Source organism: Mus musculus, chromosome 11 (assembly GCF_000001635.26).
Source record: "Mus musculus strain C57BL/6J chromosome 11, GRCm38.p6 C57BL/6J".
Classification (NCBI taxonomy): domain Eukaryota; kingdom Metazoa; phylum Chordata; class Mammalia; order Rodentia; family Muridae; genus Mus; species Mus musculus.
The window spans coordinates 115,277,723-115,411,620 of NC_000077.6; the positions used below are offsets into that span (position 1 = coordinate 115,277,723).

Genomic DNA, 133,898 nt, shown 5'->3' on the forward strand with positions numbered 1-133,898 from the left:
ATATATTTTATTACATTATTTATGGGGGCCGGTGTACACTTGCCACAGCGTTCGCGTGGTGTGTGGTAGTCAGAGGACAGCTTATAGGAGTTGGTTCCCTCCTCTACGTGAATTCCTGGGTTTCAGACTCATTTAAGGCTGAGGGCAAGCAACTTTACCCTCCAGCCGACCCACACATGTTTTCTACACAAGAACAGGACCTGAAGAAGGGTGAATGCTTAATGTGCACATGATCCTGGTTTCGATTACACCACAAAAAATATAATTAAAATAAGGGCAGGACCCATTGTCACCTCTAACCAGACAAGCCCAGTGCTTCTCTGAGAGTCCTTCTCCTTCTTGGAAGACTAACCTGTCATCCTCACAACATCTGATTCTTGTTTATTCTTGTTGAAGATTGAACCCAGGGACTTACAAAATTGCTCTACGTTTTAACTGCCCCCTGCCTCGCCCCGCCCCGCCCCGCCCCTAGCTGAATCTTCTATTCCATAATTCAGGTACAAAGCTAGCCTGGGCTGTATACAGAGTGGCACCTGATCTCACAAAACAGTATGCCACTTGTTTTGTGAGAGGGAAATGGCAGTAGGAACGTGGTCATACCAATGGAAACTGGCTTGACTGACCTGACTGTAATCTGGAATTCTTGGGCCAGATGAACGGCTAGGTGACAGCTTGGTGAACTTCATGCTGAGTCAGTCCATTTCAACTTTCAGGCTGGTCTGCTGGAGCCTTGTGTAGGAGCTTAATAATCCAGAAGTTTCCCCTGTTTTGTATTTCATATTTTTTACACTATTTTAAGAATGTTTTTAGCCATGCTGCGGTGGCACTGGGGAGGCAGAGGAGGGCAGAACTGTGAGTTCGAAGCCAGCCTGGTCTACAGAGAGAAGACAAAAGAACAACAACAAAAATGAAGGTTATTTTTAGTTGAAGTTTGACATACAGAGAAGTGCATTCATTCCCACCATAGTTGATGGGTTATGAGACTGTAGGTGTAATAATGTGACCTACAACCAGACTGAGAACCAAAACTCAGTATCCCAGAATCCTCTGCTCAACTAATCACTCCCCACTTTGTTTGTTTGTTTTGTTTTTCAAGACAGTGTTTCTCTGTGTAACCCTGGCAGTCCTGGAACTCACTCTATAGACCAGGCCAGCCTTGAACTGGTAGAGATCTGCCTGCCTCTGCCTCCCTAGTGCTGGGATCAAAGGTGTGCACCACCATTGATTGGCTCCACCACTTTCTTATTGAGAGGTAAATATGATTCTCTAACATGTCATTGTGTTTTACGCCTGCCCCAGAAGACTAGTAGGTAAGATAAATGCTGCCCACAAGCCTATACATAAATTATTTACGTATGTAGCTTATGTATGTGAATATTTTGTCTGCATGTACATCTGCACACTAGAATTTGGTGTCAGACGGTTGTGAGCTGCTGTGTGTGTGCTGGGAATTGAACTCAGGACCTTTGCATACTCTTAACCACTGAGCCATCTCTCCAACAATAATTTATTTACACATGTACTGTTTTGTTTTGCTTTTCAAGACAGAGTTTCTCTGTGTAGCCCTGGCTGTTCTGGAACTCACTCGGTAGACCAGGCTGGTCTTGAACTCCCAGAGATTCTCCTGCCTCTGCCTCCCAAGTTCTGGGATTAAAAGTGTGAACCATCATTGCCCAGTTTCTCTCTCTATTTTTATATACACCCGTCTCTCTGCCCTGTGCTGCTGCCTTGGAGATCAGAGGGCTTCGGTGAACATCTGTCATGGGTGCTGGGGATTGAACTCTGAGCCCCTGCAAGTGCTCTTAACTACGGAGCCATCTTAAATGGTAACATAGTTTATATTTTGTGACGTGAAAATTACTTGCTTTGTAAGTCAAGTTTTATTGGGACAATACCATGTTCATTTTTAAATATATTTTTATTAATTTTTGAAAATTTTATATAATGTATTTTGATTCTATTCACTCCCTATTTCTTCCCCAATCCCTCCTAAATCCACCTCACATCTGCAACTAAATGTTTTTTTTTTTTCAATAACCCACTTACATATAGTCATGGCAAGGTGGACTTATCAGGGGCCACACCCTTAAAGAAAACTGAGTCACCCTCCCCAGAAAACACCAGTTGTCAGTAGAACCTCAGTTAGCCACAGGGACTTGTAAACTCTTTTCCCCTTGTGGTGGTTTGAATGAAAATAGTTCCCATAGGCTTATGGGGCGTGGCACTGTTAGGAGGTGTGACCTTGATGGAGGAAGTGTGTCACTGGGGGTGGACTTCAGGCCTAGTGTCACTCTTCCTACTCTCTGAGGATCCAGTAGAACTCTCAGCTCCTCTCCTGCACCATGTCTGCCTGCACACCACCATGCTTCCCACCCTGATGGTAATGGACTAAATGTCTGAACTGTAAGCCAGCCCCAATTAAATGTTTTCCTTTGTAAGAGTGGCCATAGTGTTTCTTCACAGCAATAGAAACCCTAGCTGAGACGCCCCTCTATTCTGTAACCATCACTGGCTTGATCTTGTGTGGGCAGCCACTGGCTGCTGTGAGTTTATTAGTGCAGGAGTCCTGTCATGTCCAGAAATCTGGGCTCTGCTTTGCTGTACCCTGGCCTCTGGCTCTGGCAGGCTTCCTGCTCCCTCTTCCACAGTGGTCCCTGAGCCTTGGGGGCATGTTCATCTGGCTGTGACACTTTGATGGCAGTTGAGAAGTTGTGACAGACATCATATTGTTCACAACACCTGAAATATTTATCTGGCCCTTTTCACAAAATTTGACACCCTGCACTGGGCAGCAGGCTTCATGAATGTGGTGGGATATAGAGGCCATCTCATTCACTCATCCCCAGAGCATCACACAGTACCTAGCATCCAATGGCTGGTCATAAGGAACTTCTTTTTCCTTTTCCTTTTTTTTTTTTTTTTCTTCTCTTAGACAAGGTCTCATGTAGCCCAACACTCAGGAGGCAGAGATAGAAACAGGTGGATCTCTAAGTTTGAGACCAGCCTGGTCCACACAGGCAGTTCCAGGACAGCCAGGGCTACACAGAGAAACCATGTCTCAGGGAAAAAAAATCTTAATAATAAAACCACCAGATATCCTGTCATGTAGAAGAAGGAGATAGCAAATCAGACGCAAACACCCAAAATGTCTACAGGGCTTCCCATTCCGAAACAGCATCTCTGAGGGTCACCAACCTGGGTTCTGGAGTTGCTGAGTTCAAATCCCTATGCTGGACTTCACAGTCATGATGTTGAGAGGTTTAATCTCAGCTTCTTTTTCCCCCATTTATAATATGAGTAGAAAGAATCTAACTTGTAAGGATTAAAATTAGATGGCATACAAACGTCTAGCCTGGCCCAGAGGGAAACCTTTAAACCCAGCACTTTGGAGGGAGAGGAAGAGCAAAGATTCCCAACCCGTGGGTTGTGACCCTTTGGGGGTCGAGCGACCCTTTCCCAGGGGTCGGTCACATATCAGATGTCCTGAGTAGAAGATATTCACATTAGGACTCATAAGCATAGCAAAGTACAGGCATGAACCATTAGGAAGGCTGAGATCCACTGAGGTGGAAGCAAGTGGATTTCTGCGAGTTTGAGGCCAGCCACCCACCAATTGAGTTCCAGAAAACAACACAACCAGAGCCAAGCAAGTCTGCGTTTGTGGTAAGAAAACAGCCGTGACTGCTCACCGGCAGTGCGGTCCCCTTGGCTGGTCTGTTAGACCACGGACTGCAGAGCCCTGGTGGTACTTCAGGCACCCCCGCTGGCTCCCTTACTTCTGTATCCCTAGCTCACATGGTTAGACTGACAGACAGGGCACATTGCAGAGAACCTAAGTGATTTGTTCCTGGTGCACCCATGGCCATGGTATGTCTAGTCATACATACATATGTATAGTCATGTCTAGTCAGGTCTGATACCAGGGCCTCCAGCGGCTGCCCCGGAATGAACCCCACTCAGGCCCAGATCAATAGCAGTGAGTCACTGGCTGTATATTTGGATGGTTTGATCACTAGCTTACAATACACTGCCAGGACCCTTTTCTGTCATTGGATTTTTCAGAGGGAGAATTGATGAACCGCCCTCAGACCTTAAGGCCTCTTCTGAGCTGCTAATGCATTTCAAAACGAGCAGCAATAGCCTACAGCTAAGCAGGAGGGCGGCAGGGGGGTGGGGTGGTGGTGGGGGGCTTGGATCTGAAACTGCTGTGAGCGAGCCCCTTGGCAGTGAACAGGAGGCACACAGTCAACGGGGATGAGTGAGGAGTGTAGAGATTCCTCAGCAGAGATAAGAAGCCAGCAGCAGCTAGAAGCCTTTACCCAGCCCAGAAGGAGCCCAGGGGAGAGGCTGCCCAAGAGCCATAGCTGGAGGAAAGGGCCCCGGAAGAAGGAGGGGTGCTGGGAGAAGACAGGAAGGGTTGTCAGGCCAGTGGCGGCTGCATCTGTCTAGGCCACATCAGCCCCCAGAGATGGGTTCTAGCAGGCTGGTCGGCCCATCCCCGTGTACCCTCCCATCACCAGAGCAGTACACCCTTCCACCCAGTGAGTCAGCTAGAAGAACAGCCTCGTGTTCTTAATCAAGGACAGTTTCGTCACTTGGGAGACAGTTGGCTATCCCGGGAGTCATTTTTGACTGTCATGATTTGGGCTCCCAACATCTAGTCAGTAGAAGCCAGCGCTCAGCACAGCCTGCCACAAATCAGCCAAAGAAAATGTCAGCAGCGGGGAGGCGAGGAGCTAGGTTATGACCTAACAGCGGCCCTGGCGTCCTGATGCATGCAGGTCTAACCTCATCTGTCCCTCCTTCAGTCTCCACTGGGCCCTTCCATAAACCTCTCTGCTCTGCCATCTGGCTGAAGCACTGCCCAGCCTCTCTCGGTTGCTGGCTTGGCTGGTTCTCAGTGTTGTTCCCCAGCTTGGCTTCCTCCTAGTGTTGGTATCAGTGGCTCCATTATATTCCCACCCAGCTTGCAATCCTTCCTCCCAGAGCCAAACCGAGCCCTTCTCTTCAGCTTTCCTATCTCCTTCCCCTACCCCCTCCCACCCCTTACCCCACCCCCCCACTCCATTCCTCTCTGCCCTCCTCCAGCCTCATCCACCTCCCAGTGACTCTGCCCTCCCCCCCTCCCCCCCCAGGTTGGAGCCTTCCGAACATGGAACAAAGCAGAGTTGTACAGAGCTAGCCAAGGTCATGCTCAAAGCTGGCAGTGCCTTCTACAGTTTTACGCCTGCGCATGCTCCCTTCTGGAGCACTTCTCTGGAAATACACTCCCTTTCATCTCACTGACTCTGTGGGTCCTAGAGCTGAGCCCAGTGTGGCACAGGCTCCTTCAGGTGAAGAACAGGGGAGGGGGTCTGCTAAAAAAAATAATAATGACCTCACCCCGTTCACCCTGTTTACCCTAGGGAGAGGGCCCTGGGGACTAGAACCACTGATGGTACAGGAGGAAGCAGCAGCCTGGGCACTGAGGAGAGCCGAGCGGAGGAGGCTGGCTCTGGCTCTGAGCCCCCTCCTTCTGGACATAGGATGCCACCTCACCTGTCACCAGCCCCCTTAGCCCTCCCCCCTGGCTCAGAGGCAGCAGAAGGAGGGATGCTGAGATGGAGTCAGCTGAGGCCTAGGTGGATCAGGATGCACAGCCTCTGAACTGATTCCATTTCTTCTCCCAACAGTCTCCCTTAACTCAAATCCCAGGACGGTGCCAGGTCCACCAGTCCGCACCCCCTCCCCAAGGGCCAGCAGTACAGGAGGGCCAGGACTGGGCGAGGGAGGGGGTCCAGCCTTCATTGCACCCCCACCAGCTCAGTGATGGGCGGGACATGCACCATGAACTCCTCATAGCGGCTGAGGAACAGCTGGAATCGAGCCAGGTATGAGTCTTCATTGTAAGGCAGCTGCTTCTCGTGGAGAAACTTCGACACCAAGGGCTTCACCTGAGAGAGAGTCGCAGGAATGCTCTCTGAGTCATGGGCCTGCTCGCCCCAGGAGCTCTCCTTTGTTCAACCCTAGCCATTACCTGCTTGGGAAAGCCAGGCGCTGAGGTGTGGAAGAGCTTTTACGCCCTTCTACCATACCCTAGAGGGGAGGAATGGCCTCACCCTCTCATCCTCTAAGACTCTTGACTGCATGCCCACCCTCTACAGTTCAAGGGACGAACACCCACCTCTCTGCCAAGCATCTTGTTTGGGTCAAACATTTCAAATCTAATCTGCAAAGCCATCAGGATGAACCCTGTCCCCTCCCATTTTACAGACAGGGAAACTGAGGCTCAGTGAACTTGCCCAGAGTCACACTGCTACTAGGAAACCCAGGTGTGACTGTGATCTAAAACCCATGTTGTCACTTGTACTCCAGGCTGCCCTTCTTGGGTGACTTTCGGGGAGGCCACTGATGGGCTGGGGGTTCAGATGTCCCCAGAGGTTCCCACTGCCCGCCCTCAGATGGGCCCTTCCACCCTGCCGCCCAGCCGTTCGCTACCTTCAAGCACATGTGGTCAGAGAGCCAAGGGAAGAGGTGGTGCTCCACGTGGCAGCTGATGAGGGAGTGGCCGAATGCCCAGTCCAACACCAGCTGCCGTGGCAGGTTCAGAACCCCCAGGGTCATCATGTGGATCCTCCTGGGCTTCTTGTCCGGGGAGAACATAGGCAGTCCGATGTGCTGTAACAGACACACGGGTCACACCCTGCTTAGGGGCTTAGGCTACCCTAGGTCTGCCCTCATAGGCACATGGCTCACATCCTGCTTAGGGGGCTTAGGTGACCCTAGGTTGCCTTCCCCAAGCATACAGGGGCCCTTGGGACCCTACAGGTGTGGAGGCTCCTGGGCTAACCCAGTCTGCAATGAGCTGAGTCGTTCCCACATCTGGGCCTCCCTCCATCTGGACAATGAGGGGATTTGCCTATGTAGTTTTTCAGATGTCCGTGACTCTCACAGCTTGCTCTTGTGAACTCGATATGCCTCCCACTGGTGGCCTCCTTCTGCCGGTGTGGCGAAGCTCAAGTAGAGCAAAGTGAGGGCCCAGCCAATAGCGTGAGGCAGGTCAAGGGCAGGGCAGGAGCTGGAGGGTCTTTTAGAACAGCCAGGAGTTCATCATTCAACTCTGGCATCCTTTCTATGGGGAGATCTTCCTACTGCCCTATGGATGAAGACTCCCGCTAGATCTCCCTACGTCCAGCACTCAACACAGCCCTAGCTAACCTCTTCACTCTCTCACCGTGTCCCATCTACCTGTCTGGATTCAGGTGAGGTGCTTGCTCACCTCCAAGGACTCTACACCCAGGGTGGTGCCTAGTGGAGAAGGTGCTTGTACGGACTGTTTGAATGGAACAGTCCAAGAGGACGCACACACTTGACCTTGAATGACGAGTAGGGTGTAAACTGGAGAAGAAAGCAGGGAGAGTCTTGCCAGGACCAGGCAAAGGCCTCGATGAAACCCAAACTTCCTGTGATGACCCACAGTGACAGGGGAGGGACAGTGATTGGGAGAAGGCTCCCTAAACGTTGGGTCGAGCCTGCTGTCAGAACCCTGTAAATAAATGTTCCTCTTCCCTGGCTGAATCCAGGACCCGAGGCTTACCTGGAAGATATTGACATGGAGATAAGGGTGGGCCAGCAGGGATCTGGTGAGCAGCATGCAGGCCAGTGCTGAACTGGGGTTCTTGAAGCCTGACACATTCATGAACAGCCAGTACTGAGAGTAAAGGCCCAGGCAGATGAAGCCCAAAGTCCGCAGTGCAGTCCTCGGCTCTTCCTTCCTCAAATGCTCTGTGAGAGAGGCAGGAAGTAACATAGCAACTCCTACAGCCTGCAGTGTGGTTTGTATGGGACATCTACAAAGTGGTCCCCCTGCACTCTCTTAAGATTTTCTGTTATAAACGTGATGTGGTGTGTGTGTGTGTGTGTGTGTGTGTGTGTGTGTGTGTGTGTGTGTGTGTGTAAGTGCTGGTGCCCATGGAAGCCTGAGGGATTGACTGATTCCCCCTAAAGCTGGAAGTTACAGGGGGATTGTGAGTGTCCCAGTATGCATGCTAGGAGTTGAGGTCTGAGCCTCTGGCACAGCAGGGAGAAGGCCCTCTTACCATCTAAGCCATCTCTCCAGCCCTGACACACACTCTGTCATCTGTGGTCTCCGAGTGTTTTCACACTCTCCTTGAACAAGGTGAAGAACCTGAGGCAGGCAGGTCAGATTACCTACTCTCGATCACCAGCCAGTAAGTGAAGAACTGACCTGGAGCGGGCCCGCGGTTCTTTCCACCCCTGCTTAGCTTGGCTGCCTTTGACAGTCTTGACCTGTGACTCCCCACTATGTTCACAAGCAGGAGCCACAAAGCCAGGAAGGAAGCAGAGAGGGGTTGGTGGGGCAAGTCTGTTCAGGACACTCAAATCCAGTACTCACCAAGAGCTACCAGCGGCGTTATGATGGGGACCAAAAGCGGCCCAAGGAACATGTAAACGTAGCGGTTGAGGAGAGGCACCTTCCACGTGCTTGAATCGCCCAGACCCACCACGTTGGTGTAAACGTGGTGCAGATTCACGTGGTTGAATTTGGCGAACTCTGCAGAAAAGGCTGTGCACACCTAGAGGCAGAGACAGAAGGGCACCTGGTCCCGGCACCGACACAGCTGAACGAAGCCAGAACCCAGTCCCTGTCACTCCTGAGCCCTCCTCCTCTGCATCCACAGCTGTGCATGTCCATCATCTCTCTCTCTCTCTCTCTCTCAAGCGTCGTGACCCGAGATGGTCCACACACTGCCATGTACTCGGTGTGGCTCTGCAAAGCATTCAGGGACAAGGAGGTTGGATCCCTGGATTGCCAGTCTCCCTGTCAATGCAGGAAAAGCTGGAATCCACCACAATTCTGTGTGCAGCCCTGGGAAACAGCCAAGTCTTCGTGACACTCCTTGGCAGCCCGAGCTCATAGCAGCAAGGAACGTTTCCAGGTCTTGAAGGTGGTCGGAGGGTGCACAGGGGTCATGTCCTAAAGAGCCAGAGGGTCACTGAGGCACTAGTATGCACTGAGCCAATACCTCCCTAGAGTGACTCTTTTTGGTATAGGTCCACAGTGGGAGGGTTCTCCAGATGCCACTCACCAAAGCGCAACACATTCTCCAGCTCTGACTCCAAGGAGAGCAATCCTTCTGAATACAGAAGAGGTGCTTATGCAAATATATGCAGATGAACATGCAGATACAGGGCTCCAAGAATTTTATCCAGGCCAGAATATGGTGCCGACTTTAGTGAAGATGGCTTCCTGTTTCCAGGAGAAGGGAAAGCTGCCCAATACCAGCTTCTGAGAGGTGGGTTGACTGCAGGGGCATGCCCTGAGCACCAGGTCTCAGAGTCAGGCCTGCCTTGCCCACTGGTTCACCAGTGTGTGTTTCATACCCAGGGCTGTCCCACATAATAGAAAAAGCTAATTCCTTTTGTTTTATTAATTAATTTGTGTGTGTGTGTGTGTGTGTGTGTGTGTGTGTGTGGCACACGCGTACATAAATACCATGATGCACAAGTGGAGGTCAGAGCACAGCTTTGTGGAGTCAGTTCTTTTCTTCCACCTTTACGCAAGTTCCAGGGATCAAACTCAGGTCACTCGGAATGAATAGAAGGGAAAGCTGCCCAATACCAGCTTCTGGGAGGTGGGTTGACTGCAGGGGCATGCCCTGAGCACCAGGTCTCAGAGTCAGGCCTGCCTTGCCCACTGGTTCACCAGTGTGTGTGAATGGTTTTATCTTCTGAGCCATCCCTGTGGCACCAGATCCCTCTGCAGACCAATAGTAACTGTGCTTGGAGCGAGTGGTGGTTTGAATAGGCACATTCATGTGCTTGAATGCTTGGCCCATAAGGACTTGGCATTAGTATAGGAGGTGTGGCCTTGGAGTGGGTGTGGCCTTGTTGGAGGAAGTGTGTCACTGTGTAAGCGGGCTCTGAGGTCTTACTTATGCTCAAGCTCCGCCCAGTGTAGACACAGTCTCCTCCTTGCTGCCTATGGATCAAGATGTAGAACTCTCAGCTCCTCCTCCAGCACTAGTTCTGCCTGCGCGCTGCCATGCTTCCCACCATGATGATGATGGACTAAACCTCTGAACCAGTAAGCCAGCCCCAATGCAACGTTGTCCTTTATAAAAGTTGCCTTGGTCATGGTGTCTCTTCACAGCAATAAAACCTAACTAAGACAGAGAGTCAATGGCAGAACCAGCCTGGTGCCTGACCGGGACTGTGAATCTAGAGAAAGGTACCATCAGGTACCTAAAGGCTTTTCAGCAAGGTCCCAGGCACAAGCCCAGGCCCTCAGGTGTGACTTGTGTGCTGTGACTTGTGACCTGTTACCCACTTGCAGAGTCAATGAGTGATTGTTGCCTTGTGCTATGAACAAGAACTGATCTGAGACTATCTGGGTCCCTCTCTTTTGTGTGTATGTGTGTGTCCACATGTGAGCATGCACGTACGACCAAGTGTCCGCCAGGGCCAGAACTGGGCATCAGATTCCCTCTGGAGCTGGAGTTACAAGACAGTTGTAAGCTGCCCAACATGGGTGCTGGTATCTGAACTCTCTAAGGGCTCTTAACCTCACCCAGCCCCCTCAGTATCATTTAGATGCTCTCTCCTGACAGAAGGAGGGATTGTGAGTTGTAGGTTTTGTGTGCCCATTTCCTAACCTCTCATGAACAGTGGGGTCTGAGCACACGCTGCTGAGGTCTTGTAAAACTGCCTTCTTTTTGTTGTTGCTGTTGGAGACAGGGTCTGGACATGTAGCCCAGACTGGCCTGGGACTCTCAGTCTTCCGGCCTTGGCCTCCTGGGAGCTGGGCTTGCAGATACATGCTACCACACCCAGCTGTAAAGGACCATTTATAAGTCTTACCCAAGAGGTTTTTCTCATCCAGACCTAGAGAAAGTTCCAGAAATCTGCAGGTTGGTGTGGCTTCTTTTTTTAAATATTTATTTATTTATTTACTGTATATGAGTACACTGTAGCTGTACTGATGGTTATGAGCCATCATGTGGTTGCTGGGAATTTGAATTCAGGACCTCTGCTCACTCTGGTTGGCCCCACTCCCTCCTGCCTAAAGGTTTATTTATTATTTATTATTATATCTAAGTAAGTACACTGGAGCTATCTTCAGATGCACCAGAAGATCTCATTACAGATGGTTGTGAGCCACCATCTGGTTGCTGGGATTTGAACTCAGGACCTTTGGAAGAGCAGTCAGTGCTCTTAACCACTGAGCCATCTCTCCAGCCCTGGTGTGGCTTCTTAATACCACTCAGCAACCTCTGTGGTGGGTGCCTTTCGGAAGATTCAACAGCTCCCTATGTCTACAGCATTCGCACCCTGAACAGCCAAGACACTTTGAGAGCGGTACACACAGGGATGGGCTCCCTTCACTGACACTCGGGGGCCCTCGAAATTCTCAGAGTTTGTTCTCTTAAGCATCAGGCAGCACCTGAGGGTGTCGGGAACCTCATGTTAGGCCCCCGGGAATATTGGGGAGATCTGAAAGTTACAGAACCCCACTGCTGCCAGACCAAAACTCGAAGCGTTCTCTTCTGGGGCCTCACCACAGTCCCTCCCGTATCCTAAGAGCCGTTAAAGCACTCCTCTGTCCACACTCAGGCACTTGCTTTTCCCTGAAGAGCACGTGAAATCCCAGATGGCAGTGACATGCGTGCCATATTCGGGGTCTATTTGTCTAAAAAAATATTGGAGCCGGGCGTGGTGGCGCACGCCTTTAATCCCAGCACTCGGGAGGCAGAGGCAGGCGAATTTCTGAGTTCGAGGCCAGCCTGGTCTACAAAGTGAGTTCCAGGACAGCCAGGGCTATACAGAGAAAGACTGTCTCAAAAAACAAAACAAAACAAAACAAAACAAAACAAAACAAAACAAAACAAAACAAAACAAAACAAAAAGTTGGTGGCTTATTTGAAGTGACCTGATTGTTTTGATGGACAAGCCTATGCTCAGCCCAGACCACTCAGAGCTGGGCAGGGACCAGCTGTTCCCTGGAACCAGCCAGAGGGCTCTTAGGGGAAAGCGGACACTGGGCACCTCAGTGTAGCCTGAGGTCGCCCTGCCTGAGGGACAATGATTACCCCTGCTCTCCGCTTTCCTTCTTACTTTTTGTTTTTTTCAAGGCAGGGTCTCACTGTGTAGCCCTGGCTCTCCTGGAACTTACGCTGTAGACCAGGCCTCGAATTCAGAGACCCACCTGCCTGAGTATTGGGATTAAAGGTGTGTGCCGCTGCCCCCTGGCTCCACACCCCTCTTCCTAATCCTGCCCATACGGGCCCATTTCAGGAGTGGCCCCTCTACGGCCTTTGCTTCCACCTGGAGACCCAGGTCGTTCCCTTGAGTCTTCTCTATCCTCCCATCTGTCTCTCACTAGCTGGCACCTGGCCAACATCCTCCTGCAGCCCCCTTCCGGTCACCCCAGCCTGGCCTTGCAATCCCTCCTATCTTCCTCCTAGTCTCTCCACCAACAGCCTCCAACCGGTTTCCTGCTCCATTTACCACAAATCAAACTAGCAGAGTGACCTAGTTTTAACTTAATTTAGGTTATGATGTAATTTTATACTTGTTTTTGGTTTTGTTCTGATATTTCAAGACTGGGTTCAGGACAGCCCTGGCTGTCTTGAAACTCGCTCTGTAGACCAGGCTGGCCCTAAATTCAGAGATCTGCTTGCCTCTGTCTCCCAAGTACAACACCCACCACAGCCTGGCCCTACCACTAGACTTTTTAAGCTCTGCCTCATGACAAACTATTGCTTAATCACAAAATAGAATAACTTTTAGAATGAAGTCTATTTGGCTACAAGACAGAATACCAGTTCCTCAGCCTGGCAATGGCCTTCTTGGCCTCTTTCACCTGGGCCCCTGTGAGAGTCTAGTAGCTTCCATAATCTCACCAGCTACTCCTCTAAAGTTCCTCCATGGTTTCTTAGCCTCCACACCACTGATATTAAAGACCAGGTCACTTCTCCTACCCCCACCCACTTTTCATGAGCATGTGTGTGTGTGTGTGTGGTGCATGCATGTGGACGAGTGTGCACACGGGTAAGCGTGCCTATGGAAGCTCTGAAATTGATGATGCCAGAACATCATCCTCACCCGCTCTTCCACCTCATCCTTTGAGGCAGGGTCTGTCAGACCAACCCAGAGCTTGCCCATCCAGCTTGTCTTGACAGTTAGCTTGCTCTGGGGATTTCGCCATCTCTACTTGCTGCAGCCAGACTTACCGGTGGGCTGCCAAATCCCCTCAATTTTGTGGAACTCTTGAAATCCAATCTCCAATCCTTATGCTTGCAAGGCAAACACTCATCCCCACAGCTGGCTCATGTCACTTGTGAGACAGTGCACCGTGAGAGTCTACACATGTGATAAAAAGGCACAGAGCCAAGCACACACAGGCGCCAACATCAGCTTCCTTGGTCTCGCTCCCGGATGACACATAAATATAATTACTAGGATTAAGCAAGAATGACTGATCCAATCCACTAGACTTCTCTGTCCTACACTGAGATGTCCTGTGAGTCTCTAACTATAATATGGCAGTGTATTTTGTACTGAATATCTGCCCTGGTCTTCTAAATAAAAATTTGAAAGGAGAGACAGGCAGACAGACAGACAGACAGAATAGTTAAGGGCCAGGATACAGCTCAAAGATGGTGCAGGTCTTTGCACAAGGCCCTTTATCTAATCCCTCTCACCAAAAAAGAAAAAAAAATCATTATGGCTGACCTTATTCAAACAAGAGTCCTGGATGGGAGCAAGCAGGAAGATGGTGAGACGTGCCCGAGGGTACAGCCTTGATGCGACTGCACCAAACTACAGCCAGTAGAGAGAAAACGGATCATGACTAGGCTGGGGGTTCTTTGCGGTTTGTACCACAGGGAGCCAGTGGATAGCAACAGGCATTCCCCTGTGTGACACACCTCCCAAAAGGGCTCAGCGAGATTCCTAGTGGGCTCTGCCTGTGACTCCACCCCACACCCAAAGCTGAGTTTACAAGGAGGATTTAAAGAGGAGACATAACAAAGAGCTTCCTGACTGGCATGGCTGGTTCCCGCCCACTCAGGGGAGCATCCTTGACTGTGACACTGAAGGCCTTTCAGAGGTCGAACCTTCTCAACTTCAGGACTTAAACCACGGCGGCCTGCTTATTCTACCTTGCCCTGAGCCTTTTGGTGGTCATCCTTGCATGGCATCCTTCCCTGGCCAACCCTAAGGATAGGCCTAGCAGCCTGGGTGATGTAACCCCAGTAGAGAGTGCTTGCTGGGTAAGGCGGGGTGGGAACTTCTTCAGGTATGTCAGAGAGGGGTCTCCAGAGAAACCTCATCTGGTGTGGGTAGGGGTACATGGTTTTGAATACAGCCTAGAGTGCTAGCCCAACTCTATCCTACCTGTTCCAGTTCTCCAGAGCCGGAGAAAGAGGCTGGTCCCACACCAGCTCAGACCCAGTAGGCTCTAAGATCAATGCTGGATTACCAAAGAAAGCCAGAGGTGCACAGCTGATGCCTGGCACTGCAGGCTCTGTAGAACCCTGAGGAGAGCAGGCCTAAGAGCAGGATGTTCAATGAGATGGTGTCACCAGGGGTCGTGTGGATGAGGGAAGGATGAAAGGAGAAGACAACAGGATTAGAAGTGACAGCCAGGGATCCGGGAAGGGTCCCACGCACCCTCTGAGGTTCCTTTGTGCCAGGTAACCCAATACGAACACCTGCACCGCCCTGCCAGGCCCTGCAGCCTCTCAGGTAACAAGCACAAAATAAACAAACACTGTGGGAAGCAGCCCTGTGCTGCCTCTGTGACAGGCAGTGTGTCGTCCCAGGAAGAAACACAAGGCCACACTATGGCTCATGGGAGGCCTGGCAAGTCTGTACCGTCTCATCCAGTGCCCTCAAAGGGTTAACGAGGAGGTGGCGTTATCAAGCTTATAGACTCCATGACGAAACTAACCCTTGCTCAAGGTCAGGGAAAACCGCTGGGCCTGGGACTCCAATCAAGTCACAAAGCTACAAAGATATTGATTGCCACACACACACACCAGCTAGGTAGGGCTGAGCCACACTCCCCCATGTGTGGGAACCTATCCTAGAGGGGTGCCTGAGTTATGCCCCAAGGTTGGAAAATTGAGGTGCTTCCCTGACTAGGTTACTCAGAGAGTGTGATTGACCAAACTAGTTCTGCCCACAGCTCAGCAAAGCCCAGCAGCACGGCCAACAGTGTTACAGCATGGGAGGGGAATCCAGGCCTTTCCTTACAAGCCACAGAACCACATCGGCCTTCAGGACAGCCCCCCGCCCCCACCCCACCCTCTCACACTCACAAACACCATTGGCTAACTTTCCCTTCGACTTTGTCCCCAACTGGAATGCAAGGTCATTGTAGACAAATACTAATAGAATCGCTGCTAAGAACTTGGGTGGAAGGAAAAGAAGCAAACATGAGGCCATTTGGACAGGAGTTTGCACAGGACAGAGCTGTGTGCAACACACAGAACTCGGCCCCAAGGCTGTTTGGGTTCCGCAAGTCACTGCACTGGGTTTCTGAAGAAGTCCAAGCAATCTAGGAAGACAACTCAACGAGAGTGTCTCAGTTCCTTGCCTCCGTATGTAAGCTCCTCCGTCCCCCACCCCCACCCCCACCCCCACCCCGCCCCAGGCAAAGTCAGAAGCCCTCACCCTTGATCAGGCATCAGCTCTCCAGAAGCCTGGGAAGGACGCTTGAGAAACCTCTGCACAATACGGCCCTTGTAGTCCAAGATGGATCTCCTTTACCAGTCTCTAGCTGCCACAGGCCCCTAGCACTCAGCACCACTTTAGAAAACCCGAGCAGAACTCAGCCTGTGCCGAGTCCCATTATTAGAAAGATACAAATGATACAAAGTATCCATTACTCCTGCCTCTCCTGGCAGGTTACAGACCCTGACCCCAGGGTCCAACCTGTGCCTATTAGTCTGGGCTGACCCAGAGCTTCCTGGAAAGGAAAGTATCTTAAAGCAGACCATAGGAATCAGCAGCCTGAGGGACCCTCATGTCCTTGGCCCTTCAGAAACCTAGGCTGGTAGAAAGGCGTGAGAGGGAGGGAAAGGGAGGACAGGGAATGCTGGGTAAGAACGTTTCCACCACACAGTGGATGTGGTATATCAAAAGGTGTGTGTGTGTGTGTGTGTGTGTGTGTGTGTGTGTGTGTGTGTGTGTGGTTGTGTATATGTGTGTATGTGTGGGTGTATCTGTGTATGTGTGTGTATGTGATTGTGTATATGTGTGTTTATGGGGGTATTCTTGTATGTATGTATGTATGTACGTGTACATGTATATGTATATAAGGTAGTTTGAATGAAATTGGCATATAGAGGGTAGCAAATTGGCACCATAGGTTTGTAGAGAGTAGCACCACTAAGGAGATGTGGACTTGGTTGAGGATTGCATCACTGGGAGTGAGCTTTGAGGTTTCAGACGCTCAAGCCAGGCCCTGTCTCCCTCTCTCTCTCCCTGCTGGCTGTCTATCCAGATATAGAACTCTCAGCCATGTCTCCAGCACCATGTCTGCTAGGACTCCTCCATGCTTCCCGCCATGTCAATACTGGAGGAAACCTCTGAACTATAAGCCAGCCTAAGTAAATGTTTCCCTCAAGAGTTACTGTGCTCCTGATAGGTGGGGCCAGGGAGCCATAGGACCAAAGAAAGCAAGCCTGGACCAAGAGTAGGATTGAGGCGTGTCCTGGAAATCTCATCCGGAGATCAGCCTGCATGGCCCGGAGCATGGAGCCCTGTGCCACACCCCCACCTTTGTCCCACCTGAGGAGGTCAAGTAGCCAGTAGCCAGGTTTCCCTTCCCCTCATAAGGACATGGCCAGCAGCGCCTGGAATTCCTCCTCATGCTAAGGCGACATCCTCAGCACCGTGGCCTTGGCCAATGCTGTACATTCACCCCATAGCTCCTACCCACCCGCAAAGGTGTAAATAGCTTTTGTTTTCCCCAGTTAAACAAGCTGTCTCACTGATGCCTGTCTCCCGAGAGGAGTCTGTTCCTGCTGCCTGAGGTCTCCGTGTGTGTGTGTGTGTGTGTGTGTGTGTGTGTGTGTGTGTGTCTGTGGTGTGCATAAAGTTGTATAAAAAGTTACATGATGATTCAGGGAGCAGAAGAGATGGCTTAACCGTTAAGAGTAATGGCTGCTCTTACAGAAGACCTGGGTTCCATCCCAGTACCATGCCGTATGGCTCACAGCCACATGGAACTCCAGTTCCTGGGAATTCTTTTCCTTTTTTCTTTTCTTTCCTTTCTTTCTTTCTTTCTTTCTTTCTTTTTCGAGACAGGGTTTCTCTGTGTAGCCCTGGCTGTCCTGGAACTCACTTTGTAGACCAGGCTGGCCTCAAACTCAGAAATCCGCCTGCCTCTGCCTCCCGAGTGCTGGGATTAAAGGCGTGCGTCACCACTGCCCGGCCCTGGGGATTCTTTGGTGCCCTCTCTGGCCATCATGGTCATTGTGTACATGTAGTGCACACATAGACAGGCAGTTACTCACATCTACACATAAACAAAAAGAAGGACTCTCAAGATCACTCAGCGAGTTAAACTTAATGGCAAGCCTAAGGGCCTGGGTCGGCATCCCAGGACCCAAAAGGTGGCAGGAGAAAGCTGAGGACTGGAGAGATGGCTCAGCTGTTAAGAGCATTGACTGCTCTTCCAGAGGTCCTGAGTTCAAATCCCAGCAACCACATGGTGGCTCACAGCCATCTGTAACGGGATCCGAAGACCTCTTCTGGTGTGTCTGAAGACAGTGACAGTGTACTCACATATATAAAAGAAAGAAAGAAAAAGCAAACAAAACTGAGAACTGTTACATGTTGTCATCTGACCTTCACTGGTATGCCATGCCTCATGCAACACCCTCCACACACATGTACAAAACAAATAAATTTATAGAAAGATAGAACAATTGTGTTGCTTGGTCCGCAGAGTAAGACCTTTTCCTGTTCCTAGCAGCTTCTCCATCTACCCCTAAGGGGCCCGGCTGGCTAGGTGAGGGTTCCCTGGAGTAGAGAGAACATGTTTGATAGAGGATCTAGAAAGGCCTGAAGAACGATTTGTCCAGGGGCCTTTGCCTTCCTGGTGGGCCCACAGGTAAGAAGGCCTAGGAAGGAGAGGTGGAGGAAGGGAGCCGAGTTCTTTCTGGAGGTTACAGGAGCAAAGAGTTTCTCAAGATGGCTCAGCCATCAGCAGGCATAAGTGGAGCAGGTTGCAGAGCTGGAGCGCTGTGACACTGCCCCCCAACATCCTGACACACCCCCGACTCCACCTCACTGTTCACCCCTTCAGACAATAAGCCCTGATTGCAGAACCAGGAGGCTTCTGTGAGGCAACACAGCCCCGGAGCAAAACTGGCAAGCTGCAGGAGGCCTCCTGAAAGGAAGAAGAAACTCCATCCACCTTTGGCCTAGTGCTACAGAAGACGAGGACTAAAGGAGTCGGAGGACAAGGAATACCTTGAGGGGAGAAATGTTTCTGCTGCTCAGTCAATTTTATCAAGATTATCATGAGATAAACCACGTTCATCGTCATCGACAGATATCGGAACACATAGGATGCGAACTGCTCATTAACGCCAACTTCCTCTCAAGGCCTTGGATGAATACACGGGTACACACACACACACACACACACACACACGCACACGCACACGCACACGCACATGCACACTCCCTCTGTATTGCACACCACACACTTGGATCTACCCACCCTCTGCGGCAGCTCCCTGTCCATGTGAATGGGCACACAGAGTTGCCCAGCAACTGCCCCATCCCGCCAGGCTCACCTCCAAAAAGAAAATCATCAAGATCTTGCTCCAGCGTTTGGACTCTGTGAGGGCACTGTGAGTGGCCAGGTGGCTGCCCTTGACGGTGAGTGTATAATGGCACACACCCAAGATTGTGATGCCCGTGGCAAAGGCCAGGATATTATGGGCGCGTAGGCACAGGAACCCTGCAAAGAGGACGGACCAGGGATCAGGATCTTTCGCCACCTTTTGAAAATATGAGTCCAGACCCACATACACACACTTTCCCAAATCCGGAGCCAAAGAGGGCCAGCCTTCGGCCTGTGACAGGTTCCTCTAAGGCCTGAGAGGGGTGGTTTGACTTTCTCCGTGGGATTTGGAACACACAAAAAAAATCCCCACTGGGCTTTTCAAGGATATTTTGCTGTCCTCGTTCTGCCCGGTCACCCTCCTGAGCCCCCGCCAGAGCAGAGATGGGGACTGGATGTCACAGAGCCATTAGACCGCTAGATGTGCAGCCGGCTTCCTCAGTCCTACTCATCCCATCTCCGGTGTCCCCTGTAGAACATGCTCTTCCCTTCTTCCGGTTCACTTTCCCCTTCCCCACGGCTCCTTGTGCAACTTTTTCCTCCACCACTTTCAAGCATCGGACTTCCTCCCACCTCCAGCGGGACATGAGTTGAACACCCCCAGCTAGACTTTGGAGAGTGAGGTGGGATCCAGGATCCTCAAGTCCTGAGGTTCCCTTCCAGCCTGCACCACCTTCAGCCGCGCCACCCCCATCCGCAGCCCGTGTCTCTGTGTTTCCGTCGTACCTGCCGGCAAGGCGAGCAGGCTGAGAGCGAGGATGGCGCAGTCCACACCGTGGCGCTCCCACCACGAGCTCGCCCGCACCACATCCTGCACCTGACGCTCCAGCTCTTTCAGCAGCGCCTCAGCAGCGCCGTCCCCCGGAGGCGCACTACGAACGGTCTCCATGGGTTCCCTGGACTCACCGAGCTGGGGACAAGCGAGGAGGACCCGGGATTCGGGTGTGAGCTCGGTTGCTGCGCCGGAGAGAACACGCGGGGAGGAGGGGAGGAGCGGAGGGGCGGAGTCACGCATCTGGCTGGGACACCACTAGCCTGAGGTCACCGTGGGAGGCGCGGGGTACCTTCTGCCACGCACAGCCATGACCCGTGACCTAGGCGGGGCCTAGAAGCAGCCTCTCCCGCCAGCCCTTGATACCAGGGCAGCTTGGGGAGGGAGGAGCCAGAGTGGTGCGCGGGGTGGGGAGATGACCCTGAGACAAGGACCAACCTGGGGTAGAGGGAACAGGACTGGGACAAAGTAGCAGACCCCCGAAGGCCTTAACTGTTCATCCACCTCCTCTCAGTCTCCATCTCGGGTTCGTTGTGCGTTCTTAGTCCCCAAACCCAAGTATTTCTATCTCATTAAATTATTAATTTGTATGTGTAGATGTGTCCACGCGGAGTTCAGAGGATAGTTAACATGGGGGCGGAGGGAGTTTGCTCTGGTTTTAAGCAGAAGTGACTTGTAGGGAGGTGGCTTTGCAGCCCGGTAATGGGTAGATAGATACAGAGAAAACATGTCCTGAGTTCACCACTGGGTAGGCAGACATACTGCTAGAATGTCTCTCCAGCTCCACTGGATGGGGACAGCCAGGTCTGAATGGGCCTGGGACAAGCATGAGACTTGAGAATGCCTCTTCCCCTAACATCGGTGCTGACGCAACTGTCACCAGCGTGACTGAGCTGGCGTGGTCCTTTGAGGATAAGCGCCTGACTCCCTTCTCTGCCCCCTTTACATCTTCACAGTACTCCCCCCAGTTTCATTTCAAAGCCCTTTAAAAAAAAAAAAAAACCCGACTGAGTCCTGTGTGTGTTTTCCCAGGAGACCCTTGGGCAGTAGGGCACGAGTGAGGGAGAGCGAGCTATGGCTTGAATTTCTCTCCTGGTACTCTCCTTCACAGATTCAGCTATGTTCTTCAAGTTCATGTGTGAAGCCATCCTCTGGCTACACAATTCTCTCAACTGGCCATGTAGCCCAGGCTGGTCTCAAACCTACTGTCCTGCCCAGCATCCCACATACTGGGACCTGACATTCTTTCTGAAGGGACAGGATCAAGAGGTCCTGAGCAGACCCGTGTCCTCCACTTCTAGACATTTACTAGGCTTTGTGTATTCCCATGTCACCCTGTAAAAATGACACCCACTTGTGTAGTTCAGACCTTTCTTTCTAACATCTTGGTCCTAGGGATCAAACTCAGACAGGCCCCAGAGTTACCGAATGGCTAAACTCCAAGTCCAGTTCTCTTGTTTTAGACAGAGAAAGGGAACCGCCAGTCTCCCTCATTATGTCCCACCCAGAGTCCCCACCACAAGAGTAGAATTTTTAGGGAGGAAGATGCACAAGTTTTAGAAGTGAGAATAGTATGATTTGATTAATTGGGGGACTAATTGGGGGCATAGAGGGATCCTACCGCCTTTATCATAAATAGAAGTTCCTGGTACTTCCAAGCCTGCTGCCAAGCCGCAGCTACCCTGGTATACATCACTAATAGCAATCTAAAGGGGGAAAAGGCTGCGAAGATGTCAGGAGCTGGCAGGAGGGGGCTGGAGAGATGGCTCAGCAGTTAAGAGCACCTGCTGCTCTTGCAGAGGGCCGGTCTGGTTCCCAGAACCCACATGGCAGCTCACAATCCTCTGTGACCCTAGTTTCCGGGGGGGGGGGGGGGGAATCTAACATCCTCTTCTGACCCATCTGTGGTGGACATATGTGCACGGAGGCAAAAGACTCGAAAAGAGAAAATACAATTTTTACAAAAGTAAAGAGGAGCTTGGGGGAGGCCGACAGCGTGTGAGGTGGAGTGAGCCAACGGCTTTCTGGAGATGGCTGAGCTTGGTTTGAAGGGCTTTGACTGAGGAAAGGCACAGGGTATTCTACGTTCTCAAGGCATAGGGGTGCGGGGGGAGGGGCAAGAGCAGAGAAAAATCAATGGAAGGCAGGAAAGGAAGACTGGTACCAGGGGCTGGAGGTATCTTGACTGGCAGGTAGAGATGGTGAGGCTTATCTCTAGAGGCTACAGGAGCCACCATGGGCTTTAGACCAGGGGAGGGGATTGTGTAATGTGTTTAGGGAGGCTTGTCTATATCAGGAAGAGATGAAGAAGAATCTAAGGAATGTCTCAAGATAGCCAAGCAAAAAGGTACCATGGCAGGAGAAGAGGCTGAGGCTGTAAAATGTACAGGGACAGAGGAGATGTAAACAGCCTGTGAAATACACAAAGAAATACACAAATGACCAGCAGGCTTCAGGTCAGTAGCCTGGGGAAACATGAACACATCCAGGAAACATGCCTAAAATGAATGTCAAAACTCAGTTCTGAGGAAGACTGCACAGCAACTGGGCTACCAACTGTCAGGACTTTGGGTATTGTTTTGTTCTGTTGTGGCTTGAGAATCCAAACCTTGGCCTTGCACCTGCTGGGCAAGCCTATCACTGGACTATAATAACTCTAGCCCTTGGTTTGTTGAAATTGAGTCTCACCATGTAGCTGAGGCTGTCCTTGAACTCACAATCTTCCTGCCTCAGCCTCTCAAGTGCTGGAATTACAGATAAGTGTCACTAACCCAATGACACTTTTGTAGAAGTTGAATATATACCCACGGTATGACCCAGCAATTCAGCTCCCAGGCAGCTGCCCGACAGGAATGAAAACATATGTCCATGGGCTAGTGAGATAGCTCAGCAGGTAAGAGTACTGTCTGCTCTTCCGAAGGTCCTGAGTTCAAATTCCAGCAACCACATGGTGGCTCACAACCTCTGCAATGTGGTCTGATGCCCTCTTGTGGTGTGTCTGAAGAGAGCAATACTAAATACATAAAATAAATAAATAAATCTTAAGAAAGAAAGAAAGAAAGAAAGAAAGAAAGAAAGAAAGAAAGAAAGAAAGAAAGGAAGGAAGGAAGGAAGGAAGGAAGGAAGGAAGGAAGGAAGGAAGAAAGGAAGAAAGGAAGAAAGGAAGAAAGGAAGAAAGGAAGAAAGGAAGAAAGGAAGAAAGGAAGAAAGGAAGGAAGGAAGAAAGAAAGAAAGAAAGAAAGAAAGAAAGAAAGAAAGAAAAGAATACTGATTGTTCTTCCAGAGGTCCTGAGTTAATTCCCAGCAACCACATGGTAGCTTACAACCATCTTTAATGGGATCTGATGCCCTCTTCTGGTATGTCTGAAGACAGCTATGTTGTACTCATATGCATAAAATAAATAAATCTTTTTTAAAAAGATTTCATTTTATTTTTTAGCACTGTGTATGTGTCTGTGTATGTCTCTGTGTGTGTCTGTGTGTGTATGCCTGTCTCTCTGTGGTTTTGTCTATGTGTATGTGTGTGTGTGGGGGGGGGGGCATGTGCACATGAGTGCAGATACCTTCAGGCACCAGAAGAGGGCACTAGAACCCCGGGAGCTGCAGTTACAGGCAGTCGTGAGCTGCCGGACATGGGTACTAAAAACCCAACTCAGGTCTTCTGTAACAGCAATACAAGCTCTTAATGGTTGAGCCGTTTTTCCAGTCTATGCAATTCTGTTTTTTAAATAAAATAGTTTAGGACTTAACAGTTGAGAGCACTTGTTTTTTCTGTGTGTTGTAGAGGACCTGGGTTCCGTTCCCAGCACACAAACAGTGGCTCACAACTACCCATAGTTCCAGTTCCAGGGGATCTAATTCTCTTCTCTGAGCTCCAAAGGCATCTCTCTCTCTCTCTCTCTCTCTCTCTCTCTCTCTCTCTCTCTCTCTCACACACACACACACACACACATACACACACACACACACACACTCAAACATACATCCAGCCAAATGCTCAAATACACAAAATAAAATAAGTAAATCTTTTTAAAAGGAAAAATATATTTTTAAAGATTTATTTATTTATCTTATTTATGAGTACACTGTAGCTGTCTTCAGACACTCCAGAAGATGTTGTCTTCAGACACACCAGATCTCATTACAAAGATGGTTGTGAGTCACCATGTGGTTGATGGGAATTGAACTCATGACCTCTGGGAGAGCAGCCAGTGCTCTTAACCACAGAACTATCTCTCCAGCCCTAAAATGAAAAATATTTTAAAAGTAAAGTATTTAGAGCAGGATACGTGGCTCAGTGGGAAAGTACTTGGGTAGTATGCATGAGGCCCTGAACTTAATTCCTGATATGGGGGTGTGGAGGGGCAGAACAAACAATGAGCCTCGTAGTTAAACAGAATAAAGGCAAATAAATAAATAAATAAATTTCTTGCTAGCCAGTGGTGGTGGCCTTTAGTCCCAGCACTTGGAAGGCAGAGGCAGGAAAGTCTCTGAGTTGGAGTCTAGCCTGCTCTACAGAGGTAGTTCTAGGACAGCCAAGGTTACACAGAGAAACCCTATCTTGAAAACCCCAAAATAAATTTTAAAAAAGTCTAAAGCTCTTTTAAAGTGCATATCAGAAGTGTCAAATGGAATAAAGGTTACGAGACAAAGTTCTTTTACAGTACATATCAGAAGTATAACTGGTCAGTTCAGGCCAATGAAGCCAAGCAAACAGGGCTCATGGATCCCATTGGCTCATGGATCCCATTGGCTCATGGATCCCATTGGCTCATGGATCCCATTGGCTGTGGGTGTTGGCAGCTGGTCCTGTGTGGAAGACTAAGAGGTTCACTTTCCACCCCCACCCCCCCGGCGACTGCTGCTACAGGGAGGGGTACGGCCTCTTCCCATTCTGTTTCAGCACGCCATTGTCTTCTCAGCCCTCGTTCTCTTCCCTGCCTGTGGTTCTGTTCATAAAGGTGAGGATGGTGGATTTAACAAGCCTGAGCCGAGTGACTTCAGGGTTTGGCCACAGGTTCATGCTAATCTAAACTATGTCTCGGGCTTCTCAGGACAGGCCTGAAGGGTCCAGGGAAGCTATCCAAGCAGGTTTGTATACCTCTGCTTAAAATGGGCTCCCAGCCTGTGGCTATGCTAGAGACAGTCAGAGCCAAGTACGACCACGCCTGCTTTTACTCCTTCAAAACTCTTCAACCTGTCTATATAATTCCCCAGCATAAGTGAAAAAATATAACTGAACCTTGAAGTCAAGAATATTCACCAGTGTGTGTGCTCAGAAGTGTCATGGTATCGAGGTCATTATATCCAGGAGCCTTAATATTATCAACCACACCAAATCATAAAAATAGAAAGGTAAGATTAATATTATGCTGGTCTCATGGAATTGCCTCCATCAGACTCACCTGTGGGAATGTTTGGGGGGGCATTTTCGTGTTGACTGATTGATGTGGAAGGACCTAGTCCACTGTGGACATTGCATCCCTTCGGCAGGTGGGCCTAGGTTGTATCAGAAAGCGGGCCAAGCAAGCCAAGAGAGTCGAGTCAGCAAGTAGCATTTCTCCATGATCTCTGCTTCAATTCCTGCCTCCAGGCTCCTCCTGCTTGAGTTTCTGTCCTGACTTCCCTCCATGATGGACTGAGATAAGAGTACCAACCAAATAAACCCTTCCCTCCCCAGGTTAGTTTGATTGGTGTTTTACCACAGCAATGGAAAGCAAAGTAGAACAAATACTAATTTGGGGAGGGGGACGGTTCTTATTATATTCCCTCTTATGATCAACAATATTTATACTACACATATTTGCTGGCCACTCCACCCCAACTTGAAGTGTTGAGAACTGAACCCAGTTCTCTCCTGCTAGGCCAGGCAAGGGTTCCACCACTCAGCTACATCCTCAGTCTTGACTATTGAGAGTCTTCACAGGCATAAGGTCTTTTGGACCTCAGGCTGTACCCGTCAGCCTGGCCCTGACACGGTTGGATCATCTCCAGTCACGTTCTCCTTGCATCAGAGTGACCACTCGTTGACCTCTGACTCACGGACAGGGCCTGCCTGCCCACCCACCCAGGTGTTTATTCTCAGGATAATCGTTTGGCAACCGCCCATCTTCTGAGCTTTGAGACTTCGGCCATCAGTGTTCAGGGATCTCCCACAAGTGTGTTTTGTTTATTTGACCAAACTCTTGGGAATAAGGGCCCTGGATGGGAGGGGTCGAGGGGGAGGACCAGGAATTGAGGAAGGAAGAAAATGAGAAATAGAAAAGACAGATAAGGGGCTGGTGAGATGGCTCAGTGGGTAAGAGCACCCGACTGCTCTTCCGAAGGTCCGGAGTTCAAATCCCAGCAACCACATGGTGGCTCACAACCATCTGTAACAAGATCTGATGCCCTCTTCTGGAGTGTCTGAAGACAGCTACAGTGTACTTACATATAATAAATAAATAAATCTTTAAAAAGAAAAAAGAAAAGACAGATAAACAAAAAAACAATAGCCGAGACCAGGCAGTTTTGCCTAAGCTGATGACTTATGCTAAGCAACTTTTAATAACTACAGAATCTTAGATACTGCTTGCATGGGAAACTGTCCAAAGTCAGCAGAGAATTAAATCGGCAGTACTGGCAAAGAGAACACAGGACACCTCCAACACAGCTACCCTAAGACTGAGAACCACAGCCGGAGGGGAAAGCCAAGCCCTCGGAAACCTCAGCCTTAATACCTTCAAGACACTGGCAGGATCCAGCTGCAGGCCAGCCCTGCCAAGTCCACTCAGGACAAAAACACAGAACTAATAATTCGTTTCTCTTTTCATCAGGACCTCTGAGAAAGTCTTGGGCTGGTCTGGCTTCCCATGCTCTTTCAACCCATTTTTTTTGGTTCCCCACCAAACCCCCTCCCCAACCCCCAACAGGATTTTTCTGGTTGTCCTGGAATGAGCTCTTACAACGAGGCTGGCCTCAAACTCACAAAGGTTTGCCTGCCTCATGCCTCCTGAGTGCTGGGATTAAAGGCATGCACCACCACCGCCCAGCTCATTCAACCCATCAATTTACTATAAGTCAAGAATTGTAGCCTCTGGTATTGTGGTCCTCAGACCTCATGCGGTCTGGTTGCTAGCTGTAGGTGTCAGGGGTCGTACACTGCCTGCCAAAGAACCTCTGTAGGAATCAAGTGTGTGTGTGTGTGTGTGTGTGTGTGTGTGTGTGTGTGGTGTCTACCTGTATTAGTGAGTACACAAGCTGTCATAACAAACACCTCCAGCATCTCACTGGCTAAATGCAATACAGAGCAATCTCTTTTTATACCACAGTAAGATGTAAATCAAGTGGCCCTCCTCTACGCAGTGGCAGACATTTAGGTCCTGTTGGGAGACTTTTCTTACTGGTTGGGGGATTCTCTATAGGTAGTGTCTGTCTATCATGTCTATCAAGCTTCCTTTCAAGCTTCCAATGACAAGCCCAAAGCAAATCCCACCAAATCTCACCCCTAAGAAAGTATTGAGTTTATCAGGCTTACTTACAGCGCATAGGTGAGGAGTTCCAGGAGGGAACCATGAAGCAGCCACTTTAGGAAGTCCATATCGCATGGATGATGGCTGTACACACTGAGTCCCCTTCTTCTCTATACTCCAGCCCCCTCGGAAGCTCCAAGGCCCCAAAACAATTAGGGTGGTGTTGCATCCAATTAGGGAGGGGTGATTGGATGCTCAGGTGATGGGCGATGACTCTTCCTGTCCCTTCCTTCCATGTAACAGCAGCACATATGACAATGGCAGTTTGGCATGGACAACAGGTCCCCTTTCCATTCGTCAGCCCCAACCCTGGGCCACTAGAATCAACACAGCAGAAAGGAGAGGGAAAAGGCAGTCCGAACCTAGAAATGGCACATGATCCTTCCACCCAGGCAGACATCCCCAGCTGAGCCACATGTGGACCTGGAGCTGTGCCCTGCCCCTCATGTACCCAGTGGGAGGGTGGAACAGCTGCATAGCCATATGGAAATCCTTCAAAAGCTGGGAACAGAACTGCATTAAGACCCAGCTGCATCGCTCCTGGGTACCTCCTTAAAGGGCTTGAAGCATTCTGCAGAGGTTACACACCCAGGTTCATACAGCACTGTTCACCACAGCCAAGATGCTGAAGAGAGCCTGGATGTTTCAGCTGAAGGATAGATAAAGAAAGAGGTACAGAGACATGGCGTAGTTTTACTGGGGGGGGGGGGAGAAATTACATTGTTTGCAAGACAATGGGTGAAGTTGGAGATGATAATGTTTAAGTAAACATGCTCAAGGCAGCCCTTCAAGGTGGCATGGGTCATGAAAAAACAACACTCAGGGAGTAGGGACAGGCAGGTCTCTGTGAGTTCAAGACCAGTCTGGTCTACAGTATGAGTTCCAGGATAGCCAAGGCTACATAGTGAGATTCTGTCTAGTAAGTAGATGAGAATAAAATAATGTACCATAATAGAGAGAGAAAAGAGAAGAAAGAAGGAGGGACAAAAGGGAGGGAAGGAGAGAGGGAGGGAAGGAGAGAGGGAGGGAGGGAGGGAGGGAGGGAGGGAGGGAGGGAGGGAGGGAGGGAGGGAGGTGCTAGAGAGGTTTCCTTACTATTCTCACAGAGGACTCTAGTTTGGTTTCCAGATCCACATCAGGATGCTCAGGATCGCCTGTGACTCCCTCTGACCACCTCTTCTGTCTCTAAATATGCACACAACCCTCTCCCTACACACACACCCACACCCACACCCACACACACACACACACACACACACACACACACACACGTACTTTAAAATGAAATCTTTCAAAATGAAAGAAAGAAAACTGCATTTCCTGTCTTTCCCAATAGCCAGCCATCCTGTGGGCTCACTCCTGAGGCTGAGGACCCCCCTCCCCAGGCCTTCCTTCCTTTTCCCTGGCTTTCTCCGTGACATCCCAGCCATCCCCAGCTAATGTGTCTTCAGCCATCAGGGCCAGCACACTGCTGCACCAGCAGATAAGCAGAGCAGGCTGCTAGGAAGAGGAGGGACTAAAGCCTGGCACAGAGCAAGCCCTGCCTGCTGGGGGAGACCCTGCTTCCCTGGAGCCTCACACAGTCCTAGGTACACGGGAGGTGTTCAGCAGGCATTTGCAGAGTAGATGGGAAGGGTGCCGATAAACAAGCTCTAGAGAATGAAAGAGGAGATCTGAGATGGGGATTGGGGATCAGCCAGGTGTAATGGCACACTCACTCGGGCGACAGGGGTGGGCAGATCTGTGTTCGAGGCCAGCCTGGCCTACCAAGCAAGTTCTAGGACAGCCAGGGCTACACAGAGAAACCCTGTCTCAAAAAAACAATAACAAAAGTCAGATGATGGAGAAAATGTCCTCTAAGTAAGTCAGAGTCAAGTAGGCCTTCCCACATTCCCTGAATGGGGTGGAGGTGCCTGCCAGGCAGGGACGGTGGGGCAGGCGAAGCAGGATGCCCTCCTGGGGCCTCTGGGGTTCCCCCTCCTGAGGCCTCGTTGATTCCTCCCCTCTGTGATTTGGATCTTTATGCGCTGAGTTCATGGGGTTAATTATTGCTGTGGTCAAGGTGGGGTGAGCCAGAGTCCCGCCCTGGCCCAGAGCCCAAAGGGGGCTACTGAGAGTCAGAAGGACACAGAGCCCTGAGGAGCTTGCGGTGGCACCTATTGTTAGCAATTTAACCATTTCTACGGTCTGAGCCTTGGCTCCTTCTTTGGCCCTTCCTTGTCCCCGCCCACTTATGCCTCCCCCAACTCATCAAAGAGCTAGCAAGGCCCAGCTCCCCAGGCGGCTGGCATTATTCACCAGGGTGGAGCAGTACAAGCCCGGAAAGAAGTGATGGGGTTCATGGCTCAGATTGTAGCCAGCTGAGAGTGGGACCAACACCCGGAGCTCCCCCAGCTTCGGCAGGACTCAGCATCCACAGCATCTCTCAGTACCAGCCTCATCTCCAAGAACCCTGCCCCTGCTCGAGCCTCTACTTGCAGCCAGCCTTCTTGGCTGCCAGCCCTTCTGTGGGGACAAAGTCGGGTGAGTAGTGGCTCAGGGAACCAGGGAGGAGGAAGGAAGAGAAGAAGGCAGGTCTGAAGGCCACAGGGCTGCTTCCGCTGATGCTCCAAGGTCTCTCAGCCTCTCCCATCTTGCAGAGAAAGGATCTGTTGCCCAGGATACCCCTCTAAGTTACTGGATAAGGTAGACCCCTCAGAACCAGAGCTGGAGCCACTGGCCTCATAGGCTCCCTGTTGGTGAGATCTCTCGGGGACCACTGGTCTCCTCTCTCATATCAGGACAGCACCGCTGTCTCCTGTGAGACAGATGAGGTGAACTGGTGGGTGTTGGGCCTGCTGGGCACAGTTGCTGGACTGGAAGGGAAGCAGGGGCTATGGGTTCTGTGGGTGAAAACCAAGAACAGCTTCTAGAGCAAGGTTTGGATTTGCTATGTGGCCTTAACCTCTCTAAGCCTGAAGAAGGCTGTGTTTATTTGTGAGTTTAGCATGTGTGTGTATCTATGGCTTTGCTCAGTGTGTGTGTGTGTGTGTGTGTGTGTGTGTGTGTGTGTGTGTGTGTAGTTATGTGTATGTGTGGTATGTGTGTCTCTTTCTGTCTGTGTATGTAGTATTGTATATGTAGTTTATGTATGTAATATGTTTGTGTATGGTGTGTGTGTGTGTAGTGTATGTGTGGTGTGTGTGTCTCTCTCTCTGTCTGTGTATGTAGTGTTTGTGTGTGTGGTGTATGTGTGTTAAGAAAGTTGAGATGGAAGGTGTGAAGCAGGAGTCCCTGGAGAGGAGAGAGATGACATTAACCATCGTGAGCGCCCTGGCCGTGTGCTGGAGGCAGATTTCATCCAGTGGCGCTGGTTGTGCCGTTGTGAGTGTGGCAGTATAGTGTTGTCCAGTTGTTGAAATGGTTTTAACTCTTGCATTGGTACAAATACTGATAACAGATGACTGTGTCGCAGCAAGGAGATGTGTGTGCTCCTCCAGCCCCTCTCCTTGCTCGTTCTTCCCTGTGTGTGCATGCATGCATGCATACAGGTGCACAGGTATGCACAGAAAAGGCTGGGGCCTCAGGAGAACGACTCTCCTTCCCAGTTCTGTTCTGTAATACTGAATACTCTACACAGAGCGTATGGGGGACTTGGGGGCCACTCAGTGTGTCAGCTCCCGCTGCCACCAGCTCAGGGTTCTGCTGGTGCCCAGACTCCTGTCCTCCAGGTCTCCTGGCTGATCCTCCACATGGACTGGGTTGAGGACTGGGCTAAGAACTCGTTTTTAACCTTGAAATGGGCAGTGATTGGGGTTTGGGGGTTACAGTTATCCCCATTCACAGGTGGGAACATGGGAGCTGAGAAAGAGAACCCATCGTCCTAAGGAGAAGCAGGCCAGCCTACCCTAACATAGAGGAACCTTCTCTCCAAGCCTTCAGTAGCACGTGTGCCCCTGAAAATTTATTGGTCCCCATGTTACCACTGTCTTCTTCTAGAACACTGACTCTTCTCTGTCTGGTGCCCATACCCTCCCAAGGACTGGACACACACACACACACACACACACACACACACAAGCCAGTCACCCAGAATGAGGTTAGAGCATAAATTTTGTGGGGCCCTGACTCAGGGTGAGGGGTGGGGACAGGTGTGTCTGGGAACTTGGATCTTCCAGTTGAAAGGAGCTGGGGCCCTAAAAATAGATGATAGGCAGGAGGAAGAGTCTAAAAATAGACTCCAAACAAAACAATGAGGATTCAGCCCTTTGTGAGAATGCACATACACATGCACACTCACACACACATGTACACACATACTACACACACAACACAATATACACACAACACACATACATATATACCACACACACATTCATGCCACATACATTTACACACATACCATACACATATACACACCACATAAACTCACACCACACGTACACCACACACACCACATACTACATACTCACATATACTGCACACACACACTACATGCACTATACACATACCACACACACATGTATTACATACATACACTACATACAACACTACATACACAGAGAGAGACACACACACACCACACATGCACATATACTACAATACACTACACACCACACACACACACACACACACACACACACACACACACACCCCTCCTGGGAAGCTGTAGATACTAAGGACAAATGAACAAAGCCACAGACACACACATGCTGGGATTACAAATAAAAGCAGCCTTCCAGGAGAGCTCTGGACCTCCCCAACCCCCATACTCCCCTGCCTCTTCCTCAGAGAACCCTGACAGCCCTCACCCCAGCACTCACACATTCTCTGGAGCCATCTGTGTTCCCTCCAGGGCTGCAGAGTGGTGGATAACAGGCAGCATGAGCCCCTGCAGATCTCCCCAGGCCTGGTTAACTGAGCTCTGCTCCTGGCTTGAGTCAGGGCCAAGTGAATGGAGCAGACAGGGCCTGTATAGAGGGGAAGTGGGAGGTGTTGGGGAATAAGGTGAAGGGGGACTGCCCAAAGACTCAGGGTCTGGGTTCAAATCTTACCACTCTGGTACCTCTGCCCACAGAGGTGGAGCATTTGCAGAGACCAGACAGCTTTAAGGAGTTGTTTCTCTACCTTATATGGACTTTAGGGACCCAATTCTGGTCACTAGGCTTGTGTGGCAAGTGTGGTTTACCCACTGAGCCATCTCACAAGCTCTATTTTGTTTTAAACAGGGTCTCTTTCCATAGCACAGGTAGGCCCTGCCCGTGTTACCCTGCTTTGACCTTGTAAGTGCTAGGACTACAGGGGTGCATCCTACCAGCTGCTTCTCCTACTGTCTACCCCCTCCCTCCCAAGGACTGGGAACCTCCCACCCTGCAAGCCAGTCACCCAGAGAAAGGTTAGGGTGTAAGTTTTGAGGGTCTGGACTGCCAAGATTGGCATTCTAACACTGCCCCTTCTCAGTGGTGTGGATCTTTCACAAATATCTCTGCCCTTCAATTTCCTCATACGAAAGAAAATGAAAATGACAACTGCCCTTTTGTTTGTTCCATAGCAATAGACAGAGTGAGTGTCACTAGTAATGCAGCTGGGTCACAATAGGCATGTATCTCACGAGCAACAGGAGGCCAGACTGGGTCCCCCGTACGTGTTGTGTATCGAAGAAGCCTCCCACTGTAAAACTAACTGAGATCCATTTTGTAGAGTTGTGTAACTGGTCTAGGTCATGGCTATTTAGGAGTAGATCTGGGGTATGAACAGCTGGATCGCAGGCATTTGCACACCGGTCTCCCTGGGGGCACCGTGGGTTCTGGAAGAGCAACCCCACAGGCTGCCATGGTGTGAAGTCAAGGGAAGGGGAAGGAAGCAATGCTGGAAGGAGAGGCTCAGAACAGGACAAGGACGATGGGAAGCCTGAGCGAGTGGGAGACAGATGGATGAGAGACAGCAAGGGGGCCACGGGACTGTGCCCAGATGTAATCTAGCAGTCTGAGAGGAGGCTGAGGCAGGAGGATGAGTTCAAGGCCTGCTTAGGTTATACGATGAGTTTGAGGCCACAGACTAGCCTGGGCAATGCAGTAAGACACGTCACAGAGAAACACACACACACACACACACACACACACACACACACACACACAGAGACAGATTCAGACAGAAAGACAGAAAGACAGAAAGACAGAGACAGAAAGACAGAGGGGGCAGAGACAGAAAGAAAGACAGAGACACAGACAGACAGAGACAGAGATGCAGAGACAGGTAGAGAGACAGAGACAGACAGAAACAGAGAAATATTTGTGGATGGGGAGGTAAAGAGAAAACCCTAGAGACCTGGCACCCTAAAGTAAAATGGGACAAAGAGAAAGGTGACAGAAAGGAGATAGGTAGGCTCCCATGTTGGGACAAAATTCTTTCCCCAGCCTCCTCCCTCACCTCGGCAGGCTTGAGATACATTTGTCTTCCCAAACACCCCCCCCCCCAGCATCCTGCCTGTAGACCCACAACCCATCCTGCCCCATCTCCATTCCTCATCTGATCTGTGGCTGTGCCTGGCACCTGCCCAGGACCTCGAGCCCTGGCAGATCAAGGAGTCTCAAATAAAGGTTTTGTGTGTGTGTGTGTGTGTGTGTGTGTGTGTGTGTGTGTGTGTACTACATGTACGAAGTGTCTATGGAGGCCAGAGGTGCTGGGAACCGAACCTGAGTCCTCTGGAAGCACTCTTAACCACCGAGCTGCCTTTCTAGCTCCAGGCTGAGGTTTTATTGTTAGGGCTAAGTGAATATACAATACTTACCATATGTTCTGAACACCTTATAAATCTCAACAAATGATTAAAAACTTGAAAACAACCAGATGTGGTGGCACATACCTCTAATGCCAGAACTTAGGGAGTCGAGGCAGAGAGATCTCTAAGTTCAAGGCCAGCCTGGTTTATATAGCAAGTTCCAGGACAGCCAGTACTACCTAGAGAGATTCTCTCTCAGAAATACATGCATTAGCTCCCATGAAATTCCATGTCTTCAACTACGAACTGAAACTAACACTTACCCCAGTCATCCCACTTCCCAGGGGATAGTTATGATAAAGTTTAGGGTTCAGCTCTAGGCATAATGAGGGGAAACCCTTAGCTCCTTGGACACCCCCAAAACACCTCTGACCTTCCCTGGGGTTCTCCCACTGGATGGGCAGGTTCACCATTGACTCTCTGTTCCCTGACCTGGGGTGTCAGCACCCCTTACTGGTGTGATTAAGATGTCTCTGTGTTCTCTCTACTGAGAGCCAGGGTGTGTTGAGAGTAAGGGTAAGCTATGTTCTCAGAAGCAAGCCTGAAGGGAAGGCTGCTCCCTGGAGTTGTCTAGGACCCATCTACTGGGTAGCCCAGCAAATCGCAAACATGAGTAGTACCCTCTGGGGCATTCTCAGGCCAGCAGTAACTGTGACCACTATTAAAATGGGGAGTACTAAATATCAGGTTGCACTCGGGGTGCTTCATCATCATTAGCACACACCTAATAACCTGTGGGTGACACTGTGATTATAACGCCCATTGTATATATAAGGGAACAAACCCAGGGAGCGGCATAGTTGGAGGAGGCAGGGCAGTTTGGCTGTACATATGTGGCTATCCCCTGAGCCCAAGTGTCTCTTACTCTGATTTATTTAAAAAGAACTTGATTCAAGCATGCACCACAGAGGAAGGGAAATCATGGTGGCTGAGGTCTGTCATAGCATGGACACGGTGGCTGAGGGTCACATCACAAGTTGAGCTGTTGATGTCTCGTGGCTGCTGTATAGTATTTGACCAGCTCCTCCCATCTGGGTCTCTGGGTAATGAGAGAGTTAACCGCATAGTAGAGAGCTCTTCTGACGCTGATTCACCCCTTATCCCACCTCCACCACATCGGCATCCACATTGTAACGCACTGAATTCACAAACATCCAACCCAAATTTAAAAACAAAAACAGAAAACCGGATATTTTTATATTTTACCTGTTTGAGTGTCTTGCCTCTCTGTATGTCTGTGTGCCATGAATGTGTATAGTGCCTGCAGAGGAAGATGTTGGAGCCTCTGGGACTGGGATTACAGATGGTTGTGAGCCACCATGTGGATACTGGGGATCAAACCCAGATCCTCTGCAAGAGCAGTCAGTGCTTGTAACTGCTGAGCCATCGCTCCAGCCCCCAACCCAAAGCTGTTTGATCCAGGGTCCCTGGGGCTCTTCAGATTCTGGCCATAAACTGTCTAGAATCATGAGCTCAGCTGAGTACAAGTGTGCATGTGTATGTGCACGTACATGTGCTTTGAGTACAAGTGTGCACGTACATGTGCTTAGTGTGGGCTTTCTGGGAAACATCACCAGATTCGAATTCCCAAACTAAGAACTACTAGTTTTTCTAAACCTGTACAGTTTCCCTGTTTTTTCAATGCGAGGCTATATGCACAAACGATATGCAGGTTCTTTGTAAAACAGAGAACACAGCACTTTCTTTCAGTCCAAGAGAAACTATGTCACATTACACAACTGTTAGCTTTAGCTATCACAGATTCTGTTTAGATTATGTTTAGTGTGTGTGTGTGTGTGTGTGTGTGTGTGTGTGTGTACCAGCTTGTACTATGGCACAAAGGTAGAGGTCAGATAACAACTTATGGGAGCTAGTTCTCTTCTTCCACCATGATCCTGGGAATCAAACTCAGGCTACCAGGCTTGGCAGCAAGCACCTTTACCCACTAAGCCATCTCACTGGACCCCAGATTTTATGAGCACATATTCATTATGGCTAGATATAGGTCTATGTGTAAGGCAAGGAGCAATTTAATCTTCAGAGGAAGAAGGAGGAGGAGGAGGAGGAGGAGAAGCAGGTGGAAGAGGAAGAGGAGAGGAAGAGGAAGAAGGAGGAAGAAGGAGGGAGAGGAGGAGGAAGAAGAAGGAGGAGGAGAAGGAGGAGAAGGAGAAGAAGGAGAAGGAGAAGAAGGAGAGGAGAAGGAGGAGAAGGAGGAGGAGGAGAAGGAAAATAAGGAGAAGAAGGAGAAGGAGAGGAGAAGGAGGAGGAGAAGGAGGAGGAGAAGAAGGAGAAGGAAAAGAAGGGGATGAAGGAGAAGGAGGAGAAGGAGGAGGAGAAGAAGGAGAAGGAAAAGAAGGGGATGAAGGAGAAGGAGGAGAAGGAGGAGGAGAAGGGGGAGAAGGAGGAGAAGGAAAAGAAGGAGAAGAAGGAGAAGGAGAAGAAGGAGAGGAGGAGGAGAAGGAGGAGAAGGAAAAGAAGAAGGAGAAGGAGAGGAGAAGGAGGAGAAGGAGGAGAAGGAAAAGGAGGAGGAGGAGGAAGAGAAGGAGGAGGAGTGTAAAAATTTTCTGTTTATCTGTGTCTGAAGTCCCCTTGGTTTCTTAGACTCTACCTGCTACTGTGTCCAGGATCCTATCCTTGAGCCACATTGGCCCCTGGAGACTCAAGCTCCCATTGCCTCCAGTTTAGTCTCTGAACATTGACACCCCAGCCCACTCTGTATTGTCTTTGAAAGTCTTTCTTAACCCCTAGGTCCTCCCCTGGGCTGTCTGGGCAGGGACCAGTGTGCCTTTCCAGAGTTGGGAGCAATAATTAAGATGACCAGTAGTCGTCACAATTGCACATGTTGTGTAACCCTGGCTGGCTGAATGGTATCTTCGCTCCTTTGGTGGACTGGGTAGAAGGACTTTGTGGCCAAGAAGACCTGTGTTCTCCACCTCAGAGAGCCTCATTTTTCTCATCTGTAAAGTGGAGACACATCTCCACTAGGTGGTTGCTAAGCAACCCACACAGCACCTACTTCCTATATATCTTTCTAATTGGTGCTGGGTTGGGTACGTCGTCCTGGATGGAACAAGATGACCCCAGACTTGGCTGAGAAAGCAGAGCCTACTGCCCACCTGTTTGGGAAAACATCCCTGAGAGAAGAAAGTACCAAATCAGGCACCCCAAAAAGTCTTAACAGGGATAATTAAGGAAATCGAGACACTTATTGGAGACTCCCCTGGAATGAGAAAGCTCAGATCCTGGGTGACAGGCAGAAAGCTCAGGAGAATGGCTTCTTGTCCGCTTCCAGGAGGGCCTGGTGGGAAGAGATAACGCCATCCTGCCCTCAGCTGCTACAGGTTTGGGGACCAAAGCAGAGGAGAGGCAATGGCAGAGAGATGCCAGGAATGATCCCGACAGACGTGTGTGTGCAGAGGTGAGGGGCTCAAGGACTCCTCTGATGAATAGACCTGACATATTCCCACCTTCCACCCCAACCTCTCTTATTCCCCACCCGTCTCCCACCCACTCCCCAGTGCCTATGGAACAGAACGCAAGCATTACAAACATCGGAGAACATGCTGTACCAAAAATATAATCAGCCTGAGGGAAGGGTTTGGGGTACAACGGCGAGGGTCACAGCATCTGGCCCACCCCAGGGCAGGGAGAACCAGGAGGGGCCGAGGCAGTAAACAGTCAGAAGAGGTGAGAAAGAACAGTACCTGGGGGCTCTGAGAAAGAAGAGTCGGCACTTGGAGGTGGCCCCAGGCTTGGGCCCAGAAAACAAGAAGGCTGGGGGGAGGGGTAGACTCAAGGTGGTGGTGAGACAAAAGCCACCTCCTCCACACTCAGAACTGGGTGTACAGGACAGTGCACTTCCAGACAGAACACAGAGGTCTCTGGGGGTCTTCCCTCTGCCCAGTCTAGGGAGTTGAAGGAGGAGCTAGAGGCTCTCTGCTCTCCAAGCAAGAGTCTGGGATGGAGACCCACTGCTGACAGGAGGGGCAAATCCATGGAAGGATGGATATGACTCTGCATATGTGTGGCTCCTGAAAGACTTAGCCACACCCATAACCTCGGTGATATTGCTGTGAGGACACACGCTGAGGAGGACCTCTGGGCTAGCCTTTGCTCTGGTTTTCACCTCCATACCACTCTAGGGCTGGACGCACGGGGAATTTTCCCTTTTACATGATCCATGGAGAATCAAGAGTAGCTGGGGCCCCTTCAGATCCTGAGGGAATCTTCTAACCAGACCCAATACAGAGAGAGAGAGAGAGAGAGAAAGAGAGAGAGAGGGCGAGAGAGAGAGAGAGAGCGCCTTGGGAGCCTGGGCACAACCAGGATCTCAGGTTCTCTACATCCACCAAGATCTTCCTCACAGAAGGTTCCCACACTGGGCCTGACACAAACTGTCAAGCCCCTGCCTGTCTAGGCCTGGGAGACACCATGGCAGTTAACAGGTGCCATTCTACAGCCAGATGTGTGATTTCCAGGCCTGGGGGCCACAATTCTGCTGTGCCTTGCATCTAGATCCCCTGGTCCTCTGAAAGCCCTGGGGAGAGAAGGCTTCGTGGTGGAGTTGGATGAAGTTAAAGGAGACAGCCTGGGCCCCCAGAATGAGCTGGGAGGAGTACTAATTACTCCAGCCTACCCCAGCATGGCTTTCCAGCTGTGGCCATGGCCAGTGGAGGAAAAGAGGGACTGGCCTTTTGTAGGAGGGAATGTGCTGGGGAAGGAAAGATGGAGCATTTGGCTGAAGAGTCTGACTGGGGAACCTCCTTCTTGGGTGCATGAGGAGGGGGTACCCAAACTCTTCTGTTATAGTAAGTAGGAAGCAATAGGGTTCCAGCCTGAGAAAGAACGGGAACACACACACACACCCAGAAGGCTGGAGAAGACAGGTGGAGGGAGCAGTGATGGACCTGTGACTGGTCAAGCTCCCTCCTGCTCTATCTCTACCTCAGCTGTGATGTCATCAAGTCCCTCAGGGTCAATCAGCCCCTGCTCTCCTTCCAGGGCTGACCCTTCACCAATCCTCTTGTAATTCAGAGCTTTTCAATGAAGGTGACTCGGGGCTCCAACAGCCATCAGAAGTGCTGCTCTGGGGTACTGTGGTCCCTCCGGGTGCCTCAAGGCTACACCTCTGCCTCAGCGTGCAGACTGGGTTTCAGAGGGAAATGACCCTTGCTCCTGAAGAAGGGACAGCTGGAATGGCGATGGTGGGGGCTGGAATGGCGATGGTGAGGACCTCTTGGCCCCACCGCGGGTTGTGGCAACTTGCAATTCATTTGGTCTGAGGAGAGGAGCTCTTTCATCTGTGGAGAGATAGACAGAGCCTGGGTTTAGAAGATAGCCTTCAGAGACCTCATTTCCTCCAAGACAGCCACTCTAATGACTTGGCCACCCGTCTCTCTGCAGACCGGTGGTCAGAAATGGGAGACGCTGACTCCACCCCTGCCCCAGCCATTTGGGGTAAAGATCTTGCGTACCAAGTAGAAGGGTAGTGGGCTTGTGGGATGCTGTAGTGGGCAGGAGTAGGGAATGGTTTGGGCAGTAATGAATGCTTCTACAGCCACAGTTGTGCCTCCAAGATTGCTGTTGGACCTATTGGGAGCACGGTGTGGGGAGCACAGTGTGGGGAGCACGGCATGGGAACAGCGGGTAGAACACACTGCCTTGAGGCTGTGGGCAGTTGAGAAGGGCTGCAGCTACTGCTGTGGCCTCCTCCCCAACTGGCTTCTCCCCGGGGCCCTGGAGCCAAAGCTAACTCCAGATCAGGTGACCTTGGCAAGGGGCAGTGGTGAAGCCTGGGGTGAGCCACAGTCTAATCTCCAGTCCTCTGCTTGCTCACCTGTGGCACACTGGGAATGGGGCTCAGGACTCAACAAAAGCACTTGCTCAAAGATCTGGAAAGGGGCAGCTTTGAGGCTCGGGCTGTAGCTTAGTGCTTGCCTAGCGTGGGCTAAGCCCTGGGTTCAGACGCCAGCACTTGGCAAGTCAAAGGATCAGATCACTCGCAGCTACATAACAAGTTCAAGACCAGCTTGGGCTACATAAGACCCTGTCTAAACGGCTTTGAAAATCCTACCCATGGTTCCTGTAAATGTATCCCATCCATACTAAAATGCTTATTTTTTTTCCTCATTTGGATTATCCCAGCGCTGTCAACAGTGATAAGAAAGCCTCCAATTATTAAACAGGCAGGGTTTTGTGTTACTTTTTTCTCTCCTAAGTTTGTGTTAAATACAACAATGAGGCCTCTTGTAGTTGATTAATGCTTTGATGGTTTTTTATGCAATGTGGTGTTAAGCCGACTCCCATTCCTGAAAAGATTGACCCCACCCACCCCTCCTCCAGACTGACACTCACAGCTCCGTGTCCTCCAGGGCCAGGGGTCGCTCCAGAGCCTGCCTGCGCCTCCTCACGGCCCCCAGGATCTTCTTCCGAGGCCCCAGGGGCACGCTGATGCTGCGCAGGTCCAGGTCAGAGCACAGCATCAGAGCCTCCAGGTCAATCTTCTCGTGCCGCAGGAGAGAGGCAAAGTCTTCCATGTGCAGCGAGGCCAGGAAGGTCTCCAAGGGGCTGGTCTCGGGCTCCAGGTCCTCATCCAAGCCCAAGTCTAGCTCATCCCAGGGCAGCTCTTCCCCGCAACTGCGGTCCTGCAAGCTGTTGGCACTGCCTAGGCTGTCGTCGTCCAGGCTGGGGGAACTATGCAGCCGACCCCGCGGCGTGCCTGCCCCATCCAAACCCCCGTCCTCTCGGCCCAGCCCGTGCAACCCGCTGCTCACATAGTTCCTTCGAAACACCATGGTACCCAGGCCGGGGCGGGTAAACAAAGAGTCGTGGCCTGAGTCGGTGCTGACCTCCGAGTGAGCAGGCTCGGCAGCCAGTGTGGCACGGGAGACGCTGTCCTCGTCCGAGAGGAACATGTCCCTGAGTGGGGCACGGCCCCACTCCTTGGGGTTGGCGTAGGTGCCCTGGCGCACAAACATCACATCACTACCCAACTGCAGGCCGGAGAGCGATCGGACGCTTTTGCGCCCGTCCTCAGAGACCTTGAAGGTGCCCTCGCCCCCCTGCTTGCGCCTCTCCAGCTTCTTCTGGATCTTGGCCTTGCCCTTGGCCGTACCGTGCAGCGTGGCCTGCGAGTAGGGCAGCTGGCTGCCCAGCGTCATGTGCTGCAGCCGTCGGCTCAGGGTGCTGGACGTGAGGCTGGAGAAGCTGAGAGTGTCGGAGCGCTCGGCCAGCTCGCGCCGGTAGCGCCGCTCCATGCGCTCGTGGTGCTTGCGCTGCATCTTGGCGCACTCGCGGATGCGCCGCTCTGCCTCGCGGAAGGCCTTGTCCTTCAGCTTGCCCACCAGCTTGGGGTTGAGGCTGCTCTGCTTGGCCGCGATGGAATCCAGATAGCGTACGCACTCCATGTGGCCCTTCATAGCGGCCATGTCCAGTGGCGTGTGGTAGTCATTGTCCAGGCACCAGATGTTGGCCCCGAAGGAGACGAGGAAGGACAGGCAGTGCAGGTGACCATTGGAAGCTGCCAGATGCAAGGGTGTGTTTCCCCAGATGTCACACTTATCCGGGTCACCCCTGTAGGGACAGCAGATGGAAAGGTAGGATGAGTCCCTTTAGCAAGCCAGACCTGGGGTCTAATTGGAATATTGTGGAGGGGAGGGGGAGGGGGAGAAGGAGGAGAAGGAGGAGGAGATGAAGAAGGGGAAGGAGAAGGAGAAGGAGGAGAAGGAGAAAGAGAAGGAGAAGAAGGAGAAGGAGGAGAAGAAGGAAAAGAAGGCAAACCCCTGGACCTGGAATGTAGCAGCCACTAAAGCGGAAGTTCTTAACCTATGGATCATGACCCTGTATCTCATATTTTACATTATGATTCATAACAGTAGCAAAATTAGTTATGAAGTAACAACAAAATAATTTTATGGTTGGTGATCAACATGGGGAAACTGTATTAAAGAGTCTTAGCATTTAAAGGGTCGTAGCGTTAGGAAGATTGAAAACCACTACCCTAAAATAAACCCATGGGGCTGAGACCTAGATTTCCAGACCAGCAGGCTTGAGTCAACAGATGCTTCAGGATTACCAAAAACTCTGTGTGTGTGTGTGTGTGTGAGAGAGAGAGAGAGAGAGAGAGAGAGAGAGAGAGAGAGAGAGAGAGAGAGAGACAGAGAGACAGAGAGACAGAGAGACAGAAAGACTGAGAGAGCTAACCCACAAAGGGGCGGGGCTACCTAGGAGGCGGGGTGGGGCGGGCCTTCCCCTAGAGAACTGAGGCTGGGAATCTCAGGGGATAAATATTTGATGCGCTGAGAGAAAGGAGTGAATTATTCATGGGCCCTGCGGGGAGCTGGCCCAGAGTGGTGGTGGGCCAGGCCTGAGTCTGGGTCTCTAGGCAGGTGCGGTGGCCTGTGAAGCCACATGTTACAGGGTGACTGTGTCAGAGAACTAGAGGGTGGTGTGTGTGTGTGTACGTTAGGCTTAAGCCTGGGAGAACGTGAGAGGGTGCGCGCTGGTACACAGTGGGCACCGCCATGTCTGCAGGGAGCGGGGCCAGGCCTGGCAATGCCAGTGTTAGAGCAGGTGTCGGGTCTTGGCCTGAGCCAGAAGGGGACTGTGGGGACAGCCAGAACTAGAGAGGAAGAGGGCGGCGACCTGGCCACGCTGCTCTCCCTAGTTCAGGCTGCCCTACGGAGCTTTGCCCCCTCCCTCTCTAATGCCCTCCACATCTGACTCCAGCCCACCCAACTCTGCTGGCTTCCGTGGGAATCTTGCCTCTCTCGGGGTTTAGCACGGGGCCCTGCCCCACACCAATGAGGCCACAAGGCCAGCTCAGGTCTGGGGGAAGAATCACTCCCTTATCTCAACACCGCCCCTCCCCGCAGCTTCCCCCTCTGATTACCAAGTCTCTAGAACCTCAGAGCTTTGGACAGCTCTCTTTCCTTCCATACCTCCCTCCTTGCTCCTGCACGAGACTCCCATGAGCCTCTATGATGGAAGGGGCAGGGGATATAGTAGCAGTGTTTGCCCTCCTGGAGTAGGGCTCTGTCTCAGCTGTACCATTCCACACTGTCCCCACATGCTGCTAGACCGAAGGAGCAGACACAGAAGAAGAGGGGACCATGTCCCTACATATCCAGGGTCCCCTCCAATTCCATGATCAGCACAATCCCTGCCTCTGACCTTGACCCCTAGATAGAGCCTGAGACGTTCACATGAGACCTCTTGAGACATCCTTTTCCTGTCTAGGCCACACCAGTCCTACTAAACTGTTGGTGGGTAGGATATTTCCAGTAATGTGATTTAGTCCCCTTCCCCCACCCCAAACCACTTTAGTGACCCTGAATCTACGTTGCCTGACTCCTCCTCCAGACCCCTGGACTCTGTGCCCACCCTCCCTCCCAGGACAACGCCAGAGAGAGGATGGGGTGGAGGGCAGATGTCCTTTCTACACACTACAGTTCCCCACTCCTGAGTCCTGCAGAGGGGGAGGGATACAGAGAGTTAATCAGTGGCGGAACCAGTGACATTTGGTAGTGTGGACAGTGCCTGTAAACCCCAGAAGAGTGATAGGAAGGCACAGGTCAGGGTGAAGCCCGGTCCGTGGGAGCTAGCGGAGTTGTAGGGACAGCCTTTCTGGCTGCTAGACTGGGAAGTAGGCAGCGAAGGTCTTTCCTTCCTGGCCTCCCCAGTTCAAGGCCCCTGGAGATTTCCCAGCCTTCTCTCTGGTTCCCACCTACCTTTCACTCTTGCTTCCAGGCACCCTCCCCCCCCCAAAGTGTCTGATTTTTGAATACCTCTGCAGCCCCCATCCCATAATCATGGGTCCGATCCCCAAATCGAAGTTCCTCTCCTCTAATCCCTGCATCCAGTCCACAACTGTCACAAGCTCAGTTTATGTCCCTTCCACCTGTGTCTCTCTAAGTACAGCAGGCTGCACGGCCCCACCTTAGGGTCTGTCCGTAGGGGGAAAGGGCAGCTCAGGCAAGAGGGTAAGTGATGCCATGAGGTTTGGGACACCGGGTTCCAGGAAGTTCTTCCTGGTTTTCCTGGCTAGGCAGAGGGCATACTCACCCGCGGCTCACAATGAGGCGCAGAGACTCCAGGTTGCCATGGTAGGCAGCCCAGAGAGTCGGGGTCATGCCATCCTCGTCAGGGGCATTCAGCTCCTTCCGGGTGGCCTCCTTGAGGAGTTCCAGATAGCCATCCCTGGCGGCCCGGTGATACTGGTCATTCATGGCGCCCAAGTTGGACGGGACGGGCAAGGGGCACCGAGAATTGTCCCCGGACGGGGAGGACTGCCGGGTTAGGGCTGAGGCATGAGGTTGAGGGAAGGGGCTGGGCTGGGGCCTGGGCCGCCTGCCCCTGCTGCCGCAGATGGTGGATGCGGAGCGCCAGAGCCGCGACTACAGACGACTACAGACTACCGGGACATCTGAGCTGCACACCGGGGAAGGGAGGGGGGAAATCTCTCACTGCCCAGGGAGCCGCCCAGGAGCTTCCCCTGGGTCCTAAACGCCATGCTCTTCAGCACACAGACGTGACTCAAGTGAAATTCAGTTCTCTCGCTCCAAAAGCGCCCACTCTGGCGTTGCAGCCCTTGAAGCCCAATATAGGGACATTTAATACGGCCTAGACAGAACTCCGGGTGCTGGGTTCCCTGATTTCTTCACCAGTCAAAAGGACAGGTGAAAAGCTGACGAATAATGTGTGAGGGTGGGATGGAGAGGCAATTCTGATCTGGAGGACAGTGGGTCCAGAGGAGCAGGAGGACCCACCGCAAGACCTTCATCCGCAAGCAGGGCGCAGCAGTCCTGCGGTCAGCCTACACTCGTGGGGGGGGGGGGGGTGTCAAACAACAGTTCTCCAGCAGGGGGCGCTAGACGACTGCAGCCCGATTGAGGGCACCGCGTGGGAACCAGACTTTGCAGCATCCAACCAGCATCTCTGGGCAGCAGTAGTAGGGATACAGGAAGACCGAATTCGGATCACTCTGAGGGCAGGTGGGAAAAGAGGAACTGTTGTCCCGATCTCGGGACAGCAAGCAAGATCCAAAATTCCGTCCAGTTCCTGAGCTGCGACGGAGTCTAGGTGCAAGCGGGCAACGGGGGTGGGGGTCAGCTCTGCAGTCTTTGGGTGGGTGTGATCTCTGAGCACCAGGTTACAGTGGGCGCTGGGGGGCAGAGGACCCTCTGTGTACGGCAATATGGGGCCGTGCCCGAACCCTGGCAGCACCAGCGCGACAGGGTAAGGGAATCTTAACAGGTAAATATAAATCTCACCTTATCTGGCTTCCCTAAATTCAGCTCGGAGAAAAGATGGATCATGTGAGTGGGACTGAGAGGTTTATGGAGCCGAACTCTTGTGGCTGTAAATCACTCTGCCCTCTCCGGTATAAAGCACCGGTCCAGCCCGGCGTGGGAGAGAGGAGACGCTTGCTGCCCCTTGACCCCCAACTTGGTGTCGGCTCCCGGTGCAGCCAGGTGCGTGTCCCTGGCCAGGGGACTGTCAGATTTGGGGAGTGGGACTTTGTAAAGGATTCAGCCTAGGGCCGCTTCTTCTTCTCTCTGTACAATATTTCCAGGCCAGGTAGGGAAGGTACAGCTTTCAGATTTTCTCGTTTTCCCCAGTGCTTGGTCCAGCACCCTTAGTCCCCACATTCCGGGGTCCCCAAATCCAGGGATCACATGGGAGGAAAGGAGAGCCCCCTGAGTTGACTTAGAATCCTGTCCTTGCCCCCCCCCCGCCCCGACTTCGGACCTCGCAGTGATCCCTTCAACCTCCTCCAGTCGCCCCCACCATGTCGGAGGAACTGGTCCCGCATCCCAATGAGAGCCTGCCGGGGCCTCGGGCCAGCCCCCGTGAGGTGTGGAAAAAGGGCGGCCGCCTGCTGTCGGTGCTGTTGGCTGTCAACGTGCTGCTGCTCGCCTGCACGCTCATCAGCGGCGGTGCCTTCAACAAGGTGGCGGTGTATGACACGGACGTGTTCGCTCTGCTCACCACCATGATGCTGCTGGCCGCGCTATGGATAGTCTTCTACCTCCTCCGCACCGCTCGCTGTCCAGACGCGGTGCCTTACCGGGATGCTCATGCTGGTCCCATCTGGCTCCGAGGTGCCCTGGGAGATAGGGACGAGAGTGGGGTGGACACGCTGGGGAGCTGCAGTCTGGGACTCGTGGAGGACCTGCAGGGTGTGACTTTGGGGTAGTCAGGTGTGCAGTGCCCTGGGAAGGAAGAGCAAACATGGCGGAGGGCTTCCTGCGGGAGGAGGTCCTAGGGGTTAAAGGCCGGTGGAAGGAGCTTCATTGCCTTGTGTAAAGATTGGAGAGATAATCATAGAGAGAGCCTTTGTGAGGGGAAAAGCAGAAGACAATAGCAGCTGGCAAGGTCTGTCTAGAGGCCTTGCCCTTACCTGTACAGGGGGGGGGGCACATAGGATGTCTTTCCCAGTCAATCCTGCACCATGTCCCACCCACCTACTCATCTTTCAGCCCTTCCATTTGCCCACTTACCCACTCATCATCCGTTTATCTGTCCCCCATTCATCCATCCATCCACCCACCCACCTGTTTATGCTCTCTCTCATCCATCCACCCAGTGGTCTCTCAGTCCATTCATTTGTCTATCCATCTAATCATCTTTTCATTCTTTCATCTCCAGCCATCCACCCACCCAACCTGTTCATTTATCCATTCAACCTTCGATCCACCCATTCATTCATCTTTCAGACATACAGTCGCCCATCCATCCATCCATCCATCCATCCATCCATCCATCCATTCACTTGACCTCCTAACCTCTCCACTCAATCCATTCTTCCTTCCAGTGATCCACCCATGCCCTATTCCCACCCGACTAACCCCTCACCCTTCAGAACCTATCATCCACCCTGCAAGCCCCGTCTCCTGCCTCTCTGATACACCACTCCCCTGCTGGCCCCGATTCCCAGGTGGGCTGGTGCTGTTTGGAATCTGCACCCTTGTCATGGATGTCTTCAAGACTGGCTACTATTCCAGTTTCTTTGAGTGCCAGTCGGCCATCAAGATCCTGCACCCCATCATCCAAGCCGTGTTTGTCATTGTCCAGGTAGGTAGAAGGAATGTCCCCAAGCCTCATGTGCTTAGCAAGAGGTCAGGAGATCTGAGCCCTACACATACCCTGCCCCATCCCTGAGCAATTCAGCAAATGGCACTGGACTGTGGTAGAGATCATATGACCCCATAAATGAGGGGATACTGACTCACGAAGTGGCACCTAAATGTCAGCTTCTACTTAGGGGTGCTGTAATTTTAGTTCAGTCTAAGTGGTGTCAGTAATTAACACCCAAGAGGTGCAAGTTGTGACAGCTGGCCCTGTCTAATAGAACCTTGGATGTCTATGGGGGGTGTCAGTCTCCACCTACCGTTGTGCTGTAGCCATGACCATGGCTGGGGCTTGTTTGGTCTCAGCCATAGCTCTGAGTTTGATATTTGTTTAGGAGGCAGGGCATCCCGTAAGTTACAGTTTTTCAGACAAGTTCAAATCAATTTCTTTTCTTCTCTTTTTCCCTTTGTGACTCACTTCAAGCAGCCCAGACTGGCTTTGAACTCCTGCTTTCACCTCCCAAGTTGGGGAGATTTCAGCAGTGAGCCACACCTGGCTCTCAATTTTTTTTTTTAATGTGTTGCATAAAGATAGTTTTGAAAGAGCTGACTAAGCCGCGGCAGGATTGCTCTTGCAAAGGACCAGAAGAGAAGCTCACCTTTTAGTGTAAGCAAGGTGGCTTCATGGATGAATGATGTCATGCCTTAGAGCATCCCCCTGCCACTCACATGTGGCTGCAGCATTGAATGTAGCTTCAGTCTTTTACATTTTATAAGTCCGAAGAACGCTCAGGGAAAATGAAAACACAAAATACTCCCGTGTCGGTTAGTCCCATGGCAGGGATTCAGAGGTCGTTAGATGAGGGCAAGGCCTTTCCGATCCACAAAGGAAGAAGATGGCAGGGTATATGCACAAAGAAGCCAGAGGTGTGGACCGGACAGTCAGGAGTTCAAGGTCATTCACCATTACATAATGAGCTCAAGGCCAGTCCTTGAGAAGCTGAGGCAGGCAGGTATCTGTGAATTTGAGGCCAGCCTAGTTTACAGATGGAGTTCCAGGGCTGCCTAGAGAGACTGTCTCAACAACAAAAATCCTCAAAGACCTTTCTTACCTTGAGACTTGAGGAAAACCAGGCCTGAGGCTGACCTTGTTCCCCAAAATACATCATTTGGTATGCAAGAAAACACTTGGCAGTCTATCACCCCAGCCCCGTGCCACCCCCCACCCCCCAATCTCATCAAGGTGAAAATGTTTTACAGGTGACATTTTCTCAACCTTTAAGAAACAGAAAGAGAACTGGAGGGATGGCTCAGCGGTTAAGAGCACTGACTGCTCTTCAGAGGTCCTGAATTCAAATCCCAGCAACCACATGGTGGCTCACAACCATCTGTAATGAGATCTGATGCCCTCTTCTGGGGTGTCTGAAGACAGCCACAGTGCACTTACATATAATAAATAAATAAATAAATAAATAAATAAATAAATAAATAAATCTTTTTTTAAAAAGGGAGAGAGAGAGAGACCCTTTCAAAAAATGTTTCAGTGTAGAGTAGAAAGAGAAATTATTCATGCTCCTTTGTAAAGCTAAAATAAACCTGATCATTTAGTATACGGGTTATTGGGGGTAGAGAAAGCATCACACTGGGTGTGGGTAGGCTTTGGTGTCTGGAGATTAGCCCACGTACACAGTCCTGAGCCTGCCCCTCTCTCTCCGTGCAGACTTACTTTCTCTGGATCTCCGCTAAAGACTGTATCCATACCCACCTGGACCTGACCCGGTAAGAACCACAGCTTAGTGTCTGAGAGCTCGCCTAGCATGAGAGAGCGGGCTTGTTGTCCTGGGTGTGGCTCTTCTCTTTATATCCTTTCCTCCCTGCCCTCTTGCTTTCCACTGACTGAAGGGTGCCCTTTCCCCTAGTGGGCTCTAAGCCACAGGACACCCACTGGCCCTCTGTTAGCTGACACCCCACTGGGCTGAGTCTTGCTTCCAAGTTCAACGTTCCTGTTCATATGGGCCCTTCTGCCTCCTCACTTCATAAGCCCACCTTCCAGGAGGGCTCTTGACCCTGCCTTGCTTTGCTAGGGACCCATCATGAGTCCAAGACCTCATGAGCTTTTTAATCACCTCATCCATCATGCTGAAACAGGTGTGGGCTCATGTTCACCCTCGCCACCAACCTCGCCATCTGGATGGCAGCCGTAGTGGATGAGTCCGTGCACCAGGCCCACTCCTACAGTGGTTCCCATGGCAACACCAGCCACACCCGCCTCAACCCTGACTGTAAGTTCCCGGTTAGCACCAGCCCTGTGGCTGCCAGGCATTGGATGGGCGCTTTGTGTATTCATAGTCAGTCAACCATATCCTTGCCAGGGCATGGTGGTAAAGGTAGAGGCTGGGGACCTCTCCCCACCCCAGGCACTCCCTCAGAAGTGTGGGTAGAGGTGACAAGGAACAAGAGTGTATAGTGTGCTTCCTCATCCTTGAGGGTACAGTCTAGGCCATACTGTCCAGGTCTCCATCTGACCACGAAGGAGCCCTGGCTTTCCTCACAAAGAGCCAGGGTGAGGAAGTTGAGGAAAGAGAAGGAAGGCAGAGTGGCTTAACTATTCCAGCATGTGGAGGAAGGAAAGGCAGGAAACCACCCCTAGTGTGATGACGTCATGATGATGTCACTTGGGCCTATGACTGTCGTGCGCAGTGCAAAGTGCTTCAGATGTTCTATGCAAACACTTCTTTTTGGAGATAAATACTACTAATGTTCCTGTTTTATAGAAGCAGAAACTAAGCACAGAGAGGCTAAGTAGTTGCCCAGGGTCACAGAGCCTAAAACTGAAGTGCTCAGATGTATCTTTGCTTATAGCCAGTGAGCTACCCTAAGGAAGAATATCCCCCAGGGTCCTCTGCGTCTAGTGCTCTGGACTTCTCCTCTCTCCAGGACCAAACTAGATAACTAAGACACCCACAAACACCTGGAAACCCTCTGTCACAGGGGAGGCTTCAGAAATTAGAAGCATGGCCCTAGCCTGCAAGGAGACCCCAGCCTAGAAGAGCTGATGAGGGGCTACCTGGTGTATACAGGGAATCCCGATGATGGTGAACACAGCCCCAGGCAGACGGTCATCTTAACAGACGAAACTGGATCGAGGGAGGCTGCGATATTGGGAGTTGGCATTTTTTCTTGGCTCACCCACTACAATCCTCAGACTGCGCTGAGCCTCAGCTTCTTCATCTGAGGATCCAGCTGGGGGTGGGACCAAAAAAGGCCTTTGCTGAGGCCCTGGGTGTCCTAGACAGCATGTTCTGGATGCCCCCCTTGGTGCGGCACAAACTGAAGGGACGTTGGGAACCGTGGTGGGGGCCTGCACACAGCAGCGGGAAATGTTGGGCTGTCAAACGCAGGGAGAGCTGTAGAGAGTGGACCTGAAGGAGATTGCTTCCTCCCTCAGAGGGAGTCTGCCTATCTCAAGGAACAAAGAATTATGGGTGAGGGGGGATGGGAGAAATGGAGGGGAGCAGATTTGTAGTTCTGGCTTTCTTTTTAATCTGTGCAGTGTGAGTATGTATGTGTGTGTTCTCTGTGTACACACGTGGTGTGTGTGGTCAGAAAACAGCTTCCAAGAGTTGGGTCTCTCCTTCTATCACGTGGGTCCTAGGTCATCAGACTTAGCAGCAAGCCCCTTTACCCACTGACCCATCAGATTTCCACCGTGCTTTCTTATCTCACTAAACCTGGACCTTACAGCAAGCCCCAGGGATTTCCTGCCTCTGCCTCCCCAGAGCTGGGATTCCAGGCATATACCACCACATCACTATGCCAAGAGGACCCCCCCCCCAGGGCTGCTAGCTCTCTACGGCTCTCCCCACATGTGCCGGCCCAGCACTCCAGCTGTTGGGCCCAGCCTCCCTGCACCCCCCTCCGCCACCCCCTGCCCCCACTGTTACCATCACTTCAGTTTGTGCCACACCAAGGGGAATTCAGTGCTGTCTAGGCCCCCCAGGGCCTCCGCAAATGCCTCTTTTGGCCCCAGGTACTGTGGAGTCAAACTCAGGTTCTCACGCCTGTGTGCCAAGGACCTTTCCAAACTGAGTGAGGCTTCTCTCCCTGCACCAGGTTTTTGTTACTTTGTATCTTTAGCACGGCCTGGTCTTGCAGTGTCTGGCACAATGACTAATTATGGACTGAATGGAGATGCCAGAGTGAAGTCCTTTGGGCTGGCAGAAAGAACCCCTGGCCTCGCGGAGGCTAGCATCCGGTCCTGTGTCCTTCTCTCCACAGCAAAGCGTGCAGGAGGTGCAGCTGAAGAAGACCCGTGCCTCTGCAGCACAGCCATCTGTCAGATCTTCCAGCAAGGCTATTTCTACCTGTATCCCTTCAACATCGAGTACAGCCTCTTTGCTTCCACCATGCTGTATGTCATGTGGAAGAATGTGGGAAGGCTGCTCGCCTCCACCCACGGCCACGGCCACACACCGTCCAGGGTCAGCCTGTTCCGGGAGACCTTCTTTGCCGGCCCAGTCTTGGGCCTGCTCCTCTTTGTGGTGGGGTTGGCTGTCTTCATCCTTTATGAGGTCCAGGTGAGTGGAGAGAGAGGCCACACCCGACAGGCCCTGGTCATCTACTACAGCTTTAACATTGTCTGTCTGGGGCTCATGACTCTGGTCAGCCTGAGTGGTTCAGTCATCTATCGTTTTGACCGTCGGGCCATGGACCATCATAAGAACCCGACACGGACCCTGGATGTGGCCCTGCTAATGGGCGCCGCCCTGGGCCAATACGCTATCTCCTACTACTCTATCGTGGCTGTGGTGGTGGGCTCTCCCAGAGACCTGCAGGGGGCGCTCAACCTGTCCCACGCTCTACTCATGATCGCTCAGCACACCTTCCAGAATGTCTTCATCATTGAGAGCCTCCATCGGGGACCTCCTGGGGCTGAGCCTCGTGAAATGCCCCCCAAGGAGCCCTGCCAAGGCATCACCTTTGCTAACCTGGATGCTATCCGCACCTTGCCTTCCTGTCCACCCACCCCCAGGCTGGTCATTCCCAACCTAGAAAGTCCTCAGGAAGCAGTGGCTATCATCTCGGCCCCCAGGTGCCACTGGCGACGTCGGTGCCTGAAAGACATCTCTCTGTTTCTCCTGCTCTGTAACGTCATCGTGAGTAGTCCAGTGACGTGGGGGGGTGTATGGGTTGGGGGACACCCCTAGGTTGGGGGAGAATTGATGACCACTTAACCTTCTCTGTCTTGCCCCAAACTCATTCTAGAATCTTCTATAAGAGGTGGTTCAGAGAGGGACAATTGTAGCTTCTAGGCACACAGCATTTCAGGGCACAAGAACAGAAGGCAATCCTAGCCCTCTGGCAAGCTGATGGAGGGATCCCAGGGGGGGGGGGGGAAGTGAGAGGAGCCGAGAGCTGTGTGGGGGTGAGGGCCCTCACCCCCAGGTGGGAGGTGTGACAACTCCCAGGATCTTGTGACCTGCCTGCTTCTCAGAATAATTGAAACAGCCTCAGGAAGTCACAGAGATCAGGGTAAGTGTGAGCAGCCCGTTGGCAGGGTGCAGTGGAGGGCCAGCTGCGAAGAGCAGTGTGTACAGCAGCTGCCCCCTTCCAGGTGACTCGGCAAAGTGAGAGTCGTCATCCAGCACAAGTTTGTTCTTTGGAAGGAAACACCCCAAGCAGAAGCCCTCATAAGAGGGTACCCCCCAAAGAGAAACACTCCTAGCATAGCTACACCCAATATAACCATGCCCCAACATAGACACAGTCCCCAACACAGAAATATCTGACACAGAACTGTGAACCTGCAGGGACAGTCAGTCAGCCTCTGGGACTGTAGGTCCCATGCCCCCAGGATTTGCCCAACCCTCAGACAGAAAATAACAGGAAAAAAATCCGATCCTATTGAACAGGAATTTTTCCTTGTCATTATGCCCTAAGTAGATCAAAGTACCAGCAATTCCCATAATATTTTTATATTGTGAACACAGTAATTTGAAGTATACAAGAGGATGTATGTATATAAGTTATTTTATGTATCGTTTTATGTAAGGAACTTGAACTGCGTGTTGGGTCCCTGAAATGTTGTTTTTGGGGTGAGATCTTTCACCAGTCCCCACCTACACCAACTGAAAACTGCACATCTCAAGTGGACAAAAAGCATCTCTAATGAAATCTGACTCCATATGAAACAGTCATTTTTTTTTTACTATATCCTACAGTAGAATATCCCTCATGTAGAAACATCCTTAACACAGGCATAGCTAAATCCCCACCCACTATGCAGACTTCCAACAGTCAATTTTACTTTAAAGAAAAATAAAATCAGTCACCAACCCCTGACCTTAAAAGTAGAAGCAATAAGGCTCAGAACTTCATAGTGTCTGGGGCCCTTGGTGGTATATGGTCGCTCTGCCTCTGCCCCTTCCCCACCTTCAGCCTAGCCTTTTGCTTGGGGGTTGTCTTCCAAAAGACCACTTTCTCCAAGTATCTGAGTTCAAATCACTCTCTGCAGCATCGTTCCCGTTGCTCATTTTCTAGAACAGAAACAGACTTGAGAGAAGATATCATATCCCCTGAGAATGGAGTTAATTGGCATAGGGGTGAGGCTAGCCTTGAACAGTTGACCTTTTGTCCCATATCCCACACCCATAAGCTCTGAGTTCCTATCTAGGGGTGAAGCAGGAGTCTAGCCTTAGACTTCTCCTATACATTGAAGGGACAGGGAGTAAGTACCAGAGGAGGGTTGGAGCGGGGCAGCCTTAGGCTTGACTGGCTCTAGTCTACCACTAGCACTGAAGCACACATATGCCCAGCTCCTTCAGCATATATATCAATTTCTTACATCACCTATTAAAGCTCCCATCGGACAGGGAGGCCAGGATAAGAGGGTGGGAAGAGTGACTTCAGGTGGATCCCCTGCCGAGGAATGGGCCAGTTTAGTTAGACACACTTCCTCTGCTCCACAATGCTGGAGGTCAGCTCTGGGTGACACTCAGTCCCGGGTGGTTGCCAAACTAGAAGGCTAGATGTGATCCCGTTCTTTCCTGCTCAGCCAAGCTCACACAAGTCACAAGCAGGCTCCTGATGTATGCCTCCCCCCCCCCCCCCACAGCTGTGGATCATGCCTGCCTTTGGCGCTCGCCCGCACTTCAGCAATACCGTGGAGGTGGACTTTTACGGTTACTCCCTCTGGGCGGCCATCGTCAACATCTGCCTACCTTTTGGCATCTTCTACCGAATGCACGCTGTCTCCAGTCTACTGGAGGTCTATGTACTGTCCTGAAGCTCCACAGAGAGACAGAGCAGAGGAACTCCAGCACCTGGAAGTGAATCAGGCTGGCACTAGCTCCCTGCCTGCCCCAGACTAGAATTTTCACTAAAGTTTATTTTTCCAGGATGAGTTTTTAAAGTCAAAATCAAGACATACCCATTTATTCCTGCATGACCCTGGAGCCTCGGGAGACGGAGGCAGGGAAACTGTTCCCTGCAGAATCCCCTAGGACCAGACAGGATCAGGAAATACCATCTCTGACTCTATCTCTAATTCCAGCCACATGGCCTGTGTACTCTCTGGAGATGAGACCAATAAACCTGCAAGCAATCCCTTTGTCCCCTCTTCTTGTCTCAGCCTCACCTGGAATGATGGCAGGAGGTCTGCGCTTGTTCGGGGTTGTTTTCAGACATCCACCTTTTCAGTGGGTGAGCTGAGCTGAGTGTCCTCAGCAGGCTTTCTAAACAGTGGATAGCAAGGTGACTGGGAGGGACCAGCAAGTGCCTCCCAAAAAGATGAATGTGATCATCTTTCTTATGGTGCAGGAAAGTTAGGGAGGATTGAGTTCATCTGATGCCCATGCTTTACAAAGACGGAAACGGAGGCTTGTGGATATAAAGAACCAACGCCTTTCTACCAACAACAGTAATTCGTCAGCTGTGTGTGTATGCCTGTGCACTTGCACATATGTGTAGTGGGTGTAGAGGTCAGAGGTCAACCCCAGGAGCTCTCCATGTTGTTCTCCCCCCTTTTGGGGTGTGTGTGTGTGTGTGTGTGTGTGTGTTCACGTGCATGCATGAGTGACAGCACATCTATGAGAGCATGTGGCTGCATCCTATTATTCCTTGAAACTCAGAGCTCACTCACGTGGCTAATCTTAGTAGCCCACTAACTCTGGGGATTCTATCTCTGCCCTCTAAGGCTAGACTAACAAGAGTGGCCACAGCCAGGGGACATTCGTCATTTGTGGGCGTTCTGCAGATCTGCCTGGGTGCTTTAACCCGCGAGCCGGCATTGCATTTGCCTGCATGTATGCCATCAGATCCTGTGGGACTAGAGCTACAAACAGTCCTGAACCAGCATGTGGGTCCTCTGGAAGAACAGCCAGTGCTCTTCACTGCTGAGCCACCTCTCCAGTTCCCATCATTTAAGACAGGGTTCCACCTGTTCCTCCTCCTGGCCCTTGTGTTAGAAGTGTGCTGCTGCGCCCAGCTTTCCACGTGGGGCTGAGAGCAGCCGCAGGCCTTCACACCTGTGTGGCAATCGGAGGATGACTGAGCTCGCCCCAATCCCTCAAACTTTTTTTTTTTAAATGAGCAGCAGAGGCTTTTGTTGTTGTTTTGGTTTGATTGATACATAGCAATTGTGGCATTTTTAGATCTGGGTACTGGCATATTGGTCACCTCAGACAGAGACTGTGGTGTTTGTGTGTTGGGAACATTCAAGGTCTCCTCTCCTTGCCATTGAGAAATACACAATGGATTGTTGCCAGCCATTATTACCCTCCTGTGCTATAGAATCACAGGAGGTAATCCTCCTGCCCGACTGAGCCTAACCCCATTAACCCTAAGCAGCAGTTTTCCTTCTCAGGAATGTGAGGGTCATGAGTATCACAGGAACATACTGTAGGAATAAGCAGGTGCCCCCAGCTTAACAGGAGCTGGGAGAGTCCTTACCTCCCTGGGCTCAGCTTGGGGTCCTAGAGGATGCTCTCCAAAGCCACAAGACTTCTGCACGGCCACAGCTGTGTACTGAGACGGAGGGAGGTGGGAGTAACACCAAAAGCTAGAGGGGTCAGAGTTGGTTTTGTGTTACATCGAGGTGGTTTTTTGTTTTTTTGTTTTTGAGACAGGGTCTCATGGAGGGCAGCTGGCTTCTGACTCCCTGTGTAGCCAAGGATGACCTTTAACTCCAGATGGCCATGCCCCACCCAAGTACCGGGATTGCTAGGGTGCATTGCTAAGCTTGTTTTGTTTATTTAAAATTTTTAAATTATATTTTAATGTGGTGCGTGCGTGTGCGTAGTGTATCAGTGGAAGTCAAAGGACAACCTGCAGCATCAATTCTCTCCCTTCACCTTATGGGTCCCAGGGATGGAACCCAGGTCATCAGGCTTGTTGGGTGCCTTTACACATCTCACAGGCCCGGGAGATTGGACGGAACCAGAAGGGAGGGAGAGCCAGGTGGGAGTGATGACATTTGGGGGTGAGAACAGGAGACATCGGCAAGAAGTCCATGATCTTTAAGGCTGTAAAGACTGATGGGGATATAAGGGAGAGAAAAAGGGGAGCCAAGAAGCAGACGACCAGAGAAGGTCCTGAGGACTACCTCCTCCCGTTCTGCCCCTGCCCCCCAAATCCTTAAACACCATCTCCCACCTTGGGTGTCTCCCACTCCAACTTCAGTTTCAATGTAAGACCAGGAGATGATTCTGAGAAGCCGCTTTGGTGCTCAATCAGCTAGACAGGGTGTAGAAAATATGTGACCTGGACCCGGAGAAGAGAGGTTCCCATTCACAGCTCAGCCGCCACAGGCAAGTATGGACTGAAGCCAGCTCGCTCTCTGTTCGGACCTGACGACTAGGCACCCCATTCCACTTGGGGGGCTGCCCCCACCCAGACCCTGCAGCCGGCGTCCGCCACGCCTCCTGCCACGCCCTCCCGCCTCTCTGCCTCGTCATTGGCTTCACGACTTGTGCCCGAGCCCCCACGGAGTAATTAACGAGGGATTAATGAGATTCCCAATGTCAACAGAAAAATCGATGGGCCTTGGAGCCCGAGCGGCGACTGCGCAGTCTCGCGGGGGGGTCGGAGGGAGGAAAGGGCGTCGAGGCATCTGTCTCAAGGCACCTGGGACCTTACCAAGACGGAGGATCCGCGCTGCAACCCAAGAGGTGGGGAGCCCGCGACCATGGCTTCGCAGACTTCAGGTAGGATTCCTTAGCTTGAGCTGGGATCTCCACCACCCCCTCCCCCCCCACCCCGAGCGCCCGAGGACAGCTGACTGAACCTTTCCTGGAAGCCCATCCTCACACTCACTGCTCCAAAGTGGGGGTTCATGAGTCAGGCGCTCCAAGGATTGGACAGGGCAGAGTGAGTGGGACGACCCTAAGCTCTTCCCTCTGTGTCACCCCAACTCTGGCTCTGCGCCTACATCCTTCTCCCTACCTCACCCCTGGGTTCAAGGGTCCTCACAGCTCAAAGAGGGTGCCCAGGCCTGAACGAAGTCAGAAACCTGGATATATAGTTGGCTAAAAGAATACTCAAGCTGCCTAGGCCTCCCCCAACCTGTTGCTCTGAACAAAATCCCGAAGTTTCCCTGCCAGTGCTTTGCAGCCTCCCTCGGAGCACCGGTCCCATGGCCCCGACGGTTCATCTCCTTTCTCATCTCCTTTCGTTGGCTGCCTCTGAACGCAGCCCATAAACCAGTTTGGTGTCTAGGACTTCTCTTGAACTGGCATCGTGCCAAGAGGCGTGCCAAGGGTGGCAGAGTTCTAGTTGGTTCCAAGTGCGTTCGTTCTAGCTCTTTTTTTCTGGACCCCTTGATGCTCACCCTAACACCTAGCATTGGCCCCCTTGATAACCGCTGGTAGAGCACTGAACCAAGGAACAGGGGAAACCACCAGAGTGCCCTTTGAAGGGAGAGGACCTGGAACTCGGTTCTCCACTGTCTCCACACTTCCAGTTCCCAAGGCCTGCAGTCTGAGCGAAAACTCCAACCCTTTAGTCCCTCTAGGATCTTGATCTATAGGAAGGTTCATGCACTTCTATCGGGCATGGCTCTTCGTGTATGTTCATGCATCAAATCGCTAAAGTCTGACAAAACTCTTGAGGGTAGGTATCATGTATCCATTCTTTTATTTATTCATTCAATAACTTGTCGGGCTGGAGATACAGCTCAGCGGTACTGCACTGGTCTAACATTCACAGAGTTGGGGTGAAGGGGGAGGTCGGGGGAGGGGATGTCGGGATGGGAACTAGATGGAGTGTGAGGGGGTGAAACAGAGAGAACCAGGCATTAGTGTTCCATAGTTGCTCATCCACTTCACTGAAAGGACTACAAAGGATCCAGACTACAAAAACTAAGTAGCTTAGCCAAGATCACAGAGATGCTAAATGCCATCTGGGCTCTTGATCAGTAGGGGGTGGGGAAGGAAGGACAGAATGTGAGGAGGAGGAGGTGGAGCCACCAGAGCTGGCAGAAAAGGGGCAGGGAGGTGTCCTGGGAGCTTTACCTTGCTCAACCTGGGTGAGGGATGCAAAAGATAACCATCTGGAACGCCTCCTCAGCTGCAGAAAGATGGAACGGGTTAATGAGCAGGGTATCTGTCCGCAGCTCTGGTGCTGAAATCCCCCCAGGAACAGCCAGAGTCCAGGGTACGCTTTTGGTGGGCTTTAGGGCTGTGCTAGACTTGGAGAGTGGAGTGGAGTAGAATCTCATCTCTGCCCAGAGGCATCCAGATCTTGAGAGGACCAGCCTACGATGGTGCACAGTCACACTCAGCAGAGGGGTGGCCCACCAAAGTAGCCACGAGTCTGCTTGGACAGAGGGAAGGCTGCCATATGAAGAGGCTTGGTGAGAATCATTGGTAGCAGCGGGCAGGCAAGAGAGAAAGAACAGCAGAAAGAGCCCAGAGACCACGTGGGAAACATGGAATCTTCTATCTGGGTCTGAATGGATATGAGGACCCTGGGGTGTGGCCAGGGGCTGGACAGGGAGGAGGTAGGCTGGGTCCACGGATGACAACATGGCTTAGCAAAGGAGAGAAAGTTGTTTTTACTATCTTGAAGCAGTTCCAAAGTTTAGTTCTTCACTGTCCCATAGACTGGAAGGTACATTTCTCAGGATCACCCAGGGAGCATGTTGAGAAATGGGCCGGAGAGGCTGTGGTTAGGGCCAGTGTGGTGAGGGTCTCCTACGAGTGTCTTGAGCAGTGGTTCTCAACGTGTGGGTCACGAATCCTTTGGGGGGAGTTGAATGGTCTTTCCACAGGGGTTGCCTAAGACCATCCGAAAACACAGATATTTACATTATGATTCATAACAGTAACAGAATCGCAGTTATGAAGTAGCAACCCAAGTAAATTTATGGTTGGGGATCACCCACACAACACGGGGAACTGTATTTAAGAGTGGCAGCATCAGGAAGGTTGAAAAGCGTTGGTCTTGAGGAACAAGCAGAACAAAGCTCCAGCAATGAAGATAGAGTATGCTGGACAATGCCGTGAGCAAGGGATGCTGGGAGTGGCAAGCAAAGACCCTCACCCAGCCTGAAGAACTGGCTGGAGTCACCAAAGAGCCAGAGGGTGGGAATCATATCAAAGGGTTAGGGTGTGTGCAAAGATAGGGAGGTGAGCATAGCAAGGGCATTCTGGGAACTATAGCAGGATGCTGCAGCCCATGGGGAGAGCAGCAGGGCCTGAGCTTGTGCTGGAGACGGGGGTGGGGGTAGGGGGGGTAGGTGAAGGCAGAAACAGGAAGCAACAGTGGAGCAGGAACCACTGTTCCTTGAACACCGTGTGCACCAGGCTCTCATTAGCACACAGTCTCGTCTCACTCAGAAAGGCCCCACAAGTCTTGGACTTTATACTGAGGGCACCTGGCTGTCTTTGCAGGACTCTTATTAGGGAACAGGCACCATGATCAGGAAGGCCAGCCCAGGAGAAAGCAGATAGGCTCCAGACTAAAGTAGTGGTTGATCTGAGCAGCCAGGGAGGCATAGAGGTACAAGTATGTACAGGTATGTATAATCCCAGAACATGGGAGGCAGAGGCAGGAACACTGAGCGTTCAAGGCCAGCTTGGGCTACAGAGCCAATCTGTAAAGAAAAAGAGCTAACAAGAGAGAAACCAAGAGGGATGAAGGGAAGAAGGCAGGCAGAATGGGAGCTGGGATGAACAGGCTTGGGGTCTGATGGGATGCAGAGTCTGGACAGAAACAAGGATGAAGCTCAGCTCACTGCCAGGAGATGTGAACACAGAAGCCCTCTGGGATTGTGAGCGTTAGGAAGCAGGAGGTGGGTTGGTATGAACTCAGAGTCCAGAGGTCACCATGCCTGGTGTCAGGAGCTCTGTTGGGGCAGCAGAGCTGGCAAGCAGTAGACCCACTGCCTTCTGTGCTGCAACCCAGCCCCACTGGGGGGGAGCAATGCTCAAGTGACCCCCAGGGACAGCACTGCAGCTATTGAGTGGCCCAAGATTGGGTCCAAGCAAGTGGCTGGTCTGAGAGAAAGCATCAGATGAGCAAGGATATGACAAGAGACATTCAGGAAAGAAGAGAGTCACGGTAGTGGCCTCTTGCTATGCATGCAGCTGAGAGTAGAGTGGAGGGGGGGCAAACAGAAGTTGAGGCAGCAAAAGTCAAGTGCTGATCCTTACCCATCCTGTGCATGTGGCAGACATTGCAAATCGACCACAGAGCTTTTCTTCCACTTTCAAGGGATTTTAAGATAAATTTAATTATAGTGGTAATTTTATTTATTTAAGAAGAACACTGGGGGTGGGCTGCAGAGATGGCTCAGTGGTTAAGAGCACTGACTGTTCTTTCAGAGGTCCTGAGTTCAATTCCCAGCAACCACATGGGGGCTCACAACCATCTGTAATGGGGTCTGATGCCCTCTTCTGGTGTGTCTGAAGACAGCTATAGTATACTCACTCACATATACTATTTATTTAAATTAAATAAATAAACCCTTTTTTAAAAAAGATGAAGAAGAAGAGCACTGAAGCTAGAGGAAATTCCTCCGGTCCCTTCATCCCTCCCCTGAAAGAAACTCTATTGTGACCCCAGTGGGTGTCCCCTAGACCTTGCCAGCATCTATGGACGCTCCATAAGAGAGTATCATTCCAGACCACAGAATTCTTTCCTGCCAAGCCCAGCCTCAGCCTCGGGGTTCTACTCAACAGAGAACACTGTGGTTGATCACACCCCTCTGGATTTCCTGGGCGGAGTCCCTTCACAAGTTAGCAGGTTCACACCGACTTTTGCTGGTAAGAGGTCCCAGCTCTGAAAGAGGCCCAGTGACAGGGCAGTACTCAAGTGACCCTCACTCCCTGGGCAAAACATCAACCCACTTTAGGATGAGAAATTGAGTTCAGAAATGAGCTGGCCCAGTCATGGATAGGAAGGGAGAGGTGGTCCTTGGTGTGTTCAAAATAATCAATCCTTTGTGTTCATGGGCAGCAGGAGGGACTTTTGTATATCGCTTGATCTGTGTCAACCTTAGGTCCCATAAGGAATATCGGAAACTCCGATGTCCCGGCTAGAGAGGCTGCATAGGAGCTGGGATGGATTCCAACCCAGGTCCCCTTGCCAGCCGATCTATTTACTCTCTCTCCCTCTCCAGCCCCTGCTGAGCCTGCACCCATGCCTTCTCCAGAAGCAAAGACCACTGAGGGAGCATCCTCCTATGACCAAGCAGACATGGAGACTAAGCATGCGGGGTCCCCATGCCCCCCGAAGCAGAAGTCCTGGCTGGCTCGGCATTTCTCCCTGCTGTTGCGGAGAGACCGACAGGCCCAGAAGGCCGGGCAGCTCTTCTCCGGGCTCCTGGCTCTCAATGTGGTATTCCTGGGTGGGGCTTTTATCTGTAGCATGATATTCAACAAGGTGTCTGTCACTCTGGGGGACGTGTGGATCCTGCTGGCTGCACTGAAGGTCCTCTCCCTGTTGTGGCTCCTCTACTACACAGTGGGTACCACCCGGAAGCCCCACGCAGTCCTGTACCGTGATCCCCACGCGGGACCCATCTGGGTGAGGGGTGAGTGAGTGTTGGGTGCTAGGTGGATGGAGAGGGCTGGGGAAGGAGACCCTGCCCACTGAGCAGGCAGCGTCTGTCCCCATCTGCCACCCTCTCTCCCGGTCAGGCTCCCTGGTGCTCTTCGGCAGCTGTACCGTCTGCCTGAACATATTTCGAATGGGTTATGACGTGAGCCACATTCACTGCAAGTCAGAAGTGGAACTCATCTTTCCGGCCATTGAGATTGTCTTTATGATTATTCAGGTGATGGATCTCTCACACCCCCATACCTCCAGGGACACACATACCACCCAGCCTATACTCAAACCAGCCACCACAAAGGCAATGTCTCCATGCCCCGAGGTGTAGACACACATCAATCACATGCCGCCCCCTCCATGTATCCACACCCACACAGACTTCTCTGCACACATACACCTCTACACATACCTGTCTCCTAGATGGAGACACCTATAAACACACTTGACTATGTGTGCCTGCATACACTTAAACCCAGCACCCAGATGTCCCTGCTTCTCCCTCTGTTGAGTCTCTGCTGTGCTATAGGCATATCACCCTTACTCTGGCCAAGTAGATGTCTCTTCCTCCTCCTCCTCCTCCTCCTCCTCTTCCTCCTCCTTCTCCTCCCTCTCCTCCTTCTCCTCCTCCTCAAGCAGCAGTAATTGAGTCCCTTTTCATAGCTGAGGGAGCTACAACACAGAGATGTTTACCGCTGGCCTAATACCACACAGTAAAAGAAAATGGCTAAGCCAGGATTCCAACCCAGGCTTCCTTACAAGGTCTTCCATTGCAAACAAACACATACACACCCACACACACACACCACACAACTGAGGTGTCCCCCTACGTACCACCACATCACTAGCACCTGGGCTCAAGGCCCTGTCTCTTTCAGACATGGGTGCTCTGGAGACACTGTAAGGACTGTGTTCAGGTGCAGACCAACTTCACCAGGTAAGACATCTCTCTGAATGGAGTCTCCCAGAGTTCTCTGTTTCCACCGTTCTCCAATTTCCCCAGACAGGAGGAGCCTGAAGTTGTGGGTTAGTGTGGGCTGCGTCCCAAGTGACCCCCTAAGGGCTCCTAGAATCCTGCCACAGCTTGGGGTCTGCCTCTGAGACTGAGTGGTCACCCCAGTGGGAGTGGAGGGTGAGGACGGGTCCCTGGGAGCTATTGGGGCTGTGAGCAGACTGTAGCCCTTCCTCCAGGTGTGGACTCATGCTGACTCTGGCCACAAACTTGCTGATGTGGGTTTTGGCTGTGACCAATGACTCCATGCACCGTGAGATTGAGGCTGAGCTCGACGCCCTCATGGAGAAGTTCTCAGGTACAAAGGGGACCAGAACTTCCCCCATCACATCTCTCTCTCTCTCTCTCTCTCTCTCTCTCTCTCTCTCTCTCTCTCTCTCTCTCTCTCTCTCTCTCTCTCTCTCTGTGCGTGTGTGTGTGTGTGTGTGTGTGTGTGTGTGTGTGTGTGTATTCATGTACTGTTAAACAGAAATATGTGGGCTGTGGAGATGACTCAGTCTATAAAGTGCTTGTCACACAAACACAGAGATCTGAATTTGGTCCTTGGGAGCCCGCATTTTAAAAGCTATGCAGAGCCAGACATGGTGGTGCACACCTCTGGTCCCAGCACTTTCGAGGCAGAGGCAGGCAGATTTGTGTGAGTCCAAGGCCAGCTTAGTCTAGTGAGTTCCAAGCCAGCTAGGGCAGATGGCCTGGCAGATCAATCTGGGACTCACTGGCCAACCAGCCTAGCCTAATTGAACTGTAGGCTAATGAGAGATTGTCTCAAAAAACAAAACCAAACCATATACTTCCTAAGGGGTGACACCCAGTTGGGTGTCTTCTGATCTCTATTTACATGTACACACACACACACACACACACACACACACACACACACAGAGTTCCAACGTCACAGTTCTTCATGCTCCATCAGGGTCTGGTACCTGTTGTACAATCAGCAGCAAGCCAGCCACTAATCCTGGTTGAGTTGGCCACTAAGGAGTCTTTCAGGCATGCATCCAACCTATGGTATTTGTATTTACTTGTAAGAGACTTAAAAGCCCTTGGGCTGAAAGGAGTGCTGTCCTAATGCAATCTTAGTATCTAAACGTACGGGGAGGGAGGGGGAGGGAGGGGAGACTTGTGGGTAGAAAATGCTCCCTAGGTTATCCCATCCAGCCAATCCCGAACCTGTATAGTCTGCCCTTAAAGCAACATCCCATAAATCCACACGAGGAGCTTGCAGTCTGTGGGATTCAGCCACACCTTTGTGTCTGCCCCACCCACAGGTGGCATTATGACCTGTGTGCACCAGCTCACATGCATTCACACACCCTGGCCATGAATCACGGCATGCCTGCACGTGTGACCACCCCTCACCTTCTGTGCAAAGAGGGCGCTTTAGTCGGTGACATCATGGATGCATTGTGTGTGTGTGTGTGTGTGTGTGTGTGTGTGTGTGTGTGTGTGTTAGTGTGTCTAGGGGTTGGAACAGAGCCTTTTTCATGTTAGGCAAGCACTCTACCACTGAGCCACACCCACGGCTTCAATTATTATTGTTGGATTCTAAAGGCTCAGTGGGCTGTCAGTTTAGCTAAAACAGTGAGCTGCAGGTTCAGTGGGAGACCCTGTCTCAAAACATGAGGTGGAGAAATAATTAAGGAAGACCAACAAACATTGAGCCACTCCCCACACACACACACACACACACGCACACATGCACTCATATGCATGTGCACACGCATGTCAAATACAAAATAGAGCTGTCTTACTTAGCCAAGGCTGACCCCAAATTCCCGATCCTTCTCCCTTAGCTTCCCACGAGTTGGGATTCCAGGTGTGATATATTGTTTCAAGTTTAAATTCTTCTTTGTTGTTTTTGCAGTATAGGGGTTCAAACTCGGGGCCTTAAGTAAGTTCTTTACCACAGAACCACATTGCTAACCCCCTTAGCTGTCTGAAATAGAGTTTAGCTATGCAGCCCAGGCTGGCCTTGAACTTGAGATCCTTCCGATCTGGTCTCCCAAGTTGCAGATTGTGTCACCATGCCTGGCACGTCCGTTAAGATTCTAATTTCTTAGTCATTTATTTTATTCCTAGTTATATGTTTTTTATGTGTGGCTATGTGTATGAGGGGGGGGTCTGTGCACATGTGTGTGGGTGTCTTATAAGGCAGGAGGGCATCGGATCTCTTAGAACTGGAGTTACAGGTGGTTGTGAGCATCTGATGTGGGTGCTGGAACCTGAACCTGGGTCCTCTGTAGAGGGACCATTGAGCTACTTCTCCAACCTCCTCCTCCTCCTCCTCCTCCTCCTTCTTCTTCTCCTTATTCTTTTCCTCCTCCTCCCCCTTCTAAGAATAAGTGTCTTAGGTTTTCTTTTTATTTTAATTTTTTTTATTCATTTAACATCATGATCACAGCCCCCCCCCCAGGTTCTTTTTTTTTTGTTCTTTAAAAAAAAAAAAGATTTATTTATTTATATGACATACATTTGCACACCAGAGGAGGGCACTGGATCCCATGGGACTACAGTTATAGATGGTTATGAGCCACCAAGTGGATGATGGGAATTGAACTCAGGATCTCTGCAAGAGCAGCCACTGCTCTTACCCACTGAGCCATCTCTCCAGCTCCCTAGTTTTATCGCTGTGAAGAGACACCATGACTGAGGCAACTTTTATAAAGAAAAACATTTAATAAGGGCTGGCTTACAGTTTCAGAGGTTCAGCCAATTGTCATCATGGAGAGAAGCATGGCAGCGCACAGGAAGACATGGTGCTGGAGAAGGAGCTGAGAGTTCTACATCTTGATCCAAAGGCAGCAGAGGGGGAGTGTGTGTCACACTAGGTGTAGCTTTAGCATAGAGGACTCAAAGCCCACCCCCAAGTGACAGACTTCCTCCTACACCGCGTAAGAGAGCTACTCCCTATGGCAAAGCATTCAAACACGTGACTCTATGGGGGCCATACCTATTTAAACCAGCACAATGACTGTAAGGTCCTTCATTCGCTTCCCAGTGGTGGCACTTAGCTCCTTCCCTCTCCCCTGTTTTTCCTAGAACTGGATGTATAGCCCACCGAGACTGTGACCTGGATTCAGCTCAAGCATTCTGGCACCCATATGCCCCAATGACTCCATACACTCATCCAGAAGGGCTGCCTTCTAATTACCCTAGTATGGGCTGCTGGGGTTGGTCGCTGCATTCAGGTGTAGCAGCCCGGTTTCTCTTTGCAAATGTTGGGTTTGCTCTGCCAACCTAGCAATATGTGGAGAAAATGCTTGACCTCGGGGACAGCATGGCTGAAATGCTTTATGGAAGTTCGACACCTAGAGTCCTTGAATCCCTTTGTAAAACAGCAATCACTTTATGATTAACAATCTCTATGTTCCGACCTCAGATGTTTCCACATCTGTAAAATGAACATCTGGCTGGGTCCTGTCCAAATCCCGTATGCTCCAGGAGTGGGTGAGAGTGACTGGGGCCACTAAGTTCTTCAGTGCAGGACCTGCCTGAGATGCTGTCTTTTCCTGCCCTATCTCCTCTCAGGTAACGGGACCAACACTTGCATGTGCCTCAACACCACAGTGTGCGAGGTCTTCCGGAAGGGCTATCTGATGCTCTACCCCTTCAGCACTGAGTACTGCCTCATCTGCTGTGCTGTGCTCTTCGTCATGTGGAAGAACGTGAGCCGCAGCCTGGCAGCCCACACAGGTGCCCATCCCAACAGATCACCCTTCCGCCTGCACGGGACCATCTTTGGGCCACTGCTGGGCCTTTTGGCACTGGTGGCTGGCGTATGTGTCTTTGTGCTCTTCCAAATCGAAGCGAGTGGCCCTGACATAGCCCGCCAGTACTTCACCCTCTACTATGCGTTCTATGTGGCTGTGCTGCCCACCATGAGCCTGGCGTGCCTGGCTGGTACAGCCATCCATGGGCTGGAGGAGCGCGAATTGGACACGCTCAAAAACCCCACACGCAGCCTGGATGTGGTGCTGTTGATGGGCGCTGCACTGGGCCAGATGGGCATCGCCTACTTCTCCATCGTGGCTATCGTGGCCACCCAGCCGCACGAGCTACTCAACCAGCTTATCCTGGCCTACTCACTGCTGCTAATCCTGCAGCACATCACTCAGAATCTCTTCATCATCGAGGGCCTGCACCGCCGCCCCCTCTGGGAGCCTGCGGTCTCAGGTGTGATGGAGAAGCAGGATGTTGAGCTACCCCGCAGAGGCTCCCTGCGGGAGCTGGGTCAGGACCTACGGAGAGCCTCAAGGGCCTACATCCACTCCTTCAGCCACCTCAACTGGAAACGCAGGATGCTCAAGGAGATCTCTCTCTTCCTCATCCTCTGCAACATCACAGTGAGTGTCTGGGCAGAAGCTCATGGGGCATAGGCGTGGGTGTGGTGGGGGCGTGGTAAGGTATGTGGGCGTGGTGTGTGGGCGTGGTGTGTGGCTCCAGAGCCCCTGATTTAGGAAGGCGCTGTTCTCTTTCCTTTACTCTTCTTGAGAGCCAGGAATATCTCCAGCAGCTCCCTGCAAGCTGCCTGGCGCGAATTAATGTGCTCCACACGTAGCAAAGGGCCCTTTACAAATGTGTGAGATTCTGACTTGCAGTCTAGGTGGGGAAAACGACAGGGGGTTGGTTAGAAAATGACTACTGAACTCTTCATCCATTGGATTTGGCCAAAGGGGCAGCCCAGAACTGCTTGTTTTCTATTAATCCCTAGTAGAAGAGGTTGCATTGATCTCTTAGCTTCTGGTGGCTGCTAAGGCATGGGCCCCTAGCCCTTCAGCCATTGCCATACCTCCAAATGACAGGCAACGTTACTGCCCATCCCCCCCCCCCCCTTGACAGACTAAAGCTTATGTTTCTGATCTGCCCCTTCCTCTCACTGCCTGTAAGTGGCAGCCACGGGACAACTCAGGGTTGTTTAGCTCCAACCCTCTAAAAGCACCGAAAACACATTCCAGATGTGAAACAGCTGGCCCACGCAGAGACGTGATAAATTGGCTTTAAGCTGTGTCAGGAGTTCAGAGACGGGTGTATGGGCCCCAAGAGCCAGGGCAGGTTTTCAGGGAGGTTGATAAGGTTGATCTGGGCTTTGGGAGATGGGTAGAATTCTCACAGGTGGGCAGGAGAGGATACGGGTGGCTGTAATCTAGCTGAAATAGTAAAGTCTGAGCTCAGGTCCTAGAGCACAAACAGTCCAGCTGGGCAACACAGGTTGCTAGCAGGGAGGTCCTGCCAAGTGCCACGTATAGAGGCAGCCTTGTGGGGCTCATCCTGGCCTCGGGTAAGCCAAGGGTGGCCAAGGCTCTCTGTGTCCGGGACTGAGAAAGACTCTTGGCTGTGAACCCGGCTCTGCAAGGCCCAGGATGATGAGGTAGGGTGTAGCACTGCAGGAAATGCCAGTTCTAGGTCAGCCTCGCCTGAGCTCAGCATCCTGAGATTCATACAGCAGTCTCAGTCTCTCTCTCTCTCTCTCTCTCTCTCTCTCTCTCTCTCTCTCTCTCTCTCTCTCTCCAGCTGTGGATGATGCCCGCCTTCGGCATACACCCAGAGTTTGAGAACGGGCTGGAAAAGGATTTTTACGGCTACAGGACCTGGTTCACCATTGTTAACTTCGGCCTGCCCCTGGGTGTGTTCTACCGCATGCACTCTGTCGGGGGGCTGGTGGAGGTCTACCTGGGGGCCTGAGTGCCCGAGGAACCCAGCCACAGCGGAACCCCGAAAGTGCCAAGGCAGAAAAAGAAACTCGGGAGTATCTGGGCAGACACGTCGCATCAAGAGGTGCAGAAACCTGCCTGGGGTTCCCAAAGTGACCTATCCTCAACCTGACTGAGGAGGAGAGGATACTGCCTGGAGCTCAAAACCAAGGGTGGGGCTTGGAAACTGAGCCTCTTGACAACAGGCCAAGGATGTACCCCGGGTGGCTGCCAAAGGCTGTGAGGGTCAGTATGAAATTGTGGCGTCTGGGGGCTGGAAGAGGTTGAGTCCTTCTGTGGGACATCCTAGAAGCTCAGAACTCCAACTGAGAGCTCAAACCCCAGCACTCCAAGCTTGGCAGGCAGCCCTGCCCATCTCCCCACACGCCCATCTCCTAATGAGCTCATTCATTAGCTGCCAGGCAGGGCCCAACAACTCTTTCCGGCTTCCATAAACCCTGTTTGTTTGATCGATTCCCTTCGGCCTTTGTGGCGTTTGTTCTGGGGACAGAACTGCCACTCCAGGTGTGGTGAGGAGAGTCCTCACAAGCAGGACAGTCCCGCCCCTCAGCCAGGAGCGGTCTTCCCCAGATAATCTGTCTCATCTATGGACAAGCAGGAAGAGATAGGTCTGGGCTTGTGTAGCCCTGACCTCCACCCTTCACCAGTTCTGCCTCTTGGAACAGCCTCAGAGGCATTTTTGCAACTGGCTCACTATGGGTGGTCACTGTGGTCTCTGCCTAGTGCCCAGGCCTGCCTGGTCCTCTGAGCCACTGGGTGAGGCAGGAAGATGAACAAGCAGGCAGCACTAGCACGCCATCCATCTCTCTGAGCCCAGAACAAATAGGTCCAGGGTGAGGCCCAGTGAGTATGTCCCTAGCCCTGAAGACAAGGCTCTGCCCTTCCCAGAATCCCCCTGCTCCTATGAAACTATACATTGTCAAGCCCTGACCCAGGTCTCCTCAATACTGATTCTGGCTACCTAAGGCTAACTTAGGCTTTTGGCCTCTCCTGTGCAGGCTTTTCTCTAGGTAACTGCAGCCAAACCCTGGGGGACAGAGCACAGTCCTGCAGTCAGGAACACACACACACACACACACACACACACCATCATCATCATCATCAAAATGGCTGAGTCATGGAACAAGAGCCCTCCAGAGATGACCTCTGGGATATAGAGTCCCCAGCTGCCCTGAAGATAAGAGCCCTAGCCAGGCACCTCCCCACAATTCCATGTACAGAGACACAACAGCACTGGGAGGGACATTTTATTGTGTAAAGTGGCCGATTGTACAGAGCAAAGATTGTACTGACACAGGGGAGGCAAGGGCGACCGGGAGGCCAGAGCTGGGGCTCATAGAGTGTAACTCCCACCACCCAGGCCGCAGATAAGGCAGGGACACCGACATCCTTCAGGCTCCACCAGCCAGGCAGATTCCCCCGACCCCGGACAGTAACAGGGCACTCTCGATACCCTACTCCAAGCCCCTAAAGCACACTCCACGGTCCTGCTTCACAAGCGTCAGCCTCCAGCCTTCTTCACTAGCGGCTGAGTCGCTCTTCCCAACCAGGGCGCTGGCAAAAGGGACGCCTGGAACAGAAGTCTCAGACTAGGTAGCCAGAACTCCCTTTACCATGACCAGGTGCCCTCACGGGGCAGCACATGGCTCCTTTTTGAGACAACCCATTAGGGCACAGTGACCTGACAGCTTCTGGGAGCAGGCAGCACAAGGGCAGGTCTTGGAGGAGGAGCCAGAGTGGGCAGGGGTTCTGATGGGGTTGTATCTCTGGAGGAGACAAGAGGCTCCTAGAACAGCCTGGAGGGCAGAGGGGCACTTTTTTTTTTAAATCCCTGTGTCTCCAGCCACAATGGGCACCTGGGACCTGCCATCCAGGACCAACTACTCTGCTCGCCCCACACCCTGATAATGGATCTTTAAGCTCAGAACAATGGGTTTGGGAGCACTGGGGACTAGAACCAGCTCTTCCGGCCCTATTCCCTCAAGTCGACATCCTCACACCCGCTGGATCTCAAACAGCTTCACGTCAGTGTCATACCAGATAGGTGGGTCCACATTCCTACAGAGGAAGGGCATTGTCATCATCTGCAGTGGGTACCTTGTAGACCTCCCCCTCCCCCCAAGGAAGAGCCAGGAAGAGCTACAAGGCCCCCGCCCAACCTGATGCCTCACTCTGGGTAATGAGTGCCCACCCTCGGCCTGATTGATTGGACATTAGCCCCACTACGGCTTGAGGAATCCAGAGCTATGGCCCTCAAGGGCAGTCCTCAGGCAGACATCCAGGTCCACCCCAGGATGTAACTTCCCCAGCCCTCACAGGGCCCACCTCAAATAGATAACGCCCCACATGTAGGTACGGAACCACATGGCAGTCCCCGAGTTCGCCTGGTACTTTCGGATAAGGATGGGGTGGGGCACAGGCAGAAGCCCCACTAGGGTACCGTGCTGCAGGAATCTCAGGATCTCAGACTCATCCGTCAGACCCCTGGAAAAAGAGGTGGGGCCTCCAGCACATACACGGGCACGCTCCACAACACAACCACACCCCTAGCCCGCTGGCCCCTCCCCACGGTCACGTGCTCGCCCCCTCCATGGACAGCTTCTGGACTCACTTGTCAATGCAGATCTTCTCCACCTGGGGAACCAGGACCTGCAGCAGGCGCATGATGGTCTGCAGCGGCAGCTTTGACTTCCAGGACAAGATCTGTGAGAGCCACAACCAGAGTTACAGGACAAGCTTGTCCTTGACCCAGAGCCACAGCGCCCCCCAACCTTCTCTAGGCACAGCATGGCGGGCACCAAGCAGAGCCTGTGAAGGGGAACTGTTGCTGATGGGAATGGCCAGGCCATGCTGAGCACGACCACGCGCCAGCTGCTGGGCCTCTTGCCTTCCGGAAGACCTTCCCCTTTAATCCTCACGATGGCTGGATGGCAGGGTCATAAGCATGTTTATTACACCCTTCCAGAGCAATCAGTGGGGCTCACAGGAAACACACAGGAAGTGGAAGGGATTTGGGGAGGAACTCAGCAAAGGTGATTGACAAAGGAATCAGTTATATGGGCAACTCCTGAAAGGGCAGACAGGAGGCAAGATCATGCAACTGGAGGGACTGTCCTTCAGCTTGGCCTCTAAAGTCTTTGGTTTTCTTTCTTTTTTTAAGATTTATTTATCTTATGTATGTGAGTACACTGTAGCTGCCTTCAGACACACCAAAGAGGGCATTGGATCCCATTGCAGATGGTTGTGAGCCACCATGTGGTTGCTGGGAATTGAATTCAGAACCTTTGGAAGAGCAGCCAGTGCTCTTAACTGCTGAGCCATCTCTCCAGTCCCTGTCTTTGGTTTTCTTACTCTAGTCTTTTCCGAAGCTGGAGCTCTGACTGCCCCTGTTCAGTGCCGTCTGCCCAAACCCCAGCTCCCAGAACCTCCTCCAGCTATGTCCCTCACCCAATCTGATGTTGGGCTCCACTGGCCACTGGCTGATGCATTGGACAATCTCCGTTGCTCTCTCCATGTTTGGCTGGACTCCTGGTTCCCAGAAATAGTGACCAGGGAAGGAATGGATACAAATGAATACAAGGTGCAACCATAGAGCAACATGTCTCCTCTGGCCCCACTACAGCACTGGGGGGGGGGGGGTGCTACACCAGAGGGTTGGTCCAGACCTATACCCTTTGCCCTGGGCCCAAGGGCCAGCCTAGCCCAGCCCAGCCCAGCCCAGTGACAGGTTTAGGGCCAGGGGCTGACAGAGAAGGCAGGGTAAAGGCCAGACTCAGATAAGGCTGATGGATGAGGAACCCGAAGGTCACAGGGCTTTGCTGCAACCGATAAACAAAAGGGAGAGGTCTGTGAACGGCCCCCTCTCCCTCTGGTTCAGTGATGCCAGCCACGAGTCCCTTGTTCTAACATGGCCACCTCAGAGTACCCCGGCCTTACCCACTCCCACACTTGAGGGTTTGGAGAGAAAGGAAACTAAGTGACACTCAGTGCCATCTCCCAGGCATCCCCAGTACCTACCCCATCAGATGGGCTGTTTTCTGCTGAGCTTTGCTGGGATTCGGGCTCTAGAGACCTCAAGGTGCCGTCCTCTGATACCTGGGATTTCTCTGTCAGCTTGTCGATGCCTGGGTGGGACACAGGAGGAAGAGAGGGACATGCCATAGTACCCTTCTGGTACTAGAGGCTGTGTGCTCCCCATTCACAGCTGAGATATTGTGTTTGCCCTTCCCTCCTATAGCTAATCTCAGTTCTGAGCCCTGCCCATGTACCTCCTCTAACCCCCATCAAGCGACCTAGGCCCACACAGTACTTCCACCCCTACATGCTGCTGAATTGCTTTTCCTTGCCTTCCTAAATGGGAAAGACACCCCAGAGATCACACTCACCCCCTCACAATACACCCCCAGCCAAGCCCCACACTCTCCTAGCCTGACAGCATCCAGACCTGGAGTGGCCACCAGGCTAGTCTTAAGGGTGCCTGGTTCTGCAGGGGCAGCAGGGCGGGATCCCTCCATGGACGTTCCCTCCTGGGAACCAGTACGGGACAGGGGCTCTGGTGTCCTCCGCCGCCGCTGAAGTGCCTTGTGGATGGAGGGTGGGTCAGTGGGCAGGTTGGCCAGCTGGTGGAAGACCGCACGTTTACGGATGATGGCATAGACCAGGTTGGAATTGCCTGTGGGAGGAACGAGTCTGTCCTCAGAGAGCTTTGCTTCCCACTCCACATCTGGGCTGGCTTCCAGGACCAGAGGGCAGTTAATGAGATGACAGTAAGACATCTGCCCCAGGGATAAGGACTGGACAGGGTAGCTAGAGTCAGAGTGGGACAGACCCAACTGTATGGGTATCAGTGGCAATGGTGGAGGGTTAGGCTGTAGGAAATACAAGTTAGGTTGTAGAGATGCCTGATGTTAGGCTGTAGGAGATACTGGGAGGTTAGGTTGTGGGCATCCCTGATGTTAGGCTGTGAGGGATGCCGAGAAGCTAGGCTGTGGGGACGCCTACATATTAGGTGATGAAGATACCGAGACGTTAGGTTGTGGGGATCCCTGATGTTAGGCTGCAGGGAAACAGCTTAGCCCTGAGCTCCTCGGTGTCCTGCTTACACTGTCTTGAAATCCCCTTGCAGCTGATCACTACTCAGGGATCATCAGGCATGGTGGGATAGCCTGAGCCCCACACCAACCCAACATTAAATATGTAACCTCTCAGTGAGCCACAGGGAAGTCCAGAAGGACACTGTTGTGTGTGTCTGTCCTCCACCATCTACCTCCAAGTTCCCACAGCTGTCGGGGGAAGACGCAAAGCTCTCCAGAGCACTCAGTGCCCCCATCTACCTTTCTAGCCCCGTGTCTAGAGCCTTTAGCTTAACATCTACCCCAGGGCCTTTGCACATGTCCCTTCCCAAGCAATGCTTTTCTGCCTACTGAATGCTCACTCATCACTCAAATATACATCTAAATTTTACTTACTTTGGAAATAGTAACAATAATTGCTAATATTTGCTGTGCTGGGTGTTTTTGTTTTTGTTTTTGTTTTTGTTTTGTTTTTGCGTGTGTGAGTTATTAAGCCTTCCAATATATTCTGGGGAGGGGGAAGTTGGGGGTTGTTTTTTGTTTTTAGAGACATGGTTTGTCTATGTAGCCCTGGCTATCCTGGCACTTACACTGTAGACCAGGCTGGCCTCCAACTCAGAGATCCACCTGCCTCTGCGATTAAAGATGTGTGCCCTGCAAGAGGGACTTACAGCAGCCGCATTATGAGCATCGTAGGGATGAGGGGACCAAGGCTTCGGGGCCGACGTGCGCTTGGCCACAGAGCGCATGCTTGCTGAGACTTATATTTGTACCTGTGATGCTGGTCAGGCACCTGCGTGACAGCCAGCAGAGCTCTTCCCACTCTGAGATTTCCAGCCGGCCAATTCTAAATGAACTCTCTTGTTCAGTGGGTCAGGTTGTCCGCCTAAAGCCCCGCCCCCTGCCTGTGACTCCATACCCAGCTGTGAGCTCCAAGAGGGACAAGGCACACCTTGATTCCCCACTGCCTCAATCAGTGCACAGGCAGGACTCGTGGGCTGAGGCTTTCTTACACAGGGGCTCAGGTCAGCGCCTCACCATCAAACTGGTACTGGATAATGTTGTTGAAGACCTCCAGAAGGAAGAAGACCAGATGGTGGTTCTGAGATGCCGAGAAGAGGAACCAGGTGGTCGAGAAGGCCTCGAGCAGATGCAGGAGCTTGTTGGCAGTCACCATGGACAGGCTCTTGAGGTAGGGAGACACTGTAAGGGAGGAGTCAGCTTGTTCTGGGCCATCCCTGCAGAGGCCAGGCCAGGACGGGGCAGCTCATCTCAACTGATCCCCGTCCTCCATCCCCTGTCCCCTGCAGAGACCCCCTGAGACTTTGAGGCACACTCAGCTCATCTCTCCCAAGCATCTCCCCAACCCAGAGGGAGGAAGGACAGAGACAGGAGTGTAGATAAAGAAACTGGGGTTCAGAGAGGGTCATAAACTGAGCCCGTTTCCCAGCAATAAAATGACAGGACAGGGGTGCTAACTCGGGATGTGACATCCTTTAAGAGTGGCAAGATGCTGTCACTCGATATGTATTCCTCAGCACAGCTTTGTGAGTGGAAGTTGGAGAGGAAACTACGTCTTGACCTGTGTGCGTCCCTGCTGTCTGCCTCTTCCCCTGGCTCAGATGAAGGTCCCAGGGAATGGGAACAGGGACTGTCTTGTTTACAGAGGCATTCTCAAAGCTGGCCTTGCTTGTCAGGGATTCAACTAGGACTTGTTAGAATCAACACACAGAGCCCACAACTCAGCGAGAGCCCTTAGAACCATGAGCCACCCCAGACACTCAGAAGTTCAAATCACACCGTGGACGGTATATTGTTAGTTTATGCTGTCAACCTGACACGACTCGCAACCACTTGGGAAGAGAGTTCAGTGAGGAATTATCTAAATTGTTAACTCAGGTCGAGAGATCCACTATGAATGTGGGCGGCACCATTCCTTAGGCTGGGCCCTGAACAGTTAGGAGCAGAGAAAGTTATCTGAGCATGCATATGCAGCCAGCTGGCAAGCAATGATCTGTTAGTTTTGCTGTTTCTGGCTATGGATGTCATGTGACTAGCTGCTTCCTGCCTTGACTTCCCCTCCCTGCTCAATGATGGGAATTATAAGCCAAATAAACTTAAGCGTATTTGTTACATCAACAGGAATGTTAACTAGACCAGTCAAGGAACCAGCTGGCCTAAAGACATCCACAAAAGTCATTCTGCTCCACCCTACTGCTACCCCCTAACCCCAGCCAAGCTGGACCCTCCTGAACCCTCCTGGCTCCTTTCCCAGAGAGCAAGCAGCCTGTAGCCCTTTAAGATGCTCTCGAAATCCCCACACTGTAACTGATAGCCCAAATCTTTAACACACAATAAATAGCCAGCAGCCACATGTGGCCATTAAATGTCTGCAATACAGCCAGTCTCAACTGGGATGTCCTGCAGGGACAGAACACACACTCACATACACATACACACACACACACACACACACACACACACACACACACGATTTTGAAGACTGAGTGTGAAACAGAGCATAGGCTACCTCAATGATTTTTATATTCTATTCATGTCTAGCTTATTGATTATTGTATGTAATACATGTATACGTGAAGGTCATAGGACAATTTTGGGCCGCCAACTTTCTCCTTCCATTTTTACGCCAGTCTTGCATGGCAAGAGCTTTTACCTGCTGAGCCATTTCATGGGCTCTCTGTTACTGTTGCCCCTTCTAGAGTACTAGAAAGCTTAGCTGTAACATGTAGCTTGCTGTTTCTGTTCATGAAGCCCGGGAACTGGCGGCTAGTGAACCTGTGGCCTAGCGCCACCTGCTGGTGATCATGGGGAAGTTAGGCTCTGGGCCCCTACCGTTGACCACAATGGTGAGCAGGCAGTCGAAGAGGGGTTGCAACCGCTGATGACCGCTGGTGATGATTTTGTGGAATACCTGTACAGGGAGGGAGGGGGAGGGCATGAGTTACCCACTACCTCCAAATCCAGCCAAGAAGAGAATGTCACCCCAACCCTCAGGGCTGACCATGCACACCCCCTTACCACAATGAGCAAATCTGCATGTGTGCCTGTGAAGACCGGGATGTCCATGGGCACGCGCACTGAGTAGGGCTTGTTCAGCCGTACCCCAAAGTTCCTCTCCCCACTCAGGAGCAGCAGGATGAAGACCCCGATGTGCATCAAGCCCACCCGAGCTGGGGTATACAACACAGGAGGCGTTACACAGAGCATGGAGGGGGAGGGGGAGGGGGAGGGGGAGGGAGGGAGAAGCAAGGACCCATCTTTAGGGGTTCAAGGAAACCCCGTTGGAGGTTAGGGTTCAAGGGAAGCCCCTGTGGGAGGTTACAGGTTCAAGGAAATGCCGTGTGGGAGGGTAGGGCACCAGGCTTGAGCTTCTGGGAGGTAGGACAGACTGGCTAGACTCCACCGGAAATCAAGACCCCATAGCTACCGCAGCATCCCAGGCCCACTACTGTCGTACATTGATCTGCCCGGGCGTCGTTGAGAAAATAGAGGATAGGAACCAGGATATCCAGCACGTCACTGCTCTTCAGTACAAAGAAGAGGAATTTCTGGGAATGAGAGAGAGCGGGCTGCATCAGTGAGAGGACTAGCTCTGCCTCACCTTCTCCCACCTAGGCTGTGGAGGCCCAGATGCTACCCGAGTCCTTGGTCTCTGGACCCCACTAATCCATCAGCAATGTCTCCTCACGACTGTCACCGACAGGCTGGGCCCTGGAGTCCGCTCACCTTGTTGAAGTCACAGAGTTTCCAGAAGAGAACAAGCAACTCCTGGTGAAACTGGATCTTCTTGGTGGAGTTGGGAAGGTAGGTCTGGAGCAGGGGATTGGACAGCAGCCGAGCGATCCCCTTGAGGATGAACTGGAAGTCCTGAGAGGGCAAAGCAGAGGCCCTTCCAGTCCAGCTCCCTCCAGCTATACCCTACAGATGTCTCCTCATTCTCCCATAACCTTGTCAATCTCCAGAGCCCAGAGGACCTGGGTTTGGCTCTTACTGCTAGTACCCTGGGAAGTTCAGCCTCTGGCCCCCTCTCCAGCAGGTCAGAAGATCCCCTACGCAAGGCTGCAGCTCCTGGCAACCCCCCAGATGGACCCCTGACCACCTAATTTCCTTGTTGGTAGCCGCTGTCCTGCTCCTCCCATCCCCCATCACACAGGAGTCCTCCCCAGTTCTGTCAGCTTCTGAGCACACCCCACAAGCTGGGCTGTGCTCAGCTTTGATCTTTGTGGGACGGGGACATGCTCAGCCACAGTCCCTTGTAACACCCCCCCCCCAACTTGAGTCTGCCTGGACTTTAAGGCCGCAGTTCCTCCCACCCCTGAACCCCAGCCTCTCAGCAAACCTCCTCCTTTGGGAAGCCCTCTTGTTACCCTGGCTCAGCTAAGACTGACTGTAAATCATTTCTTTTCTTTCCTTCTTTTATTTATTTACTTTTAACGACAGAGTCGCCTGTAGTTCAGGCTAGCCAAGAACAACCCTAAGCTTCTAAACCTCCTGCCTCTACTTCTCAGAGGCTGGCTTTTCAGTCATGCACCACCGAATCTTGATTGTGTGATGCTGGAGATCGACGAAGGCTTTGTGTGCATTAGGCAAGTGCTCTGCCAACTGAACCACACAGCCCCAGCTCCCACCAATCCTTTCAATGCATCGAAATCCCCCAAGCACTGCCATCATTGTTTTACTTAGGATGGCTATGCTCCTTCATGCAGGAGAGCAAGACTCCTCTAGCCCCACAAAGGCACAGCCATTGCAGATGGTGGGCAGTTAGAATCTCCCCCACCCCCGCTGTGCCTAACTCACCTCCTCACGATGAATTCGGGACAGGTAGTTCACAAACAGGTTCTCGGGCCCTGGAGGCTGCCAAGGAGAGGAGCTATGGTGAGCAGATCCCTCACTCAGGTCTGCCTGGATAGCAGCAGTGAGCTTTCCAAAGTTGGACCCTCCCCCGCTCCAGGCATACCACGAGCTGCCTCCCATGGTGTGTGCCTTTTGCCCATGGCTTGTGCTAATGGAGATACCATCTGCCCCCCAGCCATCTCCCCATCCGGTCCTTACATCAGCATCATCCATAGCTGTGCCCGTGGTGGTGCCGTCCACGGTGGGGCTGGTGCTGGTAGCACTGTCATGGTCCAAGGTGACAATAAGCACCTGAGCAGCCTCCTCCACCAGGGGCTCCCGGTAGTCCGAGAAGAGCAGGTGGTTGTAGGGGATCCCGTAGCCCACAGGGTCATAGGCACACACGGTGTTGAGGAGTGAAGTGAAGAGGGGCAGCGCGTGTCTGCGAGAGAGCACAGAGCAAGGCTGCAGGGATGCTCCCTTGGGCACGCCTGCCTCTCCAGCCACAGCCACAGCCACAGCCACAGCCACAGCCACAGCCACAGCCACAGCCACAGCCACAGCCAGGGAGCTGTGCTATCAGGCAGAAGGCAGAAGGACGAGCTTGTCCCTTCCTGAATAGAAAATGCCCTCCCTATCCATGCATGTGGCTGACTCTGATCAGGGACAAGCTGGGCCAAGAGCAGAGGAGTCCATTACACAGGGATGGACTCCCTGTAGAGAACGTGCTCACGCCCTTCTCAGTTCTTGGGGTCACACACCCTCCACTGGGGTTACAGGCAAGAGGTTAGAGGAGCAAGGAAAAGACAGCCTCCCCTTGGGGAGCAGAAACCAGCTCCATCCCCTGGCTCCCAGGCTACAGTATGACTTGAATCCGGTCCATAGATGTCAAGGTTCAAGCTCCTCATCTTACATATGAGGAGACTGAGATCCAAGAGGTTAGGTGAGTGAGCAAGTGACAAAGTGTTGCTGTGTGCCTGGCATAGCTATGAGAAGAAACCCTGGCCAGGCTCTGATTGTGGCCAGCATTGTGGGACACTTGGAGACCCTCTCTTGTGGTGATAAAAAGCAGGGAACCAGCAAAACCCAGAGGGGAGCCATGTCATGCAGGGGTCAGCTTCCAGAAGGAGTAAGGTTAAAAGTTTAGAATGCTAACACCTGTGTTAGCTGCACAGGGGCACAGCTGGGTGTACACAGCTGGATTGCACAGCTGAGTGTGCACAGCTGGATTGCACAGCTGGGTGTGCACAGCTGGGTATGTACAGCTGGGTATGCACAGCTGAGTGTGTACAGCTGGGTGTGCACAGCTGGGTTGCACAGCTGGGTGTGCACAGCTGGGGTGTATGCTTCAAGTACTCTGTCCCACTGATGACTATGTGGCACCCCCATGTACTCATAAGTGTCCCCATATCCCTCTTGAGTCCCGCACGATCCAGACTTTTCCATCTATCAGGGTGGTCCTCAGACCCTCTTCTCTACCCACTGTCCCAAAGAGCAACCACAGCCACATGTGGCTGGCGACTAAGTGCTCTTGAGCGGTTGATCCAGCTGACGCTGGAAGTATAAGGTACACACTGGATTCAGGGAAGGAAACGTGAGGAAAGGAAATGCAAATGATAGCAATAGCTCTATATACTCATTACAAATTTAAGGCTCACGTTTTTAAATGTACCGAGCTAAATAAAATATATAAGTTCTCTTCCTTTTTGCTTTCAAGAAAGGGTCTTATGTACCATAGGCTAGCCCAGAACTCACTAGTAGCCAAGGATGACCCTAAACTTCTTGATTGATCTGCCTCCACCTCCGGAATGCTGGGATTACAGCCCTGTGCCGCCACACCCAGTTCATCCAGGGCTCCATGCATAGTAGACAAGCACTCTATACACAGAGCTACATTTCAAGCCCCTTACATTATATTTCTACTAAACAATGCGGTTCTAGATGGAAGACCTGAACCTTGGCCCAGGAGCCCCCAGGAAGTTTGGGGCCCTGATAGTAAGGTTCAGAAGACCGAGCTTCAATTATCAGCACACACATGACAAATCACAACTGTCTGTAACTCCTGTCCCAAGGGATCCAACACCCTCACACAGACATACATGCAGTCAAAACACCAGTGTAAACAAAATAAAAATAAATAATTAAAAAATAAATGTATGGCTAAGTTATAGTTTCACGACACCAGGGGGCAGCACATCTCCTCAAATAAAACCATCAGGGCTGGCACAGGGTTCCTAGAACCAGACTAGGAAGGCCAGCCGCCTCTCACCTGTTCTCCGTGGAACAAAAGAACTGAACCCAGGGGTTGGTGCTGCCACTCTCTGGAGATGGGGGCAGGTACATGGCCTCTGAGAAGCACGTGAGCAGTAACTTCAGCAGCTCCATCCTGCAGGAGGGACAGGAAAGGCTACATGAGAACCCCAGTCTCCATCTGGAAGGGGCTGACACATCGACCCACCTCCCTGGCCCAGGCCCATGGGGAAAAAATGACCCCTGTTCCTCCCTGTAAGGCCAAGGATGGATGGTAAGAGGGCTGGGTCTCTGAGCTATGCACAGGCCAGCCCGGTCCAGCTCACCGGTTCATGTCATGGATGTAGTTGGGCTGTGGGGAATGAGCAAAGCCCACACCAGCCTCCCAGATATATTCACAGCTGTCCAGGGAATGGACATCTTCTGCTGAGTCCTAGAAACAGGAAGTAGTAACAGGGGATGAGGGTGTCACAAAACAAATATCGGCGTGAGGCGGGCCCTGACTCCCTAAGCTTCCCAAGCTGCAGCAACGTACCCCGGTGTTCTCCTAAGGTCAGCCCTCCCCTCCCATGCCAGTCTCCTAACGGACAAGGAGAGAAATGGGTGCTGTTGGAGTTCTTTAAAGGCTCGTTTCCCTGCAGTCTTGCATTGATTATTTTACTTGCTGAGCCCAGTCTGAGGCAGGGAGAGGAGGTAGGGAAGGTTGGAGGAGTAGGGGTGTGGCAGACTGAAGGGAGAAAGTATTCCTGGTGGAATGCCAGAGTAAAAAGACAGGCTTCCTGGTTCCAGCCCTGTTCCCCTCCCAGCTCGGGCAGGGAAGACAATAGGTGCTTGTGTGATGCTGCCTAGGAGACAGGCAGGCTGGACACCAGCTGGCTCCTCTCCAACAGTGCAACCCCCTATCCCACCCAGGACACTTATGCTTAGGAGGCCTGCCCTCTGAGCCACCCCTGCACCCTGCACCCTGCACCCTGCACCCTGCACTCGGGAGAACCGTAACTATGCTGGCCCCAGCAGGATCAGAGCCCAGCCTGGGTGTCTCACCACGTCGTTCCTCCGGTGGTTCTGCACAGTGAAGTCTGGGCAGAAGAGCAAATCGGCAATGGCCAGGAGCAAGGACTCAGCCAAGGGACGAGCGTTCTCATCCTCTTCCTCACCCTGCTAAAGATGCAGGCTGCTCAGTGGGGGGCTGGCCAAGGAGAGGTGGCCCCACGGCTTGGGGGTGTCGTGAATATGGGACTGGGTCTCAGCGGGCACATGTAGGTAGACAAAGTGGAGGGAAAGAGGAAGTGACTTCCTGCTCACCCCAAACCTCCCTTTGCCAGAAGAGGGCAGGGCAGAGGCAAACACTGGGCATAATGAGAAATGTCCCACCAGGGGTACTGGACATCTTGGGAATCATGAGGTCTCAACCCTTGGCACTTGACTGAAGATAAAGCCCTGAGTAGATGGGGCCTGGGAGAAGATAGTGTGGTCCTTCTAAAGACATAATGGGCCTATCCCTGCACCCCTGCTCTAGGCCCCTTGGGAGAGAAACCGAAGGCCTGAAAAGTTGGTACTGGCTCCTTCCCCCTCAGTGGTACCCTACCTCTAAGTCCCCATCCCTATACTTCCTAAAAACAGGTGGCCCTGCCAGGATCCTCCAACCCCCCCTTGGCCAGGCCCACAGACCCCTCCACGCCCTGCCCCGGGCACTGTGGACCAGAAGAAGCCCCTCCAGTCGGGGTCCTCGAAGATGTAAGGCAGCACTCGGGTGAGTAGCCGGCTGCAGTTCAGGACGACCTGTTTCTCCTTCTCAGAGTGGCAGCCACCCTCTGCTCCTTGCACCAGCTTCTCCACAGCCTGTGGGGACAGACAGCAAGGGAGGAAGGAGCATGTGAAGGAGCCCTTTGGGTTCAGGCCACCCAAGCTGGAGAGGTCAGCTAGCTCAGGAAGGTTGTGACCTGGGAAAAAAACAGCCCAGAGCATCAGGAGAGCAGAGGCCAGTCCACTGGATGGCCAAGACCTCATCTGTGGTACCCCTCTCATACAGAGTGTGTCCCCACACTTGGGTACAACTTACTTTCTTCTGAGAGCCTCTTTCTCTCCTAATCCTTCTGTTTAATACTATATTAAAGTGCCCTTTTTAAAGGTTAAAACAAGAGAAAAAGACCAGGGCTGGAAGAGTGGCTCTGCTGTTAAGAATACATTGTCTACCACATTTGGTAGCCCATATCTTTACTCCCAGCACTAGAAGCCAGAGACAGGTGGATCTCTATGAGATCAAGGCCAACCTGGTCTATATATTAAGTTCTAGGCATCCAGGGCCTCAACAAAATAAAACAAACAACAATAAAACCCAACTTGCTATCCTTGCCAAGGACCTAGAGTTCAACTCCCAGCACCTACGTGGTGTCTCACAACCACCCATAACTCTAGTTCAAGGGGGTCCAATGCCTTCTTTTGCTCTCCATGGTCATCAGGCATGTACACGGAACATATAGATACATGCATGCAAAGCACTCACACACATAAAATAAAATAAATTTAATTTAAAATTTATTTATTTATTTTTGGTTTTTCGAGACAGGGTTTCTCTGAATAGCGCTGGTTGTCCTGTAACTCACTCTGTAGACCAACCTGGCCTTGAACTCAGAAATCTCCCTGCCTCTGCCTCCCAAGTGCTGGGATTAAAGGAGTGTGCCACCACTACCCGGCAATTTTTTTTAAGACCTCGTTTGTAACAGAGAAACCTCTGTTTGGAGGCTGGAGCACCTCACAGGAAAAGCTAAGTGAGGTGGTGTCTGGAAAGATAAGTTAAAGCTCTGATAAATGGCGGCAGGGGCCATGGTTACTTTTTCCTCACCCCCACCAAGGAGAACTGGAGGCAAAGAGGCTAGACCTCTAGAACCTGTGGGTGAGATGTGAGTACTTTGTTCTGCGTGGACTAGGCCATTCGGCCTCTCTGGGAAGGATGGGGACAGCTGTGAGGAGCCAGACAGCTCATACCTTGTAGCACAGCGTGGCCAGGTTAGAGGGTGACTCCTCTCGCACAGCCCGGATCTCTGCTGCCGGCACCAACGCAAAGACATCCTGCACCGAGGTAGCGGTGTCTGCCCAGAACTGGTCCCAGAAAGCATTGTCGGTGGCTTCCACGGGCTACAGGGGGATCCAGTATCCAGAGTTACACCTTTCCCAACAGTCACAGATGAGCCCTGGCAGGGAGGCCACCGTGGTTATCCTCCATCCCAGCCAGCGCCCAGGAGCCTCCCCATCTGGAACGACCTTATTCAGCTGCCACAAGATAGGTGTGTATGGGCGAGGGTCCACTAGGTTCTAAAGTTCACTGTGTCACCGAGGGTTTGTGTGTCTCTGGCTAAGTGCACACATTTCTCTAAAAGAGGAGCTGACATCATCACCAGATCACATCCCACGGCCACACCAGTAGGTCAAGTGTCTAGGAACTAGACCAAGGCTCTCCCCCAAAGGGCATACGCACCCCATTCACAGTCACCGGTGCTGTCTTCTCACAAGCAACCCTTTCTCAGCACAGCCACCAGTGCCAGACCCACCAACCTCCACACGATCCTCTCAGCACCCGCTGCTGGCCCATGCTGCAGCTCCAGTCACTTTCAGGGAGCCCCAGCCTCCAAATCACCCCCCCCACTTCAGTGCCTCCACCCCATGCAATAGCCAAAGCCACAGAGCCTTCATCTAAAAGCCCCCGGGGACCCCCACTGCCTGCTGGACCAAGTCAAGACATCAGCTCAACACTCATCCAAGATCTTAAACAGGCCTTGAGGCTGGGCTGTAGTTCAGTTGATAGAGCACTTGCACAAAGCCCCGGAGGGGATCTCGAGCACTGGGTACATTAGGACTGGAGGTGAGGGCCTGTAATCCCAGCACTTGGGAAGATCAGAAGTACAAGGTCACCCGCAACTACACAGTGAGTGAGTTCAAGGACAGCCTGGGATTCAACAGATCTCATCTCAACAACAACACACACACACACACACACACACACACACACACACTCCTGTATTTACTACTCCTAGACATGACCCCAGTAAATTTCTTTTGTTTTGCCCAGGCTGTATATTTCCCACTATACTCTTCTCATTTCAGCAATAATTACATTGGGCTTGAGATATGGCTCAGTTAGTAGAGGGGCTTGCCACCAAGCCTGATGACCTGAGTATCAAACTCAGGATCTGCTCATCGGAAGGAGTAAACCAACTCCCACAAGTTGTCCACTTCAAGCCAATATAAACCTCCCTCCTATACATACAAGCACACACACACACACACACACACATCCTAACAAAGATGGTTTTTTATTTGTTTTTTAATTTTAACAGGCTGAGTGTAGTGGCATACACCTTTAATCCCAACACTTGGCGGGCAGAGGCAGGTGGATCTTTCTGAGTTTGAGGCCTGCCTGGTCTACAGAGTGAGTTCCAGGACAGGCAGAGTTACATAGTAAGTGCCTGTCTCAAAACTTAGGAACTAACGTAAGAAACAAAGTTCCAAAGGTCCTATTGAGACAAGCCTTTAAAATACATGTGGTCATGGGAACTAGAGAGCGGGCTCAGAGGTGAAGAGTTTATGTGGGAGCTAGAGAGATGGCTCAGAGGTTAAGAGTGTATGCTGCTCTTCCAGGAGATTCAGGTTTGGTTCTCTGTAATTCCAGGGGTCTGACGCCCACTTCTGGCCTCTATAGGCACATGCCCACTTGTGGCATACATACAAAGAAATACACATAAATAAAAATGAAAAATTAAAATACATACTTATGGTCCTTGAGAGATAGACAATCATACAGGCAAATAACCAAGGCAACCATTTTCCATGATAAATTTTACTTCTAGAATTCTCCGCTGGGATGGATAGTTTGATGTCAATTTGATGCAGGCTGGGGTCATTTGCGAAGAGGGAACCTCAATTAAGAAAATGCCTCCAGCTGGGCGGTGGTGGCGCTCGCCTTTAATCCCGGCTCTTGGGAGGCAGAGGCAGGTGGAGCTCCGAGTTTGAGGCTAGCCTGCACTACATAGTCACTTCCAAGATAGCCAGGGCTACACAGAGAAACCCTGTCTCAATCAATCAATCAATCAATCAATGTGCCTCCATAAGATCCAGCTGTGAGGCATTTTCTTAATTAGTAATTGACGGGGAGGGCCCAGCCTAGTGTGGATGGAGTCATCCCTGAGCTGGTGGTCCTGAGTTCTATAAGAAAGCAGGCTGAGCAAGCCATGGGGAGCAGGTCAGTAAGCAGCCCCCTCCATGGCCTCTACACCAGCTGCTGCCTCCAGGTTCCTGCCCTGTTGGAGTTCCTGCCCTGACCCCAAGTTGCTTTGGTCAGGGTGTACCATTACACCACACAGGCATGCTCTCCTTTGGGAACCTCCAGCCCCAACTTCTACACCCCACATTCCTGACTCAGGTCTAGATCCACTCACCTCACAGCCCAGCAGCCCAGCATTGGCCCTGCTCTCAAAGCTGAGGCAGATGAAGCTGAGGTCCTGACAAGGCTGAGTGCCAGGGGGCTGCCCAAACCCAAGGCTGGGGCTGCAGGCTTCACCAAAGTGCCCACCCTCCACCCCATTCTGGGGAGCCCCAGGATAACTTGTGGCTGCACCCTCAGTCCCAGAACTGGTAGAGCAAGTCAGCCAAAGGTAAACAAAGGCTAAAGGAGAGGCCCTGGAGCTGGGGTTTGCTGGACCTCAGCCTCACCAGTCCTGGTGGCCTGGAGCCAGAACGCAGTGGGAAAGGACATTTCAGAGGAAAGGCCTGTGGAGATCCTCCTCATCAGGAGCACCTCTGAAAGCCTCTAATACTCAGCTCACCTCTCAGGGAGTCAGCATCCCTTAAAGGGGCCGAAGCCCCCGCTGAATACAAATGGAGCTGACCACTGACCTAGTTCATTAGACAACCATCACCTCGGAACTGAAATCCAAACGAGACATAAGAGGGCCTTAGAGGTCTAACCTAGAAGCAGAGGGGGGAAAAAACCTTCATAAACAAGCATTTATCTTTCTATCTACCCCCACCTTTTTCATGTAGCCGGGGCTAGCCTGTAGTCACTCTCATTATGGAGACTGAACATAGGACCTCATGATTGTTAGCCTCAGCTTGCACTTCCTCCCCTGATCCCACTGGGTCTTAGGCATTTGCATTGGCTGAGGGACCAGCTGTAGCTTTAACATTTTTTTTACTTTATTTTTTATTTATGTGCATATGTGTCTCTCTCTGCGTGTACACATACATGAGGCTGCCCCTAGAGGCCAGAAGGTGTTGGATCTCCCCAGAGCTCACAGGTAGTTGTGAGCCACCCCAACGTGGGTGCTGTGAACCAAACTCTTCATCTGAAAGAGTAGCTGGAGCCCTCTTAACCACTGAACCATCTCTCCAGCCCCAAGCTGGGGTTGTCACAGTCTCCTTCTAGGGTGGGAGTGGTAAGGGGTAAAACCAGCATTGAGCTAGCCCAATAAGGACGATATGTCCTGACAGGTGATCAAAGTATTATTCTAGGCTCACACACATGCATGCGTGTGAACACACACCTATCAGCTCTTACCCTAGCCTGCAGCAGAGCATCCTCAATGAACAGAATCTGGGGGAGAGTCTCTGATCCTGTAGTGCCCCACTCTGGGGCCCCAGCCAAGTGAGGAAAGAGTCAAGAATGTGGCTGGTCTCAGAGTTAGGGTTAAGCCCTGCCCAGGGCTGGCTAATAGGGCAGGAAGAAAACAGGATGCAGGGCAGGAAGGCAGGGAAGGCTGACCTGCAAGAGCTCAGACCCAGGCTACAGTAAGGTCCACTTGTCTACTGCTCAAAGCACAGCCTCGGAGGGCTTAGAAGTGAGGTCATCCTGTGGCCATCACATCTGCAGCCCCTTGGGGATACTGAGTTCGAAGGTCCAGGAAGACCTTTTCGGACCAGATTCTTGAATCCCAGCTGCTCAAAGCTGATCACTAGAGTCCAAGGCTTTGGCCCCCACCCACTTGTGAGAGTCCCATGCTTATGAGAAGGCCCACAGGCTAGTGAATGGCTCAGCAGTAAAGGCACTTGGTAAAAATGCTTGGTAAACATAATTTGTGCTTGCTGCCAAGCCTAACCTAAGTTCCATCCCTAGGGCCCACATAGTGGAAGAAGAGAACTGACTCCCATTGTTGTCCTCTGACCTTCATGTATATACATGATACACATGTATACACACACACACACACCAAAAATAATAATAATATAAACTGAAAAGAAGGAGACAGATGGGAGAGGAAGAAGAGAGATAAGAGAAGGGGGAGGAGGAAGAGGAAGATGGGGGAGGAAGAAGGGGAGTAGTCCACACTGGGTCTCCAATCTATTCTAGACCCTGATCCAAGCAACTGTCTTCATCTGAGAACAGACTATCTCAACCAGGTACAAACCTACTGATGTAGTATTCAGGGGGAGGGTTCCTAAGCAGGTCACTGCCCACCTTTCTAGAGCTGGTTTAATCCTGCTGCTAAAGGACCTGCTCAGCCCACCAAACCATCTTCCAGCAAGCCAGCCCCTCCCCAGGCAGGGCAAACATGGGAGACGCTCCCCCAGCTCTCACCACCCTACACTGTGCAAAATACCACACACCACCCTTTCCTGCTACCCACTGATGGAGAGTCTCACGTCTGAGGTTCTGGAACAAGCCACAGGAAGCAAAGAGAAGCAGTTCTGGTTTCCGCCAAGTGCCCCTCAGATAGAAACAGGCTCTCTAGAGGCCCTGGCATTCCTTTCCTCGGCCTCTGACCTTCCCAAGGTGGGTAACAGGGTGTGGGAGTAGTGGTCGGCTCTCTGAGGCTGTGACTGGCTGGTTGTGGGTAGGCAGCTCTCCTGATCCCACTCACACTGGCCAAGAACAATATAGAGCTCTGAGAACAGTCGGATGGGGGTGGGGTTCCAGATGGCAGTAGGTCCAGAGCCCTTTGACAGGCAGGGCCTTGGAGAGGCTGCTGGTATCTCCATAACCAGAGTAGCCTGGTTTCCAGAAATAAAGATTGAAGGGACGACAGGGAAGGAACCTTGCTGGGTCAAGAGGTGTGTGCTGAAGGTAGGAGGCAGCTTCTGTGACACTTGTAGACACGGGGGATGGGGGGGGGGAGTGTGGACTGGAGTTACCCATGGCTCCCTCTCCAACAGACCAATGATAATCTCCTCATCCCCGAAACCCCAATCCCTATTCCGGGTGCCAAAAAGCACAGCCAATCAGCTCCACCGGGCCTGGAGAAGCCCCTGGATCATCACTAGCTGGAAAGCTGGCTTCCCTAGGCCTGAGGACAGCTCCTCTTACCCAGCTGCCGCTGCCTGCCACTCTATGAGCTCCCAGGAAGACCTGGGCCTTCCCTACCCTCAGGCATCAGCCAGGGCCCAGAGAGGCCACCGCTGCCACCGCTGCCATCGCGCACCAGCTGTTTTCCCCAACCCAGGCAGGCGCCGGCCCGGCTTTGTTTGCATTGAGTCAGCCGGGGCTGTATGTCCGGGACCATGGGCACTGAGGGGCAGGGAGACCAGCGGGGCGATGGATGGGTAGGTGGGAGCGGGAAGAGGCTGGCTAAGCGAGGCTGCGGGCACCGGGGGGGCGGGACAGGGGGCGGATAACGTTGTCGCCGCCGGCTCCAGGAGTAGGCACACGTCAGCCTAAGGTGGCAGCAGCAGCAGTGCCCGGGAGAGTGTTCCCAGGGGAGAGTAGGCATAGGGTGGGCTCCCAGAGGCAGGGATGGAGCCCTAGTTACAAAGGAAAAGTCCCGTTCCGGTGCTTGTTTCAGCATCCCCCTCTGGATTAGCCGGTCACCCCACCCTCGGGTGAACCGTGTTCACCCAGCCCCCCCGGCCCTGCCCTGCCCCCAGGGCCGGCAGGTGGATGAAGAGGCTGGGCCCCCAGGCGCACCTGCGTCTTGGTGGTCAGCTGGATCACCGCCTTCCGGAAGTTCAGCTTGGAGTCTGCGGATCCCATGTCGATGGACCCCGCTCCAGCCCGACCCCGGATTCCGACTCTGCCGCGGGCTCCGGCTGTGACTCCAGCTCCAGCTCCGCAGCCCCGGCTGCTCTCTGGGGAGCGAAGCTGCGAACCCCGCCTGCCGCAGGCGTCGGCCCCGCCCCTGTGGCTCCGCCTTTAGATCCGCCCCCACGAGGCCCCGCCTCTGCACCTGCCGCTCAGGCCTCCAAGAAGAAGTCCGGAGTTCTCCGTGGAACCCAACTCCTGGTCCTTTCGTCTGCAACTGAGTGTTGTCCTCGATCCTCAGTCCGCAAGACTGAAACCCTCCTGGTATCTCATCTCCTGCCTCCACCTTCATTCTTCATTCCTGCTCAGACCCGCAGTTTCTCCTCCAATCCTCTCTACCTGATGTTCATGCTTTCCTACTATTGTTGCTATCTGAGCTTGCTTGCTTTTTCTCTTTTCTTTTCTTTTCTTTTCTTTTCTTTTCTTTTCTTTTCTTTTCTTTTCTTTTCTTTTCTTTTCTTTTCTTTTCTTTTCTTTCCTTTCCTTTCCTTTCCTTTCCTTTCCTTTTCTTTTCTTTTCCTTTCCTTTCCTTTCTTTTCTTTTCTTTTTCTCCTCTCCTCTCCTCTCCTCTCCTCCCCTCCCCTCCCCTCCTCTCCTCTCCTTTCTTTCTTCCTCCCTTCCTTTCTTTCTGTTTGCTTCTCTTTCTGACCTATCAAATCCACGTGTCTAGCCTTGAAGTTATTCTAACCCTTAAAAGGTTTAGCTCTTGCTTGTGTGGAAGGATGGGCTGACTCAGTGTCCCTGTTCCAGGAAGGCAGCTCAGCAGTGAAAAATCCCTTGGGTCTTGACGCTTATCTAGCTCCCTGGCTTCCCTGAGAACTCTTTGAAGTGTAGAGGACATGACATAAACATCACAGATCCTGGTTTCAGAAGAAAGGAGTTTACCCATGGTATAGCCTAGTACACTGTGTTTGTTTTGTGAGGAGTTTATCGTAGGCTTGCCTCGAACTCACTGTTACTGGTGATGAATTTTTTAATCCATCTCCCAAGTACCAAGGTCACAGGTTCCATGATCACCCTTGGTATTATGGGGTGCTGTAGATTGAACCAAGAGGTTCTTGGATGTTAGGCAAGCACTCTAATTATTAAATTAAGAGTAATAGCTGACAACCCAATAAAAATAGTTGATCCACATATGAGATCTCAGAACTCAGGAGGTGAAGGCAAGAGGGACTGTCATCCTTGGTGAATAGTGAGTTTGAGACCAGCATTGGCAAAATCCAAAATAATCTGGTATTTATCTAATATATATATATCTCATAGCAAGCCAGGACAGCAGGACAGCCAGGGCCATGTATGATGTATGTGTCCCACCCCTCACACAATCATGTTACTGTGTCTAGAAGTTTCTGAGAATCCTGGATAGTTCTAAACAACATGACTTTAATCTAAAGGGGGATCCCGGAGTTGTAAAATAAGGAGTATGCTCCATCAAGGCAGCTGGATCAGGTGTAGAGGTAGAGAGAGAGGGCATGGTCTCACTACCTCACAGAACAAGCCACAGCATTGGGTAGCTCTAGCTTTTCTCTAAAGGTATGTTGTCCCTACAAAATTCTGGGTGTGCCCCCAGGGCTTTTTTTTTTGTAATCACTCTGAGATAATGAATGGTTTCTTTATTCAGTTTAAAAAAAAAAAAAAAAGCATAGCACCAAGCCAAGTATGCTAACACAGGCCTTTAATTCTAGCACACAAGAGGGAGAGGCAGGCAGGTCTCTTTGAGTTCAAAACCAGCCTGTTCTACATAGCTGGTTCCAGGCCAGTCAGAGCTACACAGCAAGACCCCATCTCAAACAAATAATACCTGAGAATCTGTGGACCAGCACTTGGCACCAACACCACTGACCTGTGGGCTTTCAAGAGAGTCCCAGTGAGACTATCAAATTCCAATCTTCAGCTTGCCTAAGATAACAGAAATTAATCTGCCTCTGGCTTAGTTGGTTGGTGGATCAGGTATTAGCTGAATATAAAGTTTTCTTGTTTCTTTGCTTATTTGCAGACAGGATCTCCTGTGGCCCAGGCTGACCTGGAACTCTTTATGTACCTGAGATTGGCCTTGAATTTCTGATCTTCCTGTTTCCACCTCCTCAGTGTTGCAATTACAGTTATACACTGCCCCCCTCCTGGCTATAATATACTATATTATCATTTATAGACATTCGGGGAACGGTGGAGCCGTGGGAGCAGAAAGCAAGCCAGCAGTTGCTGGGAGCCAGAGGTGGGAAGGGTGGACTGAGAAAGATAAGGAGGGAACTTAGTGGGGCAATGAAAACTTTCTGTTTGATTTTTCTCATAACAATAGGCCTCAAGGGAGTGAGCTTTACTGTATATAAACTGCACCTCAATAAACTGGACTTTTAAAATGAAGGCCAAGGAACATGGGGAGCTGCTTAGCTGACAGATTGCCTGCTTAGCATGCAGGAGATGCCGGGTTCCGTCCCCAGCCCTACAAAAATAAAGAAAAATAAAAGCTGTAAGCGGCAAAGAAACTAACTCAGGAAACCAGTCTCTCTACGACTGTATACATGTAAACATTTTCATAGTAAACACTTTCAGAAAACAATCTGTCTGCATAAAGGCACCATCAGTAAATAAAATTGGACCTCTGAACACGTAGAGAAATTACTCTTTTCTTATCAATGTGACAATCTTCTGGAAGGTTCTTGGCTATGGGAAAGCATGTCATGTCCTTGTTTTGTGGCCAGAATAAAAGACTCACTGGTCAGTGGCTCCTGTGGCCCTCTCCGGAGTCCTTTCTCTAAATTCAACCATCATTCATCCGGCAGACATTGACTCAGATCCTATTAAGTGCCGGGTACCATTGAAGGAGGCAAGGGCCTAAGCTGTACATGTCTCTACTGCCAATAAATCAAGACATTGAGAGCTATGACGTTGAAAGTCAATCTCTACTCAGGGCCCTGGTAGAGCTAGATAAGAAAGAAAGTGGCTGAGGAGGAGAGTCTAGGCTGAAGCTTGGAAGGTGACTGAGAATGTTAGACAGGCTGGAAACAGATGGAGGAGGGATTACTCGAGAGAGGTTTCTCACAGGGAAGCGCTATGGGGTCGGAACAGGTTACTGAGACCATTAAGGGGCAAAGGAAGGAATAGCTGCCAGTGCCCAGGGAGAGGGAGCCCACCAGAGAAGAACCCCCAGCCTGGGCTGTAGTCTCCACAAAGAAAAGGAAAGTTGGAATGAACACCCCACTTTACTCCTGCCTTGCTTCCTGCTAATCAGGTGAACCCACTGAAAGCAGAAGATTGAGAAAAGCCGGTGACAGAGTTTCGGGAAAGCTCGGCCATGGAATATGAATGAAACAGAAGGAAATCTACACAGACAAGTGGAAAATTTTCAGCTTCCAGCCATTAGGGAGAGCAAGCCGCAGAAAGGCCTGGAGCTTAGAGAGACTCATGTCCAGAGACCTGGTTGGAGGGAGACTTCGATGGGAGATAACACTTGAGATAGCCCAGGAGCCGACCCTAGAGGACTACATACAAACTAATAAACTCTAATTGTATGGCACAACCACTAAAAAGGCCTTTGAAGTGGAGAAATGACGTCATCAGATGACATTAGGTCTTAACAAATTGTCCTGGCTGATGCAGGAGGGACAGAAACCTGAATACTGGGAGCAGGCAGGGAGATGGTGAGCGGGGGGAAGGGCTGAACCAAGGCAGCATCAAGGAGGGAAAACTTTTGGAATCCTGGAAGTTGGATGTCCACCAGATGGAGATTTTCGGAAGCATTTCACAGAACAACGTCCCCACCAAATGGCATAAAACAATGACCATTTCACTGTCTCTGACATTCCTGGGTCCGTGATTAATGGGGATGCAGCTGAGATGGCTGGTTTCTACTCCACACTGTCTGGGCCTCAGCTGGGGAGACTGGAAAGGCTGGGGAAGTGTTATCTTTGAACAGCTGAGGGACGGACGGAACCAGCTGGGAACTTCTTCATTCACACATGCTAAGCCCGAGAGAAGCCCTGAGACTGGGCTCAGCTGGGTCGGAAGACAAAATTCTGACTCCCGGGGGCTGAAGAGATGCCTCCATGGCTTAGAGTGCTTGCTGCTCTTCCAGAGGACCTGAGTTCAGTTCTAACCACCCATGTCCAGCAGCGCACACACACAACCTGTAACTTCAGCTCCAGGGGATCCAATACCCCTTTCTGGCCTACATACACAGTGTACACTCACACACAGGCGAATATACTCAGAAGTCAGGCCTGTCATCTGTTCTCCAAGAGGGAAAAAAAAAATATCTAAGTTTGGGATGATCTTTAACACCTAATCCTGCCTCCATCTCCCAAGTGCTAAGATTCCAGGCATGTTCCACCATGCCCAACCTTTGGCACCACATTTAAAAGTACCACATTGCTGTCAGTGTGGTGGCACACACCTTTAATCCCAGCAGTCAGGAGGCAGAGGTGGGTGGATCTCTGTGAATAATACAGGGCCAGCCTGGTCTACATAGCACATTCCAGTCCAACCAGGGCTACACAGACACACACACACACACACACACACACACACACACAGAGTCTCCACAGCCTGAACAAACAATCTGTATTTGCTCTCTCAGTTTCTGGTTTCCCAAGCCCACACCCCTCTTCCTGCATAGGCCTCTGTGCAGGTCACTCCCAAAGCCTCTTACATCCCTTGGTCCTCTGTTCTATTGCCTGACCCACTCCTCCTCCTGTGGCATCTCATCTTAAAAGTCACTCTTTTCTGAGAGATTGCCCATCCCCTACACGTTATATCAGCCCCTAGTGTTTTCCTTAAAACTTTAACCACTATTTTTCTTTACTTTGTTTTACTTTAAAAAAAAAAAAAGATATACACGAGAGTTTTGTCTACACTAGTGTGTCTGCACACCAGTGCCTGCAGGGGCCATGCAGGTACTGGGGATGGAACCTGGATCTTCTAGAAGAGAAGCCAGCACACTGAGCCAGCTCTCAGCCCTGGTTCCTCATTTTTCTTTGTTTATTGTTTCTGAACAGGGTCGCCTATAGCCCAGGCTGACCTCAGACTCACTATGTAACCAAAGCCAGACTTGAACTCCTGGTTCTCCTGCCTCAGTTTCCCAGTGGCTGGAGGAATGCACTATGACCACACCTGAATATGGATTAGAAACGTGTGGTTTTGGCACTATTTTATTTTGTCTATGTTTATTTTCTTTTTGTTGTTGATTTTCTTTTCTTTTTTTAAAGATTTATTTATTGTTATATGTAAGTACACTGTAGCTGTCTTCAGACACACCAGAAGAGGGCATCAGTTCCTGTTACAGATGGTTCTGAGCCACCATGTGGTTGACCTTCGGAAGAGCAGTCAGTGCTCTTAACCACTGAGCCATCTCTCCAGCCCTTGTTTTGTTTCTTAATACAGAATTTCTCTTTATAGACCTGGCTGTCTTGGCACTTGCTGTGTAGACCAGGCTAGCCACCCAAGAGTTGGAATTAAAGGCATGTGCCACCACCTCCCCACTAAGATTTACTTTCTTTTAGTCCTGTATAAATGTATATATGTATGCATGCATGCATGTATGTATGTGTGGTTGTGTGATAGTGTATGCATTTGTGACTACAGTAGTTATGGCGTACAGAATACACAGTAAGTGGAAAAATAATCTGAGCTACAAAACAAAACAAAACCAAGCAAAAAGCACACACAAAAAAAGATCTGGGAAGTGGCTCTGTTGGCACAGTGTTTCGTTCACAAAGCCTTGAGGTTCGGTCTCCAGCATACATCAGGAGTAATGGCATACACCTGTAACTTCAGCACTTGGGAAGTATAGACTACTGGATCAAGAAGTTCAGAGTCATCCTTGAATACAGTTTGAGGCAAGCCTGGGATACACAAGGTCCTGACTATGAAAAAGGGTAAGTAGAGTCAGGCAAGGTAGTCCACTCCCTCACTCCTAGTGAAGTATCAAGCTGGCCAGGGCTACATATGCAACTGTCAACTTGAAACAAAACTGAATATGGATGGATAATTGATGCAATGTTGCACTTCATTGTTAAGATGCTAATACCAAGCACACGGTTCAGGTTGTCCCGTGCCCCTGTCCTGGTTCTGAGCACTTGGCTTCATACTAACTCTGAATTCTCCCATTAACCCCTGAGTAAGGATGGATACTGTCCACATTCGCACCCTAAAAGTAACCCCACTCATGAGAAACTTGGAGGGTTTGCACTGAAGGGATCCCAGGCAGACACAGGGATTTCAGGCACTTCCCAACCCGAGAATATAAAATCCCCCTTTCAGAGAAGACAGTTGCCTGGGACAAACTCAGATGGTGTATGGGGGAGGGAGGAGGGACGCCAGATGACCTCACTCATTCACGTGTATTCAGTGCCTTACTCTGCCAGGCGCTGACCTCATACTGATAGAAAGGACAGATAGAGATCATTGGGTGACATTTGTCTCTTTGATGAGAATGATCGGGAATGGGGAGGGAACATAACCTACAGGAGAGGTGAGAACCCAAAAGAAAGATCCCCAGTGTTGCCTCTTTCCCTTCAATGCAAGATACAGGGCGTCTGCTGGCACGGGAGGGCACAGAGAGGCGAGTGACACGCCCTCATCCTTTTCCAGGGAAGCTGGTGCGATTCTGAGCGGCAGGACTGCCAACGTCAGTGCTGCCAGCGTGTGCACCGTCATTTCCGGCCAGCTGTGCTGGTCTGGATGCGGAGGTGGAGGACAGAGACCGAGGGCTGGGCAGTGGCGAATTGCGACTTCAAGTTGTCAGATGGGCGTCCAGGGCCTTACCCCAGTCGGAGCTGGGCTGGCAGCCAGGGAGTTGCATTCTCGCGGGACTCCGAGTCGGTCCGGGTTGGTGTTAGTGGCGCACTCCGCTGTCAGGATCTAGGCTCGCATCCCCTGGATCTGAGCTTGCCTCCTCAGGTTTCTGAGCATCGAGGATGAGTACAGAGAAGTACATCTTGCTATTAGGAGTCAACACAGACCTCTAAGAAATTCTGTTGCTCAAGATTTGGAAGGCATCCAGCTGCCAAAGGCTCTGGCCTTGGTGCTGCACTTTGATGCCCTGAGGCACGGGTTTTCTGACCCAAATATGAGACACAAGGCTCAGGGAGTTATCGTGGTCAGGAAATTTATTTGACCTCCGATCCCCACCCTAGACACTGGTATCCACCTGATTTTGACTATGTGACAGGGTCAGGTTTGAAGGTGAGCCCGGGAGGCAGACCTGTCATAGACTCGATTAGAGTTGGAAGTATCACCACCCCCGCCTCTGAGCCAGAATAGGCAACAGACATATCACAGGCTTGGCACACGTCCTGTATTCCCATTCCCAGCAGCCAGCTAACACCCTATGCTCATACCCTCTGTGTTCTGCAGACGGACCCAAGAGGCTCCATCACCCTGGCCACGTCAGTGGGTCAGTGGTCCAGCTTCAGCCTTACCCTCACACCAACCACCTGGGATTCCTTCTATCAGCATGAGATGCACTGAGATTCCTTCTATCAGCATGATTGGAAAAAAAAATGATGCCAACATAACCCCAGTTTCTATAGGCCAGCAGACAACATGCCCATCCCTGCCTCTGGGAGTCACGTGGAGGTCGTGGTCAGTGTGGGCAAGGCTGAGGACCGAGAAATGGGTAGAAGCTGGGTGGCTCTCAAGTACAGAAGGCAATTAAGTCACCACTGAAAACAACTTTAGTGCCAAGATATGGGGTGCATTTTCACATTTGAAGTCTGCCTTTAACTGTCTGAGCAAGGGGCTGGAGAAATGGCTCAATGGTTAAGAAGTTGTTGGCTGTTCTTTCGGAGCACTGAAATCTGGTTCCCAGCAACCATGCCAGGATGCTCACAAATGCCCCTAACTCCAGCTCCAGAGGCTCTGATACCCCACTCTGGCCTCTGTGGATAATCCTCCACTAATACACATAAATAAAATAAATCTGGGGAGGAAGGGAAAAATAAATAAAACAAATCTTTTTTTTTTCTCTTTTCTCTAGCAAGGGAGATACCCTACAGTCAGGACTGCTCGGGCTAGGGAAACTGAGGTGGCCATCCTCAGACCTGCTCCTCAGTCATTGCTTACCTCTGGGACTTCTGGAGTGTCCTGGACAGCTCTGACTCATGGGTACCTTCCCACAGAGCTACGGGATGAAGACATGATGGATAGATGGATGGATGGATGGATGGATGGATGGGGAAGGTAGGCTGAATATGTGAACACTCAGTGGGCATGGGGACCTGACCAGCCTAACCAGACAGATCCCTTTAGAGCCCTAGCTCTCCATCCATGTGTCCCCCAGACCCAGCTCTGACTGTCATCACCACTACCCGGTTACTAAGCCTGTGGGATTATCACTCTGACACACCAGGCCCTTCATGTGCTGGGTCAGTTATGTGCCACCTCCATCACCATCCTCTCTCTCCACTTCCCTTCCCACAGCCTCTCCCACCCCACCATTACTGTCATCATGCTAGGCTCTTGGCAAAAAGTCCCTGTGGTCATCTTGCTTTTCTGCAATCCTGTGTTTCCAAATTACCAAACTGATATTTTACAAATGAAAATAAAAGGCATCTGATGGGTTCATCTAGGGTTTGGTGTCTACAGTTCTGATCTCAGCCCACTCCTCTTTGTACTCCCATCCAACCTGGGCTGCACTTCCCATGGATCCTTTTGTCCTGAGAGTTTTTGAGCTTGCTGTCTCTTACACCTGGAGTGTTCCTCTAAAGATTATACCACGGCTGCCACTTTACCCTTTAAATATCATCTTAGACATCACCTTCTGAGTGAGGCACCTTTGCAGCCTGGATCTAAGTAGCTCCCAAACTCTCCACAAGCCATCAACTTCCTTCTTAGCACACTTTAGTTCGAAGCTACACAAGAGCAGAAATCTCCTGTCTTTCAGTCATTTTCCCTCCTCCTGCTCCTCCTCCTCCTGCTCCTCCTCCTCCTCCTCCTCCTGCTCCTCCTCCTCCTCCTCCTCCTGCTCCTCCTGCTCCTCCTCCTCCTCCTCCTCCTCCTCCTCCTCCTCCTCCGTTGTTCAGAATGACCTCATGTAGTGCCTGCCGAAGTCAGAAGCATGTGTTGGATTCCCTGGGCTACGGTTATTGAGAGTTGTGAGCTGATATACGGGCTGGTGCCGGGGATAAAGCCTGGGTCCCCGGGAAGAGCAGCCAGTACTCTTCACTGCTGGGCCACCACTCCAGCCCCGGTGTTGAACTTTGGATAAGTAGACTAATACAGTACTGTGACCGCAAAACCATGACTCACAAAGATGTCGACAATGCAACCCCCAGGTTTTATGAGGGGTTTGCCTTGCACAACAGAAGGGAGTCTGCTGATGTAACTAAGTGAAAGATCTCAAGACAGGAAGGTCACTGGGTTGATCAGGAGAACCAAATACCATTACAAAGGAACAAATAAGGACCAGCAAGGTGGCTCAACCTGTAAGGGAAGTTGAGCCACAAGTCTGGAGACCTGAGTTCAATTTCTGGAAGAGACATAAAGATGGACGGTGAGAACCAATTCCGAGAAGTTGTCTTCTGAACTCTACACATTCACCACGGCACACATGCCCACACATATACATCATGCGCTCACCAAAATAATATTAATAAAACTCTAAAAGCAGAGATCCAAATAAGAGGATGGTGTCAGAAGAGGTTAGAGCAATGCAATGTGACAAAGACACAGCACTCTTGTTCCTGTCTTTGAGGGAGGAGCCACCAGCAAAGGCATGTGGGTGACTTTAGGAACTAGATGAAGCAAGGAAGCAAATTATTCTGCCAACACCCTGAGGCATCAAAATCCACATCAGACTTATAAACCACAACTGAGGTAGTCAGCTGAGTGCGGTGGCCCAAGCCTTTAATCCCAGCAGAGGTAGGTAGATCCCTGAAGTCGAGGCCCGCCTGATCTACAGAGAAAGTTCTAGGAACTCTGTGTCGCCAGCTAGGGCTACACAGAGAAACCCTGTTTTGAAAAATCCAAACCAAACCAAACAAAAATGTATATGTTCAAGCCACTTTATTTGAGACAGTCTAACACAGAAGAAATGAATACAGATATTTGTTCTTTGTGTCTGGCATCTCTTGCCCAGAGTTTCACAATATGTACTGTGTTATAGATACACTCTGTCACATAAACATTCCACACTGTACTTTTTATTAAGATTTAATTTTAAGCCGGGCGTGGTGACGCATGCCTGTAATCCCAGCACTTGGGAGGCAGAGGTAGGCGGATTTCTGAGTTTGAGGCCAGCCTGGTCTACAGAATGAGTTCCAGGACAGCCAAGGCTACACAGAGAAACCCTGTCTCGAAAAAAAGAAAAAAAGATTGAATTTTAATTATGTGCATTGTGATGGGTGTGTGTGGGTACATCTGAGTACAGGTGCCCAAAAAGGCCAGAAGAGGGCAGCAGCTCCTCTGGAGCCGGAGTGACTGGTCCTCGTGGGTGCTGGGAACTGAACTCATGTCCTCTGCAAGAGCAGTGTGTCCTTAACTGCTTAACTGCCGAGCCAGCTCTCCACCTCTGTTTATTTATTGTTGTTTCTGTGTATGTGTATTGTTGTTTCGGTGTGGCACAGCACTCGTGTGGAAGTCAGAGCACACATTACAATAGTTGGCTCTCCCCTTCCACCATGTAGGTCCCAGGTCATCTGGTTGGCTGTGTTAACACATGCCTTTCACCCTAGCGCTTGGGAGGCAGAAACAAAAGGATCTCTGTGCGTTCAAGGACAGTTTGGTCCACATAGCAAGCTCCAGCACAGCCAGGGCTGCCCAGAGAGAGCTTGAAACAACAAACAAAACTAACTAGGAAAAACCAGCAGCTGTTAGGTCAGGTCACCAGGCGTACCAGCGAGCGCCTTTCTCTACCGAGCCATCTTACTGACCCCACCAAGCCGCTTTCTAAGGTGGTTTGCCCTGATGTCATTCCCTCCAGGAGTAGGGGACATTACAGATGGTCATTATTCTTGACAATGCTATTTTCTTTCTGTCCTCTAAAGTTAAAACAAAGTGCTGCAGCCATCCTGCTGAGTGTGTGAGTTAGTTGGCTTTCTGTCACTAAACACACAGCCAGGTGTTCCAAAGACCCTTGTGACAAAGGCTGGGTCACCAGTCTGTGGTGCCAGTGGGAGCTGGTAAAACCTTTAGGGCTGCCATGAGGTGACCAGGTTCCTTTGCAATGTGCTCTCACTACAGTGAGCTGCCTTGCCACAGGCCCAGGGGCGAAGCAATGATGAATTGAATACTGAGCCAAAACATACCTTTCTTCCTTAGAAATTGTTTCACCTTCAGTATTTTGTCATAGTGATAGAAAGCTACCCCATGATTTATAAAAAGTATATTTTATCCCACAGTTTTGGAGGATTTCAGCCCAGGATCAGTTTTGAGGGCTATGGCAAGGCAGCTCATCATAATAGGAGCACGTGATGTAACATGATCATTTGTTTCATCACCAGACTGCACAGAAAGGGAGAAGAGGCCAGGACTCCACAATCAGGTTATACCCTCAGTGACATAAAGACACACACACACACATATACAAACTCATGGATATACATATACACGCAAACATATACACACATGCATATATACCCAAAAACACATGCACACAGCATAAACACATATACACACATGCATGCATACACACATATACGCATATGCACATACATATATCCATATACACATACACATATACATACATACATATATACACACATGTATACATCCATATACCCACACACATACACACACATACATACATACACACACAAACATGTACACAAATGCATATACCCACAAGAACATATATACACACATTTATACACACATGCATGCATATACACATATGCACACACATATGCCCATATACACACACATACACACACATGCATGCATGCATACGTACGTACACACACATGTATACACTCACACACCCACACACATGCATACACATATACACATACATACGCACGCAAACATACACACATGCATATACACACATGCACACACATACATATGTACACACATGTATACACACATGCACACACATACATTCATACAGTATGCTCCATCTCTCAAAAGTGTCTATACTCCCAACAACACCACACTAAGAGTGAAGCATTTAACACATGAGCCTTGGGAGACAGTTAAGGTCCCAAGTATGGTAATGGGGGTACCTCAGTGTGGATTTAATTTGCATTTCCTGAGGATTAAATAAAACTTTGTACCTTAGTCACATTAACTGTTAACTGGGCCATTTGGATTTTTTTCCTCAAATTTGTCCAGTCAAGTCTTTTACCCATTTTCTCCTGGCCATATGCCTTTTTCCTTTGGATTTTCAGGTTTTGCCATATTCTGGCTAGATGTCCTTTTCTGGTTATATCACAACATATATTGAGTGCCTCAAGAATGTTCACACATGCTGGGCAGTGGTGGTGCAAGCCTTTAATCCCAGCACTCGGGAGGCAGAGGCAGGTGGATTTCTGAGTTCGAGGCCAGCCTGGTCTGCAGAGTGAGTTCCAGGACAGCCAGGGCTATATAGAGAAACCCTGTCTCGAAAAACCAAAAAAAAAAAAAGAATGTTCACACATGATGGGTCTCAACAAAAACAAATTACATGAATGCTGGAGGATTAGGAAAACTCCTTTAAGGAAAAAAAAATTCTTGGATGGATTAAAGCATGGCTTTTATGGGTGTAACTGGATATCGGATTTGGGTCTTAAGCAGTAAGAAACAGACCTTAAAGTGAAAAGGGCAGAATACAAGTAACACGTGCCCAAAGTTCATTCCTTCCAGCCTGTTTCCAGACATACAGGTTTTTAAACACTCCAGTTCTTTTTTTAAATGAGTTCTATTTCTATATTTATTTATTCTATATTTATGTGTATGAGTGTCTGCCTGCCTGAATGTATCTATACCATATGCATGCTTCGTACCCAAGGAGGTCTGAAGAGGAGAACTGATCCCCCGGAAGGAGTTCCAGGTGTTTCTGAACCACCATATTGATCTGAGGAATGAATCCTCAGATCTTCTACACGAGCAGTTGAGCCATCTCCAGCCCACGGCCTAGGTTCTTTTTTTTTTTTAAGAATTGTTTATTATTTGTAAGTACACTGTAGCTGTCTTCAGACACACCAGGAGAGGGCATCAGATCCCATTACAGATGGTTGTGAGCCATCATGTGGTTGCTGAGAATTAAACTCAGGACCTCTGGAAGAGGAGACAGCCCTCTTAACCACTGAGCCATCTCTCTAGCCTAAGACTCAGATTCTTAAAGGTAGGTGTGTGTGTGTGTTCACTCATGTGTGTTCATGTGTGTGTAGAGGGTACAGGACAACCTCCAAGTGTTACTGAACAAGGAGCTGTGCACCTTGCTTTTTTTGAAACACGGCCTATCACTGGCCAATTAGGCTAGGTTTACTGGCTACCATCGATCCATCTCTCCTGGCTCCCCAGCTCCCAGAGCTGGGATTTCAAGAACAAGCCACGCACTCTGCTTTTTTTTTTTTTTTAAACAAAACCAAACCTGGTAAGCACTTTTAATGTGCTGAGCCACCTCCTCAACCCCCTTAAAGTAATGTTTAGCTTTGCTTAGTTTAGTTTACAGAAAAACTTCCACACTGTAGCTTAGTCGGGCCTGGAACAAGCTGTGTTAAAAGTCTGGCCTAAGAACTCAAGATAATCCTATTGCTTCAGCCTCCTAACTCCCGTTAGTAGAGGAGGGAACCACTGTGTGTTTTCTATGTGTGAGACTTTATGTAATTACAAGTACCCAGAGGCCAGAGGTGTCAGAATTTCCCTGAAGCTGGCGTTACAGGCTGTTGGGAGCTTCCTGACGTAAGTGCCGGGAACCGAACTCAAATCCTCAGCAAGAACTCTTGACCTCGAGTGTTCCAGCAGCCAAACCCCCATTCAAGGTTCTTAAAGATGTTTCTAATTTAATACCATTTTTTAAAAAGTTCTTCGGATATATCAGTGGGTCAGCACGTTCTCCGCAGGTGAGGACCACTGTGGACATCAGACAGACCCTTGCTCCCAGGAGAGCCAGAAGGACAGATAACAAGCAAACAAAATAATTCCAGATGGACGTAAATAAAAGTCGGACGTGGAGGAAAAGCAGGACAGAGGGTTGATCCAGCAATTCCCGGACCAGGACACCAGGAAGGTCCTTGCCTTCGGTCCCGCCCCTTATTTGCATACGTCTTTTGATTGGTCTCCGGCGGCAGGTCCCACCCCGCAAAGCTGGCGGCCTGGGAAGCTGAAAGCGGGCCGGGCGGAGATGCAGCGGCGGCTCCGGGTGTCGCGGCGCGGGCCGGGCGGTGTGCGGGCCGGAGGCGGGCAAGGGGTACCCGCCGCTGCATCCGCACTCTGCTGACGCCCTAGCCCTGCAGGTGGTCCCGGGTGGTCCCAGCTGTCGTCCCACTTTGCAGTCCCCACCCCTCCGCCCTTTGTGCCGCCGCCACCCGGCGTCCCCAGTTCGGCGGGACCCGGGGAGCGCGGGAGCCAGAGGCCCCGCTGGGCGCACGGGGCCGGCAGCGGATGGCGATCACGGGCGGAGGGCGCAGGGGCGCTGCAGCCCGAGCTCCCGACGTTGGAAGCCCGGGCCGCCTCCGCCGCATTGTCCCGGGCTGCGAGCCCAGGCCCTGAGCTGCCGCAGCGCCCGCCCACCGCCACCCGCGGGGCCATGCGGAGAGCCGCGGGGATGGAGGACTACTCCGCAGAGGAGGAGGAGTCCTGGTACGACCATCAGGACCTGGAGCAGGGTGAGCGCGTTGGGGAGGGAAACAGCGTGTGCCCCAAGACCCCTGACCACTACTCCATTGTTGGGCGGTATCCCCAAGAAAAGGGCTAGGCTGGACCTGGTGAGCCCAACGGAGCATGATGCGTCTTGAGAATGGGGACGTGGACCGAGAAGGGCGCTGCCCTGGAATATTCTGACGCTGGAGAGAGACTTGCAAAAGTGTCCAGTTGACAGGGCATCCATCGCCCTTCTCATTTTAGTAGCAGCACCTACTCGCGTGCCCCGGTAGGGTATTGTTAGGGGGCCCGATTGCTAGGTAGAATGGAAGTCTTGGGGCCCACAGAGGATTCTTGTTACTTTTGCTAAGAATGCACTGTATATTGAGATAGGTCATCTCTCCAGATCAACAGCACCTGTCCGGGCTAGAATTTCTGAGCTCTAAGACTTCCAGAAAGTTTCCCCAACTCGCTTCCCTCTGCCCAGAAAGGGGGTGGTGCATGCTCACGCCTGCGAAGAAGCTGAAAGTCTCCAATCTGCCTTCCCAAGAGAGGCGTTCCCTGGTCCTTCCCTGCATGGGGCTTCCACCCAAGTGGCTCAGGATGTGAAGGGGTCCTTTAGCAATTTCAGACTTTGCCAAATGAGATCCCTGGGGAAAGAGGGAGCCACTTCCGTGGCACTCATCTAGAAAATGACTAGAGGGGAGTTAGAAGCTGGTGATGAGGTGGCTAAAATGACATCACTGAGAGGTGGAGCCGACCTGACAAGAAGGCCCGAGAGGGTCAGGGTCAAGGCCAAGGCCTGCCGAAGTAGTCAGACCCCAACCTCCTCTCTGCTGGTTCTTACTGAAACCCTGAGGGTGAGGGTCACCTGCATGCTCTGAGGTATTAAAACACAAGCCTGGCACAGTGTGTGTGTGCCACAAAGGCCGGTCTCCATCCTTAGGGCCCAGAGCCCTGGTTTTGCCAAGATGGGAAACATGCACTTGGATCCTGGAGCCTTTGTCTCCTGACCCACTTCCCCATGCAGCTGAGCTTCACCTGCAGATGAGGGGCTGTCCCTGTGCTTGTCAGTGAATCAGAACCTTGGGAGAGCTCCGCAGGGTAGAGAGTGTTGGGTTAGGCATTGCTATGCCATGAGCTTCTGTGACACCTCTTCTCTGTCCTGGCCACTACCCCTAAAACTTTACTCTCTAAACACCTACTGGCCCCATGTGAGCTCCAGACATCAGCCTGGGACCTGGGCACAGTCACAGCCTGACCCTCTGGGCACACAAGGGCTGATGGGGTAGGCCCACTTGTATGCTGCTCTAAGTGTAAGTGATTATGGGATGGCTTCCTGGGAGAGGCTAGCGCAGAAGGAAAGATGAAAAGCCGATTTCTGGCGAAGATAGCCTCTAGGGGAGGCAGATGCTAATACCATGGCGGTCGTCTCATTTAGTTCCCGCACCCCTAATGAAGGCTTGGCACCATGCCCAGCCCAGATGTGGGAGGAAGAAGAAGCCTTGCAGTAGGGGTGGGAGATGTGTGGCTTCTGCCAAGGGACAGGAACTGCCATTCCAGCAGGATTGATAAGCCCCAAACACTCCCTGCTTCTTGGGTCCTGCTGATCAGGCCTGCAGCTCTGGTCGTAGACAGAGCTCAGGAACCAGGATGATACCCAGTAATGAAACACGTTATAAAGACAGAGGCCCTTCCTTCTAGATGCTGTGCCAGCATCTAGGGATGGAATCACCATCCTCCTGATCCTGAATTCCAGCGGAGGAGACGGAAGTGGGAAGTTAAAGTAACCACTGTGGGACAGCATAGTCCCCTCAGCAAAGAGCTCTGAAGGAGGGCACGCTGGGAGAAGGGATGTTTGTAACCAAGGCCTGGGGCCAAATGAAGGACAGGAAGTAGGGGACAAAGGAAGCCTAGCCACGTAGCTCCGCATGCCAGGCCAGGAGAACTGGGCAATGGGGTGGAGCGTCTGCCAAAAGACAGTCATGTCAGAGGGCCCGTTTGTGTTCCACTTTGTACCCAGTCCCCAAATTCTGTCCTTCCCATCCGCCCAGACCCACAGAGGGATTTCTGACCCCACACATTGGAGTATCCTTCCTGCCCGCTTGCCCTTACCCTGGGCCAAGCCCCAACTTCACTCCCCAAAGAAATTGTCCCCAGAGATTGTGTTTGGCTTTAGTGTGGCTCTGTCCCAGAGGCAGGAGGCGGGGGTCTTAGATTTGCTAGATTCCTTCCACCCACTAACTTGAGCACCTATAAAAATAGTAAGAAGTCATGAATTAATTATAAGCGCTGGCTCTTTCTTCGCCCTCCCCCTCCCCCACCTGTGACCACCTCTGTCCAGGCTGAGGGATGGCTGCTGAGTCACAGATTTTGAGAGCTGACCTCCCTTCCTGCCTAGCCTGACCTTGATTCCTCCCCACCCTTGGGGATGCTGACTGGTAAGGAAAGGGATGCCCTTCCTCCACCCGGCTCCTCCGCCCTGCTCATCCACCAAAGGCCTTTCTGAGTTCTGACTCTTGTGCTCTGTGGGGCAGGGCTCCCAGATCCACCAGCTCACGTCTTCCACCTCAATCCAACTTGGCCTGATCCTTGGCCCTCTCCTGCCTCTCTGTCAGGAGTCCGTCCTGCTTTACTATGATGCCCAGCCAAATGGGTGATTTGGGGATGTGGGGGGCTTCTTTGTTTTCTCTGGGGCATTGCCTTATAATACCCACTAAAGTCCCACGAAGGAAGCCCCCAGAGAGCCCCTAGGGCCAGGGGGTGTGGCAGCGCAGACTCAGTACCTTCCCTGGCTTGGTTCAGAGCTGCTGGTTAATCGGACCGTAACAGGCTTGTAGTTGTTGCTCTGTGCCTGAGTCCTGCTCAGCAAGCTTCCACGTTTCCCAGCATCCAAGCCACCAGCTCCCGAGTCCCGACCTGCCACTATCCTTCCGCAAGCTCCCTCCCCTAGAACTTAGTTTTCTCAGTCCTCTGCTCTACAGCGTCTAGATTCCACCCATCCTCCCTCCAGGCCGCTCTGACCAGCTTAGCTTGCAATACGATCCAGTTTCCCTGACATTCTCCCTCCTCCACCCCAAGCAGCGTCCGTCCGTTCTGTCTTCTTTCTGTCTTCTTTCCTCTGTCGTCCTTGGATCACTAGGTGGCCAAGTCACATTCGCTGTTTTTGCTAGGTAGTCTTCTATGTCTTTCTGTTCGTAGTGTAGTGAACCCACACACTGGAATCCCCACCTATGAGCAGTAGGAACTCACACGTCTCAGCTCACCTGGAAGGAAGAGCCCTGTGCTGAAATTGTCCTTGGCTTTTCCTCTTTCTTCTGGTTTTGAATTCTGGCTGGGCTGCAGGGTCTTGTCACAGGCCACCTAGGTATAATGGTGTATGCTTACCTCCTAGACCACCGAACAGTTCTGAGTGTTGTGTTTTATAAAAAGATAGGGAAGCCACGGGTATGTTTGGTGAAGGCGCGGTATGATGTCAGGGGAAGGGGGTGCCTCTGCGGGCCCATGCTGAGGCATCCCTGGGCCGGTGCTGAGGCATCCCTTCCCCCTGAGAGACCAGCCACACGACAGTGTAGTATAGAATAGAGTTTATTCAGGGCATAGGGAGGGAAGTTGAGGGGGTGGTAGAGACAGAGAAAGGAGAGAGAGAGTAGAGGAGTACAGGTCGGCCATGAGAACCTGGAGGGGGTGGGAATGGGGAGAGAGGAGGAAGAGGGTAAGGGAGCAGGAGCAAGAGAGCAAGAGAGAGAGGAGGGGGCCGAGCAGCCCCTTTTATAGTGAGTCAGGCGCACCTGGCCGTTGCCAGGTAACTGGGGCGGAGCCTAGACGAAATGCCAACACCAAGACCTGAACAGTTTAGGAAAGGGATGATGGAGTGAACATCACCATCCTGTTACAGACTGAGAACACCGCGAGGTTCCCTCGAAGCCAGCCTCCCCTCCTGCCCCTCCCCCACTGTTATTCCTGAGCACATGATATGTCACAAGGCTGTCATTCAATAATCAGAACATTGGGCTTCAAGCTTTGTACAACTTTGTAGACACCTCCAGACTTTGGCCCAACATATATAAGCTCATACGGCAAATGTCCTCAACTGCCTTACTGGGTTTATACGAGGTGGCTGGACCTTCATCTTCATCGTCTTCATCAGACAGGCTACTTGCCCCAGGCTATGGAGTTTGTAACTGATTTAGATTTGTTTCCTACAGGAAAACTGTTTTTGTTCTAGGCATTGTCATTACAGTCTAGCTAGAGGGACTTGCTTCCCATGACATCAGGGCATTAAGCCCTCATCTCTGATTAATTCAGCTCTTTCGGCCTCCATTCTCGCTATTTTGAAACCTCACCTCTACTCTGAGCTTCTCTATATCCTGTACTTGGGAGGCAGAGGCAACGGGATTGCAGTGTTTAAAGGCATCCTTGCTTACATATCAAGGAAACCCTGGACCACATGAGACCCTACCTCAAAACGACAACAAAAGTCACTGGGGGCATAGCTCAGTTGGTAGGGCACCTGCCTAGCATGCAGGAAGTGCCGGGTTTGATTCCCCGACATAAAAGCAAACGCTGTGGCACATCCCCACCTTGCCAGCACTTAGGAGGTACTGGCAGAAGGATGAGAGAGTTCAAGGTTAGCCTCAGCTACTTGCAAGTTTGAAGCCAACCTGAGCTACAGGATACTCCATCTTTAAAGAAAGAAAAAGAGGGGCTAGAGAGATGGCTCAGTGGTTAAGAGCACTGACTGCTCTTCTGAAGGTCCTGAGTTCAAATCCTAGCAACCACATGGTGGCTCACAACCATCTGTAATAAGATCTGTCACCCTCTTCTGGTGTCTGAAGACAGCTACAGTGTACTTACATACAATAATAAATAAATCTAAAAAAAATTTTTTTTACCCTCATTGTGGGAGCTACTCTATGCTTGTTCCTGATAAGTTCTAGGTGCAGTAGCTGATCAGGATGCTCTGCCCTCTACCCATCCAGTAGCCCTGCTCCATAAGGGTCCAAGAAGGCCTCACTGGGCTCGTCTGCTGCACAGCAGAGAGGGTAGCCGAAACAACCACGTATCTAAAACTTGCCGGAGGTTGTGGGGAGGAGAGGGGGGCTGGGTGAGGGGGGACCAGAAAGCCCATCTGTCTTTGAGGGAAGGCAGACCTATCATTATGTGTAAAAATAACACCATGTCTTATTGGCCCCAGAAGAGTTGCTCTTACAAATCTTGGTCCAGATTTACACCATCGGCCTAGAATGACGGCTGGGGTAACAAACTGCCTCATAACGTTAAATGATAATAATAAATCCGAGCTTTCCTGCTCTGTGCGGAATGGACCGCGTGGCATGGCCCACTGTTTGCCCCACGAATCCTGTTTCTAGCAAAGAGTTCTCACCAAAGGTGTGATTTGCACTAAGGGTTTAATACAATGAAGTTAATTGTAGTTTGGCTTTTATTTTTCAGTCCTAAACACTGAGCCCAGACCCTCACACATGCCGGACAACCACACTACGGTTCCCGTCACTGAACTATGACCCCAGTCTTCTTTTACTGTTTGCTGTTAGTGACTTTATCTTTATTATTATTATTATTATTTATTTGTTTACGTATTTTATGTATATAAGTACACCATTGCTCTCTTCAGACACACCAGAAGAGGGCATCGGATCCCTTTGCAGATAATTGTGAGCTACCAATTATTATGTGGTTGCTGGGAATTGAACTCAGGACCTCTGGAAGAGCAGTCAGTGCTCTTAACTGCTGAGCCATCTCTCCAGCCCTGTTAGTGACTTTAAACGAAGACTATAAAATGTTGTGTATGAATGTGTTGCCTACATGTATGTATATGTACCATGTGAGTGCCTAGTGCCAACAAAAGCAAGAAGAGAGCACTGGATCCCCTGGGACTAGGGTTACCAACAGTTATAAGCTGCCGTGTGTGTGTGTGTGTGTGTGTGTGTGTGTGTGTGTGTGTGTGTGTGTGTGTGTGTATGTGTGTGTGCTGGGAACCGAGCCCAGATCCTCTGTAATGGCAAGAAGTGCTCTTAATCACTGAGCTATCTCTCTAGCACCGTAGTGTTAAGTTTTTTGTTTTTGGTTGGTTGGGTTTGTTTTTCCAGACAGGGTTTCTCTGTATAGCCCGGGCTGTCCTGAACTCATGCTGTAGACCAGCTTGGCTTCAAATTCAGAGATCAACTTGCCTCTGCTTCCTGAATGCTGGGATTAAAGGCATGGTCCACCACTGCCCAGTTTTTAAGACAGGGTCTTACCCTATGAATCCTGACTGGGCATGGAACTTGCTGCAATCCTGCCTCAGCCTCCCAGCTGTTGGAATTACAATGTGAGCTCCCAGGCTCACATAGTTTTTATTTTGAGAAAGTACCTCTGGGTTGCCTGAGCTGTTCTCAAACCTGTGGTCCTCTTGCCTCAGCCTCTTGAGTGGCTGGGGTCTCGGGCCTGTGGCACAGTTTGGTTGTTGTTTATTGTTGGTTTGTTTATTTTTAAGCAGGGTCTTGCGTAACTCAGGCTGACCTTGAACAAACCATATGTAGCGAAGGCTGACCTTGAACTCCCGATCCCTCTGCCTGTACCTCAGTCCTGGATTACAGGTGTGCACTTCCACACATGATTCCTGCTGGACCCTGAATGTCAGGCTTCCTGCATGCTGCACAAGTACTCTGCCTTAGTTCAGCCCCAGTCCTGCTGTGTCAGGGTTTTCAGTTGTTCTTCTGGTTTTACTCTTTTTTTTTTTTTTTGGAGTTTTGTTTGTTTGTTTGCTGTTTGTTTGTTTGTTTGTTTGTTGAGAAAAAGAGTCTCATGTAGCCTAGGCTGGCCTCAAACTCCTGATCCTCCTGCCTCGGTTTCCTGAGTTCTGGGGTTATAGACATGCACACCACACTTGGCCCATTTTAATAGAGAAAATACTCAGACACTCTAAACACCCAACAATAAAAATTATTTAGGGGCTGGAGAGATGGCTCAGCGGTTAAGAGCACTGACTGCTGCACTTCCAGAGGTCCTGAGTTCAACTCCCAGCAATCACATGGTGGCTCACAACCATCTGTAAAGAGATCTGATGTCCTCTTTTGGTGTGTCTCAAGAAAGCTACAAGGTACTCACATATAATAAATACATTTTAAAATGTAAGATTATTTAGACAAAGGTGTTTAGAGCGTGAATACAATAGCATTGTCTGCATCCACTAGTAGTGTATATCTATGTCTACCCACAAAAAGCTACCGATACACCTCTAGAGGAAAAAAGCAGATACAGACAGAAGACAGCTCTGTTTGCACAAAGCGTATTACTCTCTGTGTGTGTGTGTGTGTGTGTGTGTGTGTGTGTGTGTGTGTGTGTGTGTGGGTGGTGTTCTTCCACAATGAGGGTGTCCAAATTCAGCAGCAATTGTCTTTACCCACTGAGCTATCTCACTGGTCCAGTTTTGGCTTTTTAGGGGTGTGTGTGTGCACGTGTCCCACGAAAGCTAGAAGAGGTTGTTTGATCCCCTGAAACCAGAATTACAGACGGTTTCGAACCTTGCCTGCTGGAAACCAAACTGGTTCTCCACCTCTCCAGAACCTCTGTTTTGTTTTGTTTTTTTCTCTTTGAGACAGGGTCTCAATACATAGCCCTGGCTATCCTCAGACTCACAGAGACCCACCTGCCTCTGCCTCCCATGTTCTGGGATTAGAGGCTTTGCACCACCACACCCGACTCAACTAAGTTTTTAGTGTTGACTTTCCACCTTTCGGCGCTGTTTTTGACATCAGTCAGATCCACCTAGCTGGTTGGTAGCACACGTCTACAATCTCAGCTTTCAGGAAGCTGAAGCAGAAGGAATCATGAGTTCCAGGGTAGCCTGAACTCCGAGATAAGATCCGCTCCAAGCAAAACCGAATCGAGACGTGGAGGTGAGAAGGGAGTGAGCCTGGAGCTCTCCGGAAAGGTACTTCAGAAGGAAATGACAACAGGTTAAGCCCCTGGCTTCTGCCTCCCACCTGCTGGGGCTTCTGAGAGTGCATCGGGTGCGGCTGGAGTCACCCAGGCCCCAGCCAGCCAGCCATGAATGCTAGGGCTTCTCTATTAACACATGTAGGGCTCTCTGACTTCTTCATTCTGTGCTCTCTGCCTCACCCCCACCCCAGACTTGCACCTAGCCGCCGAGCTTGGGAAGACTCTGCTGGAGAGGAACAAGGAGCTGGAGGAGTCCCTGCAGCAGATGTACTCCACCAATGAGGAGCAGGTGCATGAGATCGAGGTGAGGGGCCTCCGGCTCTGCCTTCTCCCATCTCCCAGGAGCCTCCAGCTTTTTTTTTTTTTCCAGCCTCCATCTCCTGTGTGTGCCTCTGTACAGCTTGTAACTTAACCCTCACAGTTCACGGTGGTCTTCGGCTCCTACACCTCTCAAAGCCAAGGAGTGGTAGAGGGACAGACAGTGGCATCTATCTGTCCCCGTCGCACTGTAAAGCCTTATTCCATCCTTCCCTCCTCCCCTAGTACTTGACCAAGCAGCTGGACACACTGAGGCTCGTGAATGAACAGCATGCTAAAGTGTACGAGCAGCTGGACCTGACGGCCAGAGACCTGGAGCTGACCAACCAGAGGCTGGTGATGGAGAGTAAGGCTGCCCAGCAGAAGATCCACGGGTGAGGGAGAGGCCCAGGGCGTTGTATGTGGTTGATCCCACAACAGCCACTCTTCTGTCCCCTGTCCTTCCTCCCTTCTTTTTGTTGTTCTTGGATTTTCTTTTTTTTTTTTAAGATTTATTTATTTATTTATTTATTTATTTATTTATTTATTTATTATATGTAAGTACACTGTAGCTGTCTTCAGACACCCCAGAAGAGGGCATCAGATCTCATTATGGATGGTTGTGAGCCACCATGTGGTTGCTGGGATTTGAACTCAGGACCTTCGGAAGAGCCAGTCAGTGCTCTTAACCGCTGAGCCATCTCTCCAGCCCTGTTCTTGGATTTTCAAGACAAACTTTCTCTATGTAGATGAGCCTGGCCTCGAACTCACAGAGGTTCGCCTGCCTCTCCCTCCTGAATACTGGGATTAAAGGAATGAGCCACCACCATCCAGCCCTCTCATTTTAAGATTGTTTCTGTTTTATATGTGTGGGTGTTTTGCCTGTGTGTATGCCTGTGCCAGGAGAGGGGGTGGGATCCTCTGCAACTACAGTGACAAATGGTTGTGAGCCACTGTGTGGGCGCTGGGAACTAAACCCAACCCCTCTGCAAGAACAAGTGCTCCTAACCACCCAGCCATCTCTCCAGCCCCCACAGCCGGTAGGTGAAACGTGGCCCATACTCCAGTAAACAACTTCCCACCTATGGCTATTCGCCACTGATGATGCACCCGACCTAGTTTGAGGTACTAAGGATTCAGTGACCCTGATCTGCCTCTGCGACCTCACAGCTGCAGTGGACCATGGTGGCAACAGAGCTGTGTGCAAGGACCTGGGGTACAGCTAGGAAAGTGGCCCCGTGGCTAAAGTGCTTGCTGCGCAGGCTTGAGAACCTGAGCTCAGACACCTTTGTAAAATGCAGGGCACAACGATGTGCATTCGGAACCCCAAACTGGGGAGGTGGCGATGTGCAAGTCCCATCCTAGCTGAATCAGCCATTCTTGGGTTCCGGCGGGAGCCTGTCTCAAAAAATCCAAGGCGGATAGCTTGTTGAGGTGTGATGCCCAGAGTCATCCTCTGGCCTCCACATGTACCCACACACGTGTGGACATGCATACAGGTTCACAGATACAAAAGGATCAGAGCTGGCTGAGGAGGAATGGTTGGCTCAGCCTGGGCTGTACAGGAGAAGGGCAGGCCCTTGGATCCGGCAGAACCTTCTCGGACTTTAACACCAGACAGCAAGCTCAAGGTTGTCTGTTTGTCCTTAACTCGATGGCCTCCATCTCTGAGGCTCCCAAGCTGCAGTGAGGAGGTGTCCCTAGCTCCTGAAGACTCTCCACCTTGGTGGGGGAGAGGGGGACGTTGCAATGAGACAGAGATGGCTAAGAGGTTAAGAGTGCTTGTTGATCTGGGCCCAGAGTTTGGTTCCCAGCACTCACAGTGAATGGCTTACAGCTCACAATCACCTAGTTCCAGGATCTCCAACTCCACCTACACACACACACACACACACACACACACACGCACACACACACACGCACGCCTAAAAATCAATCTTAACATATTGGTTGTGAGCCTAGCATTTAGTGGCTGAACCATCTCTCCAGCCCTAACAATTTTTACAGAAAAAATGTCTCCCATGCATATCATTCTATTCCAGGCTGACAGAGACCATTGAGCGCCTGCAGTCCCAGGTCGAAGAGCTACAGGCCCAGGTGGAGCAACTTCGAGGCCTGGAGCAACTTCGGATTCGCCGGGAAAAACGGGAACGCAGGAGAACCATCCATACCTTCCCCTGCCTGAAGGAGCTGTGCACAAGTTCCCGGTAGGCAAGGGCCCTGGTGTGTCATCTTAGAGTCCCGAGAGAGCTGGCTGAGGGATGAAGGAGGAGATGCATGGTGGACAGTGGCTGGGAAGGAGGACCGTTTGGTCCAAGCCCTCAGGATGCTTGCTAAGGACAGCCATTGGTGTTACTAACACAAGCCATTTGCATCCATTTTCCCTACTAGTCAGATGAGAAAAACCTTCTGACCTCGGAGGAGTTAAGCACTGTATTTATACAGGCACGCGCTCAGAATGTGTGCTATGCCTAAATGGATCCCCATCCTAGTTAGGAGAAAGAGATAAAGAGCAAGGTGAGGCTGGCGATGTAGCTCAGTGAAAAACCTGCTTGTCCGACGCTTCACTGTGTCTCCCAGTGCGGAAAAATCCTGGATCAATCTGTATAGGTCATCGTACTCAGACACACTGTGGAGGGATAGTTAGAGGGGTGGAGGGTGACTGAGAGAGGCCAGTGTTTGACCACCTACTGCTGCCTGCCTCCCCCCCCTCCCCCCGCCCCCAGCAGATGTGAGGATGCCTTCCGCCTACACAGTTCCTCTTTGGAGCTGGGTCCTCGGCCGCTGGAACAGGAAAACGAACGGCTGCAGACCTTGGTTGGGGTGCTCCGTTCCCAGGTGAGCCAGGAGCGACAGCGCAAGGAACGAGCGGAACGTGAGTACACGGTGGTGCTCCAGGAGTACACGGAGCTGGAGCGACAGCTGTGTGAGATGGAGGGCTGCCGCCTGCGCGTGCAGGAGCTGGAGGCCGAGTTGCTGGAGCTGCAGCAGATGAAGCAGGCCAAGACCTACCTGCTGGCCCGGGAGGAGCACCTGGCTGAGGCTCTGCTGGCGCCCCTCACTCAGGCCCCTGAGGCCGATGACCCCCAGCCAGGCAGTGGAGATGACTCTAATGCCCAGGATGGTGTCTCCTCGCCTGCCGCTTCCCCCAGCCACGCAGTGCGCAAGAGCTGCAGTGACACGGCGCTCAATGCCATAGTGGCCAAAGACCCAGCCAGCCGCCATGCTGGCAACCTCACGTTGCATGCCAACAGTGTGCGCAGGCGCGGTATGTCTATCCTGCGGGAGGTGGATGAGCAGTACCACGCGCTGCTGGAGAAATACGAGGAGCTACTGAGCAAGTGCCGGCAGCACGGTGCCGGAGTGCGGCACGCGGGGGTGCAGACCTCACGGCCCATCTCCCGGGACAGCTCCTGGAGGGACCTACTGGGGGGCGAAGAGAGCCCGGGAGAGGGCAAGGCGGGTGAGAAGAGCCTAAGCCAGCACGTGGAGGCTGTGGATAAGCGGCTGGAGCAGAGCCAGCCGGAGTACAAGGCACTCTTCAAAGAGATCTTTGCCAGGATCCAGAAGACCAAGGCCGACATCAACGCCACCAAAGTCAAGACACACAGCAGCAAGTGACCCCTCTCTAGGCCTGTCGCCTCCCTCCGCCTCCCGACCAGAGGGGTCCCTCATGCCTGGCTGGCAGCCTCCTGGCAAGTGAGAAAGCCCTTTATGCAGCAATATATCATAGCAGGTGGCTGGGGACACTGCATATTCCCTGCTGGTGGCTCGGCTCACCTGTTCTGCCTCCCTTGGCCACTTTGCTTCAGCTCAAAGGCACAGCTCAGTTTAAAAGCCAAACACACTCCCCACCCCGCCACTGCCACTCCACCACTGTCCCTGGGGGCTTTTCAGCTCCCCCAGCCCTCAGCTTCTGGACCCCAGGCTTCACCCTCAGATTGCTGCCAGTCTTCTGCAAGCCTTTCTAGCTTTGCCCTCCAAAGTTGTTTTTGTTTTTTGGTTTTTTTTTTTTTTTTTTCTGAGAGATTTGCAATGCAAGGCCTCCTGAAGCCTTGTCACAACTGGAAACACTTGAAAGGGGACCTCAGAGCCAGCCATTGCTGGTGTCTGGAGTCTCCCAGACCACTCACTGCTTCTTGCCAGTTATGACTGTCATTCCCTTCGCACCAGCTGTACCACTCCCAGAGGTCTGAGCAGGCCACAGATAGCCCCCACCTTGCAGAGCAGGAAGTTTAGCCAGGCTCGAGTGTATCCCCTCCAGCCCTGGCAAAGGGCTTCTGCTCACCACAGATCTATAGCCAGTCTGAATAGAGGAAGAGAGAACCCCACAACAGCCATACACGGGTAGTGTCCCTTTCCTCTCAGAGCCAAGTTCCATTCCTGGAGTTATCCTCTAGGCATGAAGCCTTCCAGGGGCCGGGATGGTAGGGAGTTTCACCCCTTCCTCCCTCCCCAAGCCTGCAAACCACCTTTGCTTTCATTCCTTTCTCTGCGCCTGCCCCCATCTCAGGGACCATGATGTCTCATCCAGTCCTCTCTTCCTCAGGCCACCCAGGGACAGTTCACATCTGCAGCCTTCAGAATGTCCTGTAGGAGTGTCACCAACCCAGGTCCAAGTGTTCATGCCTGTCCTTCACCAGGGACTGTAGGACCCTTACTTGTTTTGTTTGGTTGGGCTTTGATCTGTTTTTTTGTTTTGCTTTGTTTTGTTTTGTTTTTTTGAGACAGGGATTCTCTGTGTAGCCCTGGCTGGCCTGGAACTCACTCTGTGGACCAGGCTGGTCTCCAACTCAGATCCTCCTGCCTCTGCCTCCCAAGTGCTGGGATTAAAGGTGTGATCTACCACTGCCGGGCCCTCATGTTGCGTTGTGTTCTTAAGTTGAGGAAGAACTGTCTCCTCTTCCACCTTTCTACAGAATGCCTCTTCTTTACCTCCCGCCTCTATGGGGATGACTTTTGAGGCCCCACCTGGGTCAAGGGTTCAGTATTTTAGTCTAAAACTTCAGAAAGTCAAGCATCACTTAAGACATGCCCAGGGCTCCAGCTTGCCCTCAGCAGTCCTTCAGGACTTCTGGTTCCTTCCGCCACCCTTCTCAAGATTCTAGAAATCAAAGGAGCCATACAATCCGGCAGGAGGCAGTGACTGTGGTCTCAGTGCTGGGAGCCCAGGAGGAACCGTCATGCCTTACCTCCTTCTAATGGGTAAAGGGGCTTTCTTATCAAGCATGTCTGACATCCCTGGAGAGGCTACGCTGTTCCAGGTGGCACTGGGATGCCAGTTGGCAGCTGGATCCTTCTGTTCACACGACTTGGAACCTTTTGTCCTTTGGGGCTGGGCACCTCCAGACCCTCTGTGTGTCCCTGTCATCTGGGGATGGGGAGGAATTCAGGCCTGTTCACTTCCCCAGTTCTGTAGCAGCCGATCAGCGTCACCTTTGAAGTATACATGAGAGAAATATATTTACAAATGCTTTATTCTCTTCTTTAATAAAAAGTGCACCGGTATTCTAGAAGTCCAAGTGACCCTGGGTCTATCGTTTCGCCTCCGAGTCTCACGGGCCCCCTGCCCCTTGCCATGCAGCACTGCGGATGACGGGTGTGTCCTTTGAGGTTGCTTTGTGCCCTGAAATCTCAGCGTTCTCATGACTACTCACCTATGATTAGACAGCCTGCAATCAGCCCTCAGGAAAGTCTGTGTCTATGAAGAGCCTGCTATGCCAAGCACTCTGGTCAACAAAGCACAAAGGGTCTGGATCGCCCTAGAGTTTACTTTCTGGCTTGGGGAGAGTCCCCCCAAAGCAACTACAAATAAAAGCAAGTGACCTAACAATGGGGGCAGGAAGGTGGAGCTCTATCAGACACAGCATTCATGATCAACAGTGTGGGGGGAGTGCTTGTCATTTTGAGACAGGATCTCATGGACGTTAAGTTAGACTGAAGCTTGCTATGCAGTGAGTGATGAGGGTGGCCTTGAACTTCTGACCCTCCTGCCTTTACTTCCCAAGTGCTGGGATTATAGAAATTTGCCACTACGTCCAGTTTCTCTGGTACTAGGGATTGAAGCCAGGGTTTTGTACTTGTTAGACACTGTCACTGGACCACACCCCCAGCTTCTTCCTCCCCCTCTCTCCCTCTTCCTTCTCCTCTTCTTCCTCCTCCTCCTCCTTTCTTCTTCTTCTTCTTCTTCTTCTTCTTCTTCTTCTTCTTCTTCTTCTTCTTCTTCTTCTTCTTCCTCCTCCTCCTCCTCCTCCTCCTCCTCCTCCTCCTCCTCCTCCTCCTCCTCCTCTTCTTCCTCTTCTTCTAGACATGGTTTCGGGACTGAAGAGATGGCTCAGCAGTAAAGAGTACTTTTTGTTCTTGCAGAGTACCTGGGCTCGGTTGCCAGCACCCAGATCTCAATTATCTGTACTCTAGTTTCAGGGGATCCAATGCCTTCTTCCGGTTTCTGCAGGCACCAGGCATACACATGGTACACATATATATACATGCAGGCAAAACACTCACACTCAAACAATCAAACAAATGAAAAAACCCAGACAGGGTATCACTGTGTACACCAGGCTGGCCTGGAACTCAGAGATCCACTGACCTTTGCTTCCCAAATGCTGGGATTAAAGGAGTGCACCACTGTGCCCTGACCCCACCTCTTATCTTAATCTGTGTAGATCGTAGATACAATATATGAGAAGACAGGTTTTTAAAAAGTCATAGAGCGACCCACAAAATGGCTCAACATGTAAAAATGACTCTATGTCCTCTGACTTCCGCAACAGCTTTGGCATGTAAAATAAATGTAAAAAAATAAATGTAATTTTTTTTTAAGTCATAGAGGCCTGCTGTAAGATGGCTCGGCATGTCCTGGTAACATGAGTTTGGGCCCCAGAGTCCATGTAAAGTAGGAAGGAGAGAAGCCCACTCCTCGAAGTTGTCCTGACCCCCTCGTGTCCACAATCACAGGCGTGTGCCTCCACACCAGGCCTTCACTTTCTTACTGCACTTAGAGTAGGCATGCCTTTCTGAAAGCTTCAGGGACCCAGAACTCTTGGTCGCCACCCTCATCCCTGGTTCCGACACTCCTAAGGTCTCGTTGCTTCAGTCTTGGGTCTCAGCATCATCACACGGAACAGGAGATGCCTGTGACCATTCTTGTCCGGTGTCCCTCTATTGTTATTGAGAAATGATTTTTGCCAGGCATGGTGGCACATGCCTTTAGTTAGGGGGCAGAGGCAGGCAGATCTCTGTGAGTTCAAGGCCAGCCTGGTCTACAAAGTGAGTTCCAGGACATCCAGAATTGTTCCACAGAGAGATCTTGCCTTGAAGAATCCAGGAGGAGGGGTTTATTATGCGAAATAAGTGTGCTGGGCTGTAATGTTTAGCCCCTGTGGCCTTACAGGAATTTGCTGGGACTTCAGAGCTTCCATGGTACTGGGAGTTTAGGTGTACAGCTTATCACACTTGGCTCTGCCTTCCCTTTTCAATAGCCTTCTTTTCAAACCTACTTAGACAGTTTTCACCTACAATTTTTTTTATTGTGAAAAAATATATACATATTTAGAACTAGCCTCCGGGGCTGAGTTTGGATCGTCCCCCTTTTGCTGGCAACACCCAAAGTCCCGCTGGTGAGGAGCCAGTTGAGCACACGCCCTCTTTCAGTCCAGCTGGGAGGTGTTGCTCAACACCAACCACACACAGCTCCCTCCAAGTCTGTTCAAGCTCTTAACCCTGACTTCCGTGAGGACCACCAGCATGGCACTTCGGTCTTTTCTGTGACTGACTCCATAGCCAGGGAGGCTGATGATGGTCCATGATCAACCTGGTTTCATCAGAGGACATTCTCCCAGGATGACTGCGCTGCTGGACAATGGATGATGGGTCAGCATGTGGCTATGGCAGCCATTCACCATGAACTTCTTAGACTTCAAAACCCTTGCTCTGGCTTTAGCAAGGGAGGCTGGGGCAGGGGGCAGGGGGCAGGGGAGAGTTCTTCCTTGCTTTGGTGATATTAAGGAGAAGAGGCCCTGGTTGGTCCTGTTTCTCTTTTAGACAAGTCCGAGTACTTTTCCTTTGCATATGTCTGTGTACCTTGCGGATGCTTGATGCCTGAGAAGGCTGGAAGAAGGCATCGGATCCATGGGAACTGGAGTTTATAGACAGTTCTAAGCCCCCAGGGGGATTCTGGGAATCAAATCCCACTCTCCTGGAACTGCATCCAGTGCTCTTAACTGCTAAGTCATCTATCCAGCCCCAGCCACCATTTTTTATTCTGATTTATTATTAATGTGAGAGGGTTCCCCATACCATGGTTTAGATATAGAGCCCATAGGATAGCCTTCAGGAGTTGAGTGTCTTTCCACCTTGTGGGTTCCCAGGGTCAAACTGACATCTCCAGGCTTAGCAGTGAGTGCCTTTACATGCTGAGCCATCTTTCTGATCCTGGGCTTCTTAAAGGTTTTCCTGGGTTGTAGCATCAAGGTTGAGTAAGTGAGAGGCAGAGGGAAAGAGACTGAGGGCCACTGAGACCCTAAGACAGTTATAGGAAAAACAGGAGGCCTGTTTACCTCTGTAAGCGTAAGTTCTCAAAACTTACATTCCATGCCCAGGGTGCTCACAGCTGCCGTCCACTCCCAGGGACCTATCTTCTCCCAGTGGTGTGGATCAGACAGCACACAGCACTGTGAACTTGTCACCTGTCATCACTAAGACTCCACTTAGCCTCCATGGAACTCTGAAAGGGAAGAGGGTACCATGTGCAAAGCACAGAGCTAGGCCACAAATGGGTGATTACATCAACTAACAGACTGTGTGGTTTCATGTGAAACATGTATGAGAGGGTCAGAGGGCAACACACAGACACACATAGACACACAAAGACACATACATACACACATAGGCACACACACATGCATACACACATAGACACACACACACATAGACATACATACACACATAAACATGTACACAGACACATACATACACACATAGACACACACACACACATAGACTCACATACATACACACATAAACATGTACACAGACACATACATACACACACAGAGACACACATACACGCAGAAACATGCAGAGACACATACATACACACATAGACACACAAAGACATACACACACACATAGACTCACACACAGACACAGACACACACATAGATACACACAGAGACACAGACAAACACAGAGACACACATACATATACACATACACACACATACACACACACATACGCACATACACATAGACATAACACAGACACACATACATATACACATAGACATACACACAGACCCCCGTGCGCGCGCACGCACACACACACACACACACACACACACGGAGGCTACTGTTTCTAGGAGACTAAGCAAGAAGCTGGAGGTAGAGAAGGAAGCAGTTTCCAAGGAAGCTTCGCCCATTCATTCAAGCCACGGAGCATGTGCAATGTTGCCCATCCCTCCGGAGAAGGAAGAGGGTCTAGAGACCTTGTCAGAATGGATTTCCTACCCTAGGGCTGCAGAGAAAAGCTATCAGATCTTCTTCAAGGGGCCTGTGTGCAGCACCTCTGAGTAGTGGCTGGCTTTTGTGTGTGTTTACTTGCTGGCTCTGTGGCAAGTGGTTCCAGTCTGTTTAGTCCCCCAGGAATGACATGAGACAAATACAAAAGCTCTCATTAACCGAATACCATTCTGAAGCTTGGAGGGTAAGTGACTCATTCAAGGTCACCCAGAACTATTCCATCTCAGGCTGGGGGCTGTAGCTGATGGCAGAGCATGTGCAAGCCTTCGTGGCACACACACACACACACACACACACACACACACACACACACACAGTGTATCAGAAGTATTTCAACTAAGGCCGGATACCCCCACACCTCACTGGACATCCCTTATGCCCACAATGTGGATAGTTTTAATGGGTCGTCTGATTTAGGGCACTCACGTGAGGACAATCCTGTGGATCCCTCAGATGGCAGTCATCTGCAGACTCACAAGCTGTGGAACCGGGCTGGGTCTACAAATCCCTCTGCTTGCAGGACTGGCCTGTTGATTCTTAATCCTTTCTTTCTTTTTCCTTATTTTGAGTGAATAGCCTCTTCCTGAAACACCATCTCGAACCATACAACCTTTGGGGGACCAATGAGAGGAAGAGGAGGCACTGTTCTCTACCTTCAGTGCCAGGCTTCTCATTGTTATTGTTTAACATGAGGTCTTATGTAACCTTGGCTGGCATGAAACTCACTGTGTGATGCAAGCGGGCCTCAAACTCAGAGTGGTCCTCCTGCCTCAGTCTTCCATTATAGGCATGCTGCACCCCACCCCACAGAGTGCTCACCTGTCCTGGTTTTCCTCCCAGTATCCTCTCTTCCCCAATACTGAATGGCTCCTGGCAGCAGCCAGCAACGAGCAGGGCAGCTGCTCTCCACACCCCAGGGCAACTTGTCTCTCTTTCTCCCCTCTACTCCCACCTCTTGCAGAATCCAGGCCGCCAGATGGCCTGAACAGGCTGTGTTTACTTGGAGCCCTGGAAATGTACAGCTTCCTTTTCTACGACTGTGGGTCAGGCTGGAGCCCACCTCGGAGCAAAGCTGCCATGGGACCGCTCTGATTTTATTATTCATAATCCACAACCCGAATGGATGCCTGGGCTTGCTCCCCGGAGCAGCATATTCCAGTCACTATGGAAACGGCTCAGCTCCCTCAGAGGTTCTGGGACTAAGTCAGTCAGGGAAGGACCCAGGAGACTCCTTCCGAGCCAGAGCCCCAAAGGAAGATGTCAGTTGCCAATCCTTGGAGTTCACGGAGTGCCTGGGGGCTGGTTTATCTTTCCAATAATGTAGAGACTGTAAAGGCTTGCTTCCATGACAGTTTCCTGTCTCAATGAGCCAGTGTCTCTGGGGAATACTTCAATTGTCCCAGGGGTGTATGTTTGTAGGTGATGATACGGTCTCAAAAAAAAAAAAAAATCAAGCTCTTCATTATGAGTTAATCACAAGCATTACTAACAATTACTAACATTTATTGACATCTATTTTCATTTATTCACAACCTCAACCAAGGAACTTAGCCAAGGATTAGACACCTTCAAACACTTCTTGTCTTACTTGTAGCCTTAGCATTCCAATTTACTGCCTTAACACCACTATGAAACAACCCTACTTAGCCTGCAGTCTTCTGAACTCTGTACCTACTTCTCCAGTTTGCTTTTTTTTTTTTTTTTACTTTTTTAATGATTTATTTATTTTATGTATAAGAGTACACCAATGCTCTCTTCAGACACACCAGAAGAGGGCATCAGACCCCATTGCAGATGGTTGTGAGCCACCATGTGGTTGCTGGGAATTGAACTCAGCACCTCTGGAAGAGCAGTCAGTGCTCTTTAACCACTGAGCCATCTTTCCAACCACCTCCAGTTTGTTTTTAGTGGCTAGAAGAATCCACTATGCTGCTTCTTAAAGCTTGAGGAGGGAAGATGCCTGTATTTAGAACCACTTCCAGTGATCTGCCTCCCATCCCTGGCTGGGTATAAGCAAAGCCATTCATCACAACTCTCACATGGGTGTGAGTGGCTTATAAGGCTGTTTTGTAGATAAAAACAAAAAACCTGAAGTTGATTCAACTTGACTGAAACTCAACTTACAAAAATGAACTGCTGCTGGGCATAGTAGCACTTGCCTTTGATCCCAGCAGTCAGGAGGTAGAGCAGGTGCATCTTTAAGAGTTCAAGGCCAGCCTGGTTTACAGAGCGAGTTTCAGAACAGTCAAGGTTACACAGAAATACTGTCATGAGGAAAAAAAAAAAGAAGAAAAAGAAAAACCAAACCAAAGAACAACAAAAACGTGAACTACCATGAAATTCACTTGACCCACAGTCGTGGTATGTCTGTGATGTGACACACTCTGCATGTTTGGGATACAGCAGAGACCTTACATTCTAACTTGGAGACAGGCAATATGTTAGAACATAAGACTGGGCCTTGGAGTAGTGGTACAAATCTGAACACCTGTGAGGTGAAGGCAGGAGGGTCAGGAGTTCAAGACTAGTCTGAGCTAAATAGGTTGAAACCCTGTCTCAAAACACAAGCAAAAGACAGACCTGGTTGGGTAAGCTTTTAATACCAATGCTCTGGACTGAGAGGCAGGCAACCTGCTGTATATAGTGAGCTCCAGGCCAGCTAGGGCTACATAATTGAAACCTGCCTAAATAAATACCACAAAACCAACCCTTAAGCTCAAAATCGAACACACAAAGATTGGTTGACTGTCTATCCACTCATCTATCTAAAGCAAGTTAGGAATGTGGCTCACACTGAACAAGGGATAGGAAAGGGCAGGGAAAGTCCGAGCTTAGCAGGTAAGGTCGTCCTTGCTGTATCTAGTTAGGTTGCTCAAGGGTCCAGGGAAGGAGAACAGACTCAAAAAAGAGAAAAGGGTGTTTCTAGGATGCTAGATCCAGTGTTTGTTTATGTATTTATGCATTTATATATTTGTTTACATACACACACATTTAAAATGATTTTTCCAAGACAGAGTTTCTCTGTATAGAAGCCTCGGCTGTCCTGGACTCACTTTGTAGACCAGGCTAGCCTAGGTCCACCTATCTCTGCCTCCCAAGTGCAAGGATTAAGGCCTGGCCATGTATGTATGTATGTGTGTATGTATGTACTATTATTATTTTTTTTTTATGGTTTTTCAAGACAGGGTTTTTTTTCTGCATAGCCCTTGCTGTCCTGGAACGCACTCTGTAAACCAGGCTGGCCTCGAACTCAGAGATCCACCTGCCTCTGCCTCCCAAGTGCTGGGATTAAGTGCCACCACGCCTGGCCATGTATGTATTATTTTTATGACAGGGGCTATGTGACTAGGTTAGGCTCTCATCTGCCTTAGCCTTGAGAGCAGTGCTGGGACTGCAGGTGAGCACCGCTCAGTCAGACCCATACAGGAATCTTTTTAAGAAAAATCTCCCGTAGGTGGTCTCTATCTGCCGGTCAACCTCTACCAGATGTCAGCTGGGTGCGCACCACTTCCCACCATCACCGCCAAGGTGGACAGCCCGGAGCCCGAGAAACCCGGCGGAACTTAAGAGCCAGCTCAGCCAAGGCTGGCGGACCGCCGGAAGAGTGAGCACCGGAAGCGGTCCTGGGAGGTGAACATGGCGACCGCCTGGGGCCTACGCTGGGGCCTGAGCCGAACTGGAACGTTGTTGCTCGCGCCGCCCGCGCGCTGTGCTCGCCGGGCTCTGCACAGACAGGTAGACGGCACCACGTTCCAGAGCATCTACAGCCTGGACAAGCTGTACCCCGAGTCCAAGGGCGCGGATACCGCCTGGAAGGTCCCGGTGAGCCGAGAAAGGCGGGACGGAAAGGGCGGTTCCTCCCGCTGCTAGGTGACGCGAGGAAGCCGGGCGGCTTGCAAGGTTTTGGTTGCCCCAGGAGGAACTGATCGCCCTAGTAACCCGGCCGGAGGTGCGGGATGTGCTGGGACTGTAGAGTGTGATTGCAACCCTCGTGGCTCGGGTAGTGCAGACCCTGGGAGAGAGCCGCCACATACGCGTCTTTCTAGATCGTTAGTTTGTCCACGTTTGCTTCCCGGCCTTCAGGCTCACATTATATGGGAAGATGTGCATTATGGACCTTGAAAGTAGTAAAACCTGAGATCCGCAAGTTGGGACGTTACCCAGTCTTTTGACCCTAGTAACGTTAGGAAGCCTGAGACAAAGCTGGTTTGGTCCCTAAGGGTCCATGTTTAGCCTGCGTCATGTAGTGGTACTGCGTGGGGCCTGAGCAGGAAAGAGAGCATCTATTGAGCTGCACCTGTAGGATTGAAAGAGCATCAAGTATTTTCATTCATCCACTCGCACCTCATTCAGCAGACATCTTTTGAGAGCATGCTGTTAGCACAGTGCTAATTTGGGGCAGAGAGTAGTAAAACAGAAATCCTAAGGCTGTAAAGCTCGTATACTGGAGGGCGACAGACAAAAATAAATGAATAAACCCAAGTAACACTAAATATGATACTTCAGAGATAGTAAGACTCAGAAGGCAAAGGTGAAGCTAGAGATAATAACAGTTGTAGGTTTGTTGTTTGTTTGGACAAAGGATCTCATGTAGCCTAGGCTAGACTCGAACTTGCTACATAGCTGTGGGTGGCTATGAGCTCCTGATCCTTCCACGTTCATCTCCCACGCGTAAAGATTACTGGCATGTATCACTGTACTGATACATGTTGTGAGAAAAGCTCTTTAAAAGCCCTGGATGATCTCTAGTTTGCAGTGATCTTCCTGCCTCTCAAGTACTGAGATTACAGGCATATACCAACAAACCCAGCTAAGCATTGAAGTTTTAGGTAGAGTGATCTGGGAAAAGCCTGGAAGAATGGGCCACAGTGGCCTGAATCTGTAACCCAAGCACTTGAGGCAGAGGCAGGAAAAATCAATTGGCTCATAGCCAGCCTGGATTATATGAGACCTTGTCACGTACAAAGACCTGGAAGGAAGACATGAGAATACTGGGGAGATGAGTGTCCCCAGCAGAGCAGGTGCAACCATTTCAGAACAGTAGCATGCTGGACAAGTGTGGCTGAGTGAGGCAGTTGAGAGAAGTGGGTGGAGCCAGGAATAGAATGATACATTTTAGTTTTACAAGATTGACTGCTACACAGTGTTACAGACAGAAGCCTGGAGAATGGCAACAGCTAGAATGTAAGTTAGGAGATTGCGGTAATATAGGTCACAGTAACATAGGCAAGACAGGATGAGCAGGCTGGAAGCAATAGGAGCCTTGAAGGTGATTAGGTCCTAGGCATCTTTTGAAGAAAGTCTAGAGGATTCTTCCCTACTGGATTGGAAGTAAACTGAGAACAAGCAGGGTCTGTGGGACTGTAGTGAGCAGAGGTTTACTGGAGCCCAAAAGTAGGGAGTCACCAGTATTAATGGCTTTTCCATCAGCTTAGAAGGATGAAATCGTCTGGGGGCGGGGGGCAGGGGTAAACGGGTATTCAGAAGAGGCCAGAGGAAACCTGAGGAGGGTGGCTTAGCAAAGAGGTGTCTTCAGAGAGAGCAGCATGAGCTGAGTGAGGTCTAGAGATCAAGTGATGAAGGCATGGAGAGGTGCAGATGGACACACTTGGGCTTGGAGGCCAGAGGAGCCCCCGGGGTGGGATTTGTTGCACTCTGTGGTCCTGAGGACTTAAAGTTGGAGGGTGCTGCTGCTGAATGAAGAGCTCGATGAGGGGGAGACCTGACATGAGGAGCTCAGTCTGACGCCAGCCCCCCAGGTGAACCAGAACCTGATCAAGGTAGACTGCCTGCTGCCGGCTTCCTGTGGGCACCAGAAGGAACAGGGCGGCCCACTAGGATTGTTGTGTCAGGTTGGCAGAGAGCATTGGTCTTTAGCGGCCCTCATGTATGTGTTCTCTGTCTTGTCTCATCCATCCCTTTCTCCATGAGACAGGCCACTGATGGCACCCAGCAATAGCTTAAGGCAGGGGCAGGGACAGCTGGAGGCCTGAGCCGCATCTTCCTAGAGGAGCGCTTAAGAGGTAGCGTCTGAGTCGAGACGAGACGGGTTTGACAGCAAGATTTGGAGGCCTGAAACCTAATGCATAGCTTCTTAAAAGTGCTTATTGAATTTAGTGTGTGTGAATGTGTGTATAAGTGTGTGAGTGTATGAATGGGTGAGTGTATGTGCACACGTGTGCATGTGTGTAAGAGTGTAAGTCAGAGGATAACTCACAGGAGTTGGTCCTTCCTTAATACCATGTTGATCCCAGGGAACCCAGAGGGGAGCTCAGGCTGTCAGGCTTGACTCTTAGGAAGTGCTTTTACCCACCGAGCCATCTCTTCAGCCCAAAATATATAACATTGACTTGTAGCTTTATATTATCGAAGTGACTTCATTCTTTGACAGTATGTATATATCACATTACAGGAGCATGCAAAACAAGCCAGCAGTTACATCCCTCTGGGTAAGTAATTTTATTGAAAATCAGACATTTTAGGCTAGGTGTCTAACTCAGTGATAGTACTTGCCTGGCGTGAGCGAGACCCTGGGGTCAGTCCCAAGCACCACACACACCAGATTGATTGATTGATTGATTGATTTTGTTTTTCGAGACGGTTTCTCTGTGTAGCTCTGGCTGTCCTGGAACTCACTCTGTAGACCAGGCTGGCCTTGAACTCAGAAATCTGCCTGCCTCTGCCTCCCAAGTGCTGGGATTAAAGGCGTGCGCCACCACGCCCTGCTCTCATTTACCAGATTTCTTATGTGTTCCTTCTAGGTCTCTCCAGACCTATGAAAGGCAGACCAGCTGTGAGTGCGGAAGGAGAGTCTTTGCAGCACAGCTTAGATAGCAAATAAACAGTGGTGTGGCCGCACATGCGCACTGCACTGCTTACCGCACATACGATGTGCTTGGTGTGAGACTGTCTCCGTGATATAATGCTTGAGAGATGTAGGAAGAAGGAAGGTGCAGAAGAGTGGACGAGCCACCCTGTGTGCTCCACATACTACCGAGTCTGTATCCCTCTATCTCCAGAGTCCTGTTGAGATCTAGATATGTAGCCAAAAAGGCGCACAAAACCTGCATGTAGGGCGGGATGTGGTTGAACAGTGAGATCTAAAAACAACAAACTGTCCTTACAGTGAGGTCTTCAGAGAACAAAAGGAAGACTTCGGTGCCTGTGGTCGGCACAGCTGAGGCGCTGAACACTCGTGCTGAACACTCGGGAGGTGTGGGCGGGAGGAGAGCTGTTAAGTTTGAGGCCGTGCTCTGTGATGAGTTCTGTGCCAGCTGGACTTTGGTTTGAAATCCTATCTAAAAAGGAAAAAAAGAAAAGAAAGAACAGGAAACCAGGCAGCCAGGGGACAGATGTCTAAAACTCCCCCATTCATTAGTTTTAGAATTCTCTGTCAAAGCTTGGTGTGGTGGTGTGGTGGTGTGGTGGTATATGCCTGTAATCCATCACTTGAAAGATGAAGGCACGAGGATTGGGAGTTCAAGACCAGCCTTGGCTCAATAGCAAGTTCAAGAATAGCTTGAGCTATATGAAACCCTGTCTTAGGACAAACAAACGACAAACTCTGTCCTTGCCAAACAGTCAGGCTTTCACAGATGTGGCCTCGAGAGCATTGAGCTCCTCCAACACCTTGGGTTCTTCTTGAGATATGTTCTTACTATGTAACCCAGGCTAGCTTGGAATTCGCCGTATAGCCCAGGCTATCTCATAACGTCCTCCTACCTCATTTGACCATCTTGCCCAGCATTGATCTCTTTAAAGTCAAAAGGTATATGACTCTTCTGGGCTGTTAAACAGAGGATAGGCAGAGATGTGTTTCTCTGTGGTTCTTGTTTATGGGACTTCAACACAGGCATAGGACACCCAGTGGCCACAGAGCCAAGGTACTGTTTCATGGAAGCAGACCTGTATCCTGCAGCTGTCTGTGGGGTGTCAGTGGAGAGGGTCAGGGAGAACGGGAGACCAAGGGAAGTACCTCATTCTGGTCTCTGGGAAACAGGCATTCTGCTCCGTGAACAGCAGTTGCCTCTCCTGGCCTCCTGAGCTTGCTGGAGGATTGCATGGCATTGTTTCAGCAGACTCAGCTGCAGCCGGCATGACCCACATGAGTTTAATGCAAGCTTGCTAGGCTCCATAGTGCAGCCATCCCCCTGCAGTACCAGGCACCTGTGTTATCTAGTCAGAAGAATTAACTGGCTTTTCCAAAGGAGGGAGACCTGGGAGGTGGTCTCAAGATGTCGCTTCCTGCCATTGAGATGCCACAGACTTCAACACCCAAACTACTGTGGTTCGCCAGCTGGTCTTCTTGCAATTTCCTGCTTCTTTGTCTTCCCCACCCAGACACTTTCAAGGCCTTTGCGTGAGCTATAGAAATGGGAGGAAGGAACCTCATCTTTCAGTTTTAAAATAAACAAGACAGGCAGTGGTGGCACAGGCCTTTAGTCCCAGAACTTGGGGGTCAGAGACTGGTGCATCTCTGAGTTCTAGGCCAGCCTGGTCTACAAAGTGAGCTCCAGGACAGCCAGGGCTACATAGAAAAATCGTATCTCAAAAGCCCAAACAAGGGAACAGGAAAGATGGCTTGTCAGTTAAGAGCAGCTACTGTACATCCGGAGAGCTTGAATTCAGTTCCCAGCAACCACATGGTGGCTCACAATCATCTGTAGTGAGATCCGATGCCCCCTTCTGGTGTGTCTGAAGACAGTGACAGTTTACTGTTATACAAAACAAGCAAGCAACAAGCTGTGGATATAGAGTTAGTGGCAACACTGACTGCATTCAGGGTGTGAGCTCCCTCACTGAAGATCTGTCCATCCAACAAATAATTTCAACCCAGACCATGAGCTGGGCCCTGAGAACACACAGCCAGAAACAATACCGCTAGCCCCGTCTGATTTACTGTGTAGTTTAAGTCAGCCTCCACATTCCCGCCCTCAGCTCCAAGCGGCAGCTCCTTACGGCCTGTGCCTTCCTCCACATCCTCTTATCCTCCATCTTCTATCCCATCGGATTCCATATCCACCATGCATTGAACTGTGTAAAACTAAGGCTGTCCCTAAGCTTGAGCCCCTGAAAGTCTTCACTTACAAACAAGAGACAACAGAGCAGAAGGATTTGTTAGAATGTGCTAGACTTGGGTCCTAATTGTACTTCTCCACTCTGGGAGGCCTTGGGGACACTCAGTTGTCCTGGTTTTAGTTTTGACATCTGTGAATACTGTCCAGCTTTACTGATCTGTAGTGTGTGTGTGTGTGTGTGTGTGTGTAATAGTCACACTGACTAAGTAGTCTACACATTCGGCTATGGGGGAATCCTCGAGCATGCATTCTTTCATTTCACAGATCGGTTAAGCATATCTTACTGTCGGAGCAGCGGTCCTGGTGGGCAGAATGTGAACAAAGGTACTGGCTGGCATCTTTTCCGCTTTAAGGAACTCAGCAACTACTCTGCGTCCACATTCCTGTGGAATAAAGGGGTTTTTCTGCTCAGTCCACACACCTCCAGCTTATAATAATCCTTTCTAGTCTTCTGAATGTGCCCGATTGTCTGCCTCTCAGCTGCGGATTGCTAAGACTGGGATCGGCTTTTGAGGGTAAACAAAGAGAATTCACAGCATGAGAGGGCAGCCTGCTCAGTCCATGGAGAACAGGTTCCTTTTGCTCGTGAGAAACCCACCCCCCTGCTGTTTTCAGAGTCCAGTGAAACTGTCATAAGGAGCCTGGGAAATTTGCATACTAGAAGTATTTGCAAACTAGAATCTTTATACTGAAGAACTCCATTAGCTTTGCGGGCCTTTCCATGGCCAGTTTTGACATAGGCTAGAATAGAATGTGTCTGCTTAGGTGGTTGGCTATCCCTGAGGCCTGGACTCCGGGGCTTCTGAGAGTCTCAGAACTGCTGTTCCTCCCTCCCCGTCCGCAGTGAATTCCAAGGCTGAAGTAAGGTTTCACTTGGCCAGTGCAGACTGGATTGAGGAGCCCGTGCGCCAGAAGATTGCCCTCACGGTACCTACCCCCTTTCTGTCCCCGTGGATCCCTGGGTTGGGCAGAGGCTTGTGGGCCTTTCGGGCATTTCTCATTTTCCTCCTTGGCAGCATAAAAATAAGATCAACAAGGCAGGAGAGCTGGTACTTACCTCTGAGAGCAGCCGGTATCAGTTCCGCAATCTGGCAGAATGCCTACAGAAAATTCGAGACATGATTGCCGAGGCCAGCCAGGTACCCAAAGAGCCATCCAAGGAAGATGCTCGGCTTCAGAGACTCAGGTAAAGAAACACTCGACGGCAAGTGGGTTCCTAGGAACCAGGGCTGGGCAGGGGAGAGGCCGGGCGCAGAAGCTTCCCACAGGGCAGTGGGGAAAGAAGCTGCTAAGAGGAGAAGGTGCAGACCCAGGCCCGGGTACACATCTAGCTCCTGACTGGACTGCTCGGCTCCCCTCGGCTTCCAGCTTTGAAAAGCAGTGATTGCACATCTGGGCCTCATTGCTGTCCTTTGTTTTCAGGATTGAAAAGATGAATCGGGAAAGGCTACGACAGAAAAGACTAAACTCTGCCCTAAAGACCAGCAGGAGGATGACTATGGACTGAAGTCGGCCCTCCCTGCTGGCATAGACCTGAGTGCCAGTGCAGCTCAGCAGAGCACTGACACACACAGGAGACTTTTCTCGATTAACCGCCCTGCCCGAGCAGCGTTCCTTTGGAGGGAGGCTGCAGATCATCCAGGGCTGCCCCTTCCGTTATCCACCTCATGAATCACTGGCTGCAATAAACATCGAAGCACAGGAGCCTGTTTCCAGTGAGAGCTTTGCACAGGGCTCTTACCTTTGGGTCTAAGCCCACCTTATAGTTAGCACATACAGCAACAGAGGATTGTGAGTCCGTCCACAAGGAGCACACAGTTAGGAGGGCCGAGATGGGTGAGCAGACATTTGAGCTGGACCTTCAGAAAGACAAACTGAACACAGTGGGCTGGGGGGAAGCTGGGTGGCAGGAGGAAACAGGGAAGTCAGGGACGCCTAATGGCAGATTGTGTAGGAGACTTTTGAGAAGTGTACCGGGCAGGTAGACACATAGAGCCCCAAAATCCATTGAGCTCCATTCCCAGGCCAGAAGTCCCGGGATTATTTACTTACATATATAGTGGGTGGATGTATGTGTGCCACACGCACACAGAGGTTAGAGAGCAACTAGCAGTCACCTCTTCCTCCCTGCGGATAGAACTCAAGTCTCAGGCTTAAGGGCAAATATCTTCACCTGCCCAGCCATTTCACTCTCTCTAGTTTATTTAGTATCAGGTGAGGTATGCATGTCTGGAGGTCAGAGAACAACTCCTGGGCATCAGTTCTTGTCCTCCATCATGTAGGTCCCAAGGACCAATCAGGCTTGGCCACAAGCACCTATAACTGCTGAGCCGTATCAGCAGCCCCTGAAGGTTGTTTATTATACACCCCAACCCCCAAATGTATCTATTTTTAAAACCAAAAAT

The 133,898-nt window shown here is 51.1% G+C and overlaps 7 protein-coding genes and 1 long non-coding RNA gene across 32 annotated transcripts in view; 4 read left to right on the forward strand and 4 right to left on the reverse strand.

The window, feature by feature from the left end:
* Positions 1-903: 903 nt before the first annotated feature.
* On the reverse strand, positions 904-20,009 carry Fads6 (fatty acid desaturase domain family, member 6). 2 transcript variants are annotated; one of them, XM_006533583.4, is made up of 6 exons: positions 19,772-20,009; positions 18,816-18,982; positions 8,396-8,576; positions 7,577-7,764; positions 6,478-6,657; positions 904-5,933 (listed from the first exon to the last, which is right to left on the reverse strand). In XM_006533583.4, exons 1-6 carry the CDS (start codon positions 19,878-19,880, stop codon positions 5,784-5,786), a joined length of 975 nt encoding a protein of 324 aa, XP_006533646.1. In that variant the 5' UTR covers positions 19,881-20,009; the 3' UTR covers positions 904-5,783. The 2 variants fall into 2 exon arrangements, with proteins under 2 accessions (XP_006533646.1, NP_828874.3); NM_178035.5 differs by having other exon boundaries at positions 905-5,933; positions 19,592-19,840.
* A 9,431-nt stretch (positions 20,010-29,440) lies between these two features.
* Otop2 (otopetrin 2) lies at positions 29,441-54,584 on the forward strand. 4 transcript variants are annotated; one of them, NM_172801.2, is made up of 8 exons: positions 29,441-29,671; positions 45,297-45,379; positions 45,686-46,009; positions 46,846-46,982; positions 48,699-48,757; positions 49,127-49,260; positions 51,257-52,134; positions 54,093-54,581. In NM_172801.2, exons 3-8 carry the CDS (start codon positions 45,697-45,699, stop codon positions 54,261-54,263), a joined length of 1,692 nt encoding a protein of 563 aa, NP_766389.2. In that variant the 5' UTR covers positions 29,441-29,671; positions 45,297-45,379; positions 45,686-45,696; the 3' UTR covers positions 54,264-54,581. The 4 variants fall into 4 exon arrangements, with proteins under 4 accessions (NP_766389.2, NP_001349329.1, XP_030101838.1 ...); NM_001362400.1 differs by lacking the exon at positions 29,441-29,671 and adding an exon at positions 44,808-44,899 and having other exon boundaries at positions 45,203-45,379; positions 45,664-46,009; XM_030245978.1 differs by lacking the exon at positions 29,441-29,671 and adding an exon at positions 44,831-44,987 and having other exon boundaries at positions 45,203-45,379; positions 45,664-46,009; positions 54,093-54,584.
* Ush1g (USH1 protein network component sans) lies at positions 37,470-56,014 on the reverse strand. 6 transcript variants are annotated; one of them, XM_030245604.1, is made up of 4 exons: positions 55,928-56,014; positions 43,971-46,014; positions 40,263-41,480; positions 37,470-39,208 (listed from the first exon to the last, which is right to left on the reverse strand). In XM_030245604.1, exons 2-4 carry the CDS (start codon positions 44,132-44,134, stop codon positions 39,205-39,207), a joined length of 1,386 nt encoding a protein of 461 aa, XP_030101464.1. In that variant the 5' UTR covers positions 44,135-46,014; positions 55,928-56,014; the 3' UTR covers positions 37,470-39,204. The 6 variants fall into 6 exon arrangements, with proteins under 6 accessions (XP_030101464.1, XP_030101462.1, XP_030101461.1 ...); XM_030245602.1 differs by lacking the exon at positions 55,928-56,014 and adding an exon at positions 50,046-50,753; XM_030245601.1 differs by lacking the exon at positions 55,928-56,014 and adding an exon at positions 49,105-50,034.
* Positions 56,015-57,008: 994 nt separating this feature from the next.
* On the forward strand, positions 57,009-69,205 carry Otop3 (otopetrin 3). 3 transcript variants are annotated; one of them, NM_001347647.1, is made up of 7 exons: positions 57,009-57,180; positions 61,596-62,009; positions 62,116-62,252; positions 62,905-62,963; positions 63,218-63,336; positions 66,570-67,384; positions 68,553-69,205. In NM_001347647.1, the coding sequence occupies exons 1-7, from the start codon at positions 57,162-57,164 to the stop codon at positions 68,721-68,723; spliced, it is 1,734 nt and encodes a 577-aa protein (NP_001334576.1). In that variant the 5' UTR covers positions 57,009-57,161; the 3' UTR covers positions 68,724-69,205. The 3 variants fall into 3 exon arrangements, with proteins under 3 accessions (NP_001334576.1, NP_081408.2, XP_006534181.1); NM_027132.2 differs by having other exon boundaries at positions 57,012-57,180; positions 66,513-67,384; positions 68,553-69,204; XM_006534118.4 differs by lacking the exons at positions 57,009-57,180; positions 61,596-62,009; positions 62,116-62,252; positions 62,905-62,963; positions 63,218-63,336 and adding an exon at positions 66,083-66,196.
* A 777-nt stretch (positions 69,206-69,982) lies between these two features.
* Hid1 (HID1 domain containing) lies at positions 69,983-90,034 on the reverse strand. Of its 4 annotated transcripts, none has more exons than XM_017314488.2 (19): positions 89,822-90,017; positions 83,917-84,122; positions 82,600-82,770; positions 81,973-82,086; positions 81,255-81,361; positions 80,948-81,064; positions 78,898-79,120; positions 78,643-78,699; positions 77,572-77,712; positions 77,303-77,393; positions 76,864-77,015; positions 76,678-76,756; positions 74,863-75,027; positions 73,197-73,424; positions 72,770-72,876; positions 72,200-72,280; positions 71,364-71,455; positions 71,078-71,236; positions 69,983-70,810 (listed from the first exon to the last, which is right to left on the reverse strand). In XM_017314488.2, exons 5-19 carry the CDS (start codon positions 81,260-81,262, stop codon positions 70,747-70,749), a joined length of 1,764 nt encoding a protein of 587 aa, XP_017169977.1. In that variant the 5' UTR covers positions 81,263-81,361; positions 81,973-82,086; positions 82,600-82,770; positions 83,917-84,122; positions 89,822-90,017; the 3' UTR covers positions 69,983-70,746. The 4 variants fall into 4 exon arrangements, with proteins under 4 accessions (XP_017169977.1, XP_030101752.1, NP_001333703.1 ...); NM_001346774.1 differs by having other exon boundaries at positions 69,985-70,810; positions 83,917-84,066; positions 89,822-90,034; NM_175454.2 differs by having other exon boundaries at positions 69,987-70,810; positions 81,973-82,089; positions 83,917-84,066; positions 89,822-89,997.
* Positions 90,035-104,148: 14,114 nt separating this feature from the next.
* On the forward strand, positions 104,149-118,413 carry Cdr2l (cerebellar degeneration-related protein 2-like). 3 transcript variants are annotated; one of them, XM_011249000.2, is made up of 6 exons: positions 104,149-104,679; positions 112,458-112,554; positions 112,789-112,901; positions 113,141-113,289; positions 114,937-115,101; positions 115,624-118,413. In XM_011249000.2, exons 3-6 carry the CDS (start codon positions 112,863-112,865, stop codon positions 116,513-116,515), a joined length of 1,245 nt encoding a protein of 414 aa, XP_011247302.1. In that variant the 5' UTR covers positions 104,149-104,679; positions 112,458-112,554; positions 112,789-112,862; the 3' UTR covers positions 116,516-118,413. The 3 variants fall into 3 exon arrangements, with proteins under 3 accessions (XP_011247302.1, NP_001074398.1, XP_030101840.1); NM_001080929.1 differs by lacking the exon at positions 112,458-112,554 and having other exon boundaries at positions 104,194-104,679; positions 115,624-118,410; XM_030245980.1 differs by having other exon boundaries at positions 104,602-104,679; positions 112,458-112,901.
* A 1,303-nt stretch (positions 118,414-119,716) lies between these two features.
* Gm32013 lies at positions 119,717-123,531 on the reverse strand. 4 transcript variants are annotated; one of them, XR_389148.4, is made up of 3 exons: positions 123,236-123,531; positions 122,843-123,026; positions 119,717-121,622 (listed from the first exon to the last, which is right to left on the reverse strand). It is a non-coding gene; the product is annotated as a predicted gene, 32013 (long non-coding RNA). The 4 variants fall into 4 exon arrangements; XR_389150.4 differs by having other exon boundaries at positions 119,717-121,351; positions 121,485-121,622; positions 122,843-123,531; XR_880312.3 differs by having other exon boundaries at positions 119,717-120,748; positions 121,196-121,622; positions 122,843-123,531.
* A 2,470-nt stretch (positions 123,532-126,001) lies between these two features.
* Mrpl58 (mitochondrial ribosomal protein L58) overlaps positions 126,002-133,898 on the forward strand; it is an 8,951-nt gene continuing 1,054 nt past the window's right edge. Inside the window, exons 1-6 of one of the 6 annotated variants that reach the window (NM_001347645.1) lie at positions 126,030-126,238; positions 128,829-128,865; positions 131,758-131,817; positions 132,338-132,420; positions 132,510-132,679; positions 132,916-133,898. The exon at positions 132,916-133,898 is cut by the window's right edge and continues 1,054 nt beyond it. In NM_001347645.1, coding sequence (NP_001334574.1) covers positions 126,053-126,238; positions 128,829-128,865; positions 131,758-131,817; positions 132,338-132,420; positions 132,510-132,679; positions 132,916-133,000 — 621 coding nt within the window. In that variant the 5' untranslated portion in view covers positions 126,030-126,052 and the 3' untranslated portion in view covers positions 133,001-133,898. Of the gene's footprint in view, positions 126,366-128,828; positions 128,866-131,757; positions 131,818-132,337; positions 132,421-132,509; positions 132,680-132,915 lie in introns of all 6 variants that reach the window. The other 5 variants (NM_026729.2, NM_001361463.1, XM_030246263.1 and 2 more) reach the window with 5 other exon arrangements.

Bases quoted from the DNA above. Each gene is read 5' to 3' on its own strand.
- Fads6 (NM_178035.5), bottom strand. From the start codon at position 19,754: ATGGAGACCGTTCGTAGTGCGCCTCCGGGGGACGGCGCTGCTGAGGCG. The intron at 18,983-19,591 runs GTACGACGGAAA...TCCTCTTTGCAG, and splicing joins CCTGCTCGCCTTGCCGGCAG to GGTTCCTGTGCCTACGCGCC. The intron at 5,934-6,477 runs GTAGCGAACGGC...ACTCTCTCTCAG, and splicing joins CTGACCACATGTGCTTGAAG to GTGAAGCCCTTGGTGTCGAA.
- Ush1g (XM_030245604.1), bottom strand. From the start codon at position 44,134: ATGAATGACCAGTATCACCGGGCCGCCAGGGATGGCTATCTGGAACTC. The intron at 41,481-43,970 runs GTGAGTATGCCC...CTGTCCCTACAG, and splicing joins CGCCTCATTGTGAGCCGCGG to GGGTGACCCGGATAAGTGTG.
- Otop2 (NM_172801.2), top strand. From the start codon at position 45,697: ATGTCGGAGGAACTGGTCCCGCATCCCAATGAGAGCCTGCCGGGGCCT. The intron at 49,261-51,256 runs GTAAGTTCCCGG...TTCTCTCCACAG, and splicing joins CACCCGCCTCAACCCTGACT to CAAAGCGTGCAGGAGGTGCA. The intron at 52,135-54,092 runs GTGAGTAGTCCA...CCCCCCCCACAG, and splicing joins TCCTGCTCTGTAACGTCATC to CTGTGGATCATGCCTGCCTT.
- Otop3 (NM_027132.2), top strand. The intron at 63,337-66,512 runs GTACAAAGGGGA...GGGGCCACTAAG, and splicing joins CCTCATGGAGAAGTTCTCAG to TTCTTCAGTGCAGGACCTGC. The intron at 67,385-68,552 runs GTGAGTGTCTGG...CTCTCTCTCCAG, and splicing joins TCATCCTCTGCAACATCACA to CTGTGGATGATGCCCGCCTT.
- Hid1 (NM_175454.2), bottom strand. From the start codon at position 89,887: ATGGGATCCGCAGACTCCAAGCTGAACTTCCGGAAGGCGGTGATCCAG. The intron at 75,028-76,677 runs GTAGGGGCCCAG...CCTCCCTTACAG, and splicing joins GCTCACCATTGTGGTCAACG to TGTCTCCCTACCTCAAGAGC. The intron at 72,877-73,196 runs GTCTGGATGCTG...TGTCCCACCCAG, and splicing joins TAGCCTGGTGGCCACTCCAG to GCATCGACAAGCTGACAGAG.
- Cdr2l (NM_001080929.1), top strand. From the start codon at position 104,601: ATGCGGAGAGCCGCGGGGATGGAGGACTACTCCGCAGAGGAGGAGGAG. The intron at 112,902-113,140 runs GTGAGGGGCCTC...CTCCTCCCCTAG, and splicing joins AGCAGGTGCATGAGATCGAG to TACTTGACCAAGCAGCTGGA. The intron at 113,290-114,936 runs GTGAGGGAGAGG...ATTCTATTCCAG, and splicing joins GCCCAGCAGAAGATCCACGG to GCTGACAGAGACCATTGAGC.